This window comes from Manis javanica, chromosome 4, assembly GCF_040802235.1.
Source record: "Manis javanica isolate MJ-LG chromosome 4, MJ_LKY, whole genome shotgun sequence".
Classification (NCBI taxonomy): Eukaryota; Metazoa; Chordata; class Mammalia; order Pholidota; family Manidae; genus Manis; species Manis javanica.
The window spans coordinates 149234632-149358049 of NC_133159.1; the positions used below are offsets into that span (position 1 = coordinate 149234632).

Sequence of the window (123418 nt, forward strand, 5' to 3'; positions counted from 1 at the left end):
GCAACAGCTGAACTCCTTTCTGACTCTCTAGATTTGCCTTGTTTAGAAATATTATATAACATGGAATCATACAGTGTTTTGTGACTGCTTTCACATAGCATGTTTTTGAGTTCATCCACCTTATTACATTTATCACTATTTTGTTCCTTTTTTTGCTAAATATTATTCTGTTATTCTTCACTTTCCTGTTATTCAGTGTTTTACTCAAGCATGGAAACCTGGACTGACTAATTTATGGCAAAGGAATGCTAACTTTATTTGCTTTTTCTCCTGATTTTATACTGGTAAGAAAGGAGAATTAAGGCATATCTGGCTTGCTTGTTGTTCTCTAGGATAAGTTTGAGATCTGGACTTTTGAGTGTGTTGAAATAACTAGAGTATATTATCCTTTGAAACAGCTATTTTTCTCTACAGTGCAGCCATTTGTTTCAGGAGACCACCATCTTGTGTGAAGCCTTTCTACAGACAGTTGTCAGTTAAGTTGAACACATTCGACTCTTCTTTCTTTATTGTAGAACTCTCCTTTATTGTAGGATGCTGCCCTGGGATTAGACCCGGGTGTCCCTAAAGTCTCCCTAGCAATGTTTCTGAGAATCTCTTGCTGACAGCTGGAGTATGTGTTGAGGCGGCTTATTGCGCTGCTGATGGTGTTTCAGTTTCAGGGTATGGTTTATTCCGGTCCTTCCTAGCTCCCAGAAGTAGCTATTCTGAGGACTTTCAGTGACCTCCACACTCATGTTCACCTGTTTTTTACCAACTGAAGAAAAGCACTGTGAGAATTAAATGAGATAATAATCTGTAAAACCATAGAACAGTGTCTGACATGTAGGAGCTATTCTGTAAATATGATGTCAAACCAATGAATTAACCCCTAAGAGCCAAATAAATTAAAAAAAGCAATAGACTACTAAAATAGGGGACTGTGGAATTGATAAAGATTTGTTGTCTGGATAAAGGAATCCTGTGTGTGTTTGAACGAAAAGGAGGCACATCCGGGGCAGAGGAGTGAGGGAAGTCAGAGAAGATGAAATTGGGAGCATGCAGAATGAGAGGTTGAATGAGAAAGGTGATCTTCCTCTGACACAACAGAAAAGCCAGGGCCAGTGGTTCTCAAGCTTCAGAATGTAAGAATTACCTGGAAAGCGTGCTAAAAGTTCACACACCCTGGTCTCATCTGCAGACCTAATTCGGTAGTTGGTTATGGCTTGCACTTTGAGGAACACTGGTGGGAAATAGCGTTCATTGTACCTTTGAAATAAAAAAGCAGCTAAATTATTCTCATTCCTGTTAAAAGAATATATGCGTGTGTTAAACTAAATTCATCCAAGTAGATTTGAAGATCTAATTGGCTTTATTAAGTGATTCATGAATCCGGCAGAATCCCCCTCTAGGGAGCAGAGAGGTGCTCTGGTGAATTGTACAAAGTGCAAGGTTTTTATAGACAAGAGTGGGTGGGGGAGTTACTAACAAAGGAAAGGAAGGGGTTGTTTCAGGCAAGGTCAGGTCACTTTCTTATAGGGGGAAGAGCCGGGGGTCTTATAATGCATACGATCCCCATTTTCTTTTAGGGAAGCTGGAGAGGGCTTATTTTATTCATGAGAGATTATTTTGTTGATGATGGTGGCCAGAAAGTTCCTGACTACATTTCAGGGGGAGGTTGGAACTGTAATTAGGTTTAAGTATTAGGCCCTCGTTTGGTGACTTGGCCTAACAGAAGTGACACCTTGTTGGGCCCACATCTTTGTTTTTAACAGGTGTGATTGGATTAGGGTTGTGGCTCTCAATTCTGTGAAACCCAGAGTCCCCTTTTATAACAAATGGTAATGTTCCCTTTACTATCCTGAAGATGTTAGTAGAAAACATAAGCTACCTTTACTTCCCCCACAAATAGTATAAAGTCCTAACTGTAATATAAAGGAGAAATAAAATGTTGTAATACAGTATTTTAATATATAAATGCTTGGCATGACTACACAAGGAAACAGAAATGTCCCCACAGATTTTTGAAAGCTGTCCCTTGGTAGTGGTGGCACAGTCACTGAGAACCAGTGGTTTAGGTGGAGAGGTTTCAACAGCAGGGTAGAGGGAACTTCACTGGTATGTGTAAAAGGAAAGCCAGGTAGTGGTGAGGACGTGGTTGTGATTTACATGAATTTGGAGGGTCCCAAGTTCTCCAGCAGTGCTGGGGGAAATGGGAGTTGAGGTGAGTGTTGCTGGATCAAGGACCAGATAGAGGAAGTGTGCTGTGCTGCAGTGTAAAGGCAGCAAGATGAGAGGGTTGGGGGGAGCGGGGGGATGGGGCTAGTGAGTCACGTGGTTTCCGGGGTCTGAAAAAGCAAATGAACTGAAAAGTCCGATTCCCCTTTCTGGGAGTAAATAGACCGAAAGCCAAAAGAAATTTGCCCTGGTTCGAAACACATAAAATACCCGCAAGATGGAGCAACAACAAAACAGGTTTTTCAAATATATTATTTACCTAGCAAAAAAAGAGAAACGGATTAGGAGAAAGAAAAAATCCAGAGGGGAGAGGTAGGGATGTCCAGGGTGTGTGCCCGAGGACATCTGTCCATCCTCAGGTGCTCTGGGGCGCTGGGTATTAGCCGGCAGGGGCAGGGGCCTGAGCTGGGTGGGGTTCCTCCGCATTCTGTAGAAACTGGGGAACAGATTCGGAGGCTGGAAGTTTATCTAGAGTCGCATAGTGTGGACAGTGAATCACAGCCAAGATGGTGGCCTCTCGGGCCCTCCGTCCTCGCAGTACTCCCCGCCAGCACGTGGCCAGACGCTCTCGGCGGACTTCCCGTGCCGCCTCTGCTGGCGCAGGTGCCCCAGAGGGACTGAACTCGCTTGTCCTTTTGCTCAAGGGGACTGCACCCGAGGAGATCCGATGACCTCAGCTTCGCTGAAAGTTGGGAGGAGGCTGGATTCCTGTCAGGAGAACCGTCTGATGTCACTTTGGGCAGCGGGAGCCGGTCAGTCTTCCGAAGCAGCCTGTGCGTGAAGCTGCCCCGCCGTGACCTAATCCGGGAGGTGTGGGGGATGTCGGTTAGGCCTCTGGGCATTTTGGAGCCGCCTTCCCTGGAAAGTTACGCGTGAGTATTTGCTATTATCAGTACTAAGATATAGTGCGAGAATCTGGTGTTTCGGGTCGTTATATGTCGAAGGAGGCCAGTTAGAGGCATTTCAGGAATGACCCGAACCTTAGGGTGGTGTGCACAGCAGGTGGCAGTGCGGGGGATCAAATTCAAGTCGCATTTATACAGCAGAGGGAGTACTGTGGTCTCCGAGGTGTTTTTTCTCAGAGAATTTCTTTCGTTGTAATGTCTGTGCTGATTTTTGTGATCCTAGTATGTGATTTGTAGTAGTTGGTGACTGCTGTCATTTTTTTTTTTTTTACTGCTGACACCAACGCAGATTCACAGAAGGTCGTGGTCGTTCGATTTGTGGTTCATTTGGGTTTTTATGGCTTAATATTGTTGTGTAGGAACCTTGTAGACCATAATTGACACACTAATGTGGAAAGAAAATTAATTTTTTTTTTTTTTTAGTAGTGAGACTACTGTGAGATCGTTTTTTCTGTCAACAAAATGTCCCAATGTTTGGGATCTTAGTTGGCCGCGTTGGGAAGGGGCCAAGGCCAAGTATACAAAGAATTTTGAAGATTTGGTATGAGAAGTTTTTGGTCATTGTTTTGTTTTGTATGATAACATTTCAGTTACAACATTTCAGATATGTTGGTGTAAGTAAAACGTTATTAAAATTAACTTCAACTGCTTCTTTTTACCACTTTAAATGTGGTTACTAAAGCTTTAAGTTACATATGTTGCTTATGTTATACGAGTACTTGCTGCCTTATGGAAAAGTTTCTAGGCATTGCTGTGTTACTCCGTAAACACGTGCTCGCTCTTCCTAGAATGCCTTGCCTTCCCTCATCAACCTGGAAAATGCATAATTCATTCACTTCTTATTGTGAAGCTGCCTGGGGTCCACCCCAACTGCCAGTGAGCCCAAGATGGACTTAAACATTAGGTACTGTAGGCACAGTGCCTAAGGCACCTTACTTCTTTAAAAATCAGAAGAGAAAGAATTTTTAGGTGGAATAAAATATCATATATATTATATCCATTTTTTTAATCAGTGCAGTCATACGATTTTGTTATGTTGTGATTTTGTTGTTATTTTTTATGGAGGAAAGGGCCCCTTGAGGGCAAAGGTGTGTAGGACCCTTCAAAGTCATAATGTAGTCCTGACTGAACTTAATTCTTACCCATTTTATTCGTGCTCGCCACTCTTTACCTATAGTTCTGGCATGTGTGTTTTCCCTACATATTGTGATCTTATTCATCTCTGAATTATTCCTCTTAGTAACTTTAGTGGCTGGTACCTTCAAAGTTAAAGTGGTTGTGAATGAGAAGTATGCACTATATACCTGTAAGTAATGAGTTGAGAACTGATTTTTATCATTAGCAGCACTCATAAAAATTCAAGAGAATACTTTGTGAATGCTGAAAATACTGAGTAAGCAGTGTGGTTATCAGAAATACAATTTTTGCAGCATAGCAAAAAGAGCCTTTGAGTATCTGTGAAATCTAATCTGTGGTGCACACAAATAGTCCTAGAGGTCTCAGGGTTGTGGCCAGCCTGGAATTTATGGATACCATGGTAACAGCCCAAGTGTTACCTTCCTCCTGTGAAATCAAACCTTCTGGAATTGAATTAGATTAAGAAGGTAGTTCAGTAATGAGATAATATTGTATAAGTGAGGTGAGCTGGCTCATACTTTTTGGATGAGTGTATCTAGAAAATGTCTAAATAGAAAATGACTGGTTTATATTGCAGAGCTCTATGATGGGAAATGCAGAGTCAGGGCCAGTGTGTGTCAGGAGTGAATGGGCTCAGATCCCTGCAACCTAGGGCATGTAGAGTGGCTGTAGTTGCTCATGCTTTCCTGGTGGTAGACATTTAGATTAAATTGTGTTGGCACCATGGTCTTCTTGGCAGACCTGCATTATGAACTTAAATAACAAACTCAGCTTTTAAAAATTAAGTACAATGCAAAAGAAGGGAAGAAATGGGATTATTTTTATATGCAGAGTATGCAGGGAATATAGAATGTGTTTTTGTTAAGGAAAAAGAGAATAACATTGTCTAAACTAAAATCACTGGTTAATCTTGGAATAAGGAAGGACAAAGATTGGGACTGGGCCTAAATGGATATAGAAAGTTGCAGAGGACTGTGGAAAAGAAATTTTATGTTGTGAAGTCAACGCTGGCTAATACTGTTTGATTATCAGGGTTTTAAAACAGCTTTAATAGTACACTTACATAAAACAGTTTGAAGCTAAATTTTCTTTCATCTGCTAAAAGAACAAAGATTTTTGTTTTTATATATATATTTATTTATTTTGGTATCCTTAATATAAAATCACATGAGCAACATTGTGGTTACTAGATTCCCCCCATTATCAAGTCCCACCACATACCCCATTACAGTCACTGTCCATCAGCATAGTAAGATGCTATAGGATCACTACTTGTAAAAGAACAAAGTTTTATTGGACTATTGTTCTGTTCTTGGTAAGATTGTGAAAGGTTTTTCTTTACTTTATAGGTAAACTACCTGGAAAATAAAGATTCTGTGTTTTAAGAACAACAAACAAATTTAGTGTAATGCCACCCTCATTATATTTTTGAGCATCAACCCTTCTCTGACCCCCAATAGGCTAAGAAATGGGTGGAAATTCAGAGATGGGGTGGTACTCACAGACTGAGGGTCATATTTGTTGGAACAGAACGCCTGAGTTGGCAGGGGCAGCCATGACCTGAGAGGGTTCGGCAGGTGTGCCCTTCCCCAGGTACGTAGGGACTCTCCACATACTTAACAGTACTGAGGGAGGAGCTATGTTCCTCCATCTTGGCCCTTGAGTCAATTGATGATTGTAGTTGGTGATTTTATTCTGTGTGTGTAGAATTACTGATAATCATCATTGTTCCTAGAGGGTAAAGTCAAACACTGAGAAGTAAAATATGGTAAAATCAGAGTTTAAATCTACATCTATCTGATGCTAAACCCTGTGTTCAGAACTCTCTAAATAGTATTTAAGATACGCCTCTGGTAATTCAACCAAGATTTGGTTGTCTTCTTAAAAAAACAAAAAAAATATAATAGTATTATTGAAAGTCTGTAACCTGCATCTCACAACCAGTAACATTTATATCATTTTAGTGCATTTTCTCCTAGTAATTTTTCTTAAGGACATACATTTTTACAAAATTGTAGTCGTAGTATACATGCCATTTCATATCCTTTTTTCCTACTAACCTTCTATAATACAATTTTTTCATGTTGTTAATCATTTTGTTACTGTGTTTGCTTAATATTCCATTTCTGTAGTGCTTTGATATCTAGAGTTTTGGGGTGATTTTGGTTTTTTACCATTGTAAGTAAATCTGTGGTGAACACCCTTGTATATAGAACATTGTCTTTCTCTAGCATTACTTCTTTTAGGTAAATTAAAAGAAATTTCTAGGTCAAAAAGTATGAACATTTTTTGGCACTAGATGTATATAATTAGGCATGAGATGTATATAAAATTTTTTTTACCACGGTATCATAGTCATGTTACAGAATATTTAGGAAGAAAAAAGTCAGTCCATAGTTCGCTATTGACACTCACATAATTGTGTTAGTTTGCATTTTGGCAAATTACATTTCCCTTAAGTCTCTAAAACCTTGCCTTTTTAGAAATAGTTTTAATCTAGCGTATATTCAATTTCAAATGCTGCTCTTTGTATGCAATGCTATACAGTTTAGGCTTCCCTCTCAATCTCAAGAAACTTGAGGATTATAAATTCTATTTTTTATTAACTATGAAGTCTGAAATTAGAAATTGATCTTGACTTTGAAAGATAAAGGGAATAGGGAAAAGTTGTTTCTAAAGAATTTAATGTTTTTTTTGATTTTTTGGTATCTTTAATCTACAATTACATGAGGAACATTATGTTTACTAGACTCCCCACTTCACCAACTCCCCCCCACAGTTTCTAAAGAATTTAGAAATGTTTATCATATGTCACCTCTACGCCCCCAGGTAATTTAAGATACTCCTTAAAATGACTAAAATATTAAAATAACAGGGAAAACTACTAGAAATTACTCTAAGAAGTCAGCATTAATTGTTCAAAAAGATGTATCTACAAGGCTGTTCTTTGCAGTTATAATGGCAGTAAAATGCAAGCAGTAGAATGTTGATTATATAAATTGTCTATGACCCAAAATAGAGCAAAATGAATGGAAAAGGTAAAACAGCACATGAACTTTAATTCTAAAATATTTCTGCATAAAGAATTGGAATTATCATCTTTAACAGCAAAGTGTTAATAGTGGTAATATTATAGTGGAATTATGACTTTATTTTTTCAAAATACCTGTCTTCTTCAAATTATCCGCAAGGGACATTTATCACTATTATTATAAATTGTTTTAATACTTAAATTATTAAAAATACCCTCCAAAAAAATTAAAACAAAGCAAAGCTCTTTTTTAAAATTAATATATCATTGATATATACTGTAATGAAGGTTTCACATGAAAAACAATGGGGTTACTACATTCACCCATATTATCGAGTCCCCGCCCCCATACCCCATTGCAGTTACTCTCTGTCAGTGTAGTCAGATGCCACAGAGTCACTCCTTGTCTTCTCTGTGCTGCACTGTCTTCCCCATGATCCTCCCCACACAGTGTGTACTAGTCATAATACTACCCCTCATTCCCCTTCTCTCTCCCACCACCCTTCCCCTCTGGTAACCTCTAGTCCCTTTTTGGAGTTTGTGAGTCAGCCAAAGCAAAGCTTTTTTAAAAATCATGTGAACTACGACTGAAATACCACTGAAACATTGCAAAATACACTTCCCCAAAATATGGCACTTTGGCATAAGGATTATTTTGAGCTAAAAGCATTTACAAAACAGCAGGTATAAAAAGAGTGCCCTGGCCTCCCCTTTTCTTCCAGAAATCAGGAGGCAACACTCCCGTCTGAAAGACGTCCTCCCTATACCAGGGGGAAGGAAACATTCCCAAAGAAGGGGAGTCAAAGCCCAGAGAATTCTGTACAAACAGACCTTGTTAAAATAATTCTTATCTACCTTTAGCCTTCCCATATATGTTAGTTTCTTTTCCACAATTGCCTTTTTTCACCCTCATAAAAGCATTTAGGTTTTGCCTCTTCTTTGGGTCCATATTTCCTTATGAGAGCTCCTGTGTCAGGTAAACTAATGTTAAATAAATTCATATGCTTTTATCCTGCTAAACTGTCTATGCCAGTTAAATTTTCTGGCGCAGCCAGGACGGAGGTTAATTAAGTTTTGCCTCTATATCATGCAACCATTTTGACCAGAGCACCTAGCCAGCAAGGGCAGAAAGGAAGACACCATTGTGTCATCTGTTTTCCTTGTCTGAGAAGAAGGGAGGAGTACTCGGTGTGTTACCAAATCCTGACCCGGATGCTGCTTCCCTTTAAGCAGAGAAGTGTGGGGACTTGAATCTTGGTGAAGCTGGCTTTGGGTCCCCATCACCTTGGGCACCAGTCTAGGAGTGGAATGGCCTGGGTGGTGGTGGAGGGGCTCCAGACTGCATCCACACAGTCTGCTAGTCAGTCCGCATAGAAATTGTGTGGGAGTCAAGCAGTATTATTCCCACTTTAGGATTTGGGGAAATGGAGACTGAGGGTGTGATATGGTCCCAGAGTGGAGCAGCAATTCAGAACGGTTGTAAACCATTGTGCTGCCTTCTCTGCGGCGGCCTCTCAAACTGCCCTGCCCTGCTCTACAGCGCACAATTCAGGCTCTTGGGAAGAAATCCACACCAGAACCTTTGCATGCCTAGGAAGGCAAGGAATTTAAAAATGTTCCCAACTACACCTGTCGGTGATCATGTTTGGGATCGTCTTGAGGCACAGGTAGAGCCAGTTCATCCATTTCTCCAAGAAGCAGAGCCCATGAAGAATGACAAGTGAGAAGAGGCAGGGATATGGAGATGAGGGGCCCGGTGACCGCAGGTTCGAGTTCATTCTTTGCCAGGCAGAATTCCCACTGAATATCCAAAAGGAGGTACTCTGGTCAGTGTCATATGAATAACCCTACAATTTCAAACACAAGAACTTGGAATGTAATTGACTGTGAGTATATAGTGTGTTGAGGATGAAAGTGAGATGCCAGGCAAGGACAGCAACTTGTCCTTACCTGGCAGGGGAGATAACATGGTCATGAAGGTGGATTTACCACGTTGAGGCTCATCCATTGCACTCCGGATATGCTGACCCCTGAAATTTCCCCAAATGTGGGAAACTTGTTGGGAACTATGTTCGTGCCTTCCTGTGAAAATTCAGTGTTGAAAAGGTACTCGCAGCATTTCTTTGTCTTTTGGGTTTTCTTAAAAGCAGTGTTTTGTGGGGTACCTTGTTAGTCTTTGTGTTATGGGTTTCAAAGGCCCACCTGCCTTTCTTGTGATATATACCCACTTTTTTTGCAGAGTAATTTTCTCTTGGGGGGTTAGGGGTGGGGTTAGTTGGGGTGGGTTATTTTATGTGTTCCTTGTATACTTTACTCTGTTTGTGAGGATATCCAGTATTGTACTGAGAGTTCTGTGATGTGGGGCAGAAAGTTAAATTCCCAATCTTTTAAAAACTTTTGTATTTACACCCAGATGAATTTGCTAGTTTAGTATTTATAGTATTCTGTTTGTGGGATGCTGGTGTTACATAAAAGGAAAACTGCTGAATCTCAAGTAGTAAAATGTAGCTACAACTGAATGAAATACCATGTCAGGTAGCTGAAGGAGCTGGCACCTTGCTTCAGCAGTGTTAAGAACTTTGGATGCTTTAAAGCCCAGGTACTCCCTAGATGCTAGTTTCATAAAGCAGAATAAGCTCTGAGGGTGACTGAAGATGAAAAGAAAGTTAAGAGTAGAAATGCTAGGGAGTAGATGTTAGTATGCAAATAGTGAACACAATCCATGCTTCATTCGTTAGGGAAGTGTGTGTTCTGGAGCTGTAGAGAACAAAAATCCTATGACATGAAGTGGGTCTGGGTTTTATTTTCTGTATTATTTGAACTTTTTATGTCAAGAATGTCGTTATGTATTTATGTAAAGACATAATTTTAAAGAGATCAAAAACCATTAAGATGGCTATTATTAAAAGAAAAACAGGAAATAATAGGTGTTGGTGAGGATCTAGAAAGACTGGAACCCTTGTGTTCTGCTAGTGGCCATGTAAAATGGTGCTACTGCTATGCAAAACAGTATGGTGGTTCCTCAAAATATTAAACAGAATGATCCAGCAATTCCACTTATGGATATATACCCAAAAGAAGTGAAAGCAGTGACTTGACCAGGTTCTTGTATACCCATGTTCATAGCAGCATAATTTCACACTGTCCAAAGGTGGGATATCAACCCAAGTGTCCATCAGTGGATGAATGGATAAACAAAATGGGACACACACACACACACACACACAGGAATATCATCCAGCCTTAATGGATAAACAAAATGGGACACACACACACACACTGGAATAAAAAGGGAAGGAAATTCTGACACATGTTACAAAATGGATGAACATTGAGAAGAGAGTGAAATTCTGACACATGTTACAAAATGGATGAACATTGAGAACAGAGTGAAATAGTGAAATAAGCCGGGCATAAAGGGACGAGTTCTTGCCATTCCTATGAGGTACTGAGATTAGTCAAATTCATAGACATAGAAAGTAGGATAGTGGGAGGAGGAGAAAGTGGGGAGTTAGTGCTTAATGCAGTGTGGAGTTCCAGTTTGGGAAGATGAAAAAGTACTGGAGATGGCTAGTTACACAACAATGTGAATATACTCAGTGTCACTGAAGTGAACACTTAAAAATGTTTAAAATGATAATTTTTATGTCATGTATATTTTATCACAATAAATAAAGAAAACAAAAGATCGAGTGACAGTGTCACATGCAGGAAAACATTTGTATGATAGAGCCTGAAAATACACATTGAATTTGTTCAGGTGTAAGAAAATATTAGGGACTTTTGCCAGCAGCCCAGTGTCAGGTGTACAGGGAAGAATAACACTTCCCTATAGGCCCTCAGTTGCAGGTACAATCCAGCTGAATGGATGAATGAAGTGGACATAGTAACTGTAGACTCCCCTTTCAATAATGTTTTCCACGTTTTATAATTAAAATCTGTCCCATGGCTTTCTTAACTAAGGTAAAATTAAATGCATATTCATATAACATAACTTGCTGCTAGTGTATTAGTTTGCTAGGTCTGACATAACAAAATACTGCAGACTGGATGGCTTAAACTACAGTAATTAGTTTTCTCCCAGTTTTTGAGGCTACAATCCCAGGTCAAGGTGTTGTAGGCAGCTGCATCTGGGAGGTCTCTCCCTGTGCAACAGGTGAACCCTCAACTTGTACAGGGGAGGGTTCTTCACCCCGAACGGGAAAGAATTCTCAAGTAGGTCAGACGAGTGTAGGAATTCCTTAAAGCAAGAGTAGAACTGAATAGCAGCGGCCTTGCAGGCAGCTGAGAGCAGGAAAATGCAGAGGTGCAGAGGGAAAGTTTGCTTAACATTTTCTTGGTATAGGAAAAGGGTTCCCTTGCCATCTCTTAAAGCCAGGGTCACTTGGCGTCGCGTGTCCGCTTGTATCTGCACTGCGTGGGGACTAGCCCCTACCACCCCAGGATTTGGGGAGCCGCGGAGCATGGGATGGAGTGAAATTATGTTCTGAGAACTTCCTAAAGAAAGGAGATTTCCAGGCAGGCTCCTGCAGCTGCAGTTCTGTCCGGGTCACCCAGGCCGTGGGAACTTGCAGGCCCAAATCTGAACTGTCAACACGCCCTCCCTACTTATGGGGTAAAAAGGAGACTCGGAACTAGACTGAAATAACAAAAAGACAAAACGCAGTAAGTTGAGCAGTGAGAAAGCTTTATTTAAAGGTACGGACTTAAAGAAAGGAAAAGTGCAGGCGTCCGCAGAGAGAAGGCATGCTAAAAGACTGGGGTACCCTTTTTTAAGGATTTTCCAAAGGGCCAGGATGTATAAACTTGTAAAATGGTCTCAGAATGCTTATCTCTGGTGAGAGACCTTAAGTCTCTTCTGTTATCAGTCCTCCAGGTAATCCTGCAAAATTAACTTAACACAAGAAATTGGTCAGTTCTTCTTCCAGGATAGCAGCTTCAGTCTGGGAACATCCCAATAGGAACTGCCTGCCCTGCCCCCAAAGTGGATTGAGTTATTGTCTGTTTGCTAAAGAATTATGTTAGGAATCTTACCTCTTAACTTCCTGGTTTTTAAAATGGAGTCTTAGCTTTAAGATGGAATCCTTCCTGTTCTTCCTATACTGTTTATATTGGAGCATTTTTCATCATCGGCAGGGAAAGTTAGCTATGATGCTTGTCTTCTGTCTCTGCCCCATCTCAAAGGTGCTGGCAGGATTGGGTTCTTCTGAGGCCTCATTCCTTGGCTTGCAGGTGGCCAACTCTGTACATGTGCCCCTGGTGTCTCTTCCTCTTGTTATAAGGACACTGGTCATACTGGATTATGGTCCTATTCTAACAACCTCATTTTAACCTAATCATCTCTTTAAAGACCTTATCTACAAATATATTCAGTTCCTGAGGGGCTGGGAGGTAGGGCTTCAACATATGAATTTTGGGAAGAGGTAATTGAATTCAGCCCACAACAATAAGCCGTTTAAATCATATGGGAAACATGCCCCTCTTTTTTATACCTGGAAGTAGAAGAGAACCAGAATGGCAGTTGTGGTCAGGGAGTGCAGGGGTGGCAGGGATGACAGATTGCTAAAAACTTCAGTTAATATTTTCCGAGTCACTTTTGAATGTTGTGATACTGAATTGCTAGGATGATGTTTGTAGTCAAATACAAAGAAAATGAAGTTAAGATACTCAAGTTATTAGCACTCTCTATACTTTGTCAATGGATAGATGAAGGTGTTACTTCTCAGTAACCTAAAAGCCTCCTGGCTAGTGAAGACCCACTGAAAGTGTCTACCTTCTTGGCTTTTTCTGTCACTTCACCTCATTTCACCCCCTCTGGGTCTTTCCATGAGGCATTAGTTATGCCCCTGATATGCATGTTTGTTGATTCTCATCGATGGGACTTTCTTCTCTTATCCATTGGCTCGGGCTCACCAACGTGGTGCCACTTGTCTGCCCTGCTAGACCAAGCATTGTGATGGCAAGGATCAGGTTTTAGCTATCTTAAACAGCACCTGTCACATTTGAGAGACATGGTACGCATGTCTCTTGATTGTATAATGATTAGGTGAGGATGCCACATGTGGGAAGTTAAAATTTCTCTGCATGGCTCTTAATTGTGTAGAGTAACAGCTAACAACTTTAGAGAGCTCTCTTGGTGCCAGGCACAGTTCTGAGCACTTTATACTTACTACCTTATTAAGACCTCTCAGCAATGCTCTGGTTATTATTGTCCCTTTTACAGATGAAGTAATTGAGGCCTGTCAAGGTTAAATTTCTCCAAGGTCACACAGTTAGGGAGGTGACAGAGCCAAGACCAGAACTTCAGAGTCTGAACTATGAATGTAACTTACTACATTATACTATCTATGTTCCTATGTAATGACTGCATTTGTATACTAATTTTTCAAAGTTAATACTGTCCTGGTTGTCTTGATACAGGAAACATGTATACTAATTTTACTTCGTAGTAAGTCGTCGCTTTTTCAGTGCCAGAAATTAGTGATAATTAGTCAGTTCTTCAATTTCAACAGTAACATTGAAAATGAACATTAATCTTGTAGAATTTCAGTAATTGTTCCCCTAATTCTGTTCATTATAAATGAAAGTAGACAAAAAATGAAAGAAATGTGAAAGAATCTATGTTGGTTCCTTGCATTTCTGACTCAATTACAATAAGCATGTTGCTTTCTTTTGGAACAGGAAGTCTCGGGCTGTTCATCTTCCAGTCCCCTGTCCCGTACAGCTTGGTTCTATAAGCAGTGACTCCCTGGAAGCTCAGCTTCATGATTATGTCAGACAAGGAAACTACGTGAAAGTGAAGAAGATTCTCAAGAAAGGTAAGCACCATGTTGAAATGCCAGATGTACTTGGTCCACATTTCTGAATAGTGTTGGAAGGAAAACCAGGCACATGAAACTATGGATTCTTCGGGGAAATCAGAGGTTAAGTTTAGAGATGAGATGTCCTTTACCAGTGCGGCCATACCGTCTAGATGAGGTCGTGAATTGCTATTTGGAGGCCATTTTGTTTTGTGCTTGTGCTAGGAAACCATAAAAATCTTCCAACTGTTAGGCTCCCAAGGTTTCTTCTCAGGCACCAGGCACCTACTTTTGCTTCTGCCTGATCACCTTTTCTTCTTCTGTCTGTTCTGTGCCCTGAGTTCTCTGAGGCCTGTGGTAGAATGAAGAGACCAACTCATAGCTCTTCCCCTAGTTGCTCCTTCCAGGCCCTTGTGCTTTTGTTTCCAGGTTATTTGTTGTTGTTGTTTTTTTTGCTGGAGGCTACAGACAGCTCAGCCTACAGGGCACAGAAACAGCAAACATAGTCCAGGCAATCTTCAAAAAATCAAGCAAACACTAAAAAAACCACATACTAACAAAACCTCTGCTGGTATTTGGCCTCTGATCTAGAGATCCAGACCTGCTTTTGTTAGAAGTTCTGCTGGACTCTCCCTCCCCCTTCTTAATGTTGAAAGGGAAGCTTCTGAAGCTTCTGTCAGCTGGTTTGCGGAACAGTCAGGGTGACCTAATTTCTCTACAGTATTCTCTTCATTTGCTTCAGTAGCATTCCTGAGGACTCTCAGAAGGGTAATCCCAATTATCTCACAAAATAATTCCCTCAAAAAATTCTCCTATGTTTGCATGTACCATCCCTCATGTCTGTAGATTAGCTGATTGTGAGCTCAAATACTTGATTTGAAATGTCCTGGGGTATTTTTTTCCCCTTCAAAATTTTGTATTTTACTTCATAATACATTCATATGTATGTTAACAGAAAAATTGATGTTCAAGATAGATATGTTATGACTTCTAGTGTCTGTCTTATCTACCTTCTCCAGTGTGAGAAGCAAAATTGTAGGACATTTATTATCTCTTAGACATCTCCTGAGCATTCTGCATCTTGAAATTCTTGACACAAAGCTAGGGCGGGGGATGCGATTGACAGGTGTAACTGAGTATGAAGCAGAATATCTGTGTCTGGGAATTTCATCTAAAGCCTCAGAGTGGAGAACAAGGGGTGACATTTTCCCCACAGTCTAAAGCAGGGCTTCTCAGGAGATGGCCAAATGGTCCTTGGACCTTCAGCTCCCATCACCCTTCTTGGACCTCTCTAAAGAAGGGTGGTGGGGTAGTGGTGGGATGTCAGTAGGAAAGACTCCTTAAAAGGTATTCACAGGAACAGAACGCTGTGGCTTCTCCTTTCTTTCTAGCTTCCAGCCAAGTAAGAGGCCCTTCAGGTGACCTCATGGAGAGAATTGTGGTGTTTGCAAGCAAGAGAGTTGGGAGCCTGTGTCCCAGCCTGCTGAACAGTAGGAACACGTCAGCTACCCCAGGTGCCCCAAAGTTGGCATTAAGAGAACCTGGTATGTTACTTGAAACTTAGGGGTCAGGTGGACTACCAGTTACCTGTTAGCTGGAGCAGTTCTTGATGGCTGGGTGAACATGGGAGACCAGCAGTTGGATTAGCTACACTTCTACCAGTTGGTGGGATAAGTCGTCTCTGTAGCAGATAGCTGAGCCATCTAAAGGGAATTCATCTATAAAGGAAGGGAGAATCCCAAAAGAGAGGCTGCAGATGTAGCACGAAGTCAGCAGGAGAGGGCACTGGCTTGCATCAGGGTCCTGTACAATGGAGAGGAGGTACCCGAAGAACTCATTAACCCCTCCCACAAAGGTGCAGGCATTAGGATGAAGCCAAACGCTGCGAAGTTGAGTTCCAAGGCATCCTTGTCATCTCCTTGGTTCTGCCCCTAATTCAGCTCTGGAGTTGCTAGAAATAGCCTTTGAGATGAGAAGAGTGGAAGAGCAAGAATGAGGTTTTGATTTCAAAAGCACTGGAAAGTTTATTACCTGAAATGAGAGTCTACTGGAATACCTCAAAATGACTAGAAAACTGGAATCTGCCTCTTGGGAGTGGGGAAAGAAAAAGGGAAGGGAAGGTGACTGACAGAGTGTATCTGAAGGCAGTTGTAGGGAAAAAAATTGTTTCTTGATTGGATCCTTCTTAGTTCAGCCCATCCAGAAGACCAGTTACCACAGATTGTATGAGTTCTAAACCCAAAAGATGTGTAAGTCCGGGGAGAGGAAATCCCAGGGCAAAATACCTCTAAAAACCAAAATCAGGCAAAGGGAGAAATAAAGTTTAAAACCCGTTTATTGCCTACTAACTGCAGTCCAGGGCTGTCTCTCTCCTCTGCTCCCTCTGGAAGAAACAAACAAGCAAGCAAGCCAGCCGCTCCCTTTAAACTCTCAGCTTCATACATGTCCTCCTCAGTTGCCCAAGTAATTACCCATTGATATGGAGATGAACTTCTCTCCACCCAAGGATATGCAAATGCACTAAAGCCAGGCGAGAAGTTCTGGAAATGTTACAATTTTACCCACAGATGAGTTCCAGAACCTCAACCTTTATTCATTTTTTCATTACACATATATTCATTGAGCCTTGGGTTTAGAGCTGCCAAGGAAATATGTATGGCCTGTTTTCCAGGAATGTAAGTCAGCAGAAGAAACAGATATGGTTTAGTAGTTCAGATACTGAGAAGGGCAGGAGGCAAAGGGAGCACACTAAGGGAAACCTGTAGAGAAAGTGATATTTTTTTCCTTAAGGAAAAAAAGAAGTTAAGGTAAAAGTAGAAGTCAGAATAAAAGGTACACGTAAGAGGCAATGGGGGAATTAAAGGGATGCAAAAGCCCTGAGGATGAAGAGGCCCTAGAGAAGAAAAGGGTCTGAATGACTTGAGTTGGAGGAGAGAACAAAGGGTGGGAGATGGTGATGTGGGTGAAGCTGGCAAGGCAAGCTCCAGCTAGACAAGACTTCATGGGCTGTTGGAAGGATTTTGGTGTTAGGTGTATACATATTTAGGATTGTTACATTTTCTTGATGAATTGATCCTGTTGCCACTGTGAGATGTCACTCTTCTTCTCTGGTTATACTTATCTTGAAATCTGTTTTATCTGATATCAAATAGTCCCGTCATCCCCCTTTTACTTACTGTTGCATGGAATTACCTATATCTTTATAGTTAAAATCTGTCTTCTGTAGAGACCATATAGTTGAGACTTGCATTGTAAAATTCTATTCTCTTACTCTCTGCCTTTTAATCAGTGTTTAGTCCATTAATATCTAATGTAATTATTGATGTGCTTGGGTTTAGAACATTTTATTTTTTGTTTTCTTTTTGTACTGTTTTTGTTTCTCCCTTCTTTTGACTTAATTATTTTTTAGAATTACATTTTAATTAAGCTATTGGCTTTTTAGTCATATTTTGTGCATTAGTTTTTTAGTGATTATAATATAGATCTTTAATTTTTTACAGCCTAGCTAGAGTTAATATTGTACCACCTGACATATAATATATAACCATATAGGCTCATTTCTCCCCCTACACTGTTTTTTGTATTAAAGATGTCATAAGTATTATATCTGTATGAGTTATGAATCCCATATTGTTTTATAATTTTTGTTTTAAAGAATCACCATACTTTAAAGAAATGAAAATGAAAAGCAGTCTTTTACATTGCACTATGCATTTACCATTTCTGTTGCTTTCCATTCTTTTTTGAAGTTCTGAGTCACCTTCAACAGCCTGAAGAACTACTACCATCAGTCAATGTTTCTTTCTTTTTTTTTTTACATAGTGTAGGTGTATCACTTTTTTTTATTTTGGTATCATTAATATACAATCACATGAGAGAAAGTGATATTTCTCCTTAAGAAAAAAAAAGAAGTTAAGGTAAAAGTAGAAGTCAGAATAAAAGGTACACATAAGAGGCAATAGGGGAATTAAAGGGATGCAAAAGCCCTGAGGATGAAGAGGCCCTAGAGAAGAAAATGACCAACATTGTAGTTACTAGATTCCCTCATTCATTATCAAGTCCCCACCACATACCCCACTACAGTCACTATCCATCAGCATAGTAAGATGCTACAGAGTCAATACTTGTCTTCTCTGTGCTATACTGCCTTTCCTGTGCCCCACCTACATTATGTGTGCTAATCATAATCCCCTTAATCCCCTTATCCCTTCCTTCCCACCCACTCTCCTCAGTCCCTTTCCCTTTGGTAACTGTTAGTCCATTCTTGGGTTCTGTGAGTCTGCTGCTGTTTTGTTTCTTCAGTTTTTGCTCTGTTCTTATACTCCACATATGAGTGAAATCATTTTGGTACTTGTTTTTCTCTGCCTGGCTTATTTCACTGAGCATAATACCCTCTAGCTCCATCCATGTTGTTGCAAATGGTAGGATTTGTTTTCTTCTTAAGGCTGAATAATATTCCATTGTGTATATGTACCACATCTTCTTTATCCATTCATCTACTGATGGACACTTAGGGTGCTTCCTTATCTTGGCTATTGTAAATAGTGCTGCGATAGGGATATATATGTGTTTTTGAATCTGGGATCCTGGCTAAATTCCTAGGAGTGGAATTCCTGGCCCAAATGGTATTTGTATTTTTAGTTTTTTGAGGAACCTCCATACTACTTTCCACAATGGTTGAACGATTTACATTTCCACAGGCAGTGTAGGAGGGTTCCCCTTTCTTTGCATCCTCTCCAGCATTTGTTATTGTTCGTCTTTGGATGTTGGCCATCCTAACTGGTGTGAGGTGATATCTCATTGTGGCTTTAATTTGCATTTCCCTGATGATTAGTGATGTGGAGCATCTTTTCATGTGCCTGTTGCCCATCTGAATTTCTTCTTTGGAGAAGTGTCTGTTCAGGTCCTCTGCCCATTTTTTAATTGGATTATTTGCTTTTTGTTTGTTGAGGTGTGTGAGCTCTTTGTATTTTTTGGATGTCAGCCCCTTATCAGATATGTCATTTCTGAATATGTTCTCCCATAGTGTAGGAAGCCTTTTTCTTCTACTGATGGTGTCCTTTGCTGTACAGAAGCTTTTTAGTTTGATATAGTCCCACGTGTTCATTTTTGCTTTTGTTTTCCTTGCCCAGGGAGATATGTTCATGAAGAAGTTGTTCATGTTCATATTCAAGAGAGTGTTGCCTATGTTTTCTTCTAAGAGTTTTATGGTTTCATGACTTACATTCAGTTCTTTGATCCATTTCGAGTTTACTTTTGTATATGGAGTTAGACAGTAATCCGGTTTCATTCTCTTATATTTAGCTGTCCAGTTTTGCCAACACCAGCAGTTAAAGGGGCTGTCATTTCCCTATTGTATATCCATGGCTCCTTTATCATATATTAATTGACCATATATGTGTGAGGTAATATCTGGAGTCTCTGTTCTGTTCCACTGGTCTATGGATCTTTTTTTTGTGCCAGTACCAACTTGTCTTGATTACTGTCGCTTTGTAGTAGAGCTTGAAGTTGGGAAGCGACATCCCCCCTGCTTCATTCTTCCTTCTCAGGATTGCTTTGGCTATTCGAGGTCTTTTGTGGTTCCATATGAATTTTAGACCTATTTGTTCCAGTTTGTTGAAGAATGCTGTTGGTATTTTGATAGGGATTGCATTGAATCTGTAGATTGCTTTAGGCAGGATGGCCATTTTGACAATATTAGTTCTTCCTACCCTAGAGCATCGGATGAATTTCCGTTTATTAGGGTCCTCTTTAATTTCTCTCAATAGTGTCTTGTAGTTTTCAGGGTACAGGTCTTTCACTTCCTTGGTTAGGTTTATTCTTAGGTATTTTATTCTTTTTGATGTAATTGTGAATGGAATTGTTTTCCTGATTTATCTTCCTGCTAGTGCATCGTTAGTATATAGGAAAGCAACAGATTTCTGTGTATTAGTTTTGTATCCTGCAACTTTGCTGAATTCCGATATTAGTTCTAGTAGTTTTGGAGTGGATTCTTTAGGGTTTTTTATGTACAATATCATGCCATCTGCAAACAATGACAGTGTAACTTCTTACTTACCAATCCAGATGCCTTTTATTTCTTTGTGTTGTCTGATAGCCGTGACTTGGACCTCCAGAACTATGGTGAATTAAAGTGGGGAGAGTGGACACCCTTATCTTGTTCCAGATCTTAAAGGAAAAGCTTTCAGCCTCTCGCTGTTAATGGTGGCTATGGGTTTGTCATATATGGCCTTTATTACGTTGAGATACTTGCCCTCTATACCCATTTTGTTGAGAATTTTTATCATGAATGAATGTTGAATTTTCTCGAATGCTTTTTCAGCATCTGTGGAGATGATCATGTGTTTATTGTCCTTTTTGTTGATGTGGTGATGATGATAGATTTTCGAATGTTGTACCATCCTTGCATCCCTGGAATAAATACTACAGGATAATGATAGATGATCTTTTTGATATATTTTTGAATTCGGTTTGCTAATACTTTGTGGAGTATTTTTGCATCTATGTTCATCAGGGATATTGGTGCATAATTTTCTTTTTTTGTGGTGTCTTTGCCTCGTTTTGGTATTAGAGTGATGCTGGCTTCACAGAATGAGTTTGGAAGTATTCCCTCCTCTGCTATTTTTTGGAAAACTTTAGGGAGAATAGGTATTATGTCTTCTCTAAATGTCTGATAGAATTGAGCAGTGAATCCGTCTGGTCCAGCGGTTTTCTTCTGGGGTAGTTTTTTGATTACCGATTCAGTTTTATTGCTGGTAATTCATTTGTTTAGATTTTGTGTTTCTGGGCAGACTTGGAAGGTTGTATTTTTATAGAAAGTTGTCTATTTCTTCTAGGTTATCCAGTTTATTAGCACACAGATTTTCATAGTGTTCTCTAATAATTCTTTGTATTTCTGTGGTGTCCATTGTGATTTTTCCTTTCTCATTTCTGATTCTGTTTATGTGTGTAGATTCTCTTTTTCTCTTAGTAAGTCTGGCTAGGGGTTTACTGATTTTGTTTGTTTTCTCAAAGAACTAGCTCTTGGTTTCATTAATTTTTTCTACTCTTTTATTCTCAATTTTACTTACGTTTTCTGTGATCTTTATTATATCCCTCCTTCTGATGACTTTGGGCCTCATTTGTTCTTCTTTTCCAGTTTCAATAATTGTGACTTTAAATAGGCCATACTTGCCTTCTTTAAATAGGCCATACTTGCCTCTTAAAACTGCCCTCGCTGTGTCCAACAGAAGTTGGGGCATAGCGCTGTTGTTTTCACTTGTCTCCTTATATTGCTTGATCTTTGTTTTAATTTGGTCCTTGATTCATTGATTATTTAGGAGCATGTTAAGCTCATGTGTTTGTGAGTTCTTTTTGTTTTCTTTGTTCAATGTATTTGTAGTTTTATACCTTTGTGATCTGAGAAGGTGATTGGTACAATTTCAGTCTTTTTTAATTTGCTGAGGCTCTTTTTGTGGCCTAGTGTATGGTCTATTCTGAAAAATGTTCCATATGCACTTGAGAAGAATGTGTATCCTGCTGCTTTTCTGTAGAGTGTTCTGTGGATGTCTGTTAAGTCCATCTGTTCTAATGTGTTGTTCAGTGCCTCTGTCTCCTTACTTATTTTCTGTTTGGTTGATCTGTCCATTGGGGTGAGTGGTGTGTTGAAATCTCCTAACATTTCCCCCTTTATTTCTGTTAGTATTTGTTTCACATATGTAGGTGCTCCTGTGTTGGGTGCCTATATATTTATAATGGTTATATCCTCTTGTTGGACTGAGCCCTTTATCATTATGTAATGTCCTTCTTTGTCTTTTGTGATTTTCTTTGTTTTGAAGTCTATTTTGTCTGAAAGAAGTACTGCAACTCCTGCTTTTTTCTCCCAATTATTTACATGAAATATATTTTTCCATCCCTTGACTTTTAGTCTGTGTATGTCTTTGGGTTTGAAGTGAGTCTCTTATAGGCAGCATATAGATGGGTCTTGCTTTTTTATCCACTGTGTAACTCTGTGTCTTTTGATTGGTGCATTTAGTCTATTTACATTTAGGGTGATTATCGATAGGTATGTACTTTTTGCCCTTGCAGGCTTTTGATTCACGGCTACGAAAGGTACAAGGGTAGCTTCTTTACTAATCTAGCAGTCTGCCTTAACTCACTTGTAATGCTATTATAAACTCAGTCTGATGATTCTTTTTTCTCTCCCTTTCTTTTTCTTCCTTCTCCACTCTTTTTTCTTTTTTATTAAGGTATTATTGATACACACTGTTATGAAGGTTTCACATGAAAAAACAATGTGGTTACTACATTTACCCATATTATCAAGTTCCCACCCATACCCCAATGCAGTCACTGTCCATCAATGTAGTAAGATACCACAGATTCACTATTTCCCTTCTCTCTGCTACACTGTTTTCCCCGTGATCCCCCACACCATGTGTACTAAACATAGTACCCCTCAATTCCCTTCTCCCTTACTCCCTACCCTCCCTCCTACACCCCTCCCCTTTGGCAACCACTAGTCCCTTCTTGGAGTCTCTGAGTCTGCTGCTATTTTGTTCCTTCAGTTTTGCTTCGTTGTTATGCTCCACAAATGAGGGAAATCATTTGGCACTTGTCTTTCTCTGCCTCAGCCTGCATTCTTAAGCTATCCAGGATCCCACCAAAAGTTGTCCCATTAGAACAAAAGACACTTCTGTCACCCAGGAAATGTGTTAGGAACCGGGGTCAAACACCAAATATTAGAACAAAAGAACTTCCTGTTACCTCCTTTATTACTTAAGAAATCATAAAAGTTTTAGAGCCCTGGCCAGGAACCAGGATGAAGACCAAAATACATATTTCTTACTATACCACAATATCACAAGTAACCAGGGAAGGAGAGCAAGGAGATGCATTTCAAGCAAAGGTAACAACAAGTGTGAAGGTCTTTTTTGGTAGAAGCATAATGAATCTGAGAGACTCCAAGAAAGTGGGTGAGTGTGGGATGGTGAGAAGAGGAGGTGTGAGCTAAATTAAAGCATGAGATTGGTGAAAAAGGGGAAGAACCAAGACACAGAGGGCTTTATAAGCCATTTCAAGCTGTTTCACCTTCATCCTGAAAATAATGAGGTGCCACTGAAGTATTTTCAGCAGGGTAGAGGTAAGCGAGTGAGGTAGCTGTCAAGATCTGTTTTACCCTACTTGCAAGCTGCCAAGCTAGCCTGTCAGTTCTCTGGATGCTGGCAGAAAATAATAAGACTCCTGGGTTAGAGACAAATGACAATTTATTACTCCCAGCGATAACAGTAGCTAATATATTGTCATTTTTGTGCCAAGGCCCAATTCCCAGAGGGTGATGCCAAGAGGGCTAAGTGATGGCTGCATACAGCCTGGCTTGCATGACAGGAGAGGGGCTTTGGAAACCCAAGTGTAGGGATCCTGAATCCTTTCAACGGGCATAAGCCTGCCTGACCTCTTCCCCAGAGGGAGACATATCTTTATTATGCTGGATAGGAAACAAACCTGCTGTTTGCTCTGGAGGAAGATACTGTCTCTAGCTTCCAAGTCTGTTCACTATGCAAACATCCTTGAGAAGATACTCCACAATAAAGGCTGACATGCAGAAATGTGAGAGTCATGGAGAATTCTTTACTAATCTATTACTAGTATGGATCACATACTAGGTCATAAAAAGAGCCTCAGCAAATTCAAAAAGATTGAAATTGTGCCAACCAGCTTCTCATACCATAAAGGTATGAAAATAGAAATAAATCATGCAAAGAAAACTAAAAAGCCCACAAACACATGGAGGCTTAACAACATGCTCCTAAGTGATCAATGGATCAATGACCAAATTAAAAGAGATCAAGCAGTATATGGAGACATGAGCAGTTAATGAAACTAGAAAAATAGGAACAAATGAGGAGTCTCTAGAAGGAGGGACATAATAAAGTCTCTAGAAGGAGGGACATAATAAAGATCAGAGCAGAAATGAATCAAATTGAGAAGAATGAAATGATAGAAAGAATCAATGAAACCAGGAGCGGCTCTTTGAGAAAGTAAACAAAATAGATAACCTGCTAGCCAGACTTATCAAGGAACAAAGAGAGTGTACTCACATCAACAGAATCAGAAATGAATAAGGAAAAATCACAACAGACACCATGGAAATACAAAAAATTATTAGAGAATACTATGAAAAATTACATGCCAACAAATTGGACAACCTAGAAGAAATGGAAAACTTTCTAGAAAAATACAACCTTCCAAAGCTGACCCAGGAAGAAACAGAAAATCTGAACAAATCAATTACCAGCAACGAAATTGAATTGGTAATCAAAAAACTACCTAAGAACAAAATGGCTGGACCAAATGGCTTCACGGCTAAATTTTATCAAACATTTAAAGAAGAGCTAATACCCATCCTTCTTAAAGTATTCCAGATAGAAGAGAAGGAAATACTTAAATACTCATTCTATGAGGCCAACATCACTCTAATACCAAAATCAAACAAAGGTACTACAAAAAGAAAATTGCAGACCAATGTCCTTAATGAACATAGATGTAAAAATCCCCAATAAAATATTAGCAAACCAAATTAAAAAATACAACAAACAGATTATCCATCATGACCATGTGAGATTTATTGCAGGGATGTAAGAATGGTACAATATTCACAAACCAATCAATATCATACAACACCTCAAAAAAAAGAAGTACAAAAATCATATGATCATCTCAATAGATGGTGAAAAAACATTTGACAAAATCCAACATCCATGCATGATAAAAATTCTCAACAAAATATGTATACAGGGGTAGTATCTCAGCTTAATAAAGGCCATATATGACAGACCCACAGCCAACATCAGACTTAACAACAAAAATCCAAAAGCTTTTCTTCTAAGATTGGGAGCAAGACAAGGATGCCCATTCTCACCACTTTTATTCAACATAGTACTGGAGGTCTCAGCCATGGCAGTTAGACAAAACATAAATAAAAGACATCTAAATTTGTAAGGAAGAAGTTAAACTCTCACTGTTTGCAGATGACCTCATACATAGAAAACCCTAAGAACTCCCACCAAAAAACTATTAGAAGTAATAACTGAATTCAGCAATGTTGCAGGATACAAAATTAATACACAGAAATCTGTTGCACTCCTGTATACTAACAACTAATGAGCAGAAAGAAAAATCAGGAAAACAACTCCATTTACAATTGCATCAAAAAGGATAAAATACCTAGGTTTAAAATACCTAGGAATAAACCTAACCAAGGAGGTGAAAGACCTGTACCCTGAAAACTACAAGACACTTATGAAAGAAATTAAAGGAAACACCAATAAATGGAAATACATCCTGTGCTCATGGATAGGAAGAATTAATATTGTCAAAATGGCCATCCTGCTTCTAAAGCAATCTACAGATTCAATGCAATCCCTATCAAAATCCCAACAGCATTCTTCAGTGAACTAGAAGAAATAGTTCTAAAATTCATATAGAACCACCAGAGACCCCGAACAGTCTGAGAAGCAATCCTTAGAAGGAAGAACAAAGCTTGGTGGGATTACACTCCCAAATTTCAAGCTCTACTACAAAGCCATAGAAATCAAAACAACTTGTTACTGGCTGAAGACCAGACCTGTAGATAAATGGAACAGAGTAGACAGCCCAGATATAAACCCATGCATATGTGGTCAGTTAATATATGATAAAGGAGCCATGACTGTACAATTGGGAGTAGTTGCTTTAACTACTGGTGTTGGGAAAACTGGACATATGTAAGGGAATGAAACTGGATTATTGTCTAACTCCATAAACAAAAGTAAACTTGAAATGGATCAAAGACCTCAACATAAGTCATGAAACCATAGAACTCATATAAGAAAACATAGGCAAAAATCTCTTGAATATCAGCATGAGCAACTTTTTCCTGGACACATCTCCTCACGTAAGAGAAACAAAATAAAAAATGAGTAAGTGGGACTGCATTGAACTGAAAAGCTTCTGAATAGTAAAGGACACCGTCAGCAGAACAAAAAGGCATCCTGCAGTATGGGAGAATATGTTCGTAAATGACTTCTCTGATAAGGGATTAACATCCAAAATATATAAAGAACTCATTTGCCTCAACATCCAGAAAACAACCTGATTAAGAAATGGGTGGAGGACCTGAACAAGACACTTCTCCAGAGAAGAAATGCAAATGGCCAATAAGCACATGAAAAGATGCTCCATGTCATTAATCGTAAGGGAAATGCAAATTAAAGCCACAATGAGACCACCGCACACCAGTCAGAATAGCCACTATCCAAAAGACGAGAAACAACGAGTGCTGGCGAGGACGCAGAGAAACAGGAACCCTCCTACACTGTTGGTGGGGCTGCAAATTGGTGCAACCATTGTGGAAAGCAGTATGGAGTTTCCTCAAAAAACTAAAAATAAGAAATACCATTTGATCCAGTAATTCCACTCCTAATAATTTACCTGAAGAAAACAAGATACCTGATTCAAAAAGATATTTATGCACCCTTATGTTTATTTCCGCCCTATTTGCAGTACCCAGGATGTGGAAGCAACCTAAGTGTCCATCAATAGATGAATGGATAAAGAAGAGGTGGTATATATACAGAATGGAATATTATTCAGCCATAAAAAGAAAAGAAATCCTGCTATTTGCAACAACATGGATGGATCTTGAGGGTATTGTGGTCAGTGAAATAAGCCAGTCATAGAAAGAGAAATACCATATGATTTCACTTATTTGTGGAATATAGAAAGAGAGTAAACAGAAGAAACAAAAGAGCAGTAGAAACGTAGATACTGAGAAGTAACTAGTAACTAGTGGTTACCAAATGGGAGGGGAGGGCTTGGGGTAGGTTGGGGTGGGGCAGATAATGGGGCAGAATAATTTGCGGTTGCAATATAATTTTATCACAGGACTGTTGAACCACTGTGATGTACTTTTGAAACCAACCAACATAAGATTGTATATTAAAGATTCTCTAATTAAAAAAATAATGTCTTAGGTTGGATTTTTATTTTTATTATTGAGGTACAAAGAAGCAAACTAAGATTGAGCTGTGATGTCTGTCTCGATATACGTGCTGATATTTAAAAATAAAGATGATATCGTCTAAGGGTAAAAAAATTCAAACAGTACAAAAACATACAAAATTACCAATAAGGCAGACCCTTCCCCCACCCCCGACCAAAATGTAGCAAAGTAACTGCACTACAGTTTTCTACCTTTACCTAATTAAAAAGGAGAGGGAGAGAGAACTTTTTCAAAATAAACTCCCTTCCCCATCTAAGATTGGCCTCGTACATGAGTTTGAAAAGCTAGACAGTTGAGCCTGATTTTGCCCCCTTAGGTCCACACTCAAGTGAGTAAAGGGCAGATGATCCCAAAGTAAAAGGGCCAAATAACGCCACTTAGTAGCTTTTGAAATTCAGGGTCTCAAGAGATTAAAAAAAAAAACTCGCCCACATACGCTGCCTGTCATATTTATGATTAGAAAACTAATTCGACACCTGAGCACGGTGTTGTCTTATCCTAAACCAGAAGTGGTAGTGTTTTTGGAGATGAAAGGACCAGAGCTCTGATTGGCTGTCGGTCCGTGATAGGTTAATTAAGATCTTGAAGTCTTAAGTTTCTGAAAGAGCAAACCGCTTAAGAGTACTGAGAGGTGTTTTTAATTGTATATAAAATGACACTTTGAAAAGTAATTTATAAGATTTCTGAAAAGCTAGGAACGTGGAAAAAATTTCGCCATCAACCTAAGTGTGCATTTCCATAGACCCAGCAGATACAGAGAAGCTGCGACTAAGACTATACTTTCAGGGATCATTTCTATAGTTCGTTACTAGAGAGGTTTCTCTGAACGTGCAGAGTACCGGAAACCACGAGAAGGAGGCACAGCATGAAGCCGGCTTTTGGTGTTGCCTTTGTAACACATGTTTGCTGTTGATGATTGTTCTTCTCTTCTTTCAGAAGAAGAGAAGGCGCTGTCTGAGTGGTTTCGGTTTGCGGAGTTCCTTTTGTTGTTACTGTTGTAGGTGTTTGCAGTTAACACAATATGCTAAAGTGCAAGGAGCATTCTTGGTAGCTGCATGTCCATTGGTGGGGTTGTAATGACCTGTGGGGTACTGTGTCCAAGGATGGCCATGTGTGAATTTGGCAGTAATCTGAGGTTACTGAAATACAAGGTTTGTCTTCTTTATTCTGCTGTTTATCTGTGATCTGTTTATCCTGCTACTTGTTCTTTATGATCAATACTTCCTGTCTCAGCCCTGGTCACACACCAGTGGGGAGAGGGAGAACTGGAGATAGTGTTACTCTCCAGGAAAGTGATGTGTGCAGTTTACCGTCACTAACTGCTATGTGGAGATTAAATACAGGGGGCAGGGAGGAGTGCTGGGTTAGGCACCTGCATTTAGCTACAAAGAAGATTGTTGCGGTGATCAAGGAAATTAGCCAGATCTGAAAGATATGTAAGCGGTAAAATTGTCAGGACTTGGGGATTGATTCCATGTAGATATGCGTGAGACCGGTTGTCAAGGATAATTGTCAGGTTTTAGGGCTTGAACAAATGGGTGGACAATGGTTCCATGTTAAAATGGGGAAAACGGGAGGAACTGAATTAGGCCAATGGGGTGGGAAGTGATGGCAGAGCTCAGCTGTAGGGCACATTTAAGGACTATTTCTGACCTTTAACAGATGAAAGGCAAAAGAGATGGAACAGCAGAAGCTGACTGAGAAAGAGCAACATGAGAGCAGCCAAGAAACTGGAGTGTGCTTCTGGTGGAAGCTAAGGAATGGAAGTGGGACAGTGAAGTGTGTAGAAAACAGGTGGGAGATGAAGATGTATGTAGAAAGGTATCCATGGCATTTAGATGTGACCTTTTTGGTCCTGTGGTGGCACAAACTAGTTTGGGTTGACTGATCACTGAAGGAACGTGAGGGCTCGTCACTGGGAAGAAAGAGATCCCGGAAGTCAGGCTGTGGTGGAGAGTATAGAGGTGGGTGTGCAGTCAGCTGGGGAAGAGAGGGGAGATGCCAGATCCTGACGGGGTTTAATTAAAGATGGACGAACAACTCTTATGCAGATGGAAAGTCTGAGCAGAGCAGGAGAAATGAGAGGTCGGGGAGAGCAGCTCCCAGGAGGCAGGAGGGAGCCAGAAAAGATGGGGAGTGCAGTTGTAGGTGGGTTTGTTCATATAATGAGACCACACTGAGGGTTTTTCAACTGATGGCTTTTCAGTGTCAAGTATGAGGCAAGATCATTGCTGAGGGAGGCTGGTGAGAAGGAGCAGGGGTGTTGAAAATAAAGAAGGAATGAAATAATCATCCTAGAGAGCAGGTGAAGAAGAGGCACATCTTGAGAGTGTGCCCCCATCTGCTTGCCTGCTTTTGAAGCTTTGGGATTGCTTTCTGGTCTTGATTGCATCTCCCCTGATAGAGTTAATTTCTGTTTCTTCCACTCTGGCTATATACCATGTAGTTCCTTCTTGATTTCCTCCTGTATCTTTAGTGGCCAAGCTTTCACTGTGAGCCCTAGACAGTTGTTGGTCCTCTTTCAAGGTTGGGGGCTGTGAGGGAAGCAGTATATGCTTGAGAGTTCGCTCTTTGGTCTGTTATTTACTAGTTGAGGGTACTTGGGAAGTTCCTTAACCTCCATTCTATTCTTCTGTAAAGTAGGTAGATGTAGTAGCCATGTTAGAGTAGGTTGATAGCTAGACTTAAGCAGGATGAGGGAGGGGGGACTTGGATCAGATGCTTGCTTACATGCTCCACATTCTGTGCAAGCTGTTCCCTTGGGATGTGGAGTGAGGGTATGGGCAATAGAATGGCCAAATCTTGCTGGTTCCAACATGCTGGAGAAATTGACCCAAACTTCACCCCAAAATCCATTAACATAGTAAAAATCACATGGCTCCATCATTAGTATAGCTGGAGAAATTGACCCAAACTTCACCCCAAAATCCATTAACATAGTAAAAATCACATGGCTCCATCATTAGTATAGTAAAAGTCATACCTCTCAGCGCCATGACAGTTCGGATGGGGACCAAATACAGTAAAAAAATCCCTCCTCCCAAAGTGAGGATGGAGCATGCCCCAACTCTGAGAAAACCATACCTGTTCCCTTTGGGACCTAATCTCAGTCAGTTTTCATCTCTGGATAAAAAAGGCTCCTTATTTTTCCCTCAGCGTGACCCCCTCTGGGTCTGCCCCTGCCCCAAATCTCAGGTGTGTACTCTTGCCTTTTTCTAAATTTCTCATTTTCCAATAAACTCTGAATGCTCAATGGCTTTATGCACCCATTCTTGAATTATTTCTCTCCACAAGACCAAAGAGCCATCTCCAGTGATACTAATAGGATCAACACACAGGTTTTTGTAAGGGTTAAATCAGGTAAAGCAAGTGGAGTAGCTGAACACTCCTTTCCTCTCTTCTGAAAAAGCCCCTCCCTCCCTTAGAGGAGAAATCCGTCTTTTCCCCAGTGTTCCCTGTATGAGGACCATCTACCAAGGTAGTTATTCCAGGCACAAAACCAACATGTCACTTTTGAAACCTCTTTCCCTGACCCCTGCCACCCCCCTACCTCCCCACCCAGAGCAGATCTATCAGTGAGTCCCATTCTGTTGACTTCCAGAACAGCCTAAGTGTGTCCTTCCTTACTACGTCCAAATGCAAGCCCCCATGATCTCTCCCACAGACATCTTTCAGTGGCCTCAGAACTGGTCTCCACAGCTTCAGACCTCCCAGTGGCTTCCCTTCACACTTAAAATCCAGACTTCCCTGGCCTCACCTTTCCCTAGAAAACCATCAGCTGTTTGGCCCTGCCTGTACCTCATACCCTATGCTCTCTAGCTGTCTTTGAGGTACTGAAACAAGTCACATTGTTCCTTGCTTTGGGACTTTGCATTAGTTGTTTTCTCTGTTTAAATATAACCTCCAACATGAGGCCCTATCTCATCACCCACATCTAAAGTAGCCACGTCTCTTTCTGTTTCAACACTTAAAATCCTTACATACCTCATTAAGTGACATCCTATTGGATATTTTTTGTCATCATCTCTCCCCATCACTAGAATATAAGCTCTGTCTGAGAGTAGAGACCTTTACTCCCCTCTCTACCTCTGTATGCCCAGTACTAGAATAGTGACCTACAGCTCTACTATTTAACAGCTGTCTGCCTGCCTAGTTACCTCACTGGCAAATTACCTAATCTTTCTGTGCCTTAAAGGTTCTCCATCCATAGAACTGGGATTATTAACAATTGTATTTTTCTCATATGTAAAGCGCTTAGAATGATGCCTGGTACCTGGCAAGCCCTCGATAAATAGTAGCTACTATTGTTATAGTTGGCACTGATGTTACTTGCTGAGGGAAGAAGGGATGTTAAAACTCCACCAAACAACTAGCTTAATTTTAAAAATTCAAAAAGCGTGAACAGGCTGTACAACATGGTACAAAAACCAAAAAGTTTTGTTTCCCAGTGCTGGTTCTCAGACACCCATTTCCCCACCCTGCACAAAGTCTAACTTACACCAGAGTTTGAAAGTCAAACATAGGACAACGGGTGGGTGCAATTGCTGAATTACTTATCACTCGCATCAGCTTGGGTCTCACTGACAAAGGCGAAGGTCTCCATTGCCCTTGATTTTCTGGGAAGAGGTTGTTTTACCGGAAGTGTGGAGAAAGATAAAGGGTGTGACTGGTTGTCATTCAGTATTATGTTAATTAGGCATGGCTGTTAAAAAAGTTTTTTAAAGGCTTGGCAAGGTGGTGGTGTGAGTAGGCAGCGGAAATCTCCTCCCAAAACCATATATATTTTTTTGAAAATACAACAAATACAACTATTCCTAAAAGAGAGACCAGATGAAACAGTACAACAGCCAGGTTACATCTACAACCTGTGAGAACCCAGCGCCTCACGAAGGGGGAGAAGAAGGCAACCGGCAAGCAGGAATGGACTTTGTTCTCCCAGCTGACACACATGCCAACTGCGCGCGACTATACCTCTATCACCATGAAAAGGCAGAAGAATTTGATCCAGACCAAAATCACAGGGACAACCCCTGAGAAGGAGCCTGGGGAGATAGACTTAACCAATCTTCCTGAGAAATAATTCAAAATAACGGTCATAACCATGCTGATGGAGCTGCAGAGAAATATGCAAGAGCTAACGGATAAACTTGGGAGGGAGAATACAGAAATAAAACAATCTCTGGAAGGACTTAAAAGCAGAATGGACGAGATGCAAGAGGCCATTAATGGAGTAGAAATCAGAGAACAGGAACACAGAGAAGCTGACGCAGAGAGAGATAAAAGGATCTCCAGGAATGAAAGAATATTAAGAGAACTGTGTGACCTATCCAAACGGAACAATATCCGTATTATAGGTGTACCAGAAGAAGAAGAAGAGAGAAAAAGGGGTAGAAAGTGTATTTGAAGAAATAATTGCTGAAAACTTCCCCAAACTTGGGGAGGAAATAGTTCATCAGACCACGGAAGCCCACAGAACTCCCAACAGAAGGGACCCAAGGAGGACAACACCAAGACACATAATAATTAAAATGGCAAAGATCAAGGACAAGGACAGAATATTAAAGGCAGCCAGAGAGAGAAAAAAGGTCACCTACAAAGGAAACCCCATCAGGCTATCATCAGACCTATCAGCAGAAACCTTACAGGACAGAAGAGAATGGCATGATTTATTTAATGCAATGAAACAGAAGGACCTTGAACCAAGGATACTGTACCCAGCATGATTATCATTTAAATATGGAGGAGGGATTAAACAATTCCCAGACAAGCAAAAGTTGAGGGAATTTGCCTCACACAAACCACCTCTACAGGGTATTTTAGAAGGACTGCTCTAGATGGAAGCACTCCTAAGGCTAAGTAGATGTCACCAGAGAAAATAAAATCACAGCAAAGAAAGCACCCCAACCAAATACTAACTAAAGGCAAAAAAATGAAATCAACTACCCACAAAAGCAGTCAAAGGAAACACAAAAGAACACAGAATAAACATATAAGAACACAGAATAAACACAGAAAAAACACCTAACATATAAGGAATGGAGAAGGAGGAATAAGAAGGGAGAGAAGTAAAGAATCACCAGACTGTGTTATAATAGCTCAATAAGCGAGTTAAGTTAGACAGTAAGATAGTAAAGAAGCTAACCTTGAACCTTTGGTAACCACGAATCTAAAGCCTGCAAATGGCAATAAGTACATATCTTTCAATAATCACCCTAAATGTAAATGGACTGAATGCACCAATCAAAAGACACAGAGTGATAGAATGGATAAAAAAGCAAGACCCATCTATATGCTGCTTACAAGAGACTCACCCCAAACCCAAAGACACGCACAGACTAAAAGTCAAGGGATGGGAAAAGATACTCCATGCAAACAACAGGGAGAATAAAGCAGGAGTCGCAGTACTAGTATCAGACAAAATAGACTTCAAAACAAAGAAAGGAACAAGAGATAAAGGAGGACATTACATAATGATAAAGGGCTCAGTCCAACAAGAGGATATAACCATTATAAATATATATGCACCCCATACAGGAGCACCAACATACTGGAAACAAGTACTAACAGAATTAAAGGAGGAAATAGAATGCAATGCATTCATTCCAGGAGACTTCAACACACCACTCACTCCAAAGGATAGATCCACCAGACAGAAAATAAGTAAGGACAAAGAGGCACTGAACAACACACTAGAATGGCTGGACCTAATAGACATCTATAGAACTCTACACCCAAAAGCAACAGGATACACATTCTTCTCAAGTGCACATGGAACATTCTCCAGAATAGACCACATACTAGGCCACAAAAAGAGCCTCAGTAAATTCAAAAAGATTGAAATTCTACCAACCAACTTTTCAGACCCCAGAGGTATAAAACTAGAAATAAATTGTACAAAGAGAGCAAAAAGGCTCACAAACACATGGAGGCTTAAGAACATGCTTCTAAATAATCAATGGATAAATGACCAAATTAAAATAGAGATCCAGCAATATATGGAAACAAATGACAATAACAACACAAAGCCCCAACTTCTGTGGGACGCAGCAAAAGCAGTCTTAAGAGGAAAGTATATAGCAATCCAGGCATATTTAAAGAAGGAAAAACAATCCCAAATGAATAGTCTAACATCACACTTATGTGAATTGGAAAAAGAAAAACAAATGAGGCCTAAAGTCAGCAGAAGCAGGGACATAATAAAGATCAGAGAAGAAATAAATAAAATTGAGAAGAATAAAACAATAGAAAAAATCAATGAAACCAAAAGCTGGTTCTTTGAGAAAATAAACAAAATAGATAAACCTCTAGCCAGACTGATTAAGAGAAAAAGAGAATTAACACACATCAACAGAATCAGAATCGAGAAAGGAAAAATCATGACGGACCCCACAGAAATACAAAGAATTATTAGAGAATACTATGAAAACCTATATGCAAACAAGCTGGAAAACCTAGAAGAAATGGACAACTTCCTAGAAAAATACAACCTTCCAAAACTGACCAAGGAAGAAACAGAAAATCTAAGCAGACCCATTACCAGCAACAAAATTGAAGCGGTTATCAAAAAACTACCCAAGAGCAAAACCCCCGGGGCCAGATGGATTTACCTTGGAATTTTATCAGACATATACAGAAGACATAGTACCCATTCTCCTTAAAGTTTTCCAAAAAATAGAAGAGGAGAGAATACTCCCAAACTCATTCTACGAAGCCAACCAACATCACCCTAATACCAAAACCAGGCAAAGACCCCACCAAAAAAGAAAATTACAGACCAGTATCCCTCATGAACGTAGATGCAAAAATACTCAACAAAATATTAGCAAACTGAATTCAAAAATACATCAAAAGGATCATACACCATGACCAAGTGGGATTCATCCCAGGGATGTAAGGATGTTACAACATTTGAAAATCCATCAACATCATCGACCACATAAATAAAAAGAAGGACAAAAACCGCACGGTTATCTCCATAGATGCTGAAAAAGCATTTGACAAAATTCAACGTCCATTCATGATAAAAACTCAACAAAATGGGTATAGAGGCCAAGTACCTCGACATAATAAAGGCCATATATGAAATGCGAGAAGCTGAAAGCTTTTCCTCTGAGATCGGGAACAAGGCAGGGATGTCCACTCTCCCCACTGTTATTCAACATAGTACTGGAGGTCCTAGCCATGGCAATTAGACAAAACAAAGAAATACAAGGAATCCAGATCGGTAAAGAAGTTGTTTAACTGTCACTATTTGCAGATGACATGATATTGTACATAAAAATCCTTAAAGATTCCACTCCAAAACTACTAGAACTAATATCTGAATTCAGCAAAGTTGCAGGATACAAAATTAATACACAGAAATCTGTGGCTTTCCTATACACCAACAATGAACTGACAGAAAGAGAAATCAGGAAAACAATTCCATTCACAATGGCATCATAAAGAATAAAAAACCTAGGAATAAACCTAACCAAGGAAGTGAAAGACCTATACCCTGAAAACTACAAGACATTCTTAAGAGAAATTAAAGAAGACACTAACAAATGGAAATTCATCCCATGCTCTTGGCTAGGAAGAATTAATATAGTCAAAATGTCCATGCTGCCCAAAGCAATCAGATTCAGTGCAATCCCTATCAAATTACCAACAGCATTGCATTCTTCAACGAACTGGAACAAATAGTTCTAAAATTCATATGGAACCACCTAGGACCCCGAATAGCCAAAGCAATCCTGAGAAGGACGAATAAAGTGGGGGGGATCTCGCTCCCCAAGTTCAAGCTCTACTACAAAGCCACAGTAACCAAGGCAATTTGGTACTGGCACAAGAACAGAGGCACAGACCAGTGGAACAGTACAGAGACTCCAGACATTAACCCAAACACATATGGTCAATTAATATATGATAAAGGAGCCATGGACATACAATGGGGAAATGACAGCCTCTTCAACATTGGGTGCTAGCAAACTGGACAGATACATGTTAAGAGAATGAAACTGGATCACTGTCTAACCCCATACACAAAAGTAAATTCGAAATGTATCAAAGACCTGAATGTAAGTCATAAAACCATAAAACTCTTAGAAAAAAACATAGGCAGAAATCTCTTGGACATAAACATGAGCAACTTCTTCATGAGCATATCTCCCCGGGCAAGGGAAACAAAAGCAAAAATGAACAAGTGGGACTATATCAAGCTGAAAAGCTTTTGTACAGCAAAGGACACCATCAATAGAACAAAAAGGGATCCTGCAGTATGGGATAATATATTCATAAATGACAGATCCGATAAAGGGTTGACATCCAAAATATATATAGAGCTCATGCATGTCATCAAACAGAAAGCAAATAATCCAATTAAAAAATGGGCAGAGGAGCTAAACAGACAGTTCCCCAAAGAAGAAATTCAGATGGCCAATAGACATTTGAAAAGATGCTCCACATCGCTTGTCATCAGAGAAATGCAAATTATAACCACAATGAGATATCACCTCACACCAGTAAGGATCACCACCATCCAAAAGACAAACAACAACAAATGTTGGCGAGGTTGTGGAGAAGAGGGAACCCTCCTACACTGGTGGTGGGAATGTAAACTAGTTCAACCATTGTGGAAAGCAATATGGTTCCTCAAAAAGCTCAAAATAGAAATACCATTTTGACCCAGGAATTCCACTTCTAGGAATTTACCCTAAGAATACAGCAGCTAAGTTTGAAAAAGACAGATGCACCCCTATGTTTATTGCAGCACTATTTACAATAGCCAAGAATTGGAAGCAACCTTAGTGTCCGTCAGTAGATGAATGGATAGAGAAGATGTGGTACATATACACAATGGAATATTATTCAGCCATAAGAAGAAAAGAAATCCTACCATTTGCAACAGCATGGATGGAGCTAGAGGGTATTATGCTCGGTGAAATAAGCCAGGCGGAGAAAAACAAGTACCAAATGATTTCAGTGATATGTGGAGTATAAGAACAAAGCAAAAACTGAAAGAACAAAACAGCAGCAGAATCAGAGAACCTGAGAATGGGCTAACAGTTACCAAAGGGAAAGGGACTGGGCAGGATGGTGGGAAGTGAAGGATAAGGAGGGGGGAAAAGAAAAGGGGATTACGATTAGTATGTATAATGTGGGGAGAGGCATGGGGAGGGCTGTGCAACACAGAGAAGACAAGTAGTGATTCTACAGCGTCTTAGTTCACTGATGGACAGTGACTGAAACGGGGTTTGTGGTGGGGAGTTGGTGAAGGGGGTAGCCTAGTAAACAATGTTCCTCATGTAATTGTCTATTAATGATACCAAAATTTTTTTAAAAAGTTTTTTAAAACTTTGAAGTTTTTAAAACTTTCCGTTTAAAACTTTATAAATCCCTTTTTCGTGATAGCATTTGGAAGACTGTATTGCAAAGCCTCTTTGATTTTCCAGTATAACCCGAAATAGAGACCCTATTTGACCCTCAGTAAGAAGTGCAGAACCTGTGGTTAAGACTATACTGTCAAGAATCACATCTAGTCAGTCATTAGAAAAATTTCTTCAACAGCATGCAGCACTTGAAACCAAGAGGAGCCTTGTCTCCTGAGCATGAAGCTCGCTGCTGGTGTTTCTGTTACCACCACTTGCCAGTATACCATCTGAGTGGTTTTTTTGCTTCTCTGGTATGATAGTAGAAAAGGTATTCAGGACCTGGTGAAACTTGTTAGTTTTTTTCCTTTATACGTAATGTTGTTGTTAGTTAGGTTTTCTGTGGTGTGGGAATGCTTGTTTTTCACGTATCTTGTTCTGATCAATGGGGTGTAGAGTAAAGGTATAGATAACTTAGGAATTATGTACAAAAGTGACTTAAAGTAGTTTGAAGACATAGTCGGCATGTTTTACAAATTATTTTCAAGGTGTTTCTTTTTTCCCCTTAGTGCTTATTCCTTTCAGTTATGTTGCTTTAGTTAACTGTAGTTATAAATCATCCTCTTTTGTCTGGTGTGCTGACTTTTTTTCCCTTTCATAATCTGAATATTAGGAAAGGAATATTTTCTTTGATTTTTGGACCTTACCTTTAAATTATACTTTATCTTTACACTGGGTCTCTTAATACATCAATGCCTGTCATTGCACATTGGGTTAGAAAAATCAGCAAAATCTGATTCTACTGACTCATATTACATCTAGTTCATTTTAGGTAAAAACACACTTCATTTCCTATTGAAAGTGTTAATGCCCTTGAAAACTTCCCTAAAACCTGGGAAACTGTGTATATTCAGCGAATTCAGTTCTCATGTCAGTGAGTAAAGCCACTGTTTTCTCTTTGCATTTTCACTTGTCTGTCACTAGCCCAGTCCCTGTTCTTAAAATTTGGATTAACTTTCTCCTAGCCTCACTTTTCCACCTGAGCTCATGGCTTAAAAACTCACTGCAAAGTCCTCAGGAAACATCTAGAACATGCTTCCTTGGGTGATGCTTAAAAAAAAAAAAAAAAGCCATGAGGTTATTTCAACCAGTGGAGTCAAAGATACATATTTTTGAAAGTTGCTAATCTGCCTTCAAAGTGTATCATAGTGTACACATTCTGCAATTTGCTTTTCCCATTTAACAGTGCTTCCTGTCCATCTCTAGGCCAACTGATAAAGAGATCTAAATCATTCATTTTAATAACTGCTTAATATTTTGACATATATTTGGTTCATAATTATGTATGTACCATAACTTATTCAGCTGTACTCCTATCAGACATTAAAATTTTTTTCTTGTTTGTATCACCAGAAACAATGCTTTGATAAAATATTTTGTAATGTATCTTTATGTAACAGGTTTTCTTATATTTCCAGTGGGATTTCAGAGTCAAACTTGTAATAGATATTGCCATATTGCTTTCCAAAAGCTTTATAACAGTTCACATTCCCAGCTGCATTTAAGAATGTCTGTTTTCTATCTCTTCTCCAGCACTGAATGTTTTCTCATTTTTTTTCAAGCTTCATAGGAAGTTTACCTTCTTTTCCACTCTTTTAACCCAGGTACCATGTTGTGTTGTTTTACTGAATATTGCAGAGTTGGGTGAGATACCCATCCTTCCTGTACATAGGTTATTTGTTGTATTCCCTTGTCGCCCTTCTGTCTTCCTACTTTCCCTCAAAGTTATCTAAGTTCCTTTCTCTTAGAAATTAATACTTTGTCTCCCCTCTGTGTTTAATGCAGTGAACAGCATTGCGAGTAATAAAAGCCTTCTGCAATTCTGAGCAGCAAGGCTGAGAAATTAGGATGAAGGGAGAGTATGGTATAGTGCATGGACTTTGGACTTTAGAGCCAGATTACTTTGTGACCCCTGGCAAATTGCTTAACCTCTCTATAACTCAGTTTCTCCATCCATAAAACAATAATAACAGTAGTTATCCTGTTGAACTGTTGTGAGGATTGACTTAGATGGGTGCCTGGCACACATCACTATTAATATCAGGTTTTGCCTCCCAAGAGGCCCAGGGGTTAGGTGAGTGACCCAAATGGAGGCCTCTGGCTAAGAAAGGGTGTTCATTAGGACTTCAACACTTGAACCCCGGTCTCTTGACCCTTTTGGTCAGTCTTTGATCAAAGCTACCTTTAGGCACTTCTTGGGAGACTTACTTTAGTCACTTTGTTATCAGCCACAGCATGGGTACAATACTGGCCTGAAATAAATATTTGTTGAATGAATTAATGAAACGTTTTCTAATACCAGGAAGTCACCGAAGGGGTGTTTATGGAAGTTGTGGGGTTTAAAATGACCAACGGTAATGACCAGTTTTGTGCGATGGACACCTTTGCTTGGATTCATTCATTCAGTACTAGGTGCTTGGGATACTGTGGATACACAAAGCCATTTAAGTCTCGGCCCTTGTGAAATATAGTCTAGTGCAGGGGGCAGGCATTAATCAGATAATCACACAGAAAAGAAGTTTGACTCTGGTAAGGAGGTCAGGGAAGGTGTGGGTAAAATTGCAATATTTCCAGAATCCCTCGCCTGGCCTTAGTGCATCTCCATATCAGTAGGTGTTTCCAAGGGGTGAAGAGAAGTAGTCCGTGTCCATATCAGTAGGTAACCATGAGGGGAGCGAGGGCATATCTGCATAGGAGAGGTTGATTGGGGTCCCTTTTTTGTAGCTGGGTAGCAAGAGGCATGGGCAAGCAGAAGTGGACAAATGCTTGTAAGCAATGAACAGGTTTCTCCCACTTTATTTCTCCTTTTCACTGATTTTGGTTTCAAAGGTATTTTGCCCAGTCTGGGAAAATATCCTCCCCCACCCCCCGCCGGTGTTCACAGAATGATGCTCTGAGATACTGATACTTGGACGGATGTCTTAATGATGAATTGAAATTAAGTTGGGGAAGGGTGGGAGGAAAAGGCCTTGTGGCAAAAGGGAACATGACAAGTATGAGGACCTTTAAGTTCAGTATAGCTGCAGTGGGGGGAAATTTTGTACAAAATAAGGCTGGAGATGTAGGTGTGGGCTAGACCATGCAGGGCCTTATAAGTTCGTAGAGGTTTTGTGTTCAGCCCAGGAGCTGAGAAACTGTTGAGGCTTTAAGTACGGGAATGACGTATTGTCCTCCTTGTTTAAATCCATTTACTTAGGTAAGTAAAAATTACTTGATTTGGAAAATACAAAAGAACATTTATCTATCCGGTATTTTGATCACGGTATAAAGTTTAACAATAGGAAGCGCATTTCAGATGTCACTGTCTTTGGCTTTCGGTCAACATTTCACCACCCACTTTTTTCTTTTCCGTTTTTCTTGCTGAAAGCCTCCACGCTGCCTCCACCGGTCTAAACTGGGGCGTGTCCTGGCGCTGTGGCGCGCTTTGTGGTAGTCAGCGTTCTACCTACACCTGGCGCAGCGGATCTATCGCGGGAAACGGGATGGGGTTCGAAATAAGTGGCCTGTGATTGGCTGTTCAGCAACTGTATGTTAATTAAGTGAAGGCTTGAACTTACTTTGGAAAAACGAGAGGGTTCAAACCGATTTGTCGCGCTTTTTTTTTTTTTTAACATAAAGAGTCTTTAGAAAACATGTCAGCGTACATACAGGAAAAATAGTGCCTTGAGAAATACTCACCGTCAGTACAATATGAATGGGTTTCGCCCAGTTTGGAAAAGCAGAGCGCTTTTCGATAAGACTATACTTTCAGGGATCATTTCTATAGTTTGTTACTAGAGAACTTTCTCTGAACGTGTAGAGCACCCGAAACCACGAGGAGGAGGTACAGTGGTTTCTCCTGAGCGTGAAGTAGGCAGTGGGCGTTGTCCTTGCAGCAGCCCCATCGCCGTTGATGATCGTTCTCCTCTTCCTTCAGGAGAGTGAGAGGGAGGGATTGCAGTCTGAGTGGTTTCGTGTCTTTGGTGTTTTGAAGAAGAGCTAGATTTGAGCCGTTTGGCTCTTTCCGGTGTGTCTTGGGTTTTAAATTGTGGGTTTTTACAATTGTTTTAGGTCTGTGTTGTGGACTCTCATTACTTGGAAGATACAGGGAAGTTTTTTCTTGATTCCCAGTTTTGTTTTGGTGCTTGTTGTTTGTATCTTGAGTTTCCTTTGTTCACTTTTCTTGAAACGTTTGAGGTAGGTTCTTTCGTTTTTTTCATTGTCAAGTCTGTGAGTGATCATAGAGGCAGAGTGAGTCTTGTTCCTCACCATCGCAAAGTATTATTAACCCCCCTAACCTTATATTATGCCTTCGGAAGGTTGAGAACTATTTCAGTCCATTTTTTCTTAATACAGTTTCCTTCATATGCCTTTGTTGAATAGATGCTAGTTGCCTCCTAGTTGATCTGTATCCTTTGTGTTTGTGTGGCTAAGGAAGGCTTTCTTTTTCCTTTTTTTGTTAAGTACAATAGTAATATTTGAAAGTACTGTATAAAGGAATTGTAACTTTTTCTTATGAGTTTCCCTAGTTTTATCATAGGTAATACCCTGATATTTGCATTGATCCCGGTACTTGCTTTGCAGGAATTTATGTCGATGCTGCTAACTCCCTGGGCCAGACTGCGCTTTTCGTTGCGGCACTATTAGGCCTTAGAAAGTTAGTTGATGTTCTGGTGGATTATGGATCAGATCCAAATCAGTAAGTAAATAACATCTGTATCTCGAAAATAAATAATACGCTCTGAAGATGAATTGGGGCATTCGGAAAATAATTTGATGAAATATTAAAGGAACCTTCACTATATTAAGGAAATACAGTTGTGTACGTATGTTGAAACATACTTTTAATTGCTAACAAAAAGTTTTCTCAGCAGTTTTACTAGGCCCTCTGAAGTAAATGGAACTTGCTAGTCATTAAGTAATTAGTCATTAACAGCACAGTCTGCATATTTCCACTCCAAGTTATAATTTGTATGATTTGCTTATGCAATTTAACATACTCTGCAACCAAGTTCTTTTCACTAATGAATATCCTTGGCTTCATTTTGTTAGGAAGACTTTTGCCTGGCTCTTGTGGTTTAAAAGAATCTGCTGAATCCAATAGTTCCTCCATCCAAATTTTGATATGGAACAGCAGCAACACACTGTAGTGAATCAGCTACCCATGAACATCCCATGGATAACACTTTTGCTATTCCCAAGGCCTTCCCAGCCACCTGCTTGCTCAGTCCTTGACAGGGAGGGGACAGCAAATATTTTTACAGCTCAAATTTCACAGAACCAGAACCAGAAAAAGTTATGAGCACTTACATGATTCCAGCTAATTTTTACAGGAAACTCTAGATTGTGAACAGTCATAAATAGCTTTCCCATCTTACATAAAGGAGACCTTGCTTAATGTACTTAAAGAAATATTGATATCCATAGATTTGGTATTTTTTTGTTATAAGATTGCAAGATTGTTTTTTGTTACAAGATTTCTCCCACTTGCTGTAAGTGGGTGGGAGAAAACTTGGAAGCTTGCAAAAGTGTAGAGGAAAAAAGACAATCAGTATGTGAATTTTATAATCCAAATATAAATAACACAGTGAACATTTTGATGTGTTTCCTTCCTGAATTTTTCTGGACTCCCATACACTCTTGTGTCTCTGCAGTGTTAATGTTTTAATTTTAAAGTTTGGAAAGAAAGGGCTAGCTCACCTGATGTTTGCAAGTTAATAGCTTTGTAGGGAGGCCGTATTGGGACCCCCTGGAGTTTCTCAGCAGAAATGCAACAGTTTCCAGTTATCTGCAGTTTCATCTGTTTTCTGGAGGCTTAGAGCTGGGTTCTTTAAAGATCAAATCATTCAAACCTTTAATATTCTAAGTTAGGCAACTGAGGCCTAGAGAGTTGAAGTAGCTGGCCCATAATGGTGCATTATGTTAATAATAAAGCTGAGACCAGGAACCCAGCCCTTGAAGAACCTAGAATTTGACATTCCCTTTTTACAATTCCCTATGATGCCAGGGGGAGGTGGGAAGGACATTGTCAAGGGAAGAAAGGCAAACCCCACGGCTTCTTACTTTGTGATAGTTGTGGTAGGACCATTTCCACATGACTAAAAATATCTTCTGATCAAGGTGAAGGGGAAGTTTCTGGGAGGAGGTTGTATTCCTGAGTACTCAGTGGAAATGCTGTTATAATCTGGGCCTACTGATGTCACAAAGTCAGATGCCTGTGGGACCAAGTGGGGTGAGTAGGTCAAGCTCTATCTAAGGAGGGTCAGGCATCTGCTGCTTCTGGGAAGGAAGGGGAGCCAGGGAGGCTGGATCTTCCAAATTTCCAAGAGGCTGGAAATCTCAATTTTTGATGTGAAATCTCTCAAATGTTAAATATTGTGCATTATTTAAATTCCTTTTTTTTTTTTTTAAACACTGTGGACCAAATAAAACATACCTCTAGATAGCCAGATCGATCAGTCTTGTAGGCCTTCAGATTAAATCTCCAGGAGGATGTTATGGTTCCCACAGTGCAATGTGCTGGACTGTTTATCTGAGCCAGCATTAGCAGAGGGCTCATAGTGAGATATTCCAGTGATTTCCAGATGCCCTGGTGCAGGCCAGCCTCTTTGGCAGCACCTGAGGCACTTGTAAAAAGTATATATTCCTGGGCCCCGTGCTTGCAGATTCTGATTCAGTCTGGTGTATAGTCTGAGAATCTATATTTTTGGCGAGTATACCAGTGGCTCATTAAGTGAATTATGATACTTACATTGGAATTCTATGACGTGATTAACTGAGGTGGCTTATATGTTTATCACGTGGAAATTTCTCCCAGATACACTGTGAAGTGAAAAAATTTAGATGCAGAACAGTTTATATAGCGTATTCTTATTGCTACTTGTGTATGCACAGAGCATTTCTGGAAGGATACAAAAACTTACAAGAGTACATGCCTCTGGGCAAGAAGACTCTGAAGTTGGGAGTCTTCTCTTTTCCTTCTTCATTTTATTTCTTCTCTTTCCCCTTCTTCTGCCACTTGTGTTTCTTTTTCAATTAAAGAGGACAAGCTCTCCAGGTGATCCTGATTTACAACCGGGTTAGGAAACCATGGTTACATATCGTACCTCACTGTATCCTGGACGCAACAAAGCCATCATTTCACATCTCAGATTGTTTATGAGCTTTGGTTAAATTCTTCTGAGTTGTAGATTCTTGACCAAATTGCTGATGCCAAGGTTTTGTGGGCCTCAGCCATAGGGTTTGGGAGAGCAAGACATTCTCACATGACCCATCTTCAGCAGCCTGACTCGGAGACACTAAGACACGGGTAAATTGTGTCAGGGCAGCCAGTATCAAGGGGGCAGTGAGGGAAAGAACACCCGATTTGGAACCAGACCTCTGTCTGGGTATGAGTCTCAGATTTGCCCTTTTGATTCATCATCTATAAATTGGGAAATGATACCACCTTGAAGACCAGGGGCCCCACAAATGGTGGTATTAGAATCCTCATCACTGAAGGTCACTTTCTGGAAAGGGAGTGTGTGTCACCCACTGGCTCGCCCTCCCCATGCTGTGGGCACTCATTCCACCACCCCTTCCAGCCGCTGCTTTGATGGGAGCACCCCTGTCCATGCAGCAGCCTTTTCAGGCAATCAGTGGATCCTCAGCAAACTGCTGGATGCAGGGGGTGACCTTCGACTCCACGACGAGAAGGGTCAAAACCCACAGATCTGGGCTCTGTCAGGAGGGAAAGAGCGCAGCACTGCGGTAAGGACCCCCACCCCCCACCCCCCGCGGCTATGGCCCTGCATGTAGGGTGCTAAGCTGGAACTCAGGAACCCCGGGGCCAGTGGCCAGCTCCAGGGATGGCACAGGGCTTGCCGTGGCCTTGCCATTTTGCCATTGGGAGTGGACATGCAGCACTGGGTTGCAGCAAGTTAACCAGTGGTAAAACCTCAGGCAATTCTAGTGAAACTTTCTGGTCATTCATTCAATGGGGAGGAAGAACATTTACAATTTTGCCCAACCCTTAATTAGCACTTAATGCATGCACGTCAGATGTTCTGAATTAAATTGTTAAATGTTAACTAATTTAATCTTCATGGCAACCTTCTCAGGAAGGGACTGTTATTATCCCCCATTTTTACAGATGGGGAAACCGAAGCCCACTGACATTAACTTGCTGAGGTCACACACTGACTACCAAGTGTGATGTATTCTAATGAGGACTAAAAAGCATAACAAATGTGAAGCCCAACGACATGCACAGTCCTGGGCACCTGGAAGGAAGGGGGAGGTGGGCAGAGTCCTCTCTTTCCTCCCTCTGGTTCTCCTGTTCATTAGCTGTTGGGCCTTGGACAAGTGATTTCACTTCTTCAGCCCTAGTTTCCTTATCTGTTGAAGGAGGGAGTTGGAGAAAATTATTGTCAAAACATCTCCCTCATAACATTTCATACCTTTACAAAATCACTTGGGCCCTTCTCTTTCCAGAGATTTCCCTCCCTGTGGCTTCGAGTCCTCAGACCCTTCCAATGCCAGTGAAGGCCAGGTAGCCCCTAGCTGCACCAGCACTGAGCATCTCTGGTGTGTTGCAGATGGTGGAGTTCATGTAGCGCTGCACCTCCCACATGCAGGCCATCATCCAGGGTTTCTCCTGTGACCTCCTGAAGAAGATTGACTCCCCTTGGCAGCTCATCTGCCGCCTGCCCCGGTTTGGGGGCCTTGTGCAGGGGTGAGTGCTGCCTTGAGCAGAGTGGGATGTTCTGCATCACCCCAGCCTTCCTCATCGGAATGTGGGCCACCTTGGTCCTCCTCCATGTCCATCCCCTCCAGCAGCTGGCCCACCTAAATTGGTAGGTATGAAGGAGAGGATGTGGCCACAGAGGAGCCTTCAGCTGTCTCCGCCCTGCCCTAGGAACATCGGAGGGAAATGAGTTCTAGGCTCCAGGGAGAACCATCCCAGGGTCAGCAGAGAAGGAACTTTTCAGGTATGAGGAGCCCAGGGAGCAGCTAGCTGGCTCTTGTCATCTCCTGAACCATGGAAAGAGTGTTTCTTTATTACTAAGGTTGCAAAAACCACAAATGCTTAATTTACTGTTCCTCTGGCTATTTTAAGCTGTGTAAGAGACTTGTTGCTAGCAGGGTGGGCACTCCACCAGCCCCATCATAGCTACAGGAGGTGGGCCCAAGCTCAGGGACAGTTCTTTTAAATTTGGGGACTTTTTTGACTTAGGGTGTGTATGTGGATGATCCTTCCTATTTTTATTTTCTCTGATGACATCTTTCCATAATCAGGGTTGCTAGACTTGTCGTGCTCTCACAGGGCTGTCCTTCCGTGCATGTCGAATCCTGGTTTTCATTGGATGACCTGGATGCCACCAGGGCAGGAGGAGTTCATGATTCCTCCCTTCAAGTACTTGTTACTCTGAACTGCTCTCCAGGCTGCCACTCTTGCATGTCTTGGTTCTTTACTCAGCATCCAGAATGACCTTTGACCTTTTAAAAATGGAAATTAGCTTGTGCCCCTCTGCTAAAAACCCTTTAGGGCATTCTCCATGGCTGTCAGGATCACCTCCCAAGTACTTCACCTGGCCTTGGAGGCCTGCTTGGTCCAGCTCCTCCCACCTCTCTCACCTCCTCACCTGCTGCTGCTCCTCCCCTTGTATGAAGTTGGGAGACTTGTTGCAGTTTGTAGTTATTTTATTTATATACTTTGTTTTTCTGACTAGACAGTGAACGCCAAGAGGGCGGGGCCTGTGTCTGTCTTGCTCATCGGCAGCCCTTCACTGCCTGATGTGTGGTAGGGCTGAGTACGAGGCCTGGGGATATGTGGGCCAGCCTGAGAGGGAAACCCAAGTTTAAGTGTTGATAAACTTAAAGATTTCAATGACTAGTCTAGACATACCATCTCTTTTCTAATGAGATGAAACATTATTCTTGTTAGGTGGTTGGACCATACAATGCTTAATAGAAAGTAGGATGGAAGTGCATCCCCCCACTCCCTTTGTAATGTAAGGAAACCATATGAATCCTTGAAATAAGAATTGTCCTCAGACCTGTGAGTGGTGCCATGTCAGGTAAGATTCCTCACAGGTGTGTTTACACAGAGCTCAGTTTGGGGAAAGAAAACAAAAGCACCTAATTGAGAAGAACAGATGGTTCTGTGGTTGCAGATAACTGGAGTCAGTTTTTTCTCCCTCCACCCAGCTGAGTTTAGTTACATCTGTTCATGAAGAGTGGGTATGTGGGGCCTGAGAAATGTAGGTTGGTCTGACTTGCAGGTGTCTTCCATGTCCCTGTTAGAGAACAGCCAGCTCCTTTGTTTAAGCAGAACCCCTACCCACCAAAGAGCCACCACACCACCAAAGAGGCCCCCAGGTGGGAAGGGGGACCTGTCAGTGATACCCTTCTGTTCCCTTGCTGCTGGGGAGTCCCACCCCCACTGTCAGCTCCAAATCTGCTCCCCTGGGCAGGAAATGGTCCCCTGTCTCCCGGATCTTGGAGGCCTAAGCATATAGGCTGTGTTTCTGGAGGAGATGGAGGATATAGTGTAAGAAAGGAGCCTGTCCACTGGATTATGGCGACCAGATAGCTTATCCTCCATACTGGGTGGTTTGGAGAGAGAAAGGGATGCTATCACTAATGATGCCAGAGTACCAGGTGTAAATTGGGGTGTCCTAGTTTCCCTCAGTCCAGACTGTGGAGTCTTCACTTAAATACCACAGTGACTTAAAGTGGGGAAGGAACACCTGGCCATAATGGGTTGCAGAGGCAGGAGAGCCTAAAAGTACTTCCGAAAGCAGAAGTAAAGCATTCAGATCTGTTCATGAAGAGTAGGTACGTGGGGCCTCACAGACCAGATGTGGGGTGGGGCTGAGTATACATGTCACCCTCAGCTCCTTTGCCATTTGCCAAGGAAGGGAAAGTGGCTCCACCATAGCAAAATGTCTTTTTTCCTTCAGTCTGAGCCAAAACCACTCAGTCAGCCAGCATTAACTGAGCAGCTGCTGCATGCATGGCACCATGTCAGGCCTGGGAGCCAAAGAAATATAAGCCCCTCCTTTCAAATCACCTCCAGTTAATGGGGGCTCTGGTGTGCAAGTGGTGGTTTGAGTGTGTATGTGGGAAACACAGTGGCTGGAAGGTCAATATCAGGGCCCGGTCCCTGCTGCAGCCCTGTGACCCACAGCCAGTAGATTTCCTCTCTCTGGACTCCATTTTTCCCATCTATAAAATTTGGAAGTTACACAAGATCTGTTTTATGTGTCTTTCCGACTTTGATCATCTGAGTCCACACTCCCACCAAACTTAGCAGCTTTAAGCAACAATAAATATTTGTGTCAAACAGTTTCAGTGGATCAGGACTCAGGAACTGGCTTTGCTGGGTGATTCTGGCTCAATTTTTCATGAAGTTGCAGTCAAGATGTTGGGGTTGCAGTTATCTGAAGGCTTGACTAGGCCTGGAAGATCCAGTTGCAAGGTGGCATACTCACAAGGCTGGCAGATTGGTGCTGGCTGCTGGGCTTTTCCATAGGGCTGCTGGAATATCCTCACAGCATGGCAGCTGGCTTCCTCCAGACCATGTGATCCAAGAGGGATCTAGGCAGAAGCCCTAGCCTTGGAAATCAAACATGCTGTCATTTCTGCAGTGTCCTGTTGGGTTAACAGATCAGCCCTCTCTGACCTGTTAGGGGCTTCACAAGGGCATGAATACCACTCATGGAGGTGGGGATCACAGGGTCCCTCTCAGAGGCTGGCTATTGTGTCATCTCTCATTCCATGATGAAAAATCAAGTAGTAAAGACAAAACTACTACACATTCTGACAGCTTGGTTCAGCATTGTTCTTCTGGGTATGGGTGGTTAATTCTTACCTTTTTTTCTTCTTTTAAATACTTTTAGAAACCCTAATGGCTCTCCTAACCGACTGCTTAAAGCTGGAGTCATTTCTACCCAAAATATCTACAGCTTTGGCTTTGGGAAGGTAAGAGGTTGCCCCTGACAGCCAGCATTTGCCGGACTAATTGAAGTATCACCTGCCCACGGCTCTGGCCCCATCTCCCATGACTTTGTCCAATTCTTCCTTCCCTATCTTCTCCAAAGTATTAATTTTTTTTCTTTACCAATTTACTCCTTTTTTTTTAGTGTTCCTCTCCTTATTAAAATGGTGAAAATCCTGGAGAGTTCCCCTGTACAACCTTGGGCTATATTTGGGGAGTTTAGAGAATGATCGTTTAATTCCCATCAAGGGCCCCAGACATGTTCCCTCTGAAGAGAAGTGGACAGCTGCGCTGACCACGTGGGTCCTACTTGTGGCTGACCTTGCCCTCCACAAGTTGATGAGCATTGTTGGAATGCCATGAAGGAATTGAGATTTTTAAACTGAGAAATGTTCTGAGAGAAAATAGCCCCTTTGGGGTTCTTGATTCCATCCATTACAGAAAACTGTTGGGAAACCTTGCTGAGTGGCTGCGTGATGTTTGCCAGCAGCTCAGCCCCCACCCCTGTGTCTCTTGGTTGTGCAGAGGCAGGCCGGTGGGGGCCGGGGCAAAGGGAATATGGGTTTTGGCTGCACAGAAGCAACCCAGCCCAGTGCTTCAGGCAAGCATCTGACCTCCTTCTGTGAGCCCTGGTTTCCTGACTAGTAAAAGGGTAAGAATATTACAACCTTGCAGGTTTCTAGGAAGGTTAAAGATAATATAACGAATAATGTCCACTGTATAGCGGTATCCAGCAGGTTAGTAAACAGCAGCTGTCATTATTTGTAGCTGGCCGATAAGATTGAGGAGATATTTTACTTTGCCTCTTTTCTGCCCACAATTTGAAGCTCTGCTTTGCTTTCAGTTTTATCTCACAGGGGGTACACAGCTGGCTTATCTAGGATGTCTTCCAGTAATTGGAGAGAAGGAAGTGATTCAAGCTGATGATGAACCTACCTTCTCTTTCTTCAGTGGCCCTTACACGGTCATGACCAAGTAAGCAGAGGCTGGCCAGTGGGAGGTCTGATTTAGTGCCATGGAACGAATGGGCTTCACGTGACTTCCTTACATGTGGAGGGTTTCTACCTAAACACAAGGAAACACTGAAGAATGTATGTCTAAATGAAGATTTCTCCACCTGGACAACTTTGACATTTTTGGCTGGATATCCTAGTGGGAGTTGGGGGGAGCCGTCGTGTACCCTGTAGGATGTTTAGGAGCGTCCCTGGTCTCTCCTCATTAGATGCCAGTGGCAGCCCCCCAGTGCCCCCACTCCCACCCACCACAACTGTGATTGTGACAACCAGAATGTTTCCACATATGCCAATGGTCCTTCTCTGAGGACGACTTCTTGACAAGATGACTCCTGACAGTGGATAGAGGCAGCTTAGTGGTGATTGCCTGTGATCCCTGTAGAGCAAAGGGTACTGAGGGCCCTGTAGGAGTGGAGCAGGCATCCGGGCAGTTCTCAGCAGCCAGCCACAGCAGAGGCAGCAGTGACTGCATATGGCTATGACAGATGTCCCTACAGTGTTCTCAGTCCCCAGAGACCTGGCCCCTGTGGGGTCACAGCAGTTGTCCTGGCCAAGGTCGCTTGGCCTCCTTGAACCTGGATGCTTCTTCCCTGCTTAGAAGAAACATCTTTCCAAAAAGGCCTCTGCCAGACACTCAGGGTCCCTCCATTTGCAAAAGACAGGTTCCTTGCTTTCCTGCCTGTGCCACAGATCCGTTGTCAGGTCCCCTCTCCCTGTCCCACTGCAAGTCACCAGCCCAAGTCACTGGCCTCTTAACTGGCCCTCCATTCTCCAGACCACCCCTTCCTGCTGTTCCCCACACTGCTGATACAGTTGTCCCTCTAAAATACAAACCCAACAGAGCCACTCCCTCCCTGAAATGCTTCAGTGAAATCCTTCAGTGACTTCCTTCCACCTATGCTAAGTTGCCCAGGATGCATTAGGACCTGGGGTGAGGGGGAGGGAGGACTCAAAGTGTCCCATGTGGCTGTGTAACACTCGATGCTGTGTAAACACCACTTCTGTGCCTCTGGCTGGGAGAGGTCCGTATCTCAGAAGTAGCTGCTCACCCCCATCTGCTTGAACTCTCCTGCCCTTATAGCCTGGTGTGGAATGGGAACAGGGTCACAGTGAAGGGGCTGAACCTCCCCACCCACTCGCACTGCAGCAGGCTGCGGCTCGCCGACTTACTAATTGCTGAGCAGGAGCACAGCAGGTGAGAAGGAAGCTCAAGGACCTGGGCATGTTGCAGTCCTGGTTCAGGCTGTGCTGTCTTCTGGGGTGTGGAGATCAGGTTCTCTCAGCCTCAGGATTTCCTGACTGTTGAAATCCATGGATTTCCAAGGGCTACTGCAAGAGAGAAAAAGGAGTTAATTAATAGATTGAGGGGTGGGGATGATGGTGGCAAGGAGCTCAGTGCAGTCAGCTGATTGACTTCCCATAACCCATTCACATAGCATGGCCGTGCATGAGACTCACAGGTCTGTGGAGCCGTGTCTCTGCCACTGAGGGCATGCCCATGTCTCAGTACCTTAGGTTTCCTGTGGCTCCAGGGATAGTCGGTCAGCTCATGCTGAGGCAGGAGCTTCATGATTTCACAGCGGGGCTGCTGAGGCCTTGGAGTGGACCCAGGTTCCTGAGGAGGCCACTCAGCTCCTGCAGGAGGTGTATCAGGGGCCAGACCCTTCCTTTGGGGGAAGTCAGTCTAAAGGGGCCCCAGGAGGCTGGAAGGACTTAAGACACAGTGTGAACTTGAACATGAGACCGCGGGGGTGTGTGGTCTAGGGAAGTGTCTGACACCTCCCTGTCCTTGGTTTCCTCATTTCCAAAACGAGTAGTTGATATCTTTCTTACAGGTGGTTGTTGGGATGGAGATGGTCAGTGTAAAGTGTCTTGATCAGTAGCTCTTAGTGACATTGGCACTGATGACTCTAAGCCCTCAGGGTCTGATCAGTGAGAAGCCATAGATTCACCCACAGGTACCCCTGCCCCTCAACACCAACCACCCATCCGGTCTTCTTAGAAAAACACGTGCAAATGGTATTTGTTTAGAATGTGTTCAAGGGGCCTAGGAGAAAGGAAAGTGCCCATTTTTTCATCATGTCCTCCTTGCCTGGGCTGTACCGACCACCTTTTCTTCTGTAGCAAGCTGCGGCACCCCCACCTGCTGCAGCTGATGGCTGTGTGCCTGTCTCAGGAGCTGGAGAAGACCCACCTGGTGTATGAGCGTGTTGCTGTTGGCACACTGTTTGGTGTCCTCCATGAACGGGTAAATGGTGGTTCCACAGATTTGCTTTTGCTGCCCTGTCCTCCCCTCTTCCCCTGCCCCAGCCACAGAGTTCACACTTTGGCAAATGGAAGATAAGTCTCTGAACTCTTCACTTGTGAACTTTATAAGGCTGATAAGCACCTGATTGGAACGAGTGTGATTTTATTATTGTCTGTCCTGCTTTGTTAGACATTGAAGAGCTCAGCAGACCCAGAAAACACATCTACCTCGCTAATCAGACAGCTGGCTTTATTTTCCTACATTTCCACCTGTGCTTTTACAGGCTGTTCTTGGAGAGAAGTTTGTTTACTTACAGGCCTTTATCAGACCTCTCTCACTTTTCAGTTTCCTCGTGGGGACATCCTCCAGGCCCCACAGACTCGCTGGGACATATGCCTTGGGCTGAGGTGTGGCTTTGGAGAGGTCCTAAAGCATTTTTTTTCTTTCTCCATGACTTTGTTTAAGGCTCATGGTGGGAGTGAGAAGAGACCCTCTGGAAGGGCCCTCCCCCAGAATGACTAGCCATACCTCCTCCGTGAGGACCTCCTAGGAGTGTTCTCTTTTTCCTTCTCTCTCTGCCCTTCCCCTCACCTTTGATGAGGGCATTACCTTAAAATGCCATTTCTCTGGGGAAACATTATGACTTTAAGCGGCTGAGTATGTTCCTGTGAGTGAATTTCTGTCCTCTTAGGATGAACTTTCTTGGTCATCTGACTGGGAAAGGAGCTAGATTGGCCCTGTAATCTTCCACATCCTCCTAACTGCATAGCCTTAGATGGGGTTGCAGGGCAGGTTCATTGTCCGTGGTGGCCGTGGGCCCATCCTGGACGCACAACCAGGCTTTGGGAACTTACTCCCTGTTCTTTGTGGTGTGAGGTAGTTCAGCTGAGGGAAAGGAGCCCGAGCTTGGGACCAGGAGGGCCTGGGTCATTGGGGCCTTGGGCCAGTCACTTACCCTCCGTGAGCTCTAGGTTCCCCTTCTGTAAAATGGGGACACTAGGTAGCTGAGAGGGTCAATTAGAGGACATGGGAACCAGCACAGCGTTGTATAGCGTGGGGCTGGGCCCGTCCTGTTCCTGGCCGTCTGTCTTGCCTGCAGAAGTCCCAGTTCCCCGTGCTGCACATGGAGGTGATAGTGAACCTGCTGCTCCAGATCGCTGATGCCCTGAGGTACCTGCATTCTCGGGGCTTTATCCACCGCTCCCTCAGCTCCTATGCCATCCACGTTGTTTCCACATGGGAAGCAAGGCTGACTAACCTGGAGTACATGATGGAAAGGTGGGCACTGTAAAGAGAATCTGATCTGGGCGGGACTCCTCATGGGTGGGCTGAGCCATCCATCGTTTGGGAAAGAGGTTGCCCACATGCCTTGCCCTGTCAGCCAAGGTGAGAGGGACTCTGGTGAAATTACTTCTGCTCAGGACATTCTCATTTTGATAAACATTTAACAAGAGCCGTTATTAGCTAATGGCTAATGTGTATGTGTAAATGTTCTAACAGTCCACTCCAAAATTTTAAGTGGCTTTTCCCACTTAAATTACCATTAAGTATGTGTATTGGAGGGCGCAGTCACCATTCTGAGCTCCTCCCATTTGTGACTCTGCTGTCTTCCAGGCCTCCGTCCCCTACTGTGTCCTCTGTATTGCCGGCCATTGAGCAAGAGAGGGCATGAGGGGCGCATGGTGTTTAGGGCCAACCTGAAGTGGCTCTGTCGTGGCTTCCTGCCTTGCAGTGGCGGGGCTTACTCAGTTTCTCACTGCAAGGAGGTCAGGAAACGTGCCATAGCTGTGCAGCCAAGAAGGAGAGAGAAGGAGACGGGTGCTGATGAGCCTTACAGTCGGTCCATCACCTCCTACGCCTGAGCCAGACACTGGGCTGGGTGGGCGCGTATTCCTTGTCTTCATGGGGCTCAGTGCAGTAAGGGAGGCAGTGACAAAAATGACACTGTCATTGAAGGATGGTCGGATGGGCTTCATCTCCTGTTAGCAGGGGTCATGGCCCTCCTGGGAGCTGGGGATTGACCTCCATCTGTTGCCCTTAAACGCTGAGAGGCAGAGGAGCTCCCCTGCGCCCCCTTGTGCCGTCCACAGCTCTGAGGCTTTGGCCCAGTGTTGGTTCTGCTCTGCTGGGAAGCTTCAGCCACTGAGCAAGCCCCTTGCTTAGACCTGCCTACCTCTGCTTACCCTCATCACCACCCAGTCTCCGATCACTGAGGCTCAGCAGGCTTCCTACGTATTCCATAATGTACTTTTCTTACTGTGTGAGAAGCTTTGTGATGGCAGAGATTTCTGTTTAATCCATTGCTCTGTCTCAGATGCCTAGAACAGGCCTTCACACAAGTGGGTGCACAGCATGTTTTTCAAATGAGTGAAACAGAAAGACTCACTTCCCAGCCCTCCAGTGCCTCCTGTCCCTCTACCTGGAGAGGGGAGAGCAGGGGCCAGATTGTGCTTAAGCCTGTGGGCCTTCGGAAGAGTTTGAATCCTGTCTGAAGAATGCTGGGGATGCTCTGAAGGGTTTTTTAAGCAGGATGGTATACTGGATAATTTAGTTTTAGGAGGGTCCTCTCACCCCTACATGTGGAGAGGAGGCTGTAAGGTGACGAGAGAGGCAGGAAGCATTTAGGTGTGAGTGCAGCAGCTATCCATGGAGAACTGGTGGAGACGAGGCAGCTATCAAGTTGCTCAGCTTCAGGTTTGGTCCCTTCTGAATCCCAGTTAAAACCTTCAGTGGTTCCCCATTGCTTACAAAGCCCAGGCACTTTGCTGGGTTTGGAAGCCTTCCAAGGCGGGGCTCTGCACAGGACCAACCTCATCTCTTAATACTCCCTTCTGACCATCTGAAGCCACATGCAGTTCATGCCACACCATGGTGCTGCTCCGTGCATCTAGCATACTTGGCACTCACCTGTTTACCCTTTTAAACTCACCTCAGTCACAGTTTCCCTCACACCCCAAGAGGTCCATACTGAAGCCCTTGTTACCGGCACACTGCACATTCCCCTTCTCCGCAGTCAGGTGTGTCTGCTCTGCCAGATGGCGAGCTCCAGGATGGCAGGGACCATGCTTGTTCATCTTCAGCACCCAGCTCAGGGCCCTCCACACAGTAATTGCTCAGTAAATGTTCATTAAGTGAATGGATGAGTCTAGATGAAGGGAAAACTTGAAGCAGTTAAGAACAAGTTGACACTTCAGCTGCATGTTCAGGAGTAGTGGAAGCTGAGGGGTCTGGACATTTTTGTTGCTGGTGACAAGGACTTTTCAGGAAGGCTGTAACAGAACCCAAGCTGTTGGCCAGTGGTGGGATGCTGTCTGTTGTTGATGGGGATAAATAACAGTTTTTCTGTGAATCCTAGAGTTAAAATGGAGCTTTGGAAAGGGCCCAGCCCAACCCTGTCCTTTACTAGATGAGGAAACTGAGGCCCAGAGAGGTGAAGAGATAGTATGTTACCCAGCTGTGGCTAGACCCACGTGGAAGAGGATGTTTTCTGGCTTTGGGGGCAGGATGGATTTGTGGTTGGGGGTAGGAAGAACAGCTAAGAGGCCCCCGGCAGGGCTCGGTGGTGACTAAGGAACCAAAATAGAAGGGAAAGATGTGAGATGCACTGAGGAGCTGGGGTCCACAGATTGGTCAAGTGAGGGGCCAGGAGGTAACTGGGTAGGAAGGTGTGAGTTCCCCTTTGGGCTTGTTGTCCTCAGATGGGAACTTCAGGCAGAAGTGTCAGTCAGCAAGCAATTGTAGTTGCAACAGTGTATGCTGCCTTGACAGCTGTTAGCATGAGTTGATTATCAAAGAATGCAAAATAGCTTTCAATTCCACTTTTGTTTTTGGTAACACTCTCTTTGGACAGGTTGGTTTGTTGAATGTCATTGTCAAGGGTGGAACTCTGTCGCTTGGTGTAAAAATGATACAGCAAGTCTCTCCTGTTCTTCAGCTCCTCCTTGTTGGATTCTTTGGAGCTGGAATTGACCTTGCAGGTGGTATCACATAGCTGTAGCCAAATGTAATTTTGATGGTGTCAGAGCTGAAACCCAGAAAAATAACTGCCCTAGAATGACAACCAGAAAAGAAGCTTTAACAGAGAAGGGTAGAGGGGAAAGTGAAGGGGGGTGAAAGAGAAAGGATATAAATCCTGGTTGTAGGTGACTTGTCCCTTATCAGAGCCTTAGACAAGCCTGAGAGGCCTGAGAAGGGAGGTGATTTCACTTAGAGAATCACCGCGCAACATGAAGAGCCAAGCATGTTAGGGCCTCAGAATGTATCTCTGACAAGAAAACACTCCTTGCTTTTCCTGTGTTATTAATATGATATTGGCATGTGTATCCAGGCTGTTCACGTTACACCAGGCCACACCTGACTATTCAGGAATAGAACTGAAAAGTCAATGCCAGCTTTTCTAACTTCACAGCTTCCTGAACTCACTGCCATCTATCAGAAAGTCTGCTGTAGGAAATATTATTTAGGGAAGTTTGCTCAAATTCTGAGAAGCCCATCCCATCCTCTAAAATCTGTCCTTTGCCAGACCAGAAAAGAATGTCTGACCACTTGGCTTTTTAAAAATTTAATTCTTAATTATTAACCAGCAACCAGATGCTTACCATACCATTTGTATTAATTTCCTACTTAAAACGTAGTACTTTATGGCTCACAGATTGTTTCTACACACATGATCTTATTTGATGTACATGACAGCTGTGGGCAGAAGTGAGCACTGACCTCACCCTGAGGACCGTTGGTGGCCCAGAAGACATTTAATGGACTCTCAGCACCCTGGTTCTCAGGGAGCCTGGTTGGCAAGTTGACTTATTCAAGCCAGTCAGTGAACCTTTGAGGGCTTCACTGAGAGGGCTCATTCACTGGAAGGCAGAGTCAGAAAAGAAGCAATCACAAGTTGTTGGAGGAGTTCCAGAAGGCTCTGATAAGCAGATGGAGCTTGAGGGGGGCCTTGAAAGAGTCTTGTATTCATATTTGCAAAAGTAAGCATTGAGGCTCTGGTGTGAGTTTGGACTTAATGGAGATATAAAAGATGAGGTGCCTACTCTCAAGGAGTGGAGGGGAGACATAATAAACAATAAATGAACAAAAAGTTCAGATAAGTACTCTGAAGCCAACAAAATGGGACTGTTTATTTTATTGAAGTATAGTGAATATACAATATTATATTGGTTTCAAGTATATCACACAGTGGTTCAGCAGTTACACACAGTATGAAATCCTCACCGCCCACTAGTGCAGTTACTATCTGTTAACATAGAAAGATGTTACCTTATCATTGGCTCTAATCTCCATGCTGCACTACTATCCCCGTGACCAACTTGCATTATGACTGAGATTTTTGTGCTTCTTTATCCGCCTTACCTTTCCACCCACAAAATGTGACTACTTTAGAGTAGGTGTTTGGGGAAGGCCTCTCTGAGAAGATTTTCGAACTAATGCCTCTGTTACCAGAAGCAGCCAGTTGCACCAGGATCTATAGGCAGAGTAGGCCATGCAGATGATGGTGCCAGTACAAAGACCTGAAGTGGTGAGGTGCTTGGAGAAACTGAGAGGGGGCCCCTGTGCCTTGAGTGGAGTGAGCAAGCACGAGGAATCAATGAGGTGGGAGGGTGGTAAGGGCACACTCAGGTAGGAACAGTAAGGAATTGCAAGTGTTGGAATGGCCAGCAGCGAGAGTTAGCTCAGGATCTAGCTGGGTTTGTAGAAGCTCAAGGAGGTTGCCAGTCTTCACAGGCAAATGTTTCACAAATATACTGTGCGCTGATCATAATGATCCTTGAAGACATGAGCCCTACCTTGTGTTTCCTTCTGTAGCCAGGACAGACGTGGACACAGGGACCTGACTTGCATACCTCTTCCGGCCCAGCTATACAACTGGGCGGCCCCAGAGGTGATCTTACAAAAGGCAGCCACAGTGAAGTCAGATGTCTACAGCTTTTCAGTGATCATACAGGAGACTCTAACAGGTAGATTGAAGAGCATATTGACCGTGACCATGTGTACACGATTCTGACACTACTTTTTCCTGTCTCTGTAGCAAGGATTTCCCTGGTAATTGGGTAAAGTGGCTTCTGCTTTGTGATTGGAATTTCATGTAGTTTTTCTACAGAGAAAATAGTAGTTGGAGGGGTTAAGTGACTTGACTAAGGTTATCCAATTTCATTTGATTTCTTAATGTTACTCCTTCTTACAACTTTTTCCTTAACAGACAACATACCCTGGAATGGCTTAGTTGGCTCAGTTATCAAAGAAGCCATTGTTTTGGGAAATTATTTAGAAGCTGACAGCAGGCTTCCAAAACCTTATTATGATATTGTTAAGTCAGGCATCCAGGTCAAACAGAAAGATCGAACTATGAACCTTCAAAATATCCAGTATATTCTGAAGAATGACTTAAAGGTAAGCTCTAAAGCTGTTAGGGGTTCATTTCTGCTTATTCATCTCAGGGAAGTAGGAAATTACACACCAAGAAGAAGTTAGAGGCCAAGTTGTAAGAAGTTTTGGAAATCCTCATTTCATTACACCCTTTCACGTTCCGGAGAAAAGCCTACTGACTGCTGAACTTGGTGAAGGCAGCAGGGCATTAGTGAGGAAAGCTGGGAGGGGCGCTCTATAGGCACATAGTGCGGTGCAATGAATCGCAATTGTTACTTCTTTTGAAATGTTGATAATAACAATGAATTGGCTAATGAGGACTAGAGTCAGTCTACTTACAGAAGTAAGAGGGAATTCATTTGAAATCTAGATTTGTTTCAGAAACACCAGTGACATTCAGATGACTGCAAGTATGTCCTTGACAGTATTTCCCTTGTTACAGGATTTTATTGGAAGTCGGAGAACTCAGCCAACTGAGATCTCCAGGGTGCAGAGATGTGAACTCCATCCTGATGTCAGTGTCTATCAAGGACTGACTTCAGATCATCCAAAAGAGCCCCCTGACTTGCTATTAAAAGAACTGAAGGAAACAGGTATGGCCTTAACCCACAGGTTAAGCATTATTTGACATGAATATGCTCTGAGAGTCACAAGCTGCAACTAATCACCTCCTCTGAACTGACACTTAAACTGGGAAAAGAGGATGCCTTAGGGGAAAACCAAGATCACTAAAATTATTAAGTTTAACTTTTGGGGCTCTATATACACGTTGGTTGGATCCAGAAGTAAGCAGTAACAACCAGTTTATTGCTAGCATGATTACCCTTAGGAATTTATCTAATTTTTTCACAAAAATGATGATTTTCAAAACTTAAAAACTATTTCTAAGTCTGGGGAGAAGAAATCCCAGGGCAAAATACCTCTAAAACCTAAATCAGTCAAAGGGAAGAATAAGGTTTAAAATCCATTTATTGCTTACAAACTGCAGTCTGGACAGAGCCTTCTCTCTCTGCTACTCTGTCTGAAGCAAACAAGGACCTCCCCCTAACCTCTGAGGTTCAGATAAGCCCTTGGTTGCCCAGGTAATTACCCATTGATATGGAGATGACTTCTCTCCACCCCTGAGGTTAGGCAAATGCAGTAAAGCCAGGTGAGATACTCTGGAAATATTACAATTTTACTCACACTGTTATGTGCTCATTATAGGAAATTTAACAAAATACAAAGAAGAAAATTACCATTTTAATTCTGCCACTCAGAAATAATTTGTTGATATTTTGGTGTTTCCTTCCAGCGTTTTCCTATATAGCCTTACGGCTTTTTAATACATTTATAGCAACCTTAGGATTCAGAGCTGGAAAGGACGTTGCAATCATCTGGCTTAATATTCTCATACTCTGGATGAGAAAACTAAGGTTCAGAGAGATTGTGGCTTGCTCAGGATTCCAGAGCTTGCTTCAGAGTAAGGAGCCAGGCCAAGTGACCATTTTCTCTGATTCTCTTTGGACAGGGCTGGAGGCCTCCAGAATAAGCTCTCACTACTTTGGCCTCTCCTTCCCATTCTCCTGATGCTGTATGCCATCAGCCTGGAGTGATGGGTGGTTAGTCCTGGTGGTGTTTTTTGAGGTAGTATTCTTCCCATGATGCAGTGGCTTCTTAGGCAGTGTCTCTTACTTTCGTCAGGTACTCACCAAGAATATAACTTTAACTGACATGAATATTCGAACTCGTATTTGTGTAAAGAGAGCTATGAATTTAGTCCTTAGATTCAGGGGCCTGTAATTCACATGTCTTGACAGTTATATATGTTTTGAACTTGAACTTAGAATGTTTCCCCCAAGATTTTGTTGCCAGGCAGTTGTGTCAGGGGAGGTCTCTCTGTGTGCACCAGGTGAAACATCAACCTGGACGAGGGAGGGTTCTTGACTCTGAATGAGTAATTCTCCAGCAAGTCGGAAGAGTGTAGGTAAGGAAGGAATTAATTAAAGCAAGAGGAGAAATGAATGGCAGTGGCTTGCAGGCAGCTGAGAGCAGGAAAATGCAGAGGCAGGTAGAGGAAGCTCACTGCATAGGGTCACCCAGGCTATGGGAATTTGCAGGGCCAGATCAGAGCTCTCAGCAGCCCCTCCCTACTTATCAGGGGTAAATTGGAGACTTGGAAACAGAATGAAATAGCAAAAAGATAAAACACAATAAATCAGGCAGTGAGAAAGCTTTATTTAAAGGTACACACTTACAGAAAAAAAATGAGGCTCTCCTCAGAGAGGAAGCACACTGAAAGGCTGGGGGTTCTGTCTTTTAAAGATTTTTCAGGAATGTGCCAAAGGGCTAGGGGGTATAGACTTGTAAAGTGGTCTCAAATGCTTATCTCCAGCGAGAGACATTATTTTCTATTATCAGTCCTCTAGGTAATTCTGCAAAATTAACTTACTACAAGAAATGGGTCAGTTCCTCTCTAGGATAGCAGCTTCTTCTGGGAACATACCAATCAAGACTGCCAGGCCTGTCCCCAAAGTGGGTTGAGTTATTGTCTGTTTATCCAAGAATATGTTAGGAATCTTACCTCCTCACTTCCTGGTTTTTAAAATGGAATGTTAGCCTTAAGATGGACTCCTTCCTGTTCTTAACGATACTGTTTATATGTCAGCTTTTAGGAAAATTAATCCTGATGTTTGTCTCCTGTCCCTGCCCTGCATTAGTTTGATGGCTGCCAAATTTTCTATCTCAACTCATGTCAAAATGGGAACTTTGGCCCATGTTAGAAATACTCTTCCATCCTCTGGGTATATCCAGTAGTCTTCTAAACTAGGGAGGAAGTGGGAAAATAACAAGCTTTTTCCTACATTCTTATGCCCCCTGAGCAATAAGCTGAGGCTGCGTAGCTACCTCATGTGATCACTTCAGTCAGGTGCATGTTGCTGTTCTTTTCAACAGGCAGTCAACCTCAGTCACCAAGGGGTCACTCTCCTCCCACTGAGAAAGCAACGCCAGATCCTCAGGTCCCAGATCCAAGTCTGACAGCCAAGGAGACTCAGAACCAAGATGCTGCTGCTTCTGCTTGCTCTGTGCTGGAAGAGGCCAGGAGCCCCAGCCCAGGCCAGGCAAGCCTCTGCAGCTTTGAAATAAATGAAATCTACTCAGGCTTCCTGGACATGGGAGATGACAAAGAGGAAGAGCCCCCGGGAGTGGGTTCATCTCTCGAAGGGACTAGACCAAACCAGGTAGATGGGCTGAAGTCCTTGGGAGAAGAGTTGGAAAAGATGGAGAGAGAGGCATTCTGTTCTTGCGATGAGGACAGGAGTTCTTCAGAGGCTGACACAGAGTTCTCTTTTGATGACTGGGACTGGCAGAATGGTTCTCTCGATTCACCCAGCCTCCCTGAGCCGGCCAGAGAAGCCAAGGGCAGTATGAGCAACAGGCCCTTGACTGAAGAGTACATTAGTAAGTGTGTGCTGAATTTGAAGATTGCACAGACGTTAATGCACCAGAATACTGATTTGCTAAGGTCTATCCAACAGAAGCTAGATGAAGTTGAGATGATGCAGAAGGAGCGGGAGGAGCGCATGTCTTCATGGGCTTCCTCAAGAGAGTTTGCAGATGTCTTCAACTTGCCTTTAGCCTTGGGACCCCCAACAGCTAACTATGTTCCTCCTGTCACGCAGCTGCAGGGGGAACAGCAGCTGCACTCTGCTGGCAACAGCCTGACCCTAGCAGGGTCTCCAAGAACAGTGAGACACTTCCGAGGGGGACATTTTGGCAAAAGGTGCAGGAAAAGAAGTGGCTGTGGCTGGAAAGCTCTCACCCAAGTCTCTGAAGAAAGCACTGGTTCTCAGTCAGAGAAGAGCCATCAGGTACAGATAAGAAAGGGGAGGCAGGGCAGCCTGAGCAGGATCTGGAGCCATGTTCAACATTGCCCCTAACCCATGTGCAAGGACTGACATAAATACAGCTAACTCATAGCAAGGTCCTCTTGGCTTTGGGAAACAAGGCCTCTTAGGATGGAATTCCAAGGTAGATACTCTTCAGCTTCCCTCCCAAACCCAGCACACAGCAGATGTCCTTCCTTGTAAATACTCTGCATCAGGTTGAACCGTATGAAATTTCTGTGTTATAGGTCAAAATAATCAAGTATTGACAGTTTTACATGGTTCAACTTAGTAAATGTGGTATCTTGGGCAGGTATTAATTCCCATTCTAAATTGCTTATTCATTCATTCACTCATTCATTAATTCAGCAAACATTATAGAGCCAGAAGGCATATATTAGACCCTAGGATATGATGGTAAATGAGCCACAAGCTCTCTCTGTAAGTAGTACAACCACCAGTGGGGGACAGAGGGACCTGACTGTCAAAGAAAATGCTTAAGAGGAGGTGAGGAGACACCATGGGAGCTGGCCTGGGAGGTTTAGCCTGAGGCTTAGTGAGGTTGCAGAGTGACTTCTATGTGAGGTCCTTGAGAATGGGGCCTAGGTCTTACTCATCCTGGGCCCTAACATCTAGCAAGGTGCCTGGTGCATACAAGGTACTTGATAAGTTGTCATTGAGAGTATGAGTAAGTGAATGAATTTGAATAAGTTTATACATAGAGAGCACACTGCCTCTTGAATCACAGAATTTTCGAGCTGGATCGACCCCGTTTTGCAGTGTGAAGCTCAAGCTCAGTAGCTTAAACTTTGCAAGGTGTATGAGGTAGGTTCTTCCCAAGGTAGATGGTAGATGGGGGTAGGGTGGGAGTGGCCAGCCTCACTGGAAGGAGGGTTTTATTGCTGAAATTATATTTAGAATTCTTGGTCTATGGTGATAAAAAGCAGGCAAGCTTTTAGTGGGTTTTATTGTTGTTTTAAAATTCTCCACCTGTGGTGCCACCCCCACTATTGCCTACACAGGGCAGACAGTACCCACCACCAGCACCCTTTATTATGCTACTGTCAAGACTAGCAGTTGGTTAAGGGTAGGTTTCCTGATTCCAAGACCAGTGTTCTTTCCCTGCACCATGCTGCGTTTCAGTGAGGCTTCAGTCCTCAAAACATTTAGCAAAATGTCAGCATTTGTTTTCATATAAAGAGAAGGCATAGAGAATTTACTTAGACTTTAATGTTTCCATTTCTTTTAAAAATTAGAGATTGCTAGGAAACTATTAGGAATAACTTTTCTTGCATATTATGTTTTGGTTATTGCTGTGTAACAACAACATGAACTTAGTGGCTTAAAATAACAATGGTTTATTGATTTATCATGATTCTGTGGGGTCAGGGATATGACAGGGCTTTACGTGGGCGATTCTTCCACCCCGCATGGCATGGGCCACAGCACTCCCTCCACTGCGTTCAGCTACAGGCTGGGTGAGAAGGTCCCAGAAGGGTCCACTTAACCTGGTACCTTGGGCTTCTCCAGGTGCCCTCTCTCTGTGCTTGGCTTCTCATCATCCAGTGAATAGTTTCTACAGCAGGCGGCTGGCTTCCCAAGTGAAAGCTGTCCCTGAAAGCTTCCCTGATGTCCCTGAAGCTGCTAAGCCTCCTGAAAACCAGTCCCAGCCCTGAGACAGTGTCCCTGCTGCCGCTCTTGGTTGGTCATTCAGGAGGCCAGCTCAGATGGCAGTGTGGATAAGGAGGAAGGAATTGGTGGCAGCCATTGTTGGAAATCTTCTGTTAGTACATGTGACTATGCATGAAACAGTTACACCATATTTAATTTTTCTTTAAGAAGTCCACCCTGGTTTTCTAGATAAAAAGGGATAAGGTATTTTCACCTAAGAGAAATTTTCAGACAATTGAAACTCATTAACTTCTCAGTTTTTAAATTTCTAATCATACTGATGAAACAAATGTATCATCATTCTAATACCTATTTTGAGTATATTCTAAATAGATTCTAACCTTTTCTTGGTAATCATGACATTTTTCTAAATATCTGTTATCATGATGCTCCATGACTCAGTGCTGCCTTCGGCCTCTGCTGAGGAGTCTTCACCTCCACACAAAGGTCCCTGGAGCTCATACTTCAGGGATCTTGTGATCATTTCCATGCATCCTCTTAGTTTTAGGTATCCTGCTGTCCCTGAGCCCCACATTTGTTACGTTTGATTTGCTGTAGATTAGGAAATGTAATTAAGTTTGTTAAATTGTGATAAGCAGATCCAAAAGTCTCCCTTTTGGATAAAGGGCATAGGCTTTAATGTATTTTTCTTCTATTATTTCCAAAGTATTGTAGCCTTTATTTTATTGTGTTTTATTTTCATAGCATCCCTATTCGTGGATTCAGGCAGATATTTGTCCCTGCTTTATGGATGAGGAAACTGAAGCATAAAATGCTTGTAGATTAGTCTGAGTAGGGATTAGAGTAGAACACAGGGTCTAGGGCTCCTGCCACAAAGCCTACTGCCTTAATATAGGGGGAAATTTTTGGATTTTTGATGTCTATTTTGGTTGCTCATTCTTCACTTGCGCCCTTTATGGACTGGGTTCCTAGAGGCCAGCATCTCTATGTAAAGGCCTCCAGGTAAGACGTGAATTGCTAGATTTGAAATACGGAAAGACCCTTGTTAGGTCTGGTCATTTCTCCACATTTAACAGGAATGGCTTTAAAAACAATATGAAAGTGAGGAGAAGAGGAATGCCAATTCTTTCCTCAAAGCACTAAACATGTTGATTGCTTTTAAAGCTGTCACCTCTCTGTGGCCCTCGAAAACAGAGCATAGGTGGACACTTTCAGCCCACTGAGGGAGCCAAGGACACTTTGGAAAGAAGTAGGAACCAGAACACCAGCAGGTAGGTTAACATCTCACTGTTCTTTTGTCACCATGCTTTTAGACTCCCATGTGAGCCCAAACCCATTTAATGATCTTCCTATGTCTAGTGACAAAGAGACTGAGTGATGAAAAATAGTAACACAGAAACAGCTCTTGGCAGATTCTCCCCTTTAAGGGAGTGGAAAGAATAGTATAATGGAAACTGGTAGGAGACACCAGAGGTAAAGTGGCTGGCAGGTTACTCAGACAGAACTCACCAGTTGTCAAAAGCAAAACATCTTGCCTTTCCAAAGCTGCCCACGTTGTTTTTGTCTCATAAAAGAAATGCCAGGTGCTCCATTTGCCAGTGCTACAGAAACCAAACTATTTAGGAACCAGGATTCAAAATAAGTGTTGCTGACTCCAGAGCAGGGGTTGAACAGTACTCCAGTTACCCTTCAGCCTCTGATTTCCAGCTAGATAAATGAAATGAACTGACTTCAGCACATATCACTGAAAGGAGAGCATATGTATACACTCTGTTTAGAAGAACGTAAATTAAACAAATTTTGGTTTGCATAGGGCCAGTTATTAAAGGGCCAGTAAACGTGTTTCAAGACAGAGTGGTGTATCAATTTTAGTTATTTTTTGTGTGGTTAAATGGCAGGATTAATCCACAGCTTTGAAGTCAATTCTCTTGGAAAAAAGCAACTTTTTGTTTCTCCCCCAGTGGTGACTGAGACTAATGACAAGTCTGATAGATATGTGGACCTTAAGGGAGAATCAAGGAAAATACCCATTTTAGTTGAGTGTACAGCAGTTCTTGCTTAGCCGTGGTTTCACTTTCCACAGTTTCGATTACCCATGGTCAACCATGGTCTAGATAAACTCTTAAGTGGAAAATTCCAGAAATAGTTCATAACTCTTTAATTGTGCACCGTTCTGAGTAGTGTGATGAAATCTTCCTCTCTTGATCATCCTGCCCAGGATGGACATGAATCATCCCGTAGTCTGAAATATCCATGCTGTATTCACTACTGGCCTGCCTGTTAGTCACCCAGTAGGTGACTTGGTTATCAGATTGTCTGTTTGTATTGAAGTAACCTTTATTTTACTTAATAATGGCCCCAAAGCACAAGAGTAGTGACAAATGCTGACAATTCACATACGCCACAGAGAAGCTGTGAAGTGCGTCTTGTATTTAAGTAAAAAGACTAAAGTTCTTGACTTAAGGAAAGAAAAACAGTCAGGTTGTGTACTATGCATATTTTCACTGGGGGTCTTGGAATGTATCCCTTCCATATAATAGGGGACTACTGTATTTTATAATAGGGGCTTACTAAGGGAATTACTGAAGAGCTACCTAACTGGCATCAGAGGGTTCAGTGCTCACATCATTGACAGAAGCAGATGGGGTGACGGGATAGCCATTAGATGATAAAACAGAAGCCATAGTAGTGGGCATACCTGTCCAGCTCCACCTTCTTCCCCCAAAAGAATAAAAAACACACCAAAGGAACATTTGACATTTTGCTACCAATCTACCTAGTCTTTTTGTATGCTTTAAAAAAATGAAATTATGTACGTGTTGGCAATTTTTATATCCTGATTTTTCACTTTACATTAGAACATGAGCATTATTCCACATTATTAAATAACACCAGTACACTTACTTTGAAATTGTTGGATTTCCCCCATCATTGAATTTTAGGTGGATTCTTTTTCTGTTATGAATAAGGCCACAGGGACTTGTCATTTAAGCCTTTTCTGCATTTTGGATTATATCCTCGATAGACTCCTAGAAGCAGAGTTACTAGATAAAAGGGTTTGAAATTTTTATTGACTCTTGATAGCTACTGCCGAATTGCTGATCAGATCTGACCGTTCTGATTGAACAGACTTCTTTCTGGTCCAATGGGGGAGTAGGGCACTCTGGATAATTAGGAACCCGTGTACATGCCACAAGCACACATTTTCAAAGTTAGTTTAATAAAGAGTAATATAAAATCATGGATATTTAGAGGAAAAAAGACACCCTTGTTTCGCAGATTAAAAAACTTTGGCCCAGAGAGATTGAAGTTTGCCAGAGTCAGACAGTTAGTTAATGACAGGTCAGGGTTTTAGAGCTCTGTGAAACTAGGCTGAAGATCCCTGAATGTTTTTCAGACTCCTAGGTGCCTTCGAACCATCTTTACAAATGTTGGTTATTGTGCTATCACTGAGAGGCAGGTGTGCCTATTGCCAGAGGATTCTGATCAAAGGGCAGGATCAGTTCTGAACCATCACCTGTGTTCTGAGGCATTTTTGGAGGGTCGACTGGGATTTCTGCAACAGCTCAGGGACTAGGAATCTGTCTGGGGAAATTTGATTTCAGTCAGTTTCTTCTACCTCTGAAAGTTTCCCAAGAGTACTTTGAAAATCATGAAATCTGAACTTGGAAACTGAAAAAAACAAAAAACAAAAAAACCCAGATCATCTAATCCAGTTCTTTTTGTTTCTTAGCCAGGGAAGGCCTGGAGAGTGCAGCATCCAAGCCCAAGTTACACAGCTAAATAGTGGCCTCTTCACTGTGTCCGGTCCCCTTCATGGACCTCTAGTGTCACTCAGCCCTGGCCAGGGCCCTACTAGGTAAGGAGTCTTGTGGTCTGAACAGTGGGGAGTCTGGCAGGTGGGCAGCGGTGGGCAGGGGTCACTGCAACCTCAGAAATGGCTCAGAGAGGAGGTGGGGCATCTTCTGGGAGGGCTGGTGAGTTCTGGGTTGTGTCAGGAACTTGACCAAATTGATGTGTTTGTGTCCACCCTGCCCCCCCAACTCCCTAAAAAAACCTATATGATTTAGGATCAGTGTGGAATCTGTATCTTCTGAAAACTGTAATACAAAGTCAAGAAATAATGAAGATGATGGAGAGGTACACTTAAAATGGAAGAGTGAGTATAAAGCCATGGCTTCTGTTGGTCAGAATGAAAGTTAAAGTGTATTTCTAAATACACCACCTGTATTGCACTATTCTCCCACATTCTTTTAATCTGTTAGATCATTCCATTTTAAAAGCAGGGCCTTTCTGATTACAAATGGCAGGATGGAAATGATTTTTTCTTTTTACCTAGTCAGGAAAAATGAGCATTTATTAGGATGGATCTTCTAATACTGTTGAAGTGAACACATTCCATGTTATTAGTCCAAAGAAAAGAGACCATCAGGCCCACTATGGTGTATATTGTTTGTTGATTTTCTTGGGTGGGAGTGGAGAGGTGCTTTTTTCATTTCTGTACTTTATAGGAAATGTTTCTATTGTATATATTAGTGTACATTATGTACCAAGTTTAGCAAAACAATATACAATGTATTTAATATATAACATTATTAAAGTAGGAGCATGCAGTGTCACTTTCCATATCCTGAGGGCATTATCCTTCCGTATCAGTTTTTTCTTATAATCTTAAAAAGATAAAATGTGTTTTCTAATACTAATGTTAACTGACATGAGCAAAAGTATAGAACATTTGGAATGAAAACACATATATACACACTCCCAAAATAAGAGATCAGTGTAGTATAGAAAGACCAGACAGACTCAAATGAATCCTTTCCACTAGTCTGTATAGTCTAGGGCTTCAGATGTCATTTCCTTGTAAAATCTTCACAGCAAAGTCTATCTACAAGTTTTCTGCTGCCTTCCACTCCAGAATTCAGCAGTAAAGGCTGTAACTGACTGAAATTCCGCCCTTCCCTCTCTGTCATCAATTCCCCTGTCCTCCCTTTCAGGCTAAACGGAGCAGGCTGAACTCCATCAAGCTAAGAATGATGCGATTCTAAAAAGGCAGTTGGTGTGACAGTATGAGCTATAAAAAATATTAAAAAACATTACATAGCTCTTTAAGAATCGAAACCTTTTGTTTCCAGTGTTCATGGTGCTGTTTTTAGATGCTGCTTTCTCTTCTGTCCAGCGGAGGTGAAAGAAATGGCAGAGAAAGCAGCCACTGGGCAGCTGGCAGTACCTCCTTGGCATCCTCGCAGTAGTGTGACTTTAGAGGCTGAGGCTGATTCCCTGCTACAACTGCCCATTAGGGACCCTAACAATGTGGATTGGCAGCGAGCTGTAGAGTATCCCAGGAAAAATGATGAGCCAGGAGGAGATGGCAAGTGTGACAAAATGGGCAACAGTGAGTGTGACGGTGACCAGCATGGCAGACAGCCTGGGCCTCGAAGTTTCACTAGTAAGTTCTTTTGGAAGAATCAGGGTAGGTGAGCTCTATCAAGTTAATCAGAACTCAACAAAAAGTAAACCTGCAATGTTTCCTTTGCTCGGTCTTCTCTCCTCTCCCATCTGTCTGGTAATACTGAATTCCAGGGCAAAACAGCTTATCATGGGTAAGGAAATCCAGAGATTCATGAGTTTTTCTGTTACAAGAGTAGACCCATATGCTCCAAGGAAGTGAAATAATCTCCATGTATTGACCCTGGTCCTGAGTCTAACCTGGCAAGGAATGGAACTTCCCTTCCTTGATGGTAGTAGTGGATGGCCACTCCTTTTTGCCCATTTCTTTGTGAAATTTTAAGCCAAAAAAACTCCACTGGCTCCCAGAAGAACCTGGAGATGAGTGACATTGACTGTCATCACTTTATAGATTTGCAAATTAAAATGGAAGGCTGTGTATTTTCACCTGGTAATTTGCTTGCAGTCAGGACATGGGATATTATTTCACAGTTGTTTGCAAGTCAAAGAAATGTACATCTAAAATGATCATTTATCTTAGGTATAAAAGCTATGGCTTGGATGTCTTTGGTTAGTATCTGTTCCTTGTCAAGTATTATTCTTGAAGAGGTGGGCAAAAGGAAGGATGACCTAGGGTTGCGTTTTGGGCCACCCTTGGCAAAATACACATGAATCTCTTCTCTTAACGCCCTGCCTTTGTCTCTTCTGTGCTGACCAAATATCACTGAATGACTGTGCCCCTGCTTGTGTTATAATCATTAGGTATCAGGCACCCATCCCCCAGAAAAAAAGAGCAGCCAGAGCATAGTGAAGTCTTTCAAGCAAGTTCTGATGCATCTGTGGCCACTGAGAAATCTTCCAGTGTAAGTAATATGGCCTGGGAAGCCAGGCTGAGCCCAAGGACCTGGTAAAGTAGCACAGAGGTGACGCTACATACTATGGTACTGAAATCGTTATCTATAGTAGGTCTTTTTTGTTGGCGTATGTGCCCTCATGTCTCTGACATGAGTGAAGAAGTCTTTCCGCCCTGCGTGATACTTTCTAAGTCAGTTCAGTTTGATGTGTTGCTTATCTTGGATCTTGAGGGGAGCACCGATGTGTCAGATTCAGCCCTGGCACTCGATGAGCTTCCCGTCTGGTTGGGGACACAAGACCAGCTCTGGAAGCACAGTGTGAAGTCAGATAGCAAGCTTGTAGCGCAGCAGGTGACTGAGGTCAGATTGTATTAGGAAAAGTAAGGCCAGGGTTGTGGTGAGAGTGTGTTGGCCTGGAATGTCCTTTAGGACCCAGATTCAGTGGAAGGAATGTGTTCAGCCTTGCTGCATGCAGTTGGGCCACAGTCCAGCCAGACGAAAGCAGCAAAATTTTTTATCATCACTGACATGAGGCCACAATCAATATAAACAGCAATTGAAAGTGAAAAAAATAAAAATACAATTGTGATAACATTTGAGGTCTTTTGAAAAACATACTATTATATTTAATTACAGCACACAAACTACCCACAAGGACAATTTATTCTTTCTTTCTCACAAGGGCTGGACGGATGTATGTTTAAAGAAATTGGCTTGGCTGGAGAAGGTCTACAGGGAAGTGGGGGAGGTATGGGAGGCCAGGCTTGTCTGAGAAGTTTCCACTTGCTATGAGTGGTAAGGGAGGATAGCTGCTAAGTGCCCAGTAAGAGGAAGTGTGTGGCAAAAACCATGTCCAAGGAAATAAACCACAAAACCTCTACAAAGGGATCATTGAAGATGAGGCAAGGAGCCAGTTATCCAGCCATGTGGTGATCCGAGCCTGAGCATAGAGAAATAAGCAGAAAAGGAAGTGGAGATGCTGAAGAAATAACTTGCTTTTTAAATTTCTAATTTTATTCTTATTACTGAGAGTGCATTGCTGTTTTAAAAATCTTGCTCCTTCAGTTGCCTTTAAACTAATGCCTGAAGAAAAACTGGTTCTGAGCAGCCTCAGCCTCTTCATCTGAAAGACTGTGCCAACACAGGCTGCATCTGTGCCCTTAAGAATCGGTGCTTAAATTCAGTCGCCAGCTTGAGTTGTCTGTCCAGGGCCTTTCTTCTTTTGGAAAATTTTAGGGCAGAAGCGTTGCCTAAACCCCCCTTCCCTCCATTGTACAGATGAGGACACTGACTCAGGAATTCATTTGCCACACTTGCTCCAGGAGGTTCACAGCTCGCTGTGGGGAAGGAGGGCAGAGGCAGGTGCGCAAGCAGGCAGGGAGGGCTGGCTCAGAGGGTATCACCATGATTGCTGGATAATTTTAGATAACCCCATGATTAACACTGCATACAACTATAAAGGGATTTGTTTATAATGAACACCAACTTAAAAGTGATCTCCTACATTACTAATAGGATCAGTGCATGCAATCAACTTGTTCACTGGAGTCTTCTGAGGACGTAACAGAAGGTGAATTTTTAACTCCAGACGGTGAATATTTTTACTCCTCAACTGCTCAAGAAAACATAGCTCTAGAGGTAATGAAAGGAAAGGAGCGACACAGCAGCAATTCACCGGAGAATTCCACCTTATTAGGGAAAGGTGCTGGGTTATATAGGAAGGGGTATGAATTGATTGAGGTGTCACTTCTACGGGGCTGGTGGCTGTTGGCTAGGTGCTGGGATTGGGAGGGGGGCGAGAGGTGATTGGGCTTCAGGTGGCGCCGGCGGGAACTGAGGACCCCGAACAGAAGCCGGAAGTTTGCCATCTTACTGGTGGGGGCCCTTCATTCCCCCCTTTCTCCTCTATGGGGTTGTGGACGTTGCTTTCTCTCTGGCTGCTTCCTGTTGAACGGGGACGGAGAAGGGAGTGAGGGCTTGAGGACCGGGAGGAAAGGGTTGATAGGACTCCCTACAGTAAGGACGAGTAGATGTGGACTTCTTCAGGTTGTAAATCAATGAGGTTCCCTGTAACCATAGGTCGAGGACCTGTTGATTCCAATGGTGCTAAGAGGATATGGGTGTCAGGAGCCAGGTGTCTGCGGCCATTGTTTCTAGGAACAGTTTCCAGCTGAGAGAGGGGTCCATCTCAGCGTGTGGTGAGAAGGTCACGGGAGGGTGAGGGATCTTCTGTGGCCAGAAGCTGGTAGTTCCTGAGTAAAAGCTGGTTGAAAGCTTGATTAGAGATTTTTCTGACTTGGGATTTGATGAACTTTATTATACAGGGTAAGAAGAGACAGGCGAGAAGAATGATTATTATGGGGCCCGCAATGGGCCAGAGCCAGGTGAGGAGGGGGTTTGTTAGTATTGAAGAGAATTGGTTGAAATTGGAAGCATTGTGGAGGCTGGAGGCAAGGTCAGTGAGTTTGGTAATGTCAGTTTCTACAATACCGGATTCGTTGATGTAATAGCAGCACTCTTGTCAGAGGAAGACGCAGGTGCCGCCCTTCTCGGCTGTAAGCAGATCTAGGGACCACCGGTTTTGAAGGGTGATCTTAGCTAGCAAAGTGACCTGTCTTTGGAGAGAGGCTAAGGAATCGGCAGTGGATGTCAGGGCTCCCTCAAGTTTGGTGTTGAGATCTCTAACTGCCCATAGAGAGTGACCCAAGTCTTCTCTCGAAAACCGTGCCCCAATGGCTGAGGTGATCAAAGAGATACTGACTATGATGGGAAGGAAAGCAGCTCTTTTTGTGTGCGAGGGCAAGGGAGGTTGGAGCTCAAGAAATTCTGCCATGCTGTAAAGTATAAGCTGTGGGATTAGGGTGACGAGAATGCAGGGTGTATCGGAGCTGAGAGGCAGTGAGTTGAAAAGACTGCCATTACACTAAAAGAAGTGTCCCGGTTGCGTAAAAGTTTTAGAGCTGGAGGTAGGGGTGTAGATAGAGACGCAGTGAAGTGCGCTGGAGGGGGTGCAGTTGGGCTTACACAGTGGTGGATGGTGAGATTATCTGCGTATTCTGGTTCCCATAGGGGTATGTCTGCCAGGGGGCAGAGGGGTTGTCTTTCTGCATGGAAGGAGTAGTTGGAAATATTAAGGGGCACGGTGGCCAGCAGTGGGCGCTGTAGTGATGCACACAAGAAACAATTGGCGGTGTTAAGGGTGTGTTTGAGAAAGATGGTGGTGTCCTGAATGAGCGTAATGAAGAGTAGGAGAAATGGGAAGAGGGGGGGATAAGAAGATGAAGAGGCGCCGTCAAGAGTTTGGATAATGACTTTTTCGGAATGTCTGATATCTGATGCAACTTGAGAGATCTGGGAATGAGAGGGAATATACTTTCGAGAGATATGAAGGGTACCATGGGGGGTCGAGGACCTCCTGTAGTAAACTGAGGCTGTGACTCCAGCGGCCCATCGAGAGTCTCAGGGATCTGGGATTGATAAGGAGAATGAGCCATTGGGATATTTCATGAAACGGTTGGAGGAGTAATACTGTGGGTACTGGAAGTTACCCATGTAGTGAATGGCGCAAGACTAGTAGGGACATCTCCTGTAGGTGTCTAGCCATCACTTGCAATAGGCTTGTTTTTGGTCATAGAGGAAGCAGAGGTAGGGAGAATAAGGGTAGCTGCTAGTGAACACTTCGGTGGAGGGAGGAAAATGGAGGTATAAAGGCTCAGAGCTGCTTTTCAGAGGGCAGTCTGGTGTGGCAATGAGGGCAGTAAGTTTTGTTTGATGCTGTGTGTAAGTCTGTCTGACTTTGAATCGCTATACAAAGGAGGCTGGGGTGGTGGGGAAGACAATAGGAATGAGGGAAGAAAAGTGAGAGCGCAGTAATGGAGGAAAAAGTCATGATTCGGGTATGGATGGCAAAGGGGGTGAACGGGATTTTGGAGGAAAGAGGACAGTAAGGTCAGGAGTCTGGAGGGAGGGAGAGTCTGTAAACTTTTGTAGGTTAAGAGATCTTTTAGGTAATGTGGGGACAGAATGGTAAGGGGCTCCCTGAATGTCAGTTTATGAGCTGCCTTCTGCAAGAGCTGTCTAGCGGCTAATGCTCGTAGGCAGGGGGCCCATCTCTGAACTGTGGGGTCTAATTGCTTGGAGAGATAAGCTACTGGGGCAAAGGATGGGCCATAATATTGGCCTAGGACTCCTAGAGCTTGAGTGGACCTCTCATGAATGTATAATGAGAAAGTCTTTGACAAACCAGGAAGATGGAGAGCTGGGGCTTCCACAAGGGCTTGACGGAGCTTAATGAAGGAGTGTCGGTGTGAGGAGGATAATGGTTCTTTAGGGGGGCTCTTGCTGAGGTCGTATAGGGGTCTTGCCAACAGGGAGAAGTTAGGGATCTACGCTCTAAAATATCTAGCCAGGCCTAGAAAGGAAAGGATTTCTGTCTTGGTTTTGGGAATGGGCAGGTCAGAGAGGATCTATTTTCTGTCTAAGGTAACAGACTTTCTTTGTTGAGATAGGAGGAATCTGAGGTAAGTGACAGAAGGGGAAGAGATTTGAGCTTTGATGGGGGATACTCAGTAACCTCTGGAAGCTAGAAGGTTAAGTAGGGAGGCAGTGTCAAGTTGAGACTGTGCCCACGAGGGACTGCAGAGTAGAAGATTGTCCATGTATTGTAATAAGGTGGACTTGGAGTGATCATGATGAAACTGTTTGAGGTCCTGAACTAGGACTTGTCTAAAAATATGGGGACTATCTCGGAAGCTTTGTGGCAAAACTGTCCAAGTGAGTTGTTCAGAATGTCTTGTGTATGGGTCTGTCCAGATGAAGATGAAAAAATCTTGGGAGGAGGGGTCTAGAGGGATAGAAAAATGGGTCCTTGAGATCTAGGACTGAGAAGTAGGATGCTGAGGCAGGGATCTGCGATAAAAGGCTGTATGGATTTGGAACTAAGGAATGCATAGGGACAACGGCCATGTTGATAAGGCAAACGTCTTGGACGAGTCGGAAAGATCCGTTGGTTTTTTAACAGCTAATATGGGGGTATTAAATGGGGAGTGAGTGGGTCTGAGGTAATTTTTGTTTAAGAGATCTTGAATTATGGGTTGGAGGCCTATGAGGGCTGAAGTGGTTAGGGGGTATTGGGCCTGACGGATATACTGAGAGGGGTCACGTAATTTGATAGAGGCAGGGGAACATAGGGCCACGGAGGGGCTTGTAATGTCCCAACCTTTGGGATTTACAGGGTGTATGAGGGCGGAACCGGAGCTTTCACTGGGTAGAGGGGGGTCGTCGGCTATGAGGGCCATCAGAAAGGGAGTACTGGGGGCTGTGAGAGTGGATATAATTATGGAAACGTGGAGGAAGGAAAGGATGTCCCGTCCTAGTAAAGGGATGGGACAGTAGGGCAAAACCAGGAAGGAGTGGAGAAAGGTATGGGATTGTCTAGGATTGTGCATAAAAGGAGGGGGGGGTTTAATGCGAAAATCTCTCTACCTCCTACCCCGACTATAGGAGTAATGGCTGGTGTGGTAGGGACCCGGTATTCTCACAAGACTGAGAAGGTGGCTCCTGTATCTAGGAGGAAGGAAATGGGGCGACCGTCTACTGTTAAAGTAACCCTGGGCTCCTGTTTGGTGATGGAAATGGTTGGGCGAGAAGCCCCCTGGCCTCGCAAATGTTCTTCTGCCAGCCCCACTACGGCAGGCTTAGGATGGGGGTTGTTCATCCAGCCTCCCCTTCGGGTGGTTGGGCAATCAGACCCCCAGTGGCCCTTTTTGTGGCATCTGGGGCATGGGGTGGTAGGAGATCTGGGGGAGGGGCACGCCCTTGACCAATGTCCCTCTTTTCCGCACTTGAAACAAGCTCCTGGGGGGGGGCTTGTTTGTAGAGGGGCTCCCAGGTTGTGGTTTTATCAGCTGGGCCAACATCTGGAAATTGGCCTGATCAGCCTTTTGTTTACAGCGTTCTTTCTCCTCCTCCCGGTTATGGAACACTTTAAAGGCCACTGTTAGGATCTCAGTCTGTGGGGTAGCGGGGCCCTGTTCTAACTTTTTGAGTTTAGCTTTAATGTCGGGGTAGCTTTGAGCTAGGAAGTATGTCATAAGGACATGTCTTCCTTCAGGTGTTTCTGGGTCCAGGCTGGTATACTGTAATAGGGCTTGAGTGAGTCTGTCTAAGAACTCGGAGGGGGTTTCGTCTCTCTTTTGAATTATGTCTTGGAGCTTTTGAAAACTGACTACTTTACGAGCTGTCTTTTTCAGACCTGCTATTAAGCAGGAGGCAAAAATATCTCGAGAGCAGAGACCCATGGCGGTGTTATAATCTCAGTGTGGGTCTTGTTCCGGGACAGCAGTGGGGCCAGGGGGATAGGTGGGGTTAGTCCTGTGGGTTTCGGTAGCGTGCGTTTGGGCGAAGTCCCAAACTCATCTACGCTCTTCAGGGAGGAGAGTATTGGCCAGGAGCATGAAAATGTCATGATGTGTGAGGCTGTAAGACTGGAGGGTCCATTGAAACTCCCTGATGTATGTCGTGGGATCAGTGGAAAAGGAACTTAGGCGTTTCTCTAGTTGGGCTAAATCTCTTAAGGAGAAAGGGACGTGAACACACACGATGCCTTCGGATCTTGCTACCTCCCGGAGGAGGGCGATAATTTTGGGAGGCCCTCGGGACTGAGTCTGAGGGGGACTGAAGGGTTCTGGCTCAGTCTGTGGGGGAGTGACGTGGTCTAGCCATGCCTAGTCAAGCATGTCCTGAAGTGCAGAAGGGGGGCAAAGAAAATAAAGAAAGAATCGGACGCACGTGTCGCCAGCTAGCAACCCAGCTGCTTGCTTCTGCCGCTCTAGTTGGGCTTGAAACTCATGACTCTGAGGTTAAGAGTCCCATGCTCTACTAACTAAGCTACAGCAGGGTTCCAGTTTATTGCTTATGGAATGTGTAAACAGAATGTTCTTTGTTCTCCATTCCTGCCACATTGGCAAGTGGGGGAAGGGCATATTTAGAAGCAGGGGCGGTGTTTCTACACATCTTCAAGGTCTCCCTATTTTCAGAGTGAGGAGTCTTGGCAAGATATATTTTTGTGGACAGATAACTTATAAGGACTGCACCGGTTGTTCTCTAGCTTGTGCTTTCCCATGCATTCAGACATGGCTGAAGGTTCTTTCCCATTCTCCCTACAAACATGTGAGAAGACAAAGGCGGCCCCTAACAGGGGAGAAATAGGTGATGAGGGCAAAGATGGAGGAGGCCCTTGGGACCTAGTTAAAGGGGGGTTGAAAGGCTCAGGCTTAATCTGCGGGGGAGAAAGGCTAAGGAGGTGCGATGGGGGAGGAGATGGGGGGGAGGAAGGGAGAAGGGCTGTTGTAGGAGAAGAAGGGGGAGTGAAAGGGAGGCTTCTGCGGGGGCGGTGGTTTGCAGGCTAGGAGAACTTGGGAGGGGGCGGGCGGAGGAGGAGGCGGAAAGCTTCGATATAGGGTATCTCCTTACATTTTTTCAGGCGCTGGCAGTAGTTAAAAAGATCGCGAGTGATGTTAGGATCAAGAGTTCCCCCTGCGGGCCATTGGTTGTTATTGTCTAGGGGGTATGTCAGCTAATCTTGGGAGCAATATTTATAGAGAAGTTTTGGTTTTATATCAGGCGTCAGGGAGAGGGTAGCCAGATGCTTAAGCAGGCATTCAAGAGGTGAACTTTCAGGGAGGGATGAGGAGGTTCCCATGGCTAAAGGACAGAGACGGAGACAAACAGGGTAAGACGAACGGAGAGGGAAGCTGACCGCAAGGAGACAAAGGGCGTCCCCGATGATCCTTGGTGGTCTGCGGAAACTCGTATACGAGTCGGAATTTCTTAGGAAGTGTGGGTCATCACCCAGACTTCCCTAAGAAGGCAGAGTGCCAGAGTCACGAGGTACCTAGCGCTAGGAGTTTTCGGTGGACAAAACAGATTTCGTCAGACGGAGAAGAAGGAGGGGGGAGGGAGCGTTCTCATCCGCAAAGGAGTCACCTCATTTATGGCTGTTGGAGGGGGGCGCCTGAGAGTCTGCAGTAGCCGTGAAGGCCTGAGGCGGGGATATATGGCTGTCGGAGGAGGGGCCTGAGGGTCCACCGCAGCCGTGAAGGCCTGAGGCAGGGAGAGTTCCCTCCTCGTCCCGAGCGTCAGGGCCTTGCCGGATGATCAAGGTCAATGACACTGCAATAGCTCGGGGAAGAGTGGCCCACTCCGGGGGGGAAAACTTACCTAAAGGCCAGAGAGGAGTGGTGAGTGTGATGAGCCAGCGCCGGAAAAAGAGGATGAGGGCAAGCTGCTGCTGGTGTCGGGGGGAAGACGGGGCCCAGTTGGGGTGTCCCGTCTCCAGGGTTTCAGCACCAATGAAAGGAAAGGAGCGACACACAGCAGCAATTCACCAGAGAGTTCCGCTTTATTAGGGAAAGGTGCTGGGTTATATAGGAAGGGGCTTGAATTGATTGAGGTGTCACTTCTATGGGGCTGGTGGCTGTTGGCTAGGTGCTGGGATTGGGAGGGGGGCGAGAGGTGATTGGGCTTCAGGTGGCGCCAGCGGGAACAAGGACCCCCCCTCCCAAGAGAAGCCGGAAGTTTGCCATCTTACTGGTGGGGGCCCTTCAGGTAAAAATCACAGTTCAGGCATTCTGCATTGCTTTACTCTTTTAAAATTGTCAAGAAAAAGCTTACACATAAAAGTATATGATGTTGACTTATCAGTGTTTTCATGTGTTTTGAGAAAATATCTGCAAAATAAGATTTTTGAGAATGGCGGGTCATATGCAATTTCTCCCAAAACTATGTTTCTTGTATTTGGACTTTTTTTTCAGCATTTTGACTTTTTTTCAAAACTTTCTTTTATGTTAACTGAATTCACTTACCCTTCTGTGAGGAAGAAAAGTCCTGCTGTCATTTCTTGTGAAGAACTGGTGATCTGTAGAGGCAGGGAATTAGCCCTGGCCAGCCAAGTTTTATGGTGGGAGAACCAGGAGTAGAGGCAACAGTTCAGTGGTGAACATGAGGCTGTCCGGTACACTGGGAATCTGCCTAGCTTTTGTAAGAACCTATTTGTACATAGCATTTTCATTTATAAAATGAAACTCATAGAATTCTCTTATTTATATATGTAACTTCTACCTCACCTCCCCACTAACATGCCACCTTTTTTTTGGGTCTTTTACCAACATGGAAGGTGGGATAGAAAAAAAGGGGGGATAGTAAATGGCGGTTACAACATCTGACTGACAAGAAGAGTTCAGTTATGCATCAAAAACTGTCATTTACACTTGTCTGAACTTCTGAAAACTCAGAGCAATTTTCCATTATTAATCGTTTAAACATTCTTTTGGGTAAAATTGTAACATTTCCAGAATATCTCGCCTGGCTTCAGTACATCTGCATATCAATAGGCATTCAGAGGTGGAAAGAAGTATGGCTTTAGTGCATTTGCCTAATTCCTCAGGGGTGGAGAGAAGCTCATCTCCATATCAGTGGGTAATTACCTGGACAATGAGGTCTTATCTGTACCTGAAAGGAGAGAGGAGGGCCGGTGTTGCTTTTGCTGGAGCAGGAAAGAAACGGCCCCAGACTGCAGTTTGTAAGCAATAAACGGATTTTAAACTTCATTTCTCCCTTTGACTGATTTCGGTTTTTAGAGGTATTTTGCCCCGGGATTTCCCCTCCCCGGACTTAAAATTCTTGATTTTACTATGAGCAAGCAGACTGGGACATTTAGAAAATCTTTAATTAAAAGCTATAAAGTATATATACGTATATATGTACATACATATATTTAAAAAGTATCACCGAGAAAAGCACACAGCTCTTAATTGTACAGCTCATGAACTTTTAGAAGGTGAACACAATTCATGTAACCAGCACCCAGATCAAGAAACATGGTGTTACTGGTTCCCCAAAAGTCCCCCTGGGCCACCCTCCCAATCACTGCCTCCCCCTCAAAGGAGCCAGTGTTCTGACTTCTTTACCCCCATAGAGCAGCTTCATAGTCTGGGCCATTTTTCCAGCCTTCTTTGGTTCTCCTGATAAAGCTCCCAAGAATCAGACGTTTTAGTTGGAAGGTTGGGGCGTGGAGGGGATAATGATACAAGGAAGGGAATAGTCAATAATTCCTCCTCACAGTGGTGGGGTGGAAGAGGGCTTGGTTTGAGAAGGAACATAGAGCACTTAATGTCTGCAAGGCAGATTTGTTCTTTTTCTATAAAAAATGCAGGAACTTTATGAAGATTTTCAAGGTTTAAAAACATCAAGAAATTCTCTCTTGACCTTTCAATGGATATCTTCTTTCAATTAACTCCTTTCTTTGCTCTTTATTTTATAGAGGTCAAGTCCCATAGAAGAGGACTTTGAAGGAATACAAGATGCATTTCCCCAACCTCAAGGCTCCGGTAATAAGCCCTTAGGGCAGATTCCATTGAGTATCACTTGTCTTTACTCTTTGTCAGATCACAGATGTTTAGAGCAGGCAGATCCTTAGAGATAACCTCCTCCAGACCTTTCATTTTACAGACAAGGAAACCTAAGCTCTGTGATGTCCCCTCAGGAGACTGCACCCCCTACCCCTCAGCAGCCTCATGACATCTACACAGCATGATACTTATTCCTCCCCTTGCGTTCTTATACATTATAGCCATTGCTTCTTTTTTTTCCTCTATAGTTTCTCACTAGATTTCGGGCTCCTTTATGATGTAGAGCAGGTTATCTTTGCTGGGTGACCTGAGGAATGTGTCCGAACCACACACAGTTATTTGCCCAAGCCACTAGTTATTGTGACAACAAAAACTGCAATTAGATTCCCATGTCCTTTTCCATCCCAAAAGGTGGAGTTTCACTATTGTTTTCCTATGTTTGCTTAGCATCTTAGCAAAGAGTTAATAACCAATAATGCAGAGCAACATAGATTCCTTCCCCTGGGAGGCCTTGGGTTCTGTATAACTTAGCAACTGCTTTCTGTTATATGGGAAGTTAACCTTGGAAAGCAGCCAGTGTGGCACAAGGTAAGATGTAAGTGGTTCTGATGCAGACATTTAAAACATTGTGCAGTTTTGCTCTTTAAGGGTATGCAGCAGTCTACTTTAAAACCAGAGGTGTCCACCTACCAACCCATGTAGCTGTCCACAGTCATATCTCAGCGTTCTGAACCACGGCAGGGCAGGCTTCAGTTCTGAACTTACTCCCTTTGTCCTGCTGCAGACTTGAACTTACATCTCTAACCTGATTCAGGCCCCCGTCACAGTCAGGAGCATTTTAAGAAGCTGTAAGCTTTTAGATGAAGCTAAATTCTCAGGAAAGTATATATTAAAAGTCCCCAGACCTGGGTCTTGGGCCACCTACTTCTTTCTGTGGAGCCTCTGCCTATGATCACTTTCTCTGTGAGCCTGGCTTACACATAGCCATTTCACTTCTGTTTGGAAGGGGGTTGAGTGGGACAGAGAAATTGTGGGGCAGGAGGGTCAGAAAACCAGGACTAGTTTGACACAAACATGTGGAGTATGTGAAGAAGCCTCTGACTTGGTTTCTTTCTTTTAGCCCTTCTCTTCCCCCTTTTCCACTAGGGCTCTGGTATCTTCCCCATCCACACCAGGTGGTGCAACAGGGCCAAAAATTGGGAATATGCTGGGTTCCAAGCCCAGCTCTGCCACTGATTTTCTTCTGCACAACCTTGGGCAAGTCACTTTACCCCAGGGTTCCACTGTCCCCTCATATAAAGCAAAGGAGAGGATCATACTCTAAAATCCCTAAGTTCTCCCCCAGCTCTCAGTTGTACTTCCTAGGAATTTGTTTCTGCTTTCTAGGTGTTTGTGCTTTCTAGGTATTTAATAGAGGGTCATGGGAAGAAGAACCCCCGTTTCTCCACTGGTAGTATTTCAGAGCTTCTTGATACCTGCTAACCATGGCACCGTTCCGGTGGGCCTCCCACTTGCCCACCAGACTACCTACTCCAAAGGAGTGTCAGGGGGATCATGACAGGGCAGGCTTCTCTGTCTGTCCCCTTCTCTGTAAACCTGAGCAGTACATTGATGAGAGGGAAAATGGATACTGGCCCTGTCTGCCAAGGCCTGCAAAGTATCTTCAGATGCTTGATGCCAAAGAGAAAGGAAGACAGTTGAATTAGCTACTTAGAACTCAGAACGCCACCCCAACTCTTTAAATGGTGTTTGAGGGACAAGAGGCACAGTTAGCACTGTGGGAATGCCCAGCTAATGGTCTTTTCTGTTTGGAATATTTAGTGAAGTTATTGGTTTCAACGCCCCCTGCTGTCTGTTGACAAGAACCAGGTCAGTTCGCCTTCAAATACAAAACATTTGTTCTTCAGAAATAACTGCAAGTATAATTGAAAGGCCAATAAATGACTTGGTTGTATTTAGTGTCAGAATATACTCTCCCCTCTGAGCAAGGAAAATAAACTTTCATGGGCAAAAACCTCTTCTTCTATAGCATTTAGTTCAAACCCATTTAGGAAGCACTTTGTTTATCCAAATCATTTCTCATCCTGGACCAGACCAAGGAAAATTCTCAGGAATGAAAATAATAATTTGGGTTGGCAAACAGTCACTAAAAATGCATTACTTTATATTTTCAGGTGAGGAAAAATTCCAAATGAGAAAAAGTCTTGGAAAGAATGCTGAGATTTTGACTGGGTCTCAATTCCAACCTATACAAATGTATGTGCTAATATTTTATTCACAGTTTGAGACTCAGAGAAGTAATGTTAAATGATGATAATGCCTTGTCTTTGTATATTGTTGTCTTCAAATGTGTTAGCCACAATGTTATAAAAATTAGCTTTGGGCAGCTCAGTTTGTTAAGACTTGTTCATCAGGATTGTGAGGGGTCTGTATGCAGAGTAATCTGTATTCAGATCCTGACTCTGTCTTTCTATCTGTGGGGTCAAGTTTCTCAAACCCTCTCTTCTATTTCCCCACTTGTAGAACAGAAATAAGAATCCTTACTGAGAATGTTGACATAGGGATTAAAAATAATAAAATAATGCCTGGGCATTTATTTGTCTCAGACAATGAAGACTTATGGTCATACAAAAATATAGACTTGAACATTTTTAACAACTTTATTTTTAATAGTCAAAAACTGGAAATGCAGATGTTGTTTAACAAGTGCATGATTTAACATCCATACCATGGAATATGCCTTCTGCAGTGAAAAAGAATGAACTGTTGGTACATGCAACCATCTAGATAAAACTCTAAAGAATATGCTGAGTGGAAAAAGCAATCCAGAAAGTTACTTACTGTATGATTCTGCTTGTATAACCTTCTTGAAATGATAAAATCATAGAAATAAAGGAAAAATGTTCCCAGGGACTAAGGAAGAGGTAGGGAGCGGGAGGGAAGTAGACATGGCTATTGAAGGGCAACATGAGGGATCCTTGTGGTGTTGGAAATGTTCTGAATCTTGACTCTGTCAATGTGGATATCTTGGTTGTGATACTGTTCTAAGATTTGCAAGATGCTACCTCTGAGGGAAACTGGGTAGAGTGTAGTTCTTAAGACTAAATGTAAATATACAATTATCTCAAAATAAAAAGTTCAAAGAAACCAATAAGATGTAAAGTGCCTGGTACAATAACATTCAATTTATTTTCCCCCTAGGCCTCAGTTCCTTATCTATAATAATTATAGTTAGCATTTCTGTAGCAGCTATTATATGCCAGGTATTCTGTTTCATGAAATTTAATTCATATAACAACCCACTGAGGTACATAGTGTTATCTCCATTTTGCCAGTAAGGGAAGCAAAGTTTAGAGTTTTTTTCCCTGAGATTGCACAGTTTGTAAGTAGCTTTATCAGTTAGGATAGGCTAGATTATGCTACATAACAAACAATCCCCAGATTTTGGCGGCTTAAAACAAGAAAAAGTTTACTTTTTGCGCATACTGCGTGTCCATCGTGGGCTGGCCAGGAGTGTTCTGTGCTGTATTACCTTCTGTCAGAGGTCAAGGCTGAGGTAGACTTCATCTTTGTGCTTTCTTGATTGCTGGGGCAGTACAACGGGAGCAAGGTGACTTGCACACTGGCCTTTATATACTGTCTGCCTTAAATGACCCACCTTACCTTCACTGACATTTCACTGGTTAACACAAGTCCTCTGTCCATTTATGTGCCTTAGGAGGGTGAAAAAGCACTGTCCTCCTATGTGCTCAGAAGGAGAAACAAATATTTTAGTGAACAGAATTAATAAAGTTACAACTCAACAAAAAATCCATGCTCTTTATAGCAGTGATCTCACAGGACTATGGCAAAATTAAAAAATGTGAAAACATAGGAAAGGGTTCAATATGGGATCTGGCTTGTAGTTTGTGTTCAACAAGTATTGAAATTGAATCCTAAACAATTGGTTAAAGTAAAAACAGGTTAAATTTGTCTTCAGTATTCCTCTCTGGCCATTTTTTGGCACAGTCCTCTCTTGGGGACTCCTGATGTTTCATGCCAGGAAGCTGTCTCACAGTTGCTAAGGCCCGTGTCTGTACCCCTTGCTCCAGTCTCCAACCACAGCAAAGTTCCTGTGCTCTAGTGGTTTTCACAGCAAAGTTCCTGTGCTCTAGTGATTTTTCGCAGGAACTTCCTCACTGTCATAGATCATCACTGCCTGATTTCAGATGGGCTGGTCCTTAGAGAATACTTATTCGATCTCTGGAGAGGAAATGAAGGCATAGACGTGCCTGAGAAAGTACAGCTGACTAGTCAGTAGCAGCCAGGACCAGTACCCACACTTTCTGCTTCTGAGCTTAGTGCCCTTCCCACTGGTTCTCACCCTGGGCTGATAAAACAGGTCTCTTTTACCTAGTTAGTGTCCTCTGCTGACAGATCCATGGACTTTTCTCACTTTTTCTTACAGTACCGGTGGTGAGCAAGAGGAGACGTTAAAGGAGCCACAAGAGGAAGTGGAAGAGAAAGACATGTAGGGCTGCCAAAGGGTTGCCTAAAGAGGCTGTGAAGTCTTAGTTTTAGGGCAATAGTATTTCCTTGTTTGTCTGAGTTGACATCCTTCCCATTTTTATGTATACATTCAATGTGAGCATGTTTCTTCTTTTACCAAAAAGCTGTAAGATGATGAGATCTAAATTAACAGCATCTTACAGTCAAATAAATACAGTCATAATAGTAATACAAAAATGTAAGTTTTTACTTGAGGTAAACTAAATCTGTTCTCCACATGAATATACTTTGATCTGTGAAAATAAATTTATTTTAGTTGCTAAGATAGTGTTTCAAGTTAGTGTCTCATTATTCTTTGATATTCTCCTTACTCTAAGACATTCTAAGATACTCTCTAACTCTGGCCTGTTGCCAATAAAGATTTTTGTTAAGAGCATCCTTAAAATATACCTCTTAGGAGTACACTGATTTTTCTAAACATCTTCTCTTAATTACTGTGTGCTTTTAATTTTTTAGATCACTGACAGACATTCAAGACCTGTCTAGTATCTGCTATGAACAAGATAGTTCTTTCAAGGAAGTCTCATGCAAAACACCGAAAATGGGCCACGCACCCACTAGTGTCAGCACTCCGCTCAGCCCAGGTAGCCACCTGCGGGAGAAGCATTTGGGGAGAGGAACTAAGAGCCCCTGCCCTATTGACTCTGAGAAGCCAGGCCACAGGAGGAGACCTGGGGGGTGTTTTCTCACAGTGCAGAGGTGTTTCTTTAGGGCCAGAGCTGAAGGGGATAATTCCATGGGAGGACAGTACGGGTGGTGGTGGTTAGTAAGCAGCTATAAGGAGGTCTTTTACTTCAGCAGTAGAGGTGCACAAATGCAAATTCTACTTTGTACTCTAAGCACTATTGAATTTAGTGCAAACATATTGGATTCTCTAGAGTTTGTAAGTTAAAACAGTACCTTGTGCTTAAATATATGTAGTTCTGAGGCCTGCAACTGCAGACAGTACCAAATATCCTCTCTCTAGAGTCCTTACTTCCAATATATTTGTGGTTCAAATAATGTCCCCTTATTGGCCAATAATGGCCAAGTTTAGAGACTGTCATTTTTTTTAATACCTTGAGCTGCCTGTCAGATCAGTGATTCCATTAGTTATTAACAATTTGGAGAATCCTGGTATAGGTATAAAGTTTTGTGTTTTTGTTTTTAAATAAAGGGTTCAGACACTAACTGTCCTCTTTTCTACAACAGGGTCGTGTTCTTCCGTTGCCAGTCAGTATAAAGACTGCCTTGAAAGTATCATATTTAAGGTTAAAACAGGATCTACCTCATGCTGGAACAGTCAGGAATCTGTTCAAACATTGTCTGATAAATTTACAACTGTCCGAGAGAAAGCAGAGAGCCTAGATTCCCTTCTTACTTCCTCTGAAACTCTTCCTTCAGGATTGATTGATCTTGTAAGTAAACCAGTTCTGTGTTACATACTCATGGAGTCAACCCAAAGCTTGGTGTCCAAAATATTTCTCCAAAATCATTTCACAAGGAAAGCAAGAAATAAGCTGGCTCCTTTCTGAGTCTGCATGGTAGGGTGCCTCCTGGGCTTCTCTGCCCTTTTTATCCCAGAGATAATGTTTGGTAATTTCTCTAAAGAGCCAACCTCTGCCATAACTTATGATGCTACCTCACCTGCACTGTTCTGTCTAACCATATTCTGCCTACTTGAGGAGGCTTGAGTTCTTCCTCCTTGAAATCTCCAGTTAGTTCCCTGAGAGTTTTGATTGATCTCCACCTTCTCTGAACTCCTGAACTAGTCATCTGCAGTAAAAAACACTTAATTGTATATTACCTTCTCCTCTGCTTCCCTTCCCCCTGCTGTTCTTTCTTCTCTCTCCCTCCCTCATATTTCATATGTGTAGTGTCTTCAAGAAAACTACAAGTTCCTTACTTGGTACTGCTCATTAAAAACCTATTGACTGGCCATTCTAGAGGCAGACTGACTACTTACTTTGGCCCTTAGTGAAAAATTGGCCTCCTCTTAACTTACTTTGGGCATTTGAATCACAAAAGATTTCACTCTAAAGTACAGACAAAGAATTTTATGCTTGCATTCAACAAATCATTAGTTGGGCAGATTCTGAGTGCCAGGCACCATGCCAGGCCCTCTTCTAGGCATCCAAATGTGGATAAGAAAGACACTGCCATGACGAAGCTCACCACCTAGTGAGAAAGACTGGTGTGATGTAACACAGAGGTAAGACTAGGTATTGTGGAGGCAAAGAGGGGTGAGAAGGCTTTCCAGAGGAGGGGACATTTGAATGAATTTGATTCCATCAACCAAAATGGCTTCTTCCAGCAACGATACACAAGCTTAATCTTGAAAATGTTTGAGCTCATTTCAGTCACGGGCTTCTTTTTTTAGCCCAGTACACATGTCAATTACCATGTTCATGTCTTACCTATAGAAAAGATTGTCTACATTTACTGGGGCTCATTCCTCCAGCACTGCTCAGGCACCGGACTCACCGACCCCTGCCACCCAGAGGAGAAGCCCTCCACAAGGTACCCTGTGTTCACCGTCAGACTTCAAGTCCTTAACAGTGAGCCAGCTTAAGGGAGCCTTAGTCTCATCTTTGATGCTACATGAGAGCCAAACAAAAATGCTATATTTTTGTACTATAAAACATACTCATTATAGAAAACTAGGAGAATAAAGAAGAGCTTAAAAGAGGAAGCTGCCATTTAATTCTACCACAATTTTTTAACCTCTTGTGCTGTTTTGGTACATATCTTTTCATCTTTTTAGAAATATACAAATATTCAGCATAGTTGAGATTATAGTGTATTTGGCTTTGACCTACTTTTTTTCTTTGATGATATGTTTTGAGGATTTTCCCCTCATCAGTAAAAATTACTCCTAAATATGTGTAACTGCTATGTAACTGTCCATTATACATATGTTGCTTAACCATGCCCTTAGGTTAATGATTTATATTGTTTTCCAATTTTTGCACTTTATACAAAAGTCTTTATTTGTACCTCTGATCCTTTCATTACGATGGATGTCTTAGGAGACGATTTCCAATTCAAAGGTTATGAGAGTATTAACAGCCCTTGAGGCATCTGCCTTTGCTACATGAATTTAATGTCTTTTCTCTTTGTCTTCGGTACGATTCTTAGAATCTCCCTCAGGGGGATAGGGATTTTGTAAATTATGCTGAGGGGTTTAGTTAATGTTATAATTGAGCACTTAGAGATTGGCCAAAAGTATCATTGCCCTGATGATCTGTAGAGAAAGTCCTCGCACTTTGTGTTTTGTTCCTTTTGACTGGTCCAGAGCCTCTGTATCCCTCCAACAGCCCCATTCCAGATTGGGCTCCTGGCCTCTTAGTAAGAATTTGTACCTTACCTACCCCAGTCCTTGGAACAGAATTATCCCGGGGGAGGGGCACCGGTCAAGCAGTACTGGGAGAAGAGGTGATACGGGAAAAGATTTGGAGTAAAAGGGGGAGAAAAGCCATTGATCTAATGTAAGAGGCTTTCTTCCTGCTTTTGTTTGTTTCATCATTGAGAAATCCTAAGTCAAATCCATGTGGAGGCCTAGAAAATGCAGATTCAGGTCTAGGAAACTCTTAAGTCATTTTTCATTAGTGTTCTTTTTTGTTTTTTTGGTTTTTTTTTTTAATGGTATCATTTATCATTGATACACAATCACATGAGCAACATTGTGGTTACTAGATTACCCCTATTATCAAGTCCCCACCACATACCCCATTACAGTCACTGTGCATCAGCATAGTAAGATGCTATAGAGTCACTATCTGTCTTCTGTGCTATACTGCCTTCCCCGTTCCCCACCACCACCACATTATGTGTACTGATTGTAATGCCCTTTAATCCCCTTATCCCTCCCTTCCACCCACCCTCCCCAATCCCTTTCCCTTTGGTAACTGTTAGTCCATTCTTGGGTTCTGTGAGTCTGTTGGTGTTTTGTTCCATCAGTTTTTGCTTTGTTGTTCCCTTTATCTTTTTTTAAGAACTAGTAGAAGCCATCTCGCAGTGTCACATCGATGAGCTACCACCACCATCACAGGAGCTACTTGATGAAGTTGGTAAGGGACCTTCAGTACAGAATGTACTCTGTGACCCTATTAGTTACGGCACAATATGGTTCTGTGTCTCAGGTGTGAGCCCTAGTGCAAAAGGCCCCTATAAAAGTCTGATTAAGTGTACAGAATTCAGGAAGGGGCAGTTTTCCAATAAATTGGGCCTCAGATTACTACTAAAGCCTGGCCAGGATCATTGGCCTGTGTCTGAGGTCATTTTGTTACTTAAAGGTTCTATGGGTAATGATTCTAAGAGGAAGTAACATTCAAATGGCTTGTTATGATGAGCTTCTTTTACTAAAGGATTCTTATCTCCTTATTGAACCAAACCAGCCATAGCTTGGAGGCCTGAAGTCTGGCAACTGAGGCCAAGATACCCTATACTTTCAGTTTATTAAAGGTACTGGCATTGTGGATGAGTCACTTTCCCAAGGGTAGAGAAGACAGTGGCACAACACTTGATGAGACCAGAATTTTCCATTTCAGGCAGAGACGCAGAGACTGAGTGATACCAGATCAGTTTTAGTTGTAGCTGGATGGGCTGGCCATGCCCAGCTGAGCTGATGCTGAGAGTGAGATGTGCATGATTTTAGAGGTATTTGGGGCAGGTGGTTTCCTTCGCCAGGAAAGACCTGACTGCTGTCTTCTTGACAGCCTGACTGACCAGCCCCTCACTCTCAGAGGATGTGTCTTACCAGACCCCTGAAAGTCCAATTTTTGGTATAGGACCTTTAGAGAATTTACTGAGGTGCACCACATGGTTTTCAGAGTCTGCAAGGTTTTGTGTCTCATCAGGAAGAGGGAGGTAAGTGACTAAGACTACCTGGTCTGAGTCAGGGGGCAGCTACCGTCCAGACTGTCACAACTGCAGCCCCTGCACACTGGCCTGATGAACTTGGGTGGAACCAGTGAGAGCTGGTAGAACTTCCTTGGTTTTTTTTCTTTTTCTGTAGTCGTCCCTTCTTGCCTCACCACACCCCTCCCCCAGTGCCACAGGGTTGTACAGGTCACAGGGCTGTTGGCTCAGGCTCTTTCCTTCTCTGGAGCTCCCTAAGGCGTCCTTGCACATTCCTCCTCTCCAGTTGCTCTTCTTGATACAATAGCAGAACTGCTGCTTGTGAGAGCAGAGGCTGCCCGCACATGGCCTGCTCGGGAGATTCTCAGTGACATCTGTTGGTTGGTCACGGCTGAAGGCAGCACTTGTAGGCTCCTTTGCAGTTTGACCATTGGGATACTTTTCTTCTGGATCCTGCTTGTCTTCCCTCTTCAGTCACCACATGGCTTCCTCCTGGTAACAGCTTCTTCCCACACACTTTGCCGAAAACCTCCCCCATTTTACATAAGGGAATTATCTGGGCCAGGTTTCTAGGTGAAGTCTGCACTTTGAGATGGGTCAGTAATTTCCCAGAAGGACAGAGGGCAGAGGGTACTTGGGTAGTTTCTCCTCATAATGGGTGCTCCCACCCAATTATTGTATATCATCACTTCTTGTTCCCTCTCGAGAGACCCTTGGGAAGTGACCTGGAGCTGACACCTGCACATTTGGAGGGCCCACATCCAAAGTTGTAGGGGGTAGTGTGCTGGCAAGGGCCTAAAGAGGAGGATCCTTTAGAAACTTAGGATATAGATTATCCTTTTTTATCCTTGGCTAAAAAATGTTTTTTTTTATTTCAAATTATATTAAATGATCTGATGGGGCCCCCTTGATGCCCAGGAGCTGCCTGGTAGAGCCCGTTTCTGGATCGGCACAAAAGGGGAGACCTGTACGTGCACACAACAGGTCCTTGCCAGCAAGCCCAGGGTTCCTTTCTGTGCTGCCTCCCTGCTGTCTCTGCTCTGGGAGCACTTAGAGGAGACCAAGCACCTAACAAATGCAACACAGTGTGCAGAGCTGAGCAGATGCTTGTCATGGTCTATGATCAGTTCTTTAGGAATAAGAAATTATGTAAACATTCTTTGCCTGCTATCTTCCCATAAATTAGGAGAAAATATGAAATATAGGCCAATAGAGATGGGGGAAATTTGGGATTGCTTTGATGTTGTGACAAACTTTGTGGGAGAGTATAAAATAGAGATGAAGAGTACAAATCCTAGAGCTAGCCTGCCTGGATTGAAATCCTAGTTCTCCCTTTTACTGTCTGTGTGATTCTAGGTAAGTTCCTTAACCTGACTTACCTTCATTTCTTTATCTGTTGAACATGAATAACAATAACATGATCAATCTCTCAGGGCTGTTGTGAAGATTAATTGTGAAACATTAATCTTGAATTAGTAAATGTAAGTTAGGAACAGTATCTGCAGATGTTACCTATCATCATTTTTATTTTTAGTGTGTACGGGATTGAATACCCCAAAGCAGCGGTTCTCAAGCTCTATCAGGCCTCAGAATCACCAGGAGGGCTTGTTTAAAACACAAAAATCCCGGACCCACCCCGAGTTTCTGATTCAGTTGGTCTGGGATGAGGCACATGAATACCAAGTTCTCAGATTATAACTGAGTATGCTGGGGCTGCTGGTCTGAGGACCACCCTTTGAGAACCACTGCCCTAGAGGATTGTGTGACATGCGAAGAAGTGAGTTGCTTTCTGCTTTTGCATTGTGACAGAGCGCTTGAAGCAGCAGGAGGCCTCACCCTCAGTGTTGGGCGAGAATGCTGCAAGTCATCCCAGCATAACTGCAAATGGTAAGCCCACTACCCAGATCTTTTTCATCAGGTTCTTGCTGCAGTGCTGTCCACAGCAGCACTGGTACATTTGGGGAGTGTGGACTTTGAGGTCAGGCACAACTCCACCTCAATTCTGACTCCACCACTTTTGTATGGCAACCTGTTTAATGCTCTGAGCCTCAGTCATCCTCATTTGTAAAATGGAGATGATAATTCCTAGTTCATGATGTACATAATAGCTCTATTCACAGTACCTGGTACATTATAAGATACTAAATAAATGTGGGCCCCCTCCCCTTCATAGGGCTCCTGGCAGGATGAAATGAGATAGCATATGTAAAATGCCTGGTATATATTAAAGGATACTAACCTTCCCCACCCAGATTCCTTCCCTTTGGTTCCAACCTAGGAACCTCTAGCAAGTGAGAACAGAGTGGTCCCCCAACGTAAGTCTTTGCAGTATGTTTTCAGTGTCTCTTGCCTCCTCTTTTATGTGCCCTTTATTTTCTCTGCTTTCTCAGTCTCATTGAGAAATCTTTGCACAGGCAAGGTTTCCTGTAGTTTCACCTGGCACCAAAGAGCCCCCAGGATGCCAGAAGCAGCTGCTATGAATACAGGCGCCCTGCAGACTGCCACCTGGTCCCCTGCTCTCCTCAGAAGAGGGGAACCAGTGCATTGCATACTTCAGAGGCCACTGACTAGCCTTACTTTTTTGCACTCCATTTTAAGGCAGGCGTTCTCCATTATTATTGTTGTTGCTGTCTAATACAGTTAAGTCTTTCAACTGTTTTTAGATCGAAGACACTTAGAAGAACAAGAAAGTAACAGTAAAAAAGAAGATAGCAGTTTGCTTTGGACCAAAGAAACTCAGGATCTAGACGAGGACACAGAGAGGTAACAGAAAAGGCTGGGCTTTGAAAGGATTTAAAATACTCTGTTAGTTTGTGTTAGTTTTTCTTCTGATATTGGCAAGTGAGATGGACAAAAAAAATGGTCTTTTTCCTGCTATCCTAATAGGCCCTATTCCTAAAAGGCTTTTTGTTTTGTTTTGTTTTGTTTTAATTTTTAATTGTGATAAAATACACATAACATAAAAATTTTAGGCATACAGTTCCTAGTGTTAAGTACATTCACATTGTTGTGCAGCCAGTCTCCAGAACTTTTATGTCTTGCAAAACTGAAACTCTTTACCCATTAAACAACAACTTCCCATTTCCCCCTCCCCTCAGTCCCTCATAACCACCATTCTACTTTCTGTTTCTATGAGTTTGACTACTCCTGATGCCTCATAAAAGTGAAATCAAACAGTCTTTTTGTAACTGGCTTATCTCAGTCAGCATAACGTCCTCAAGGTTCATCCATGTAGCATGCGTCAGAATTTCCTTCCTTTTTAAGGCTGTATTCCATTGTGTGTGTGTGTGTTTGTGTGCATGCGTGCATGTGCACATGCATGAGGACGCTCGAGCATCACATTTTGTTTATTCATCTGTTGGTGACACTGGGCTGCTTCCTACCTTTTGGCTATTGTGAATAGTGCCGCTATCCACATGGGTGTACACATCTCTCTTCAAGACACCCTGCTTTCAGTTCTTTTGGATATATTCCCTGAAATGGTATTGCTGGATCATATGGTAAATCTGTTTTTAATTTTTTGAGGAAATACCATACTGTTTTCCACACAGCATTTTACATTCCCACCAACAGTACAGAAAGGCTCCAGTTTGTCCACGTCCTTCCCAATACTTCTGTTACTTTCTGGGGCCTCCCTTCCTTCCTTCTTCCCTCCCTTCCTTCCTCCCTCCCTTTTCTTCCTTTCTTCCTTTTCTTCTCTTTCTTTCTTTCTTTTCTTTTTTTGATAGTAGCCATCCTAACAGGTGTGAGGTGATATCTTGTTGTGGTTTTGATTTGCATTTCCCTGATGATGAGCAATGTTGTGCATCTTTCCGTGTGCTTGATGGCTGTTTGTAGATCTTCTTTGCAGAAATATCCTTTTAAGTCCTTTGCTCCTTTTTAATAGGATTATTTGTTTTCTTTCTTGTCAAGTTGTTTTTTGTGTTTGTTTGCTTTTACTACATTTTGTGAGGTTTTGGCTTCATTCAGAACATTTTAGTTAAAAGCTTTGGGAAGAGAATTTTTAGATCTTCCTAGCAAAGTCAGTAAGAGAAAATGGGGGCAGTCATCCCTACAATTCTAGCTAAAAACACAAGGTTGCCTTAAGAAACCCTGTCCCATTCCTGATTTGGAGCTCTCCTTTGACCTGTGTTGAAAGGTAAACCGCTTGAGCTCACCTCCTTTGCCTCCTGCCTTCTCTTGCCTGCCTAGCTGTCGTTCAGGGCCAGGACTCTTTTGAGACAAGGGAGACATACTCTTTGGGCACAAAATTAAAGGAGGCTCCAAAATATGCAGGAGTTAAGAAAAGTGCTATGTTAATGCAATATTTTAAAAAATAAAAAATAATGCAAAAAACCCCTAAATCAAAAAAAAATTTTTTTCCAAAAAAGATCTGAATTTTTAAGTGAGACAGGATCTGGATCTGCCCTTACACCACTTACCTCATCATAATCCTGGTCCTATGGATCCTTAGGGGAGCCCCACAGAATTCTTCCAGCTGCAAATGATAGAACAGCCCACCATGATGCTTAAACGAGTTTGTGTTGCAGAAGAGGCCCACGGGTTGGCAGGTGGGGCAGCTCAGCGATGCCATTTAGGCTCTTTTGATCTTCCTGCTTTGCCACCCATAGCATGTCAGCCTTTATTTTTAGACTTGTCACCTCTGGGTTGCAAGATGACTGTTGTCCACACACCAAGCAGAGATAGAGAGTGGACTAAAGGAATATTTTAGCCCACTCTGCCCCTTTTTATCTGGAAAGCAAAAATTTTCCCAGAAGCCTCTCCCAGCAAATGCCCACTTAACATCTCGTTGGCCAAATGTGATACATGACCACCCTTGGTCACAAGGGAGACTGGAAATTGAGTTTTCGGCTTTTTAGCTGGTATAGAAGAGGAAGGCAAGAGAAAAGAGTGTAACAAAGAACTTTTGGGTAGTGACTCCAGTTCCTGTCGCACTCTTCAAGGGCTGAATTATTTTCTCTAAGGAAGGAAAAGAGTCATGCAGAAGGGAAGGTCTGGGCAGTAGAGGAGGAGACTAGAGCCCTGGGACCTGCAAGGGTGTGGGGAGAAACAGAGAAGATAAAGAGGCAAAGTGGGAGGAAGATAGATTTTTTTAATTTTTAGAAATCTTATGTCTTTAGTGTGTCATGTAACTTCACTCCTTCCATTTCCCCAAAAGACCATCAGTAAAAATCTACACCATTATTCAAGGTAAAAGGAGAATAGCTCACGAAAGCCGGCTTACATTTGGTTATATAAACATAAAATGCTTTGCACATGATCAAAAGTTAACTACTGTTACTGTTGTCTCCTCTATGCTAGATACAGAGAGATGCCCACAGATGCTCAGTCAGCTCAGTCCTTAGCACCAGGCCAGAAGATAGAATAGCTTTTCAGATGGGTGGGATTTTTTAGGCTTTCTGAAAATACATACACTCTCTGCATCCTTTGACCTCACAGGCAGTTCTTCATACAAAAAAGTTGTAGGAATGAGTGTGCAGTTCTAGTGATAGAAATGGACTTAATGACCTAGAATTGAGATAGAGAGCACTGCAGTTTGGGAGGTGGTGCTCTCATGGGCCCTGAGACTTCTTGTCAGGGGCTGAAGGCGGGTTTTGTCATGATTTAAGTCAGATCTAAGTGACCTCTGCAACTCCTGATACACCCTTACCGAGCTTTTGTTTTCCCACGTTAATAGTGAAAGCACAAACTGGAAGGTCCTTTCCCATTCTAAAGCCTCATTGTCAAGGGAGAGGGGCAGTGACTGTTCTCTCAATTCTCTTCACTTACCCTGGACAGAGCTCACTCTACCCTCGACGAGGACCTGGAACGATGGCTGCAGCCACCTGATGACAGCATGGGGCTACAGGATCTTCCTAGGAGCTCTGCAAGGTTATTGTTCACCATCAGAGGCTCGTTTTCTTCTTTTTTGGGAAAGGAGACTAGATTTTAGTTTTTAAAAAATACCTTGACTCCTTGGAGAAAAGTGTCTGGTGTTGGGATCACATTGCTGTAGATTAGCCAGCCCTGACTCCTGTCTGCTCTTCTTCCTCCAGCCACCCTCAGTGCTTTAAATATACATTAGCAGATTGGTATCAGTACGGAGAGAGCCCTTTAAGATGCCGTGTCTTTGCCCTATCACCTTTAGCATTTTTACCAGTCATTTGAATTAAATCAGAAAAGGCATTCTTATCAAATGTTTAGATAACACAAATCTGAGAATGAATGCTTATGTAATGGGTGATAGACTGTACATTCAGAATAGTCTTGACAGGTGAAATTGTTAGATTTTTCTAAAAGATGAAGGTGAGCATTTAGATCCAAAAGTATAGAATGCAGGAGAAGTTTGGACTGGAAGCTGTGACTCACTGTAATTTCATTGAAGGCAGGAAGTGTGTCTTGTTTTTTTATCAGCATAACATCTAGCATGCATTTTGAGACATGGTAAGAATTCAAGAAATTTTCTTGAAAAAGGCATGTTCAGCAACTCCATGAGGCCTCAGTGTGATGCAGTGGCTGACAAAGTCAATGCAGCATTAATGCCGAACAGACAGAAGTGCACTGTCCAGAATAAGGTGATGTCTCATGCTGGCTAGACTCCTAGACAGTGTGGGGCTGCTTTCTGGGCATGATGTTTTAAAAGGGAGATTCAAAGACAGTGGCCACAGAACAGTCAGAGTTCTAGAAACCATGTCATGTGAGAACAGCTGAAGGAGCTGGGGAGGCTCAGCCTGAGAAGGGCAGACGGGCAGAGAATTTGATAGCTACCCTCAAATATCTGAAATATTGTAAAGTGAAGAGAGTCAGCTGACTCTGTACCAGAGGGCAGAGTTAGTGGCTAGAACTGCAGAGTAAGAGATTTTTTTTCAGGAAAGCACAAACTTTCTAAGAGCCATAGCTTTCTGATAGAGAAAACACCTGCCTTTATTCATACTTTATTGGCATCTTCTTCCCACTCAAGCACAGGCTGAATGACTCCTGTCTGAGGCATTTGGACAGAGGTAGGAGATAACCTGAAGGCCTCCTCCAACTCTAGAACTTATGATTCTGTTAGTGGTAAGAGGCTAGGAGGGAAGAAGTCCTTTTTGCCCTAGCCAGCTTTATTTTGTCATTTTACATAAATTTTTTTTGAATATTTACCGAATAAAAAGAGAAGAAAATTCCCTAGAGTGTCGGTTTGGTTCAGCCAGCATCTACTGAGCACTGACAGTGAGCCAAGTCTGCTAGGGGTTCGAGGTGCACAGGGATAGGACGTGTCTGCCCTTAAAGAGCTTACAGTTGAGTGGAGAGATGGTTCTCCTTATTAGCTTGACAAATACGGTCTTAAATCATTAGATACTTCAATTAGGATGTTTCACTTCAGAGAGAGAATTTCAGGAAATGAAGATGAGGTAATACAGGATGGCTGTGAAAAGGATACCAATTAAGTGTAAGTGTATTGCTTGTTTTCTCTGGGACAGTCTAGTCCAGTGGTTGAGAGCAGAGTCTGGACAGACTGCCTGGGTGGGATCCCAGCTCTAGGACTTAGTAGGAATGCAGTTTAACTTCTCCCTGCCTCAGTCTCCTCATCAGTTTATGGGGCTGGTAGCAATAACTACCTGATATAGCTGTGATTAGCATTAAATGAGTTGATAAACATTATGGCACTTGAATTGATGCCTGGCTCACAGGAAACACTCCATGAGTGTGAACTCTTAGGTTGTTTCCTCTGGAGCACAGTCCTGTTTCTCCGGCTATTGTGCATGTGGTTTGATGCTCCATATCATTGTCATTTAAGGGAGACACTTACCAAAGATCAAGAAGTTGGTGAAAAGAAGAGAAAAGGGGAAGAAGGCATCAAGCCAGAGAGAAGGAAATCAGACATTTTTTTAGGAACTTCTGAAGAAGGTATAAATGAATGTTTGTAATGTAACCTGGAGTCCCTGGGCTTTGATGAGCATCAAAGTTATTTAGAAGTGTTTTCCAGAGGCTAGACATAATACTCCTACACTTTTTCCCCCTGTAGTTCAGCCCAGATTTTCTGTTGATTGCCAATCATATCTTCACCATAAAACAGTAATAATATATATTTGTATTTTTAAAGCAAGCTCTCAGCCAGTCTCACCATCCTTTATTGTGCAGGTTGTCTGGAAAGATGTTTTGCTTCTAATTGTCTAGTGTCCTCAAAAGAGTTCTAAATTTAGCTCACCCAGAGGCTGCAGGGCCCAGTATGAACCCATGAATTGTGGAATTTAGGGTCTACAAGTAATGTGGAAGGTATAAATTAACCTTAGCTTCAGAACTATTTTAATAGAGCATTAAGCACCATTCACAACTGATGCCTTCCTATATTTTAAGTTCCTTCACTCAGGAAGTTAGAGATATAGAGACATTAACACTTGCAAATTATCTGGTATCCTCTTCAGCCCTTTCCCCGTGCATTCTCATTCTCCTCCTTTCTCTGCCCTGCTTTGTGCCCCAGAATGCTGACTCTTGTACACTGTATGCCCCAGGCTTCCTGATCAGCTGGCTTCCCATTGACCAGTGAGAAGAGGGCGGGAGAGCAGTTGGGGGTATTTCTTCTCCTGCTTGCCTACTGTAGTAGCTCGTTTCTACATAGAACTGTGTCCCTCCCAAGAAAATTTCTGTAAGGCAGCCCGTCCTTCCCAGTTCCAGCTGTCCCTGGGTTCCAGTAACTGTCCTGCCTCACTCTGCCGCCAAGTTTCTTCAGGTTTAGGAGTGATAGTGGCTTCCCATTTCTGCTAGTCCCTGGGTGCCTTGCCATCCCTTGATGGCTCCATTCACTCTGACTACATGTCTGTAAGAAGTCACCTCATTAAAGGGCCCAGTGGTACATTCTGTTTCCTCCAGGACCACGACTGGCTCAGGGCTCAGAATGTGTAAGCATTTATCTAGTACTGAATTCACTGAGAACATAATGCAGGGACTTTGTGAATTAGCATCATTAGTGTCCATTGCAATGACAGGAAGCTGCAGAATGTTAGGAGGGGAAGCCCACTAACTGTGTGTTTAGAAAAAAATCTGTAGAAGAAAATAATTGCTACGGGTAAAACAGTCCGCCCTAAACTAGAGAGCACCAGTGTGACTTCTGAACACTGGTACCCTTTGACCTAGGAAGTAATCAGGTTGCTTTTTCTTCCTCCTATATTTCATCAAGAGGAACTAAACCCCTGTTCTTGGAAGCGACTGGGTTGGTCGGAACCATCCAGGTAATGAGATATCATATGTTTGTAGGTCAGCATTCACTGTTAATAGACAATATGAGCAGACTTTAACCATTTACCAGCATCTAAATAAACATTAATGACAAAGACTTGAATTCAGAGTCGGCCAATGTTTATATGTTAGAGTTAATATTGTTAATGTTTATAGATAATTAAAATATGAGGTGAAATTAATGCCAACTTTGATTAAGTAATTGGTAGAGTCAGCACAAGAACCGTTTTAGAGGGGTACGAAGATGCTGCTGCCAATTTCTTTGCAGTCATTTTTGCATTTCTATGATACACTAGTTGATCATAATGTCCCTTGACTATGAAAAGATCTAAATCCCTTTCCCTTGAATTCGGTTGAATGGAAAGAGGTTGTTTGTATCTTTAAAAACATATACACCAACTCAAAACTCCCTTTTCTGTTTTTTTTTTTTTAAACATGTACAGGATAATCGTACTGGATCAGAGTGACTTGTCAGACTGACTGGAATTGGGTCGTGAATGGGCTTCTGCCCTCCCTGAGTTTGAACGTCCAGCTTGTGAGCTCCCTCCTCCTCTCATCTGCGTCAGTCACCATCAGGGCAGTGAGTCCATACCTCAAGCTTTGTTCAGCTGCTACAATAGACTGAACAATTTGACCCTGTTTGCAGCACATGTAGCCACTTGTTTTCAGTCAGATTTCTGAAAGGTGAAAAGTAGGTTCGATTGTAAAAATTTCTCATTTGTTCCCAGAATGGCTTTTAGTTTTGTTGAAAACTTTTAACTCCTGTTACAAAATAAAATGTTTACTTTTAACACTAATTATGTTCCAGTTGTGTGAGGTACATTTCTGTGTTTTAGTTACTAGGAGAGGAACAACCACTCAAAGAGGCTTCAATTTCTGTTATAAAGTTTGACAACTAAGCAACTACTGCTTTTGAAATCTCCATGATTTATTGGCACCAGTTGTCCATGTTTTATAAATCTCCTCCTCTGGGCTGGGATTGCCATATTCCCATTCCAGCTAGAATTGACTTACATAGTGAAAGTACAAGTAGGACTAAAAGCCCAAGATATTTTGGACTCTTTAAGGTGAACAAAAGTCATCTCTGTGTATTTCAGACTCTATACCTCACATCATTAGGGTCTTAGAGGAATTTTTTCTAATTTAGCCTCTTGTGACTACTGGCCAGATGTACACATGAATCTAGCCTGGTTTTTAGAGGATTGATACACCTTCATCTGCCTCCCGTTTGGAGCCTTCACATACGAATACAAACCTTTTCTTGGAAGCTATTGTGCTGTTATGCAGTGCTAGTCAGCTAACATTTTATTCTGTCTTGGTAAGTAAGTAGTAGAGTTTTTGTTCATGAAAACAGAACAGTTCCTGTTGTGGATGGTCATGTTCATGTAGTTCTTAGCTCCCCAGAGTTTTACCCTGCACAAATAAAACAGGAAAGTAAATATCTGACCATTCATTTTAAAGAAAGGAAAACAGTTGCTTGTCATTGTAACCAGAGGGAAACCCAAACCAATTACAAGTAATACTAAGTATAAGAATCTTTGAGGGATACAGAGACTTATAACACACAGTTCTTCCTTTCCAAAAACTAATTAGACAAAACCAACATACATAAAAATATATATAAGGGCTAATACACATCATGAGAAATGGTGAGTTGTGATATTATAGCATTGCCAGTATTCATAAAGGCTGCACAAACTGCCACTGATGTGGTTTGTAATATTTTGTCTGCAAGGCTGGCAGAGCAGACTCGTCTAGTTGTCCAGTGACTATATGATATTGACCAATGTTAACAATAATCATGTTGGTAGATATTGTTTATTGGTTATAGAGCAGCTATTATGTGCCAGGTACTTTATATACATGAATCCTTTCCCTAAACCTGGCAGCCCCACTGTGTAGAGTATGCTGCTTCTCCCACTCTGAGCAGCTGTTATTTCAAACTTCCATCCTTCACTTCCCATCAATATTCGACAGATGACTTTACCTCCAACTTTACAGAGAAAATAGAAGCCATCAGATGTAGGAACTAACTCAGCTTCCAACCACCAAAACTGCTAACATGACCACATCTGTCTCTCTAGAACAGTTACAGGTACACATTCTATCCTAAACTAAAGATGGACCTGTTCTGTACCTGTTCTTTCTACTTCCTGTTACACTGAAAGGGAATCACTCTTCCTGTCCAGGGCCCATCTCATCTTCCTTGGTTATCCTGCTCAGGTTATCATCTCTCTCTTCAATGCTTCCACCCCTTCTTAATCGCTTCTTGTCATCACTTAACAACACACTTGGATTCTTCCCATCTTTCAGAAGTATTTCCTGGATCCCACCTCCTTTTCCAGCCACTGCCCCATCTCTTTCCCCCCACTGCAGTTCGAGTTCCTCAAAGAGTTGTCTACATTGCTATCTTTAGTGCCTTACCTCCCACTCACTCCACAGCCCAGTATAATCTGAATCCCACTCCTTCCGCTCTCTAGCAATCCTTAGGTCACCTGTGATTAACATACTCCTAAATCCCCCCTGGGATTAACTTTTCTGGCCTCATTGTCCATTTGCCCTCTCAGCCTATTCTCTTGGCTCTCTGATATTATAATCTGGTTTTCTTTCTCTCTGGTTTTTCCACCTTAGCCTTCTTTGGGGCTTTCCTCCTAAGAGACTTTGTCCATGCCTGTTGCTTTGGTCAGCCTGTATATGCTGACCACTTCCAGATTTGTACTGGGAGTCTAAGAACAAACCTCCTCTGTGCTCCTTTGTCTACCCATGTATTTGATGTATCCACTTTGTTTTCTTTCAGGTATCTTACTGATATGCCAAAAAATAAACTCATGGTCTTAACAAAAACCTCCCTCTCCACCATTCTCCTGCCAGTTAATGATGTTACTGTATACTCAGACTGGAAACCCAGGAGCCGTCCTTTCTTGACCCCTCTCATTCCTTCACTCTTTACAGTATATCAGTCAGTAAGACTTACTTGTTTTCATCTCCAAAATACATGTCCCTATACCCACTTCTGTCTCTCTCTACTGCAGCTGTCCTCATCAGAACCACTCATAACTCTACTTGGGCCCTTGCAGTAGCCTCTCAAGTAGCCTCCAGCATCCAGTGCCTCATCCAGTAAATCATTTTTGAATGACTCCTGTGTGCCAGGCAGTACTCTAAGCCTTGGAGAAACTGTGAACAAAGCAGAATTCCTGCTTCCTTGAGTCTATAGCCATTAAATGAACAAACATGATTTTAGTAGTGCCAAGTGCTGTGAAAAAAGTAGGATAAAGTGATAATGATTGCTGGGAGTAGGGTGCTGGAGGTGGGGGTGGGGTCACTTAACATTAGAAAAGATACTCAAAGGAAAGCTGCTCTGAAAAAATGACCTTTGAACTTCAGATTGGAATAAAGAGAAGGAGCCAGTCTTGTGACTGAGGGTGAGCATCCCAGCAGGGGAAAAGCCAGTACAAAGGCCCCACAGGAAACCCCAAGCTAGTGTGGTTGAACAAAGTAAGTTGTGGGAGGCTGGGAGAAGGTGCAGTGAGGCTGGAGGTTGAGCCAGCGGCATTATAGACCAGGATGAAAAGTGGAAATCCAATGGAGAGTGCTAAGCAAGGGGGCAGAGAGTAGAGTAAAACTGACTGGCTTTTTAAAAGATTTCTTTGGTATTCTTGCTCCTCTCTAAGTTTTTTCTCCACAGTGATCTTTTTAACATGGAAACATCATTCCATTTACTTGATGAGATCTCTGCTTACTATTGTTGGGCAGCTGTGTCCGTGGAGGTCTCTCCCTGCATACTAGGTGAAACCTCAACCCGGACAGGGGGAGGATTCTTGCATCTGACTGAGAAAGAATTCTCAGGCAGGTCAGAAGAGTGTAGGTAATGAAGGGGTTCATTAAAGCGAGAATAGTAGTGGATGGCCGTGGCTGTGCAAGCTGTAGAGAGCAAGGAAGAACAGAGGGAGAAAAGGAAAGTTCATTGAATTCATGCTTGGCATAGGGTTGATCCCTTGCTAACTCCCGAAGCCAGGGTCACCTGGAGTCCACTGTCTGCTTGAATCTGCATGGCATGGGAACTAAGCCCCTACCGCCCCAGGATTTGGGGGAGCTGCGGAGTACTGGATGGAGAGAGATTATGTTCTGAGAACTTCCCAAAGGCAAAGAAAGGAGATTTTCAGGCAGGCTACTGAAAAGCATGATGGTACAGCCGCAGTCCTGTCCGGGTTACCCAAATGGGAACTTGCAAGCCCAAATCAGAGATCTCAGTAGCCCCTCCCTACTAGGACAGAGAGAGTGAAGACTTGTGCTTAAATCTAGAAAACTGAATGAAATAGTGAAGTAACAAAGAGGCTTATCAATGGGGAAAGAGGTCTCTTATTAACCTCCCAAGAGGCTTGGAAGAGCACAGAGATAAAATGCTGTAAGTTGAGCAACAACAAGCTTTTATTTAAGGCAAAGTACATACCTCAAGAAAGGGAAGTGTAGGCAACCTCAGAGATGAGGCATGCTTAAAGACTTGGGGTTCTGTCTTCTAAGGATTTAAAGAATGGGACAAAGGGCCAGGGGGCATAGGCTCAAAATGTGGTCTCATGATGTCTGTCTCCAGTGAGAGACATTATGTCATCATCCATAGTCTGCTAAATATTCTGTAAGATAAACTTAACATGAGGACTTTTTTGATCCTGTTCTTCTCCAAGATGGTGGTTATTCTCAAGCAGTGGGGACACACCATTTAGGACTGCTTGCCCTGCCTTAAGATAGGTTCGGTTGTTGGCTAAATACCATAGGAATCTTACCTCCTAACTCCCTGGTTTTTATAGTGGAATCTTAGCCTTAAGATGGAGTCCCTCCCGTCCTTCCTGTATCTATCTCAGCATTTTTCATCATAGGCAGGAAAAATTAATCGTGCTTGTCCCATGTTGCTGCTCTACCTCAATTGTTCTCCAAAATACTGGACTTTTCTCATTTCTCCAGCTCCATCATGTACAATCTGTGTTCTCCCTGCCCAGAATGCTGTTTCTCTTCACTTAAGTGCCTCATCATTCAGTTTACAACTTACAGTTCATTTCCTCAGGGAGTCTTCCGGAAGTCCCTGAACCTCAGACTAGGTTAGGGCCTTCTCTAAGGTTTCCTGTAGTATAGACCTGCTCTCCTGGCCCCACACATAGGCCGTGTCTTTATTTCATAGCACATATATAGCTCACTTACAAACCAGTAGACTGCTCCATCCCCATGCATCCCCGTACAGTTGTAAGCACCACAAGGCCAGGGGTCATGTCTGGATTGCTCACTGAGGTATCTTATGCTACTGGCAGAGAACCTATACATACTAGGTGTTCAGCAAATGTTTAACTGACTGATTATTTTTAATTCTCCAACAACACTATAAGTTGGATTATTATCCCTGCTCACCAAAGAGGAAACTGGCCCAGGCAGAGTTCCATGACCTGCCCAGGATTATACTAGAGAAACATGTTTGTACACTTAGAGTAAAACACAGTACCTTTCACTGAGCCTGGTTCATGAGAGCCCTGAGCAAATATAAGGATTGTGGAAGTGAACCAAGAGCCAACTTCAGGTTAAGACTGATGGTGATGTAGGCTTTATGAACCTGGTCCCCAGTCCCACATCTTTTCTTTGGGTTGGGTGCTGAGTTTGTGGGGCTTATGGAGTTCTTTACTGTTCCTTAATATGGAAAAACAGAGAATATATAGAGTTCCAGACACATAGTAAGTGACTAATAAGTGTTGGCTCACTGTTCAATGAAATTACTGGGGCCCCCTTGGGAAATTGGATTCTTAGAAATTTCCAAATTCAGTTTCAGTTGCTTTTTTCCAAATATATTACTTTTGGCCCCTTTCTGCATACTTATAGTGATGTATATGTTGCTATTAGAAGCTGGTTATAGTGAGGTGCCTCCCAAAAGCTGAGAAATAAATTGGTCCTCGGCGAATTAGTAAGTAAAATCCATTCTTCTATCTCATATACTGAATATTATAAGTTGTAAGTGGAGTAAAATTAAAGGACTTTCTGTAAATGTGTGGCTGAAAACGTAAAGAGGAGAGACTCGCAAAACAGTATAAAGTCTGCAGTAATTAACAGAGGATGGTATTGGCACAGGAATGGAAAGATTTACAGAACATAATAGCCTAAAAATATATAGCCTAAAAATATACCAAGGTATAAAGTTTGGAAATATGAGATAACATATTGTCAAAGTGGATTATTTAACAAATGGTGGGATAACTGACCAGCCATTTGGAAAAATAAAAAGCTAAATCCTTGTAGCCAAAAATAAATGTCTGTTGAATTAAGACTTAAATATGATTTTTTTTAAGTACATAAAAGTTAAGAAAATACAGGTGACTCTTTTACAATCTCGGAATGGAAAAGCTTTTTTCTAAGCCATGACCTCAAAGTGAGAAGAGATTGATGGACTTCAGTACATAAAAATGTAAGACTTTACAAATGCCTGAACAAGGATAAAGTCAACAAACTGGTTGGAAGTAATTGCAGTATGCTGGATAAACACAAGATTTATATCCCTAATACACAGCATGCTAATAACTAGTTAGAAAAAGACATAATGCCTTAATAGAAATATGGTCAAAGAACAATTCACAAGTGAAGCAATACACATGGCCAATTTGTCTTATATTAAAAGATGTTCCATTTTGCTGGTAATCAAATAAATGTAAATTAAAACAGGGTATTGTTTTTCACATAACTGACCACAAAGAGGAAAGCATTGATAACATTCAAGGTTGGTGAGAATGTGGGAAAACATTCATTCAATGTTTTAAAGGTAGAAACTGGTGTCACTTTTCTGGAGGGATATTTCTTGGTATATATTTTAAGTGTTCATATTTTTTGACCCAGACATTCTATTTAGACCAGTTCTTCACAAATTTCATTGTGCATAGGAATCACTAGATGTCTTGTTAAAATACAGATTCTGCTTTAGTAGGTCTGGGTTGGGAGCCAAGCTTCTGCATGGGAGCCAAGCTTCCAGTGTTGGCTGATGATGCTGGTTCATATACCACACTCTGAGCAGAGGCTTCAGAAAACATCACTGTTCTCATGCAGTGGTTTTCAACCCTGTCTGCACCTTAGAACCGTCTGAGGAATTAAAAAAAAACACTGATGCTCAGGCCCCACCCCCAAATTATCCAGTTTATTTAGTATGGGGTACAGCATGGGCTTTTAAAGATTCTCCAAGTGATTCTAATGTGCAGCCAGGACTGAGGACCACTGTCCTAAAGAGAAAACTGGACTGTACATTGTACACAGAGATATTTAAATAAGGAATGTTACATTTTATATATATATATATATATATACACACACACACACACACACTATGTATATTATATATATATATATATATATATATATATATATATATATATATATATATATATATATATATATATATATCTAATATAGTAGGAAACAACCAATATGACCAGCAATAAAGGACAGGTTCAGGTTTTTAAAATTATGGAACAGGGAGGATTCTGGGAAGATGGTGGAGTAGGAAGTACCAGGAATCTGTTCCTCCATTAGTCAGCAATACACTGGCAGAATGTGTCTTACTTGGAACTCTGGAGTCTGTTAAAGGCTTGCAACTCCCAGGGAAAGAGTTGGGATGGTTCATTTTGGTCAATTTCAGCCCTAAGCTGCTGCTCATCCCCCACCCCAAGCCATGTGGCAGGTAGCTGTGATGTGTTCCTAGAGCACCTCGACACAGCTTGTGAGAGGCAGGATGGGCGAAAGGACCCTGCCCTCCAAATACCAGGGATCTGTGCTCTGGGCATTGATTGCTGCTTCAGATCACAGAGCTGCAGACAGGGCAACTGCTTTTGTTATTGTACCTCCCCCACTGCTGCAAGCCCCTCTACTTCCAGCTGAAATGACTTCCATGGGATTTAAAAAGCCAGCACCTCCTTCCCTCACTTCATTTTCCACTTTTTCCTCTTTTGGGAGCTAGATGTTAAAGGCTAGGGCTTTCAAAAACAATTGCATATATGGGGAAAAATAGAAAGTGACTGTGCCTGCCCAGGGAAAGCTTAGAAAAGATCAGAGGTGACCTTAAGTTTATATCTCAGGCTGATCTTCTGCCCAGAGCCAGCCTACAATTTAAAGCAAAAACAGCGCGCGCACACACGTGCGCGCGCGCACACACACACACACGAAAGTATAGCCCATTCATAGCAAAAAATAAATCAAGAAACGGTCCCTGAAAAATACCTGATGACTCATATGTACTAGACAAAGATGTTAAAACGCTTTTAGAAGATGTTCAGAGAATTAACCGAAGATGTGGAGCATCAAGAAAATGTGTGAACAAAATTGAAATATCAATAAAAATACAGTAAATCTAAACAGAAATTCTGGAACCAAAAAGAACAGTAACTGAAATGAAAAATTCTCTAGAGGGATTTAGAAGAAGATTTGAGCAATGAGTAGAAAGAATAAGCAAACTTGAATATAGGACCATGGAAATTACCAGGCCTGAGGAACAGAAAGAGAAAAGATTAAAGAAAAGTGAACATAGCCTAAGGGACCTATGGTATACTGTCAATTGACTCAACATAGCAGCCTGGGAATCCTAGAAGAAGAGAGAAAGGGGGAAAGAGAATATTTGAAGAAATAATGGCTGAAAACCTGCCAAATTTGATGAAATACATGGATATAAACATTCAGGAAACTCAAACTCCAAGTTGGATGACTTCAAAGAGACCCACACCAAGACACATTATAATTATTTTTTAAATATTGTATATAAAATATATGTATACAAAGAGGCACATGCCATAAAATTCACAAATCTAAATGTACAGCTAGATGAATTTTGACATGTGTAAAGTATACTCAAGTAACCATCACTCATATTAAGATATTGAACATTCTACCTAATTTTTCCCACTTATTTCACCCACTCTCCCCACCCTTTTCCCCTATGGCAACCACCAGTCTGTTCCCTGAGACACATTATAATTGAACTTCCAAAAGACAATCTTGAAAGAGAACAGTGAATTTTTACATACAAGGGATCCTCAATAAGAAATGAGCAGATTTCTCATCGGAAAGTTAAAGGGCCAGAAAACACTGAGCCAATATATTCAAAGTGCTGAAAGAAAAAACTGGTCAATCAAAAATCCTGTATCAGCAAAAGTTGCCCTTCAAAATGAGGGAGAAATGAAGAGAAAACCAGATAAAAGCTGAAGGAGTTTGTGACGACTGGAGTCGCCCTGCAGGAAATGCTTGAGGGAGTCCTAGAAGGTGCAATGCAAGGACACTAGACAGTAGTTCAAAGCCATATGGAGAAATAGTGCTCTCACTAAAGGTAAGTACATGGGCAATTTAAAAACTAGTATTATTATAACAATGATTTGTAACTGTACTTTTTACTTCCCACACTATTTCAGAGGTAAGTACATTTAAAGAAAGAAAATAGCAGTTGCTAGTATAAAAGCTAGTATCACTGTAATGGTATGTAACTCCAGATTTTTTTAACATAGTTTAAGAGATGAATACATTTAAAAGAATTATGTTTTGGGGGACTCTATGTATAAACATGTAATTTTGTGACAACAGCTGAAAGAGGTGAGGACGAACTGTAAAGGAGCAGTTTTTTAATGCTACTGAAGTTAAGCTGGTATAAATTCAAATGAAAATGTTACAAGTTTAGCAATGCTAAACGTAATTCCCATGGTTACCACAAAGAAAATAGCTATAGAATATACTCCTAAGGAAATGAGAAAGGAATTTAAACATTTCACTACAGAAACAGAAAATCAACTAATCACAAGACAGTATGCTGGAAGTGTAGAAAAGCTATAAGGCATACAGAAAGCAAATAGCATGACAGAAGTAAGAACTCAGTATCAGTAATTAGTTTAAATGTAAATGAATCAAACTCCAAAACAAACACAGAAACTGGCAGAATGGATAAAAGCACGTGATTCAAATATACACTGTCTAGAGGTGCACTTCAGATCCAACAACACCAACAGGTTGAAAGTGAAAAGATGGAAAAAAATAATCCATGTGAAGAGTAACCAAAGAAGAACACAGGTGCCTGTGTTAGTACCAGACAAAGTAGACTTTAAATTAAAAGGTCACAAGAGACAAAGAAGGACAATATTAATAAAATGTTCAATACAGAAAGAAGACATACTTAGGCATCTAGTGAAGACCATCAAAAATATGAAGTGAACAGTGACAGAACTGGAAGAAGAAACAGACAGTTCTATAATAATAATTGGAGAATAGAACAGCCAGACAATGGAAAACAGGGACTTAACCAGATTATTTGTTCATAGCAGCATCATAGATGAAAAGCAGAAGCAACTCAAAAGTGTCCATCAAGTGGATGAAGGGATAAGCAAAATGTGCTAAATAAAATGGAATCTTGTTTAGTCTTATAAAGGAAAGACTCTGCAATATGTTACAACATGGATGAACCTTGAGTACATTATGCTGAGTGAAATAAGCCAATCATAAGAAGAAAACACCGAATGATTCCACTTATATGAGGTTAGAGTAGTCAAAATAATGGAAAGTATAATGGCAGTTGTCTGGCTGAGGGGATGGGAGAAGGCAGTTATTGTTTGAAGCGCGTGGAGTTTTTGTTCCGATGATGAAAAAGTTCTGGAAATGGTTAGTGGCGATGGTTGCACAACATTGTTAATATACTTAAGACCAATGCATTGTACATTTAAAAATGGTTAAAAAGGTAAGTTTACAAGTTGAGAAGAGTTATGGTGATAGTTTTACAATAACGTGAGTGTATTTAATACCACTGAACTGTACACTTAAAATGGTTAAGATGGCAAATGTTAACGCATGTGTATTTTACCACAATACTTACTAAAAATTATGGAACACCCACAAGATATAGAAATTATGTCATAGACATAGTTTTATTGACACATAATGGTATCCATAACATATTATGGAATAATGTTAGTAGTAGTATGCTAGTACATATAATAGGATCCCATTTATGAAAATTTATGAATAGATGTCTGTATGTGGTATATGCAGAGAGAGAGATTTGGAAAGATGCTTATTAAAATAGTGAAGTGGTCATCTGAGGTGATGTCAACTTTTTATAATTCTCTGTTGAGCAGTTTTCATTTTGTGGAGTAGAAAGAGTTTAGGAATACTTAAAAGTCAAATCACTGGGACACAGGACTGGAATGTCATTATAATGAAATAACCATAAGCTTAATCAAAATTAGAACTCATTTGAAGAAAAGCTGTTTAACAGAAAGGCATGGTTAGTGTAAAGTGTAGGAAAATGAAGCTTTAGGAGCCAGACGCTGGGGCTGTCCAACTCATGCATTGTGGGTAGGTGTTTGGGGGGCACTAGGTATGCCTAGAGCTCTCTGGCAGGTGTTGCCCTCTTGTGGCTCATCAAGCTAACCTCTTGATCCAATTCCATGTTCACCAACTTTTGTGCCTCTTAAATGTGTCTATAGGGTGAGAATGACCTGGATTTCCAATCATCTTAACAGTTGTGTGTCTCAAAGTATATTAGTAAGTTGCTGTTCTGGTTTATATGTTGGGCTCTGTGCTTGGTTAATGAGAGTCTACATGAGAGAAGTGGGTCCTGCATAGTCTAATGCTGTGGAAAAAATTTAAAAAAGAACTTTGTTACTTAAACAAAAACAATAATGATTTATTATCTTTAACAGTTTGTGTGTGTCAGGAATTTGGAAGTGGCTCAGCCAAGTAGTTGAGGCTAAGGGTCTCTCGTGAGGCTGCATTTTGATGCATTTCCAAATTGGCTCACTCACATAACTAGAAAATTGGTCTTGGCCTCTGTCTAGGGACCTCAGTTCCTTTCCACAGAGGTCTCCCATTGAGTGTCCTCAGCGCATGGCAGTTGGCTCCCCGAGAGTGAGCAATCCAAGGGACCAAAGCAAAAGTTGCAGTGCTGTTATGATGTAGCTCCAGAAGTCACAAACTGTCATTTTTGCTATATTCTGTTGGTCACACAGGGCAAGTCCTGATTCAGAATAAGATGGGACTACACAAAAGCATGAATACCAGGAGGTGAGGCTCACTGGGGGCCATGTTGGAGACTGGCTACCATATCAAGTGGCCATCCCTCGCACACCTGTACCTCACTGAGTGCCTTTCACTCAAACTAAAACAGTATACTGTAGCTTTTACATCTGTCATCACATTTTATCTTCATCACAGCCCTGCCAGTAAGGAGAGCAAAGAGAAATGGGGATCACCCTCAGGACACATTTGTTTCTCAGACAAGGATTGATTGGAATTAGACTATTCATGATGAGGAACATGTCAAGATCCTGTGCTGTGCTTTGTGAGATTTGTGCTAAAATCACCTTTTTTTATAACTGAAACTGAATGCTGAAAAGAAAGAATATATTTTCCTCAATATTAAGAGAATATAAAAAATTATTCAACATGAGCTGATTTTAGTAAGACCAGAAAAATGAAAGCAGACATTGATGGGGAAATTCAAATTTTCTGTTAACCAACTTAGAAGCCAAATAAGCATTATAGCCTCATGGTTATAGGTTATATATCAATAAATCATCATATTTACAGTAGAATCTCATAGAGAAGCTTTGTTGAAGTGAGCTTGTGTCAATTTTATGATGATAAGATGTCAAAGTATAAACCAATAAGAACAATCTTCACTTCAGCCTGGCTTATCCCCAACATCTTCAAGATGCATGACTTGTAAATATTCTCCCACTTTTATCTTTTTCTATAAAACCAGATAAAATGGCAAGCTGAGTGTTTTATATTTTAATGACTTAGGCCTGTGGCACAAAGTTCCTCAATCTTTAGGGATTCCTGTTACTTAAAAATGTGGATTTTGGTTTCAACTTTGTCTCTAATCAAGGCTGAATTTAAAGATCCTGAAACAATCTGACCGTGCTTTAACCACAATGACCCTCTCAGAGTCAGTAGTGGAATGTTGGATAGGGTAAGGGTCTGTGCCTGGCAGTATGTGAAAGGGAAAGTAAGATGACTATTTCTTTCTTGTCCAAAATGCTCATCCAAATTGGAAAGTCACTTCAAATCAAGAAAGAACCGGAGCCCAGATGATGAGGATAGCTGAGAGGAGAGGATTGTGAGAATAACATACATTGTGTAACACCCACCTACCGGGCAGTGGTATCCAAATGAAGAAACCAAGGCTCAGGCAAGTCATGTAACTTGTCCAAGATGCTCAACCAGTCATTTGTGGTTAAAACCAATGACTTACTCCACATCCTTCTACAATTCTACACTCACTCCTGGGCCATGAATGTGAGAATTTCTGGTTTGAGCAAGCTGATTTTTACCCCAGGGTCAACCAAACCACCAATGAAACCTGGAAAAGGCTGGAGCTCTATTTTTTTACTTGTATACAGTGTGGTTCCAAACCAAATTGGGACAACTTTGTACCTTGTAACTTATTAAAACTGCGACTAACACAGCATGATTAATTTGAGTAGCTTTGCTTAGTAGGATATTTGGGCAAATTTCCTTCTTTGGATGAGTTTCTGAAAATTCTTAGAATCTGGGGAGAGTGAGGAAGGGTCTGGAGCCTTCCCTAAACATGAGGAAATCCTCATTTTTTGCTAAAAATGTGGCCAAAGCTTGGGTGGCGTCAACTCCACAAAGACAAATTGGGTTTCCTTGCAGTTACGGCTTGAGAGTCTCTGAAGGATTCTGGCAGTGTGCCAGGATATTTAATAGGAAGCTGCTTCCTTTGTAACATCACCAGGCAGGTAGCTAAGGGGGCTACTTGAGACACTCTTAGAACAACATCCACTTCTGTGTGAGTGCAAGGACAGCAGCTTTTAAAGTGGAGGGTAAATAGGTTTCATTAGGATCCTCGATACAAGCCAGCCGTGAAAATATGGGATCTACACAGAGTAGCACAGCCTATCAGATGGTCAAGATGAACAAGACTGGATCCAAGGTAGTGCTTTCAGCACAGAAAGGGTCTCAGGTTACTAAGACAACCCCTCAGCAGGGACATTGGTACTTTCTTGCCTCAAGCCCGCCAAGCGCTACAGTCTCCCTGAGCCCATCATCCCATCGAAGAGCTGACCCTGGGCATCCTATCACTCCCAGTTTGGTGTCAGAGTATTCTCGACCTGTCTCCCCCGAGTCAGGGCCCAGCTTCTGTGGAGCATCCATCCCTAAGGGAACTGAAGCCCGATCAAAATCAAAAGTATACCACCATCCTTCTCTTGCAAGGAAGGTCCAGCAAACTCAGACGTCAGCTTCTCACGCTACCCAGATGCCGGGGAATGTCAGTCCATCCAGACACGAATCAACACAAAGAGGGGCTGAGAGCAAGTCAGGGTGTGATAGCAGTAATCGCTACTCATTAACCGCGGATAGGAAATCTCACCGGTTGAGTTTTATAGACCAGAAGGATAATTTACAGATCTTACAAGAAGATCCACCCTCCAAAGTCCAGTATCCACAAGGGGTCAGAGTTCCCTACAGGCCTATGGTTTGCCCAAAGGATAAAGCAGTTCAAACTGAGCCCATCCGAAAGAGTTCAAGAGCATGTCTGGGTGTTGAAATGAAATCTGCTGCTCAGATGAGATCTCCAATGAGACCCTCTAGCCCAAAACATGCCAGCAGCCACATCTCTGCCAACTGTCAGAGAGCCCGGAGAAGGATCCCCGGTCAAGAGTCTGAAATGGGTCATCACAGCTCAGTGTACACTGAACCCAAGGCACTGCGTAGGAAAATGAACTTGGAATCCCTCAGACTCTCTGTCCTTAAAGATTTGGATGGTGAACACCAAGTTTGTGTTCGTCCAGGGCCAGAGTGTATCCACAAGCCGTCTGCCTACACTGAAACCAGGCCCTCCTCAGAGGTCTTAGTGTCATCAGAAGTGGAGTCCAGCATGAAGTCCTCAATCCGAGGAGACAGCGAGGTGGGCCGCAGGGTCACCATCTCCCCAAGGGGACAGTCAGTTCACCGTGTGACATTTCGAGCAGTGCCTGAGAGGCCCCACAGATCTGCGTTTGTCATGCCAGAGCCCATCTATAAACAGCCCGCCCAAAGAGCCTCAGAAAGTGCCTGTGTGTCCCCAGGACCTACACTTAGGTATCCAGAACCCTCCCAAAAGCCCTCTCTCCATGCAGAACTGGAACTGACCCCTCGGCCCTTACCCCCTCGGTCCTTACCGAAGTATGGGCCTGACTCCTCGTGGTGGGCTCTACTCAGTCTTGACGCTGAAACGTGCCAAAGCCGGCCAACAGCACCTGATTTCAAGCCTAAGTGTCCTCCTGCCCGAGACCTTTTATCGCCCTTCTTTGAAACGGACTCAGGCCCTTTCTGTAAGGATCAGATGTTCCAGAGAGAGAAGGCAAGTCCGTCACTGCCACCAGCACCAGCACCAAAGGAGTCTCCAAACCGGGCACCATTGAGGGAAGTGCCGCAGGCCCCCAAGCACGCCTCCAAAAAACCCATTCAATGGTTTAGTGCTTTCATCCTGGGTATGTGAAGAAGCGGACTGCCCAGGTGCAGCCCCGATTTAGTGAGATGGGACATTGGGGTGGGCAGGAAAGGCCTCCTTTCTGTTTTGGGCCTTAGAGCTGCCCTCCTGCCAGTGCCAAAGGTAGTCCCATACTTGAGCTCATTGCTCCATTCTTCCTTGCCAGCTTCCCTGAGCTCCACGCTAATGACACTGCTGATGATGCTCGGGCCGGCATCAGGCATTAACTCTTCAGGCAATGCTGCTTAGCCTTTCAATGGAAGGTAGCAGAGAGTGGTGTGCAGGATGGGAAGCTGCTTCCTGAGAGTGGAGATGAAGATCTGAGCTGGGGCGGGGGCTGCGAAGGGCTAGTAAAGGGAATAAGGTCCTCGGGAAATATTCTGGCCACAGAGTGGAAGATGGACATAGATGCACTGGGACTTAGACTTCCAAGAGGGGAAAGGCATTGACAGTGGCACAAAGAGAGGTGGGCTAAAGGGAGGGAGGAGCTTCTTAGAGAGGATCCAGGGTGGAGGGCACCTTTGGGTGGAGAAATGTAGAGCTAGAAAGGGACATGTTGAGTAGTGGGGGGAGGGGATGTGCATCCCACACAGAAGAGTCAAAAGCAACTCTCTTACTTTCAGATGTCTCTGAGGAAATGCACAATGATGTCATCTGGTGGCTAAACGGTCTGTGCTTTTCCCTCCTGGGGGTCCACCTGGGAGGTTTGGGAGGCAGGAGGACAAGTGGGCGGGTGGTTTCTGTGTATGTGCAGAGCTGGGTCTATTATGACAGTACTTGCTAGGTTTTGACTTGAAGCAGAGGAACTCCTCATCTTGCCTATAATTTCACCATTAGTCATTTGCTTAGGACTTGGAATCGGTTTCATTTTGAAGAGCCTCTTTTCAGTGGGAATAGAGAACAATTTAAGCCCGTGGCCTTCCAGCTTAGCTGGTCTTTACCTATCATGTGATTTAAAAAACAAAGAAAAGCCACCAAAACAAACTACCTGCTTCACAGTCTTCCTCAGGGCTAACCCCACACTAATGCAGGTTGAGGCATCTCTTCATGTGTCTCCCTGGTTCCTCAGAGCCCCCCTCAAGCCCTATCCCAGGACCTGCTGCCCAGGCAGGATCCAGGGATGTCTGGGTCTCTGCCCTGAAGCCATCAGTGGGTCAGGCTGCCAACGCTAGAGTGCTTAAGAGAAGTGTCCCCAGGGCCCGGTGACACCCTCCCTGACCCATTGTGCTCTTGACCCTTCTGGTGGCAGGGGAGGTGGGGACCATTCCTCATGTAGTGAATCTTACTGGCAAGGAGTTCCTGCCTTAAGCACCATGGCCCCACATATACTGCGGTGAGAAAGTTCCTGGAGGGGAGAGAGCCCTGGGAACGCAATCCAGTCTCAGCCAGTGTAAGCCCTCTGAGTGATGGGCAGCAAATGCAGAGAAGGGCAGCACTGCCCCTCAGAAGGAGCAAAGCTCCAAGAAGTGGAGGTTCAGTAGATACAGACTCTGGGGTTATACTGTTGGGTTTGGGCTCTGTGCCCACTATTTTCTGACTGTGACCTTGGGCAAATGAGTTTACCTCTCCAGTCATTAGTTTTCTCATCTGTTAATGCCACAATGGCTTCCTCTTAGGGTTCTTGTGAGGACTAATCAATCTGCTGGATGTAGAGCTCTTAGCCTGGTGCCTAGTGACAGCGAGCACTCAGCAAATGCTGGCTGTCGTTACTTGGGCCACTTGCCCTAGGAAGGAATTTGGGCCAGGTCCACTGGACATCTTTAGTAAAATTCTCTTTTTCCCCCTCTCTTGGCACCCTGTGAATTCCATTCGCTGTCCCCTGGGAATGCCTGGCTTCTACTTCTCCATTATGACAGATGAGGAGGTAAGAACGCCCCTGCGAAGGTACTGCCCGTGTTCCTGTGCTCCCTTTACCCCAGTCCCTCTGTTACTCTGTTGGAAGCAGGTGTGGAGAGAGACAGAACTACTCCCTATGGTTGGGCAGGTTGTTCACTGCACAAGAGCACCTGGCAGAGGGCAAGCGGGGGCTCAAAGCTAGCCTGTGTTCCACTTGCCAAGCTATACATCTGTAGGGCTGTGTCTGCCCACAGGGGATCTGCACCAAGGCACTATATAAGCCAGCTGCAGCCCTGGAGAGAAAGTGTAGAGAACTTTTGGCAGATGATGAATCTTGCCAAGTGCTCTGTGGGAAGGTTGTCTGGGAAGCCACAGGATTGAACAGTCCCTATTTGGCTCCCGTGTCTCCAGCCTAGGGGACTCCAGAAAGGGTATACTTTTCTGGGTTACACATTATTTGAGTCCTCAACTTGGAAAGGTACATTGTGAACTTGGCAGCCCTATGTCCTCAATTTGGCAAAGAGTGTCCTGGTTTCACAGTGCATTGTTCCCATAAGTACTTGAGTTCTTCTTGGCTCACGTTTGATAAGATAGTCTGTGTTCTTCCTGCCTTCATTTGTTTCTTGCCATGTCTCTTTTCTTACCCAAAGCCTAGTATGTCCTCCAATGGGTCTCCTTCCTGGGCTAGTCTAGCATGGACAGTTGAGTACAAATGGAAAACAAGAGGGGTGGATGGCAGGACAGCCTGAGTTCAGATACCAAAACAGCTGAAGGGGAGGGGCCAGAGCAGCTGCCACCCACTCTGCCATCCCTTGTGCTCTGAGCTCAGCTTGGGTGGGAGCAGCACTGTTAGGGATTATCTCCATGCAAAACAGTAAGTCCTTCTCTCCTTCCTTCCTCCCTCTCTCCCTTCCTCCCATAAGCAATTTTCATTAGCACTCTGCTAGGCCCTGTTGGGGAAAGCATTGAAGCCTCACAACACACAAATTCTTTGGCCTTGAGAAACTTACCATGTGGAAGGGAAGATAACACATGGACGGGAAATACTAAACAATATGAAACACTCTCCCCTCAAATGTCCAAATGATTGGGACAGGTTGAGTGAGTGCTCTTGGCGGTCTTAGGAGAGAGGGAGTCAGCGGAGGGTTGGGGAGGGGTATTCAGTTACACCCTCCCTCCCAAAGCCAGGGGAGCATCTTAACAGCTAGCCTTTGCTCACCCCTTGCTGCAAATCTGTACCTTTGAGAAGGGGTTAGTATTTCCCCTCCTTCAGGATGTGATGTTTTTGATTGAGCAAGTTCCTCCCTGTTCTCTCCCACCCTCACCCCCTTTCTTAGTGCATCTTCTTTGAGTTTAGGACGTCTAAAGCCTTGGCAGCAGGGTGGCTCCTTCCCAAAGTAGCTCTTATGCTGTCTCTGTAATTGCAGCACTCCAGCCCTGTTCAGCAGCAGAGCTGCTCCACAGAAGCCGGGAAGAGAAGACAGGCATCTGGGCCTGCTGGTTTTCTCTGGCTCTGTGGAAGTGGGATGGCATGGAGGTGGGCCGGGTAGTCCTGGCCAAGCATGAGAGCACTAGGCCCTCCTCAGCCTGTCCCCCAGGCTGCATGGCCCACAGGTGGTTGCAGAATGGAGACCGTGGTGCTGGTGTCCAAGGCCTTTGGTTCCTCTGCTCTGGGAATGGATGAGTGTAGAGTCGGTCCAGAGTCCATTCCTGGCAGGAATTCTCTGGTGTTCCAGCCGCGCAGTGCCTGGCTTATGTTTGTTGTTGAGCTTCACGAGTGTCAGGGTCCTGCCAAGAGCTCCTTAAGGCTTCTTTGTCTAAGGAGCAGGGTGGACAGATGCCTCTCATCCCTGGATTGGGACATTAGGGGCTGGATCCTTCCCAGAGGGGATTATGCTGGACTGATGGAAGCATTCTTGATAGGCTTATTTTTTTTTTGTATCAAAGCTAGCAGGTCAACAGGCAGGTCCTGAGGGTTCCCTGTGCGGTCAGCAGGGTCTGCCTTCTCACACATCCTGGGGAATTCCCTGGAATGAAGCAGCTCTTGATGGGAGGGGCTGCCATGCTGCTGATGGATGGGGCTGTCCTGGCCCTAAGATCCTATGTCCTTAAGAGCCCTAACCTACTCATCCTTGGTCGTGACTTCTCAGGCTATCAGCAGACAAGGTGGTTTACTCCCTGGGATCTCTATCAATTATTCAAGAAGCCAACTCTGGAAAACAGGCCAGGAAGCAGAGAGGCCCTCTCAGTCATGCCTAAGGGAGACTTGAGCGTCCTTAGTGTGATGTGTCATTGGCCCCTGGGGGTTGGTATGCCTAGCCTTGTGTTGGCTCCTGAGCCACTGGGATGTTTTCCTCAGGTAGACTTGTTTGGCAGAAACCCAGAGCCGAGGAGAAACACGGGGAGGCTCTGCGCTCACGGGGATGTGAAGAGAATCCCGGGATATGGGCTGTTGGAAAGGAACCCTAGAACCATCTTTCCACTCCCTCATTTTCTTCTACTTGGCGTGGAGGCTTGTTGAGAGGAAGGGAATTGCTGCAGGAATGGAGCAGAGCTGCTGAAAGTGGGGCAGGGCACCTCGGGAGGCTTCTCACAGCAGCCTGACCCTCGCCACCGAGGGTCTTTTCCTGTCAGATGGTGCCTTGTGCATTTCCAGATCAGGATGGGAGGCTGATGGCCTCTGGCCCAGACTTGCTATTTTGGGGACCAGCTCGGTTGACTGACTCAGTGGGGTTTGTCCTGAATGTTCCCAGTTTTAGTATTGGAAGTCCTGCGTCCTGGGAAACCCCCCAGTCGTGGGCAAACTAGGACAATTGGGCACCACAGGACAGGCTGTGGAGCTACTGCTCAGCAAGAGCCACTGGAAGCACAGGGCAGGGATGATGTCCCGCCTTCGTGTTGAGGCCTGGGGGGTTTCTCTCTCTCTCTGCCTACAGCAGGCAGCGCTGTGCCTCCCTCTAAGGCATGACGGCACAAATGAGGCCAGAATCCCTTAGTTTTTTGTTCTGCCCACAGTGATCCCACATGGGAAGAATCTACCACATCCATTTTGGACTGTCGGATGTATTTCCAGAAACTACTTGGTTCCCTGCCTGGAACCCACCTCCAACATTACATCTGACTGTCAGAGAGATTTGGCAGTGTTTGAAATGGGTTTTTCAGTGGAGAAGAGGAACAGTCAGCTTGGGTCGACTAGGGAGCTTGGATTCAGGGGGCAGGGGGCACACTTGGATGAGAAAGAAAAGTGTGTGACACAGAGGCCACCCTGACTGCGTAGCCAGAGGCAGGCTGTCCCGAGTGACAGAAATGACCATGTCCCTTCACCCTCTTCTGCTCAGCTGCCTTTGGCCCAGCTGTCACAAGGGGAGAGGTAAGACACAGCTGTGCCTTGGGGGCTGAACGAGGGCCTGGAGGAGGGGACAGAATGTGAGGCATTCCTGAGAGAAGCTCAGACTCTGAACTGCAGGAGGGGGGCTGAGCCAGCCACAGTCCCTTCCTTGGTGTGCCAAGTCATTTAGCTCCAGGAGTCTCCACAGTGGCTGTTCTTGGGAATTAAGCCAAGACCTGTTTTCTAGAGATGAAATGGCTTCCAGCTGCAGAAACATGGTCCCAGCACGGGCACTCGAGTGTCACTTACCACTTTAAGGCTCTTCGCCCATCCCTCTACACCCATCACACATAACATGCCTAATCCTTTGGAGGGGAGGCATTTGAAATAGTCACAGCTGACAGCTGTGATTTCGTGTTGATAATTTTCTTGTTTAGCTGAGATAATAGTTACCACTCACATTACCACCCATTCAGACTTTAGTGAATCTTCATCACAACCCTATGAGGTAAACATTTTTCTCCCTATTTCACAAATGAAGAAACTGAGGCTCCAGAGCTGGCTCCTCAAAACTGGGAGCTCTTTAGGGGCCAACCTTCCCTAGGAGTTGATATGCAGTGAAGAAATGGTTGTACCTATAGCCACATATTCCTGGAACATAACTTCTCAATATCTCAGCAGCACCTTTAGATATCAAGAATTATGCAGGGGAAGGATTTAGTGCGGGTGAAGTTTGTATCTTTGCATGTGAACTCTGAGGCTGGGAGGTGGGTAATGAGCTTGTAAACAGCGAGAATGAAGGGCATGTTATGGGTGAACAAAGCCCAGAGCCTTGAGGCCTGCTGCGCTCCAGAATCAGTGGGAAACGAATCAGTGAATCCTTTCAGTCGGTCCGTATTGATCAGACATCTCCTGGGGGCAGAAGCCTGGTCACCCATCCACACATCATATTTACATGTTTGTTGAACTGGAAGTGAATAGAGGTTAAAATAGAAGACACACTCCCTGTCCTTGAGGGGCTTGTGGTAAATTTGGAGGGGAAAAGTATACAGATGGGTCACTTGTAGGAGTGTGGCCATCAAAGGACAAAGTCCAGTGAAATGAGTCAGCAAAGCTTTTAGCATGGAGGCACATGGAAGATAAAGGCCCCGGGGACACAAATTTCGGCCTGGTATAATGAAGACCTTGGTAACTCACTGCCCAAAGACTGAAGGGCAGTTGTTAGAGTCAGTGAGATTTTGGCTACAGGAGGTGTTCAAGCAGAGGCTGAAGAGGTGGGGGTAGGGGTGCACTTAAAGGCAGGCATACTCCAGTGGGTAGTGGCATTAGGACGAATATAAGTCCCTTCCGTCCTTGAGCTCCTGTGCCCTGCCCTGCTGCGGAGATGGTGCTGCAAGCGCCCTCTGGCTGGCTTCTAGCACCCTGCCAGCTCTAGAACTGCACCTCACTGCAGCTATTCTGCAGATGCCAGGAAACGGAGTGCTCCCTAGCCTTACCACCCATATCTCAGCCTGCCTCAGGATCATGGGACTCTGAGGAACAGCAGGGAGAGGGATGAGGCTTAGGGTATTTTGGTTTCTTCCCTCTGCAGACCTTGCGGGACAGACTGGCTGAGGTTTCCTTGAAGGACACAATCCACTGATAGCCCTTTGGCCCAACCAGGGCTCTCTGACTATATCATCAGTGTCTCATCACCTCTGGGGAGGGGACATACAATTAGTTCTCATACCACTTAAGGGAAACTCTGCTACCAAGAGGCAAAAGCGGCTTTTGCTAGTCATGGAGATCTGAGCTCCTGATTTCCTGTGGTAATCGCTCTTTATTCTTGGCCTTGTATCTGGGCCCAGCTTGGCTCAAGTCCAGCATCCTTGCCACACAACTTTCACCCATGGGTAGGTAGTAAAGATCAGTGGCAGGGGCCAGGAATTTTACCATACAGATCACGTTGGCCTGGCCTAAGCAAAGGATGGCAGGCTGGAGCTGTCTCGCAGACCTGAGTTACCCATTAGAGTCACCCTTCATGCCAAAGTAAGCACCACTGCTCAGACAGTTGGCTTGAATAGCCCACTGCAGCAGGCCTGGGAACTAGTGTGGTCAAGGACATCAATGCCTGGTAGGATGTTGAATTTTAAAGGAGAGCTAGAGCTCTCAGAGCTGAGGGGCACTGAGGCCAGGCTTGCCAGGCCACCAGCTGGCTAGAGGTGGGGAAGAGCACTCAGTGGTCAGTGGTCACACAAGGGCTGCTGTGACTTGGCCCCGCTTCTCATCAGGCGTAGACTACCTGCACCAAAACAGAACAGGAGAGCTAGAGCTGGGGGCAGTCTAGTCTTCTCTTGCAGTGGGGGAAACAAAGGCCCAGGGAGGGAAGGGACTTTGGGGGCAGTGAGATAATCACCAAGCTGTCATGGGAACCCAAGCCCAGGCCAAGATCCCTGCTGAACGTTGCCCAGTCACTGTGCGGGACTTGTGCAGGCAGAATGGCTCAAAGTCTGTCTGAGGCTTTCGGTTTGCCCATCGTGCCTCATGCTGGGCTTGTGATGAAGTGATTGCAAAGACATTGTGACCATCAAGACCCCAAGGTTCTTGACTTTGAAATGAGCTCCACGGTTCCAGGACTCTGATGGGGCCTCACTTTCATCAAAGCAAGCTGGCACCAGTACGCTTCAGGACACTGGGACTCTCTGGGGCCTGGGCAGCTGGTGTCCTTTATGTCTTTGCTCCCCTGAGTAGAGCTTCAGATCTCCTCATGTACCTCAGTCCTTTCCCAGGAGTCTCTGTGTACGTTCAGAGGTTCCCTCTTATTGGAGCCAAGCTGCTGGCTGCTATTCAAGTTTAATTCCCTCATTTTTGCGTCTGGAAGCTGAGGC

At 43.1% G+C, this 123418-nt stretch overlaps 2 protein-coding genes, 1 non-coding gene and 2 pseudogenes across 3 annotated transcripts; all 5 read left to right on the top strand.

Moving 5' to 3' along the window:
* Window positions 1-2709: 2709 nt before the first annotated feature.
* Window positions 2710-46638, top strand: LOC140849096 (inactive serine/threonine-protein kinase TEX14-like; annotated as a pseudogene).
* LOC140849326 (small nucleolar RNA U3) lies at window positions 27882-28074 on the top strand (annotated as a pseudogene).
* Window positions 41256-41470, top strand: LOC140849324 (small nucleolar RNA U3). The gene has a single exon (XR_012131068.1). It is a non-coding gene; the product is annotated as a small nucleolar RNA U3 (small nucleolar RNA).
* A 912-nt stretch (window positions 46639-47550) lies between the features above and the next one.
* LOC140848620 (inactive serine/threonine-protein kinase TEX14-like) lies at window positions 47551-100695 on the top strand. Its single transcript, XM_073232886.1, has 29 exons — window positions 47551-47557; window positions 47762-47858; window positions 49382-49463; window positions 50324-50454; window positions 51574-51687; window positions 52617-52740; window positions 53840-54018; window positions 58552-58703; window positions 58946-59136; window positions 59555-59705; window positions 62047-62963; window positions 65775-65881; window positions 68344-68469; window positions 68681-68769; window positions 69790-70059; window positions 70821-70921; window positions 81234-81300; window positions 83496-83577; window positions 85769-85831; window positions 86326-86453; window positions 87061-87266; window positions 88272-88368; window positions 89844-89918; window positions 92518-92595; window positions 93372-93471; window positions 96487-96579; window positions 98465-98574; window positions 99845-99896; window positions 100347-100695. Exons 1-29 carry the CDS (start codon window positions 47551-47553, stop codon window positions 100381-100383), a joined length of 4026 nt encoding a protein of 1341 aa, XP_073088987.1. The 3' UTR covers window positions 100384-100695.
* A 12973-nt stretch (window positions 100696-113668) lies between these two features.
* LOC140848621 (uncharacterized) lies at window positions 113669-116528 on the top strand. Its single transcript, XM_073232887.1, is given in 4 exon segments — window positions 113669-115388; window positions 116011-116120; window positions 116122-116160; window positions 116457-116528. Coding segments are annotated over 4 exon segments (1824 nt in total). The 5' UTR covers window positions 113669-113785.
* Window positions 116529-123418: the final 6890 nt, after the last annotated feature.

What these genes read in the sequence shown, in the direction of transcription:
- LOC140848620 (XM_073232886.1), top strand. An exon ending in TCCCCAACCTCAAGGCTCCG is followed by an intron (nt 81,301 to 83,495) that starts GTAATAAGCCCT and finishes TTATATTTTCAG; the next exon opens with GTGAGGAAAAATTCCAAATG. An exon ending in GAAGTGGAAGAGAAAGACAT is followed by an intron (nt 85,832 to 86,325) that starts GTAGGGCTGCCA and finishes TTAATTTTTTAG; the next exon opens with ATCACTGACAGACATTCAAG.